Source organism: Balaenoptera musculus, chromosome X, assembly GCF_009873245.2.
Source record: "Balaenoptera musculus isolate JJ_BM4_2016_0621 chromosome X, mBalMus1.pri.v3, whole genome shotgun sequence".
Classification (NCBI taxonomy): domain Eukaryota; kingdom Metazoa; phylum Chordata; class Mammalia; order Artiodactyla; family Balaenopteridae; genus Balaenoptera; species Balaenoptera musculus.
In genome coordinates, this window is record NC_045806.1 from 44,624,439 (window position 1) to 44,768,617 (window position 144,179).

The following is a 144,179-nucleotide window of genomic DNA, read 5'->3' on the forward strand; positions in this document are numbered from 1 at the left end:
CTATCCATCAATCCATGTCTTTCTGTTCATATAGGCATGTGTTTCCTTTTTAAAAATCTATTGAAATTTTTTATCCTATTCCATTTAATCCCTCTACAGGTTTAAATGTATGCATTTTTCCTTATTCTACTTTTTACTCTCACTGTGATTCTGTTATTTTAGTGGTAACTTTTGAATATTTCTTATAATTATTTAACTTAACAACGTCTGAACTTTAAAAATATATTAACCTCTCTCCCAAACAAATGAATTCTGATGTCCACCTCCTCCTGAGTTGTATGATATTTTTGTTCAGAATCTTTGAATCACCATTTTTTTCAACCCCAGCAATCAGTATGATTATTATGTTTTTATACACACCATGTTGTTTTAGATTGACATACATGTTTATCATTTTATTTGCTCTTAATTCCTTAGCTTTTCAGACTGTCCTTCTGGTATCATTTTCCATAGCCTGTAGTGCAGTAGTTTTCAATCTTCTCTGTGCATCAGAAAGAAGCTTTAAAGGAGGTTTAAAAATGTATGTAAATGCCTGACCTCACTCCTAAGCTTTAGATTAATTTTGGCTGGGATGGGGATCAGGCATTGGTATTTAAAAAAAGAAGAAAGACGAAAGCTCTCCTAGTGATTCTAATGGGCACCCAGAGTTGAGAACTACTGCTTTATAAGGTCCATATTTATGTTATTTTGTTTATTGCTTGTCTTCCTAACTAAAATGTAAGTTACAAAAGTGCAGGGATTTTTTTCACTTTTTATTTATGCATGTATCTCTACTGCCTTGAACAGTGACAATTACACAGAAGTTGACCAACAAACGTTTGCTGAGTGAATGAAAGAAAGTGCTAAGAATACTAAACATGGCAGAGAAGGGGAGCAGTTGTCTGGTTTTGGTTAAGGAGTGAAACGAAACATCAGCAAGGTTTCATGAGAGATAAAATGTGAGCTGACCTTTGAAAGATGAATATGAGTTAGCAGAGTGTGAACGCACAGAGATTTGAGATCTTGGTGCACTTTCCAAATTATAAACAGTTGTGTAAGACTTGGATTTAGGGTGGGAGAGGCTGAATGATGAGAGATGGGATGAGAGAAAGAGACAGAGTTAGACAACCAAGGCTTTTGTATACCATAGTTGGTTGGCATTTGGGGAGTAATATAGAAGGTCTGAACTAAGATAGTGATCCTGGTTACTGAGAGAAGTGGATAAAGTTTATAAATGTTCAGTGAGCTCTTCTGTAATGGCAACCCTCTTCCCGTCCCCCACATAGTGTAATCCCCATAGTACATTGCCCTCCCATTTACCTGGTTTATTTCTATGTAGCTCTTGTCACCATTTAGCATGTGTTTTCTTAAATATTTTATTATCCGTGAAACAAGAATGTAAGTTCTGTGAGGGCAGAAATTTTTGTCCATTTTGGTCATGGTTCTATCCTCAGGGCCTGGTGCATATTAAACTGCTCAATAAATATTTGTTGCATGAAATAATCAAAATTTTGGTTGTGGAGGGCATCAAGGAAAATGCTCAGGTTTCACTGCCTCCGGATTTCTGATAATCCACTGACTATTTTTTTCCAGCTCAGTTCCAAATACAATTAATTCTTAATAGCATAAACCCCTCATTTTCTGTATTTGGTCATTGATTACCACAATAGCCTCTAAACCAACCTCTCTGCCTCCAGGTTGCACTGGTACAACCCATTTTCTATATTTTGGTTTGAAACATTACTAGATGCTTTTTGTTGTTGTTGTTGTTGTTGAGGCAAGAGATAGAGACTTTATTTGGAAAGCCAGCAGATGGAGAAGATGGCAGACTAGAGTCCCCAGGAAACCATCTTGACTAGATGCTTTCTTGCTTAAAACTCATTTTTGGCTTTCTGTTTTCCTCATAATAAGCTCAAACTCCATAACATGGCATGCAAGGTCCTTCTTTGTCTGGTCTCTTCTTACATCCAGGCTTCATCTCTCATCACTGCTTCTTTCACACCACACTTCAAATCCACTGTCATTCTTCCTTTTCATTCATCCATTCAATCATTTATTCAACATTAAACCAGCCTTTATTGAGCACCCTCTAGGAGATAAGGTCTATTTTAGGTTTTTAGTATTCCCCAGTCAATTGGATAGCCATAGTTGCAACACTGTCTTCTCTTTACTGATTATTATTGTCACATTATAGTGCTGCTAGTTGTTTATGTGTTCCTTTCCCCCACTGGTTGGAGGGTCTTGAAATCCAGGACTATGTCTTATTCTTCTTTATATGGGCAATATCAGGAACAGAACCTTACACTGAGTGGTTGTTCAAAATCTGTTGGCTGAATGACAAAATATGAGTCAAATGTTGAAATGAACTATACAAATACTAGCAAAAGTAAGGACCTTGTGCCAGCCCCCGTCATTGCCTTGACCACATTTTGGTCATTTACTCATTCCACAAACATTTATAATCACCTATTTTATGCTATACTCTTATGTGTTTAAATGTCGCCTTTAGCCCCTAGGCTGTGGGCTTCTAGTGTGATGCCTCTGGGTATAGAATAGTGTTTGGTACACTTATGGATTTATTGAAAATAACCACAAAAGAGGAGGCCTGGGGTACAGATTTTGGGCCCAGAAGAGCTTTCTGGTGGTAATGACAATAGTTAACTCAATATTGAACTTTTAACCAGAGTAAGGATTATTCTTATTATTGAAACTTTTTATCAAATTATCATTGTCTTCATTTTCGGGGGGAATATACAAGTATACAAGAACGCTTTCTAAATGAGTTCACTTTTATTTATTTGGAAATTTGAGTATGGCACGTAACTCTCTGGATACCATTCCAAGACAAAAATGATTCAGATTAAGAATTTTTAAAAAATCTTGAAATCGAAGTATGCCACTAATAAACATGAATTTATTATTATTTTTTTAATGCCAGGAAGCAGTAAATCAGTATCGTAAATACGTAACTGTAGACATCCGAGAGTTAAGGGACTAAGGGTAAGGGAGGTATTTGAAAGTCTGAATCAGGAAGGCGAGGTGACAAATTGGATACGTAGAGTTTGGCGGAGATGCTGCAGTTCCTGGGATGACTAGGGCTAGGATTTGTAGAAAGTTACTGATTCCCTCTTCCAGACATTTGACGTCACTATCCGGGTTCCCATCTGGTGAGAGAACCATTGAGATACAGTATTTCAAGAGCTTGCTAGAGAGGAACAGGAAGTTGTCTGGAGTGAAGGCGGGGGGAGGGTGTGGCTGCCCGGGCTAAAGCTTCCTCCAAACAAAAGAAAATAGCACTTCCGGTCACGCCATCGTCGCGTCGCGGCGTTCTTCATCAAGGTGAGTGTAAAGAAAGGGACTGGTAATTTTCACAAGTGAGTCCGCAGACACCTCAGGGACGGTTTCCTCCTTGCTTCAACACGAGGTGGAAAGAATTTATCCCCAGGGTACATTGAAGGATGTTTCTGACGCTTGTGGTTCCGATCGCTCACTCTCTCCTCTCTCTTACGCCTCGAGAGATGGCTGGCCGTCATCCCCTCCCCCTTCTGACTCTCGTGGTCCTTTTATCCCTGATTATTCTTCACTTCTCCTCTTTATCCCGAATCCTCTAACCAATCTTCCTGAGCTTGGGTCATTCCCTCTACCACCGATTTCTTTCCTACCTCTTACTCCCACCTTCCACCCCGCCCCGCTCTTAGCCTCAGAACTTTTGCTACCTCCTTCCCCCACTCTGAACCTACATTCTTCCTTCTTTTTACTTTCGACCCCAGTATTTTACTCGCCCTGAAGACTTCTGATCTCTTCGGTGCCACTCCTGCAGAGGCCGGTGAATTATATACTTTCTAAAATCAGACGTGACTTCAATTTCAAGGGCAAGGCTGTTTTTTGTTCTTTTTAAAAATAAGAAAAGGAGCAGAAATTTTAGAGCTCTCAGAGACAGGAACTTGTTCAAATTATGTCCTTTATTTATTTATTTTTTACCCAAAACGAAATCACATATCAGGTATTGCACTGGTTTCAGCCCTCCACTCATGATATTTAAAAAAATTTTGGTATACAATTGAATCCCCAAATTTTTAGAGTGGCAAACATAGTGGATTTTGCCTATAATTTGGTGTCAGCTTTAGAGGGTGGAAGCTTTCCCATCCCCTTTAGAATTTCTCACAGAGCAGAAATGGTTGACAGATATGACATCCAATCACAAATTTATCGTTTCATATGAGTTCGGTTTATTATGTAAATCTTTTTCTGGTGTCCAGTAGCAACATTGAAGAGCAAGTTGGCAGAATTTTCAGACAGAGATTTTTTTCTAGGAGCTTCGCATGTATTATCTATTTGGTGCAGTATGAACTTTGTCTTTTTTTTTCATTTGTTGCAATGTGAAATATATTTTTCTGCTCCATTTATCATGTGTAATTTGTCTTGCGAGAATATTCATTAATTATCACAATTTATTATTTCAATTCTTTACCCAAGGGAGAGGAAATGATCATTAAATTTATAATGAGTGTCAGGGATTTTTCAGGCTCTAAAGAGGAATTTAACCAGACATCTCCTTGAACAAGCAACTTATTCCCTCTTCCTCCTGTAGCTAATGTGTTAGGCTTGCCAAAATAAGAGATGATTCTTTTTTCTAGGCCAGGTATAATTTTCAGTTCTTTAACAAGGAGACTGAGGTTTCATGACACCAAAACACTTAGGAACTTTTTCAAAGGGTATTGCTGATGTCTATTTATTCTCTATTCAAATCATAATTACACAGCATTTAAATATCACACTAGCTTTAACCCACTGGGTGTGCATCCATCCATCCATTCATTCAAGAGTTTTTTTATTGAATAGCTGTTATATGCCAGACAGTGTTTTAAGCACTGAGGATACAACAATGGAAAATAAAAACAAGAACAAAGTCCTTTAAACTACTCGAGAGACAATAAGTGAATATATAATAAATATATAATAGGTTGTGATGGGGAGGCTGTACTATGTTAGATAGGATGGTCAGGAAGGCCTCCCTGGTATCGTGACATTTGAGCAGAAACCTAAAGGAAGGGAGAGCACAAACTATACAGTTATTAGTGGAAAAATAGGGTATATCTGTGACAGTGTCTCTGCATTTGTTGGTCACTCTGCTTCCAACATTCCCTCTCCTCCCCTCTGCTTGTGGTCACTTTACTGCATAGCATTAATGCACCACTCTGCATACTCAGATGATCTAATCTGTCCACGTAAATTCCCCATATTCTCTTCTGCTTGGCTAGCTTCTTCCCACCATTTAAGTGAATTGTCAGTTATCAGCCCCTCTAGGAAGACGTATCTCTGTCTCTATCCTCACCTCTTCCTCAATCTGTTTATTTGTGGTGCATTGTGTGCTGTCCTACAGCATACTTGCTTTCCTCTCTCACTGCTCTTATCACTGCGTGTTCATAATATGTTGCCCATAAATGTTTGGTATGGTAAATTGAAATGAATTTAGTGGCTCCCTAATTAATGTTCAAAACCACTCTCTAAAGTCAGTATCATCATTGTCATTTTCCTGATGATAAAACCAAGACTCAGGTGGACAGTAACTTGCTAACTAATAAAACCAAGTTAGTAACTTGCTAACTAATAAAACCAGGACTCAGGTGGATAGTAACTTGGTAGTGGAGTTAATGGAGTTAAAGTCTGTCAGACACTCAGTCCTGGCCTGGTCCTCTCTTCCTCTGTCTCTTTTCATTAATGAGAAATAGAAAATACACAGAATATTTTATTTTATTAGAAATAGTCTGGGTATAAAAATTTCATTTTGTAAGTTTCCTTTCACAAGTCAGATTATATCAGGTGCTTGATTTACTTCCTAGTTATAAATATTAAGAACTGAGAGGTGTGATTACTCTTTTTACATGAATATTTTTTAATAAAATATTTAAACAAGCATAAGTTGAAAGAAGAGTACAATGAATACTTTTATACTCTGAACCTAGATTCAACAGTTGTTAACTTTTGCCATATTAGCTCATTATTCACTGACTTGCTCACTATTCATCCATCCAATTTTTTAAAATTGAAGTATAATGTTTCGTCTATTTTTTGATCTATTTTGGCTGAACCATTTGAGATTTGCAGGCATTATTTTTAAGTAAACTTAAATACATGCAGAAAGGTGCACATATAAGTGTACCGCTCAAAGCATTTTCACCCCTGCGTAACCTACCATATGATCTATCAATTCCACTCCTGGGTATATATCCAGAAAAAATGAAAACACTAGTTCGAAAAGATGCATGCACCCCAGTGTCCATAGCACCACTAATTACAATAGCCAGGATATGGAAGCAACTCAAGTATCCATCAACAGATGAATGGATAAAGATGTGCTGTATATATACAATGGAATATTACTCAGCCATAGAAATGAATGAAATTCTGCCATTTGCAGCACTGTGTATGGACCTGGAGAATATTATGCTTAGTGAAATAAGTGAGACATAAAGACGAATACGTTATGGTATCACTTATATGTGGAATCTAAAAAATAATACAAATGAATGTATACAGCCAAACAGAAACAGACTCAGAGATATAGAAAACAAACTAGTGGTTACCAGAAGGGAGAGGGGCAAATTACAGGTATGGGATTAACAGATACAAACTACTATGTATAAAATAGATAAGCAAGGAGGATATGTTGTATAGCACAGGGAATTATAGCCATAATCTTGTAATAATTTTTAATGGAGTATAATCTATAAAAATATTGAGTCACTATGCTGTACACCTGAAACTAATATAATATTGTAAGTCAACTATACTTCATTTAAAAAAAATAGAAAATGATCAGTATTTGAAATCCCTTGAATGTATTCCCTACCAGTCACAAACTAAACTCCAAATTAATCACATCTTGGCTTCTATCACTGTATAATAATTTTGCCTGTTTTTGGACTCTATAAAAATATAATAGTATAGTATGTATTTTTTGGTGTTTGACTTCTTTGGCTTAAGATTTTGTTTTTGAGATTGATCCAAGTTATTGGGTATAGTAGTAATTCCTTCATTCTTATTGCTGTGTATTCCATTGTGTGAATATACCGCAATTGATGGGCATTTTGGTTTTTTACATCTTTGGCCTGCAAATAGTACTGTAAACATTCTAGAACATGTCTTTTGGTGATAATATGTACAGCTTTCTGTTGAGCATACACCTAAGAGTAGAATTGATGAATCACAGGTTATGGATAAGATTAGCTTTAGTAGATACTGCCAATTGGTTTTCCAAATTGGTTGTACTAAAAAACTCCTAATAGAAAATTTTAAGAGTTCCATTTGCTCTAGAATATTGCCAACACTTGTCATTGTGTTGTCTTTCTAAGGAAAAAAATAAGTAGCCATTCTAGTGGTTATTAATGATACCTCATTGTGGTTTTAATTTGCATATCTCTGGTGATAAATGTGTGTCTTTTCATGTTTGTTGGCCTGGGTATCTTTTTTTTGAGGTGCCTGTTCAAGTCTTTTGACCACTTTTTCTCTTGGACTATCCTTTTCTTATTGATTTGTAGGAGATCTTTCTATATTAAGGATGTGAATACTTTGTTAGCTCTATTGCAAATCTCAGTTGCTTGCATTTTCAGTCTCTTAATGCTGTCTTCTGATGAACTGAATACAGGCACACCTTGGTTTGGTTCTAGACCATTGCAATAAAGTGAATATCACAATAAAGCAAGTCATATGAAATTTTTGGTTCCCAAGTACATATAAAAGTTAATTTTGCACTATGCTGTAGTATAGTAAGTGTGCAATAGCGTTGTCTAAAAAACAGTGTACATACCATAATTAAAAGATACTTTATTACTAAAAAAAGTTAACCGCCATCTGACAACACAGGGTTGCCACAAACCTTTAATTTGTAAAAAATGCAATATCTGTGAGGCGCACTAAAACAAGATATGCCTGTATCTCAATTTTCATATTGTTCAATTTATAATTTTTCCCCTTCATGAGTAGTGCTTGTTTGTCCTGGTTAAGAAATCTTTGCCTTTCCCAAGGTCATGAAGATATTTTTCTATGTGGTGTTATTGTTTAATCTCATTTATATTTCCAATTCATTTGATATTCATTTTATTGTATGTTGCCAGTATGAGTTATGGATATGGGTAAAGGCCCATTGTTTTGTTGTTGTTGTTGAAACGGACATACAGTCAATCCAATACCACTTATTGAAAAGATCATCCTTTCCCTCCTATAGTGTCATCACCTTTTTCATAAATCAAATGGTTAGGTTATATGTGAGGGTTTGTTTCTGGATTCTGTTCATTTTGGTTTCTCTATTCTTGTGTGAGTACCACTGTCATAATTAATGTAACTTTATAATGTATCTTATATATGGTCAGTAAGTCCTACAGTTTAGCTCTTTTTCTTCAATAATGCTTTGGTTATTCTTTGCCTTTTGAATTCCAATATAGATTGTAGAATCAGCTTGTCAATTTTCACAAAATTCCTTCTTGGCGTTATGATTGAGATACCACTTTAATAGATCAGTTTGAAGAGCACATATGGCACTTTCCCCATAAATATCTCAGTGTTCATCTCCTAATATTAGGAACATTTTGTAAATAATTTAATTGCCATTATCTCACTAAGAAAAATTAACAATAATTCCCTAATATCATCTAATACCTACCTACTCCATTTTCAAATTAATTTTTTTCCACACAACTATTTTATACTTGGTATTTAAAACCATCAGCCAACGTAACATGTTTTTTTTTTTTAACATCTTTATTGGAGTATAATTGCTTTACAATGTTGTGTTAGTTTCTGCTGTATAACAAAGTGAATCAGCTATATGTATACATATATCACCATATCCGTTCCCACTTGCATCTCCCTCCCACCTTCCCTATCCCACCCCTCTAGGTGGTCACAAAACAGCGAGCTGATCTCCCTGTGCTGTGCAGCTGCTTCCCACTATCTATCTATTTTACATTTGGTAGTGTATATATATCAATGCTGCTCTCTCACTTCGTCCCAGCTTACACTTCCCCCTCCCCGTGTCATCAAGTCCATTCTGTACTTATGCCTCTTTATTCCTGTCCTGCCCCTAGTTTCATGAGAACCATTTTTTTTTAGATTCCATATACATGTGTTAGCATACGGTATTTGTTTTTTCTTTCTGACTTACTTCACTCTGTATGACAGACTCTAGGTCCATCCACCTCACTACAAATAACTCAATTTCGTTTCTTTTTATGGCTGAGTAATATTCCATTGTATATATGTGCCACATCTTCTTTATCCATTCACATGTCAGAGGACACTTAGGTTGCTTCCATGTCCTGGCTATTGTAAATAGTGCTGCAATGAACATTGTGGTACATGACTCTTTTTGAATTATGGTTTTCTCAGGGTATATGCCCAGTAGTGGGATTGCTGGGTCATATGGTAGTTCCATTTTTAATTTTTTAAGGAACCTCCATACTGTTCTACATAGTGGCTGTATCAATTTACATTCCCACCAACAGTGCAAGAGGGTTCCCTTTTCTCCATAGCCTCTCCAGCATTTATTGTTTGTAGATTTTTTGATGATGGCCATTCTGACTGGTGTGAGGTGATACCTCATTGTAGTTTTGATTTGCATTTCTCTAATGATTAATGATGTTGAGCATCCTTTCATGTGTTTGTTGGCAATCTGTATATATTCTTTGGAGAAATGTCTATTTAGGTCTTCTGCCCATTTTTGGATTGGCTTGTTTGTTTTTTTGATATTGAGCTGCATGAGCTGCTTGTATGTTTTGGAGATTAATCCTTTGTCAGTTGCTTCGTTTGCAAATATTTTCTCCCATTCTGAGGGTTGTCTTTTCGTCTTGTTTATAGTTTCCTTTGCTGTGCAAAAGCTTTTAAGTTCCATTAGGTCCCATTTGTTTATTTTTGTTTTTATTTCCATTTCTCTAGGAGGTGCCTCAGAAAGGATCTTGCTGTGATTTATGTCATAGAGTGTTCTGCCTGTGTTTTCCTCTAAGAGTTTGATAGTGTCTGGCCTTACATTTAGGTCTTTAATCCATTTTGAGTTTATTTTTGTATATGTTGTTAGGGAGTATTCTAATTTCATTCTTTCACATGTAGCTGTCCAGTTTTCCCAGCACCACTTATTGAAGAGGCTGTCTTTTCTCCATGGTATATTCTTGCCTCCTTTATCAAAAATAAGGTGACCATATGTGCGTGGGTTTATCTCTGGGCTTTCTATCCTGTTCCATTGATCTATATTTCTGTTTTTATGCCAGTACCATATTGTCTTGATTACTGTAGCTTTGTAGTATAGTCTGAAGTCAGGGAGCCTCATTCCTCCAGCTCTGTTTTTCTTTCTCAAGATTGCTTTGGCTATTCAGGGTATTTTGTATTTCCATACAAACTGTGAAATTTTATGTTCTACTTCTGTGAAAAATGCCGTTGGTAGTTTGATAGGGATTGCACTGCATCCATAGATTGCTTTAGGTAGTATAGTCATTTTCACAATGTTGATTCTTCCAATCCAAGAACATGGTATATCTCTCCATCTGTTTGTATCATTTTTAATTTCTTTCATCCGTGTCTTATAGTTTTCTGCATACAGGTCTTTTTTCTCCTTAGGTAGGTTTATTCCTAGGTATTTTATTCTTTTTGTTGCAGTGGTAAATGGGAGTGTTTCCTTAATTTCTCTTTCAGATTTTTCATCATTAGTGTATAGGAATGCAAGAGAATTCTGTGCGTTAATTTTGTATCCTGCTACTTTACCAAATTCATTGATTAGCTCTAGCAGTTTTCTGGTAGCATCTTTAGGATTCTCTATGTATAGTATCATGTCATCTGCAAACAGTGACAGCTTTACTTCTTCTTTTTTGATTTGGATTCCTTTTATTTCTTTTTCTTCTCTGATTGCTGTGGCTACAACTTCCAAAGCTATGTTGAATAATAGTGGTGAGAGTGGACCACCTCGTCTTGTTCCTTATCTTAGAGGAAATGGTTTCAGTTTTCCAACATTGAGAACGATGTTGGCTGTGGGTTTGTCACATATGATCTTATTTATGTTGAGATTAGTTCCCTCTATGCCTAGTTTCTGGAAGGTTTTTATCATAAATGGGTGTTGAGTTTTGTCAAAAGCTTTTTCTGCATCTATTGAGATGATCATATGGTTTTTCTCCTTCAATTTGTTAATATGGTGTATCACATTGATTGATTTGCGTATATTGAAGAATCCTTGCATTCCTCGGATAAACCCCACTTGATCATCATTTTCTCAATATTGATTCTCCCATCCAAGAACATGGTATATCTCTCCATCTCTTTGTGTCATCTTTGATTTCTTTCATCAGTATCTTATAGTTTTCTGCATACAGGTCTTTTGCCTCCTTAGGTAGGTTTATTCCTAGGTATTTTTTAATTTTTGTTTCAGTTGCAAGTGGGATTTTTTCCTTAATTTTTCCTTCTGATCTTTCGATGTTAGTGTATAGGAGTGCAAGAGATTTCTGTGCATTAATTTTGTATCCTGTGACTTTACCAAATTCATTGATTAGCTCTAGTAGTTTTCTGGTGGCATCTTTAGGATTTTTTATGGATAGTTTCATGTCATCTGCTAACAGTGATAGTTTTACTTCTTCTTTTCCAATTTGGATTCCTTTTATTTCTTTTTCTTCTTTGAATGTGTGGCTAGCCTTTCCAAGACTATGTTGAATATTAGTGGTGAGAGTGGAGAGACATCCTTGTCTTGCTCCTGAACTTAGAGGAAACGCTTTCAGTTTTTCACCATTCAGCATAATGTTTGCTGTGCTTTTGTCATATATGGCCTGTGTTATGTTGACGTAGGGTCCCTCTATGCCCACTTTCTGGAGAGTTTTTATCATAAATGGGTGTTGAATTTTGTCAGAAGCTTTTTCTGCATCTAATGAGATGATCACATGGTTTTTATTCTTCAGTTTGTTAATATGGTTTTATCACATTGATTGCCGTATGTTGAAGAATCCTTGCATCCCTGGATAAATCCCTCTTGATCATGGTGTATGATCCTTTTAATGTGTTGTTGGATTTTGTTTGCTAGTATTTTGTTGAGGATTTTTGCATCTATGTTCATCAGTGATATTGGCTTGTAATTTTCTTTTTTTGTGATATCTTTGTTTGGTTTTGGTATCAGGGTGATGGTGCCTCATAGAATGAGTTTGGGAGTATTCCTCCTTCTGCAATTTTTAGCAGAGTTTGAGAAGGATACGTGTTAGCTCATCTCTAAATGTTTGATAGAATTCTCCTGTGAAGCTGTCTGGTCGTGGAGTTTTGTTTTTTGGAAGATTTTTATTTTGACTGTTTTGGGCGTTCATTGCTGTGTGCGGGCTTTCTCTAGTTGCGGTGAGCGGGGAATACTCTTCGTTGCAGTGCGTGGGCTTCTCATTGCAGTGAGTTCTCTTTATTGCAGAGCACTGGCTCTAGGCCCACGGGCTTCAGTAGTTGTGGCACATGGGCTCAGTCTTTGTTGCTCACGGGCTCTAACACACAGGCTCAGTAGTTGTGGCACACGGGCTTTGTTGCTCCACGGCATGTGGGATCTTCCTGGACCAGGGATCAAACCTGTGTCCCCTGCATTGGCAGGCAGATTCTTAACACTGTGCCATCAGGGAGGTCTGTAGGTTGTTTATTTGAGATTTTTCTTGTTTCCTGAGGTAGGCGTGGATTGCTATAAAGTTCCATGTTAGAACTGCTTTTGCTGCATCCCATAGGTTTTGGGTCGTCATGTTTTCATTGTCATTTGTTTCTAGGTATTTTTTGATTTCCTCTTTGATTTTTTCAGTGATCTCCTGGTTATTTAGTAGCATATTGTTTAGCCTCCATGTGTTTGTTTTTTTCTTTACAGTTTTTTTTTCCCTGTAATTGATTTCTAATCTCATAGCGTTATGGTCAGAAAAGATGCTTGATATGATTTCAATTTTCTTAAATTTACCAAGGCTTGATTTGTGGCTCAAGATGTGATCTATCCTGGAGAATGTTCTGTGTGCAGTTGAGAAGAAAGTGTATTCTGCTGCTTTCAGATGGAATGTCCTATTAATATCAATTAAGTCTATGTGGTCTAATGTGTCATTTAAGGCTTGTGTTTCCTTATTAATTTTCTGTCTGGATGATCTGTCCATTGGTGTAAGTGGGGTGTTAAAGTCTCCTGCTATTATTGTGTTACTGTCGATTTCCCCTTTTATGGTTGTTAGCATTTGCCTTATGTATTGAGGTCGTCCTATGTTGGGTGCATAAATATTTACAATTTTTATATATTCTTTTTGGATTGATCCTGTGATCATTATGTAGTGTCCTTCCTTGTCTCTTGAAACAGTCTTCATTTTAAACTCTATTTTGTCTGATATGAGTATTGCTACTCCAGCTTTCTTTTGATTTCCATTTGCATGGAATAGCTTTTTCCCTCCCCTTAGTTTCAGTCTGTATGTGTCCCTAGGTCTGAAGTGGGTCTCTTGTAGACAGCATACATACGGGTCTTGTTTTTGTATCCATTCAGCCCGTCTGTGTCTTTTGATTGGAGCATTTTATCCATTTGCACTTAAGGTAATTATCAATATGTATATCCTTATTACCATTTTCTTAATTGTTTTGGGTTTGTTTTTATAGGTCTTTTTTCTTCTCTTGTGTTTCACTCTTAGGGAAGTTCCTTTAGCATTTGTTGTAAAGCTGGTTTGGTGGTGCTGAATTCTGTTAGCTTTTGTTTGTCTGTAAAGTTTTTAATTTATCCGTCGAATCTGAATGAGATCCTTGCTGGGTAGAGTAATCTTGGTTGTAGAAATTGTGCCTTTTTAGAAATTACGAGTCCTTTTTGTTTGGTTCCTGTGTCATTTTCACATGATTTCATTAGATCTTGACTTCACTGCTCTCTGATATATTTTCAACTCATCATGTATACTCCCTGCTCCAGCCCTGGAATCAGTCATTTTGCAAGGAATTGTGTATTCTTTCAGTAGGGATTGGTACTTAGAAAACAAGATGTGAATTCTCAGGGGATTTGTTTTTTTTTTCAGTCCTGCTGCCTGACCTTTTTTTATGCCATTTTCCTCACTATTTTGAACACATTTGAATGACTCCATCAGCATTCCATTGAAAATTTGCTGAGCATGACTTTTATTTGTTTATGTACTCATTCATTCAGCAAAAATGTATGGAACACTTACAACCAGGTATATGGTCTTATGTTCAGTGCAGGAGATGTGAAGGTAAACCTGACTGGTTTCCAGTCCTTGATGAAGATTCATTATTGTGGGGATATGAGTAAATAAACAGGCAATGTCTAAAGACTATGATCAGTACTATGGTGGACATAGGCAAGTGGGATTGACAGTCTGTGGGAGCACAGAGCGGGCATCTGAAAATGCTTTGGAAAGGGGAGATAATGGCTGATATTGGATGAGTAGAAGAAGTATGAAGGTGGAGGAGCCATGAAGGATGTTCCAGTCAGAGGAAGCTGGAAGAGGCAGTGGGATCTTGATGTATTCAAGGAGAGGTATGTATGTAGTTAGTTATAAGTGGAACATAAATTTTATGTAGGGGAGGAAAGACAAAACTGGAGACATGGATGGGGGCCAGGACATTGAGAGCCCCAGAGGTCAGGTCAGAGAACTGGGATTTCATTCTGAAGGGTATGAGGGAGAAGTAATGCAGTTGTCTTAAGCAGATGAGATATATAATCACCCCTGTGATGTACTGATGATGCATTGGGTGGTGGATGGGAGTGGGGCAGTATGAGAATGGTAAGGAGGAGAGAGGTGTAACTGTCAGGAGAGAGATAATGTCATGTTACAGTGCACTTTAGATGTGTGTGTGATATGTGGGAGAATTGTGTGTGTGTGTGTGTGTGTGTGTGTGTGTTACAATAGGTTATAATATACATACCATAGGTTATATATACACACACAATAGGTTATATATATTATATATACAGTTGTATACAACCGGTTATGTATAAAACACATAATATATAATGTATATACATATATACATACACATAACTTTCCCACATACCACACACATGTATAGAATAATATATAATATATACAAAATAGATCTGTGCATATACATGGATGTAGTGTTGTGTGTCTGTAATTCTGTTTGCTCATGTATATCCAGGGGCCGTCTCATTGCCACAGGTCTAAAACAGAGAATATTTCAGTGGAGAAACATCCCCCAAGGAAAGCTGAAGAGTGGGAAAGGGCTAGCAAAGACTGTCTCCTTGACCAAACTTTAGTCATGTTCCTTTGAGCCCTCTTTTCAACTAAACCTCATCCTTGGGCATTGTCTTTGGCCTGCTTAGCTCAGTTTTAGAAAGGATCCTGCTAATTCGATTTAGCCAGAATCCCCCAACCCTTGCTTGATATTTCAACACTCTGGTCTGCCTTCAGCGAGAATCCCAAGTCAGTTTAGCAACCATCACCTTGGTCTTGACGTTTCCTTTTAGTAATTTTCTATAGCTCCTTGGCTATATATCCCCAGCTGTCTTTACTGTACTCAGAGTTGAGTCCAATCTCTCTCCCCTATAGGAATAGTCTTGACACCTATCACAATAGTCCTCAATAAAGTCTTTCTTACCATTTTAACAAGTGTCAGAATAATTTTTTCTTTAACAGGCCACACCAAAACTTTTGCCTATTGTGCTCTTCCTCTTCAAAGCTCCACCAGTTGGCACCGAGGCCCAGTTGTGTATCCTTGAGTAATCTGAGAATTCCTCTTCCTCCTCTCCTTCCTGGGATTTAAGGGTATGAGGGGGAGTGAGGTGATTTTTTTTCAGCTTCTCCCAGAGGTTAGAATGTAGCTTTAACAGTTATCTCTGGGAGGGTGGAATGATGATTGAAGATGCTTATCTCCTTTTATGTGTTTCTCTGTGCCAGGCACTGTTGTACACTAATGAACATGTATTGCACTTCTTTTTTAAAACTACTATCTTAAACTTTTAAAAATATAAAATGTGAAATTTATCTACATGGATATATAACATGTGGATTTGAGAGGGTTCTGTTAGGTTAAGGATTTAGGGGAAACCAGGGCAGTGAGCGTGTATGGATCAGTGCATTGATGAAGGCTAAAATACAGCAGGCCAGTAGTGTAATTGGCGAAAGTGTTGATGAAGTGAATGTAGACTACTGTGTCAAGACTCTTGTCTGTGAAAAGTAGAATAGATAACAAATGGTATATATATATATTTTTAGGATGAGAGATTTGAGCATGTTTATATGTTCTGCAGAGGAGGAGCTAATAAAAACAGAGGTTATTGAAAATACAGGAGAGAAAGGGGGTAACTGGAGAAGCAAATGTGGAAAAGATGTGGTATAGAGAATACGTGGAAGGACTGGCCATGAACAAGAGAAAGGGCATCACTTCTGATATCAGAGTTAAAGAGGGTCAGAAAGGCTTGTTTGTGAGGTTTTGGAAAGGCAAGAGATTAAGGGAGTTTCTTTCTTGCCCCAATATAGTCTCTCTGAATAAGGCAGTAAGGGCATTCTGGAGTGTGAGAGGGGATGACCAGGAACCAGAGGAAAGAGGAAGAAGGTTGCACCCTTCTTTGGGGAATGAGCGAAGATTGATGGGCAGTAATGAACACCTCTCTGAGCTGGAAATAAAATGTGTTTAGTCTTGTCCTTTTTTCCAGGTGTGTTCGGCTGCCAAAAAATGGGAGCAAGGAAGGCAAACATTGGATTTGATTTTAGACTTGTGAATGTGTGATGATGATTTTGGGTGGTGGGAGGTTTGAGGGGCTAAGTAGATTATTGAGGTTACCGATGAGATAACTTCAGGTTATAGACCATGGGATTTAGTATCATCAGGAAAAAGTGTGTTCTCAGGAGGATTCTGTAGAACCAGAGGAGAAGCTGTGTGAATATGTGGGTGGGTGTCAGTGAAGCTGTGTGGAGATTTCAAAGCTCAGAGTGGATGTTAGATAGAGGTGGAATGGCAGACAAGAAATCATGGTCAGAGTAAGATATAGGAGCTTAAGATTTCAGAGGGAAAGTAGTTCTGGATGATGAGAAGGTTCCGTGGGTGGGTGAGTTGGAGTAGAGGAGGTCAAGGAACTGTGAAGCTGGGGTGATGGACAAGTTAGCCATGAGATCATCAAAGATAGTAGGAAAGGTTTAGGGTGTAAGAGTAGAGAGGAAGGTGAGAAAGATGCTCTTTTGTGGAAGAAGGGGTGAGTGTAGCTAAGAGGCACATGGCATGACAAAGGAGTGAGGATTTTTACAGAAGGGAGGAAGAGTTAGGGAATGGAAGCAGAAATGGCCAGCGTAAGTAGTTGCTCTTAACCAGCTTTGCAGCAGATCCCTTGGATAGTCCTGGCTTTGTTTCAACTTTGTCGTTACTTCACAAACCTTATTTTATTTTTTATTTTTGCCAATAACCAGGGCCAAGAAAGGACTGGTGGTAAAATCTTGAATGTAAGGGAAGCTAAGATAGCATTCTATTCACTGATTCCTGTACCTGGAGGGACTTGAACAACTGCCCTTAGCAACTTTAAGGGAAATGGCACTGCTGGTAAGACCCTGGCCTGCCCAGGCTTCCCTTTCCAAGAATCCTATTGTAAATGAATGTGGATAACCAGTCCCCATAGCTTTTACAGAGGGGTGGATGCTTTTTATGTCATTCCTTATCTCAGAAAGGTTGAGAACACGTGCTCTTAGGGGATGCTTTAAGGGAGTTCCATAGGGAGGCGCGAATTCTTTCTTTTCTTTTTTTTTTTTTAATGTTTTTCGAATTGTGCAATATACCAAAAATACCAAAAGTTGCATAAAATGTAAATGTACACTAAAATGAATAATTATAAAGTAAACACCCATAAAAGAACCTTCCAGGACCAAATATAGAGCATTGCAAGTTATCCAGAAGCCTCGTCTTATCCCTGTTTCTCTCCCAGAGGTAACCATTTATCCTGACTTGCCTTTTATGGTAATCATTTCTTTGCCTGTGTATACAGACACATGTGCACACACACATCTGTCTATACATTCTACTGTTTATGGACATTTGGATTGCTTTCAGTTTTTGCGTATTGTGAACGGTACTGCTGTTCTTATATATGTCTCCTGTTCCACATGTGCTTGAGTTTCTCTAAGATATATATCTGGGAGAGGGATTATCTGGTATTAGTTTATGCATATTTTCAGCTTTACTAGATAATGGGAAATTGATTTTCAAAAGGACTGCATCAATTTTAACTCCCACTTAAAGTATATGAGGATACATACCTTGGTTCTTTTCTCCCCCAGTCTTGAGGCCAGAAAACTATGGCTCAGAGATGATCAGGGATAGCCAGGACTTGTAATTTGCTGTGGATATGGGGGTCTTGGTTACTATTTCACATTTCTCCTGGAACAGTTGCCCTTAGCTGCTTCAGTAGGAGAACCTTGGTTTGGTCCTATCTTTTCCAGAATTTCTAGGCCCAAGAATTGGGCCCTAGAATTGAGTGTGGTTGCTCAGCCTTTGAGGCCATTTGAGAATGAAGACGGCTGGGTTAGCATCCTACAATGCTCCTCTTTCTTGGATGGTCCAAACAATTGATCTTAGCAATTAGCCAGGGGTTCTGTGGATGGGCTCTGACTCAGTTAACTCTTCCTCAAACTCAAGGGTCAAGAACCAGAACCAGGAAATGATCAGAGATAATTAGCATCTATGGATAGCAGAATATGAAGACTGGGGTAGTGGCTTAGATGACCCTATGTCTTCGGAGGATCCTTGAACAACCATCTTTAGCCATCTCCAAGGAGGGGGCTGGCTTGTTCCTTTCTTTTCCACAGTCTGTCCCTTAGGGAGTCTTTTCCTTAGGGAGGGCCCTGGCTTGTTTGTTTCTTTCCCAAAATCTCAAAGATTGAGAACCTTGGTTGGTTCATTTCTGTGGCCAGTTAGAAGTGAAGATGGCTGGGTAGGCATTTGGATTGCTTCCTAGAGTCTCATCTTATGTTTGTTTGTTTATGGCACACCTTTAATTTCCTGAATTTTGTAGAAATACACTTGTAGTGATCAAAAATTGCATATGAGTTTATCAACTTTCAGAAAACTGACAAAATGCTTTATATGAAGGTGTGAAATATTATACATATGTATTGTTTTTTAATTTTAAAACTAGTAATGGAATAATAAATAATTCCAAACCTTAATTAAAATTAGTATTTAATGTACTTCTTGGACCTGATTTATTTCACTAATATTAGAGCATATTTAAAATTAAGAGATGCTTATTTCGTATTTTAGTTCACTGTTTCTTTACTTTTTACTACTGTTATTATTTTTGCTTTCTCTATGCATGTTGAGAATTTGAATTTTCAAGATATTGAAAACAGTGGCATATTTATTGTGGTTCTCCACTTGATGTCCTTTCATCCTTTGGCTTCTATTTGTGTCAATCTGTTTAATGCTCTTGGCTGCATTTCCATACATACTCACAAGGCAGAGTTATTCTAGAAAACATCATCCTTCTTTACTACCAGTTGAACACTACAGTGTAGTCCTACAATACAGTTAGTATAGGACCCTGTTATCTTTTACAACATGTTGGGCTCTGCCCTGTATCACAGGGCAAGCCACCTGAGGATGTCCATCTGACAGATACTGCTTGAGTAGCATGTTATGCAGAGGTTTCACATACCAGTGTGTGTCGTTTACCAGTTGGGAATTTTGAGGCCAGGGATGTGGGAGAACCAGCAGGCTCAGGAGAGAACTATTTCATTTATGGCTAGAAGGTGAATGAGGTGTTCTATACATCACTGAAGGGTGTGGTAAGCTTATTTTTCAAGGAGGGGGATCCTGGAGGTCACAAAGGAAAGATTCTAGGTGGGAAGGAGAATAGTGAACTGACAGCTTCAAGAGGCAATGAGCGTGGCTTGCTACTTTTCATTCCCTCTGTTTTCTTGGTTATCAGAAAAATATTTTCCCAGGGCCCTGGTAGACACGAAGTATGAGTGAAGAAAGAGGGAAGTTATAGAAGGTGAGCGAGGAAAACATACATAGTCTGAGAATGTCAGAAGTGCTAGGATACCCGTGGGGAAGATAGATTGATTTCAAGCCTTAGAAAAGTTAGCTAGACCATTAATTAATTAATCAATCAAGAAAATAAGTAAAAAATGTAGTGATATAGATTCTTTGCTGCATAATGAGGACATGTTGTTGAATTAGATATATTTTCTACTGAGTCTGGTGGGTGAGATAGACACAGACATTACAACAGGGAGTGTTATGACAGAGAGACCAGGGTGTGGTGCTTTCATTAGAAATATGGAGGAGGGTATCTCTAACCCCGGGGCTCAGAGAAGGCCTCCTGGAAGGCACCATGGTAAGAACTTAATTTTCCATAGAAGTAGCAGTTAATCTGGCAGTGGCTGAGAATCCTCTGAGTGTGGGGACCAGAGAGCAGGTGGTCATTTAGACCATGTATGGTAGCTGCCTGGGTCTGTCATCTAGCCTTGAGCTTGGGAAGTACCTGAAGAAATGAGCAGTTGAGAGGCCACTCTGATCTAGAAGAGCTAGGGAAAGGGGGCAAATAGAAATAGTTTCATAAATGGTTCAGTTTATGCTATAATATTGATCACCTTAGCCTTCATGGAAGAGCAGCTACTTCCATTTCCCCATGAAATTATCAGTTTCTCTTTATGACATGTTTTTTGCATCTTGTTTAGGGAATTCTTTCTCACCTTGATTTCATAAAGGTGTTTTACAGTATCTTCCTGTAAAATTTTTATAATTTTCTTTTCACAATCAGGTTTATGATTCACTTGGAATTTATTTTTATGTACTGTATGATGTAGAGATCTTAATTTTTTTTTCTGAATGATTAATTGGTGGTTCAAGGACTATTTACTGAGTTGTCTGTTCTTTCTCCACAGATTTATAATGCTGTCTCTATAATATACCAAGTTGTAATGTATGTATATATCTGTTTCTAGGCTTTCTGTTCTCTTCCACTGTTCTATTTGTCTATTTCTATACTAGTATTGCACTGTTAATTACTATAGTTTTGTAATGCATCTTAATATTTGGTAGGGAGAGACCCCTTCCTTAACTCTTCCTCAAAAGTATATTCTTTGAAAAAAAAAAGTATATTCTTTGCCTTTTACTTTTCCACATGAATTTTGAGATAAGCTTAATATGGTCTCTAAGAAACTGAAATTTTGATTAGAACTGCATTTTAGTTATATATTGTAGATACAGAAATGGCATCTTTACAACAATGAACGTGGTTTATCTCTCCTTTTATCTAGGTTTTTTTTAAAATTTATTTACTTATTTATTTTTGGCTGTGTTGGGTCTTCGTTTCTGTGCGAGGGCTTTCTCTAGTTGCGGCAAGAGGGGGCCACTCTTCATCGCAGTGCACGGGCCTCTCACTATCGTGGCCTCTCTTGTTGCGGAGCACAGGCTCCAGACGTGCAGGCTCAGTAGCTGTGGCTCATGGGCCCAGCCGCTCTGCGGCATGTGGGATCTTCCCTGACCAGGGCTCGAACCTGTGTCCCCTGCATCGGCAGGCAGATTCTCAACCACTGCACCACCAGGGAAGCCCTATCTAGGTATTTTTAACGTCTTTGAAAAAAGTTTATTATAATTTTCTCTGCAAGGGTCTCATGCATATTTTGTTAGGTATACTTCTGTGTACTGATAGTTTTTGTTGCTCTCACTAATATTTTTAAATTACATTTTGTAATTCATTGTGAGTGGTATATGGGAATGCTTATTTCTGGTGTATAGTTTTTAGATCCATTCACCTTACTAACCTCTTTCTCTAGATCCAATTGTTTGTTTGTAGATTTTATTGAGTTTTTATATAACATTTATGTAAATCATACTTAAAAGTACATGAATTATACCTGTACAGCTCAGTGAATTATCACAAAGTGGTTTTGGTTTGTTAATGTAATTTGTGAATAACTGTAATTATTTTTCCCTTTCAGTCCTTATACCTCTGTAAGTTGATATCATTGTGTATAAAGTAAAGTAGAATTCTTTTCTGAAGCAATTTCACTTGAGCATCTCTGAGGCCTCATGCTCTAATGAGCTGTGTTTGACACGTAAATACTTTAGAAGTCATCAAAGAAAGGAAATTACCTTTATTTCGAAATTTTAACAGTACTTAATAAAAGAGTCTACAGGGTGGTAGTATTTCAGTTAATTGACTACTGTCCAGGATTTGGTCTTTAGCATTTGTGAAATGCTAAAATGAAACTTGGTGATGAACAAATACAAATTAACTTACTGAGACTAAGATAGGTTCAGAGAGAAAAGCACACACGTCTCACACTAATATTTTCTTGTGGCGAGAACACTCAGGTCCTCTCTCTAGGGTATGTCATTTGGGGTACTTGGGAAGTCAAACTAAGAAAACAGCATGTTGCTTACTGTGAGAGCATCGAGCTAAAGCAAAAAAGGTAGAGTATCTCACAAACATGGAGTCTTTTGTGCAGCTCTGGGTTGTTTGAGGAATACATTTAGATGTTCTACCCTGTCTTCATCACACCCCAAGCAGCTTGAGAGACAGCAAGATGTAGTGAAATAATACTGGACTTTGTAGCCAGTAGACAGGGGTTTAAATCCTAGCTTATAGTGTACTGACCTTAGGGGTTTCATTTTTCTCACTGATGAAATAGAAATCATGACACTGTTCATTTAAAAGAAATATATCCTCTCAAAGTATTTGTTATATAGTAAATCCAGCAGAATCATGGATTTATATTTGTTTATCCATGCCTATGGGTAGAGAGGAAAGTGCCAATGATCTTTTCCTAATTTGTCAGAATGGTCTTAGAAGTATTAATCTGTTTTTAAATATAGAGATGGCAATTTCAGCTTTACCAGATGTATTAGTTTCCTATTACTGCTGTAATAAATTGTGGCAAACATAGATAATAAACACAGATTTATTATCTTGTAGTTCTGGAGGTCAGCAGTCCTAAAATCAAGGTGTTGGCAGGGCCGAGCTCCCTCCAGAGGCTCTAGGGGGAAATCGGTTTCCTTGCTTTTTCTGGCTTCTTAAAGGCTGCCGGTGTTCCCTTGGTTAATGGTCCTTTTCCCTATCTTCAGATCTACCAGTATATCATCTTCAACTCTCTGACTCTGACCTTCTACTTTCATGATCATATCTCCTTCTCTGACTCTCATCCTCCTGCTTCCTTCTTATAGACTCTTGTAATTACATTGAGCCCACCAGTATAATTTAGAATAATCTCTCCATCTCAAGATCCTTAATCATACATGCAAAGTCCCATTTGCCGTGTAAGGTGATATACTCACAGGATCAGGATGTGGACATCTTGGGAAAGCCATTATTCAGTCTACCACACCAGGTTAATGAATTACCAAATAAGATACTTAATTAGAATTACACATTTCTTTTGTGGGTTATTTTCATAGAAATAAGCATCAATTTCTAAAGTTGCAGGAGTCTTATAAAATGCTTTTCTTTAAATAATACTTCTAAGGAAAGATATGTATTAACAGAGAATAGAATTAGTTGGTAGCAGTTATGAATATTCATAAGTCTCCATATTGTAAAAGAGAACAAGATTGACATTCTCATTAAAATTCTCAATTTAACATCTTTCAAATTTAGATTATTTGAAATAATTGTGAAGCAAAATGGTTTCCACCCCTCCAAGGCTGTAGGGAGAGAGTACAGAACCCACATCTCTTTTTGAGTTTCCTTTTGTTGATTGTGAACATTTGCATTTGTAAAGTTAGGCTCTGGAATTTCACTAGCTATTTTTAAAGAAAAAGCAGGTCTGGAGCCCAATTTTGCTTGTAGAAATGGAGAAAGGTCTGAAAAGGATTTTCTGTATTATCAGTGAAATTATATATTTTGTGCCTCGTAAAGTAGTTGTTAAGATTCAGTGTGATCACTTTTACAAAATCCTGACACCTGCTTCAGTGAGTGAGAGCAGTTTGAGTCTCTTACACTCTTCTGTACTTTCCATCTTTTGTCTCTTATTAATTTCCTCTGACTTGTTTTAAATTTTCACAAATTATTTTCCTAATCTCCTGATTAAAGCTATCCCTTGAGTTTTTCATTTGGGGTATTGTATTTTTTTTTAAGTTGATTAGGTTTAATTATGATATACCACTTGTTAGAGTTTCCTGTTGCTTGGAAATATCTTTAAGTTTGTTACTTATTTCTTTATCCATGGTAAAATACTGATTTTATGGTTTGTGTTTGCTAATCCCAGTGTTTGAAGTCTTTTCTGTTATCAGCTGATCCTGTTGATTTGCTTCTTTGTCTAATTCAAGGTTCAAGGATCCCAGGGCAAGTCCTATAGTTCAACCTGAGCTACAAAATGACCTGCTTCCCATTCATCCTACCCCGAGATGGTAGTCTTTGGGGTCCCAGCTTATTGTAGGGAGGGTCTCCTGATAGTTTTCCTACTCTGTGTAGTTCTGGGCTTTATCTGTTTCCTTTGCCTTTCAACGCAACTGAAATATAGAAAGTTAAATTTTGGGGGGATTGCCTCTCTGCTTATATTTACTTCTCTAGGTTCCCCTTTTCCCATGGTGTTGCTCTGATATTTCCATATTTTTATTGCCCTGTCTTTTTGTTGTTTTCAAATAGTTGTTACTTCTTTTTCACCAAGATTTTTTTTAGTTGTTTTATCATGAGGGTTTGTCCAAACAAGCTGGGGGGCAGAACTAGCAAATTTTCCTAGAACTCTTTCATTTTCTTTTGAGATTAGGTTTAGGCTCAGAACGTCTCATTACCTTTTGGGTTTTTATTTTCTTTATTTTATAGAGGAAAGATCTGTTGGCTGAGGAAATATGTACAACCTAAAAGTAGGGAGTTAAGTTTGATTCGGGGACCTTACTAAGGGAGGAGACAGGGTATATAGGAGTTCTTTGCTGGAAAAAAATGTAGTCGAACATCAAAATATTACTGCTAATCACAAAAATAGACATCTCAAGTTAACGATTTTAGTACTTTTCTGTGTATGGGAAGATGCAAGAGTCTGGGCTCAAATTATTCCTTAGATACGCATCTTATAACTGTCTAGGGCCAGTATCCCCAGCACAGAATGCTTCCTGTTTTTCTCCATCGTGAATTCCCTTCAGGGCGCACCATGCGGGAGGGGTGGGGGGCGGCTGCAGTGGCTGCTGACTTGATGGCTGGCAACATTTGTTGTTTACTGGAATGGCAGGCAACACTCCCTTTGCACACATCCAGTGCTCAGAAAAGTAAGGATATTTGCCCAAGGTCCAATAGCAAGTAAGAAGTAACATTGGGATTTTAGCCTTGCTCTATTCAACCCTGAAGCCTATGTGCTTAACCAATTCAGTGCACTGTAACCTTTGGATTCCAGTGTTTTTTGTTCCTGGATTATGGAACAAATCCATGGAGAGTAAATGACTTGTGTTTTTCTTATCAGGTTTTCATCCCTCAAGGTCAGCGCCCTCTCCGTGGCTCTTGGGAACACAAGCATTTCTATGCCTCTTTCACAAGACCTTTGCCTGGTTCTAAAACATCTAATAAGTAAGAAACCCCCTTCCATCACCCACCCCCCGCCCCCGTACCCTTCAGAACTGAATTTAGGGACATGCAGTACCCCAGCTCTAACCACAAACTTTTATTTCCTTTTCAACTGCAGGATTTTCCACATCAAAAGACCAAAATAAATTCCCAGCTGAATTTGGAAAGAGCTAAGGACAAAAGAACCCAGAAAGAAATCCTCTTAGGTGAGCAAAGGAAGGCAACTGAGGTAGGGAGGGACTTGTGAACTTACAGCTTTATTAGATAGTGTTAGGATAGTTTTGGAATTTTGGTTGGTGAATGCCCACAAGGCCCCTTTGCATGGTGGAAAACACAGGAGCTTAAGAGCCAGGCATACTTGAATTGGCTGTCAGTTCCCCTACTTACTAATTCTAAAATATTGAGTAACTCAGTTTCCCTCTCTGACCATCAGTTTCTTCATCTATACATTTGTAATAATAATACCTATCTCTCAAGGTTTCCATGTGAAATATAGTATTTCAGTGAGTGTTTGTGCTTGGTATATGCTTACTAAACAGTTGTAGTAGTTGTTGTCTTTATTGTTGCAACTGTAGGGGCGGGAAAATTTTCCCTTCTTCCTTTATAGGTCCCTTGACTGGTCTAATAATTAAACTGACATAAGACAGATTAACAGGAGAAAAACAAATTTAATTTTGTATGTACAGGAGTCCCACAAAAATGTGAGACTCAAGTGATCAGAGCAGAGAGCTGTTATACCTTGTAGATTAAAAAAACAATGTATTTGTGAAGAATCGACAAGGCAAAGGGGTTTGGCCTAGAAGTAGTAAATAGTAAAGAATTAACAAGGTTTGTTTGTACAGCCTTCTCGGGCCCTAAATTCCCTATCTCTGGTGATAAGGATGCCTTCTACCCTTCTGGTACAGGGAGGATATCTTTCTCTTGAGAAAGTTTTCTCCTGCTTTCAGGGGGACAAAGGAGTGTCAGAGTATTGTTCTTGCACCAGCTGGTTCTCAAGTACCTTTAATTCAAAATAATCAATATGCCAACATGGCATATTTTGGGGTGACATATTCTAAACCCCTATACCCCTCTCAAACTCTCCATCTGGTGGGTGCCATAAAATCAGGCAAAAGAGAATCTTTCTTTTCCTATTTTCTTTTTGGTTACCTTTGTGTTAGCATGCCCAGTTACTTCTCCCTTCTCTATTGCTTCCCCTTCTTCAGTGCCCTGAAAATGAATCTCTTGCTGTCTCCCTTCTTCCAAATCCTTGCTTTTCTCTCTTAGTTCTACACATTCAACACCTCCTTTGTTCAGGTCATCTTCCCATTTCCACTCAGTTGAATCTCTTTCGTTGTCTCTGCCATTAGCCTCCAAACAAACTAGTCATCCTCACATCACTTTGCTTCTCCACGTCCCTCTCTCCCTGAGTTGGGAGGCCACCTAAAAATGAGACAAAGCCATGAAGTCCCTAGACCTTAGTTTTCTGACTAATTTTCTTTCTACCTCATTTTGGCAGCTTCATTTCATCAGGTAAAAGTTATATGTGTTTTTTCTGTCTATTCTTTGTTTGCTTATGCATATCTTTATCTTTTTTTTTTACATACTTTGTATTATAAAGGTAGACACATGCTCATCGTGAGGATTTTGGAGAACAACAAAACTTTATAAGGAAGGAAATAAAAATTGTCCATTTCATTACCCAGATATAAATCGTATTAACTAATTGATATATTTCTTTTGAGTATATACAATTTTGTATCCTGCTGTATTAGTTTGCTAGGACTGCCATAACAAAGTACCACAGGCTGGGTATCTTAAATGGCAGAAATTTATTTCCTCAGAATTCTGAGGCCTAGAAGTCTAAGATCAAGGTGTTGACTGGGTTGGTTTCTTCTCAGTCCTCTCTCCTTGGCTCGTAGATGGCTATCTTTTCCTCCCTGTGTCTTCACATGGTCTTCCCTCTTTGTGTCTCTATGTTCTAACTTCTTCTTATAAGGACACCAGTCATATTGGATAAAGGCCTACCCTAATGATCTCATCTTAACTAAATTACCTCTTTAAAGGTCCTATATCCAGATACAGTCACATTCTGAGTTACTGGAGGTTAGGACTTCAACATGTGAATTTTAAAGGGACACAATTCAACCCATGATTTCTCCTCTAAAACCTGCTTTCTTTAAAAATTATCTCACATGAGAATCTCCCTTGTCAGTAACAATTTTGGGCAACATTTTTGTTGCCTGCGTAATATCCCATCATAAGAGTATACTGCAATTTATTTAACCATTTCCATGTTTTTGGATATTTTGTGTGTTTCCATTTTTTCACTAATATAAATGCTTCAATGAATCGTTTTGTACATGAATCTTTATTTGCATATCTGACCATTTTGTTCGGTAGATTGTTTAAAGAGTAATTACTGGCTCAAAAGGTACGACTATTCTCTGGCTCATAATTACACACTGGAAAGTTGTTTTCTAGAAGTTTTTACCAGTTTACATTCATACCAGCAAGGACAACAGTCAAACATGCACTCATATAAACTGCTTGGTGAGAATGAGAGGAACAGTTAATCTCACATGGTTGTTTCAATTTACAGTTATTGATGACTGATAAGGTAAAATATTTCATGTATTTATTTTTTATATTTCCTTTTTTGTGACTGGTTTACTTATGTTTTTTGCCCATTTATGTTTGAGGATCTATCATTTTAGATGATAAGGTTATGACTAAGAGTAGGATCTATTTCAATGAGGGAAATCTCAGAAAAAGCCAAATTCCAAAGAATATTATGGATCCAGAATCCAAGAACAATTGGTCAGAGTCTTTTCTGTGGAGAAGACTTGGCATGTGATGACATAGGCTGCAAGAAGACTTGGCAGGGAAGAATCTAACATATTCCTTTCTCCAGGCAAGTCTGTTGCGGGCACAATACTGCCACTTATAAAAATAATCCTACTGAAGAGAAAGGCTGAGAGTGCATTGGCTGAGAAAAGGCTGAGCTAGATGTCTGTTATATGAGGAAAGCCCCTAGGAGAAAGAGCATAGAGATATGGTTCATAGGACTATGACTCTGCAAAGTTTTTAGAATGTGTGAGACACTGGGAAATTTTTGATGCACAGAAGCCCTACATGTATGATTAGTGTCTAAAAGTCTTTTGTTAGTGTTCAAGGTTGATGCCTCAGAGTACTCTAGTAGAGAGAAATCCTGTGAAGGTAATGAATATAAAGGAATTTTTAGTCATGAGGCCAATCTTAATTTGACATCTGAGGATTCACACCTGAGAACTTATTAATATGGCTGTAAAAATGTGGGAAGGCCTTCAGGCAGAACTCGGTTCTCTTTCAACACCAGAAGTTTCATAGGGTGGGGAAACTTTCCCAATGTGAAAGAAATTGCAGTGAATAATCAAGGTTTTTCCACCATATGAAAATGCATAGTGAAGAGAAACCCTATGAGGGTATTAACTGGGAGAGACTTCAGGACAAGCTCAGACATTTTCTTTTGAAATATGAGAGAGTTCCAAGGGAAGAAAAACCTCTATGGTTGCAATGCCTGTGTGGAAGGCTTTTCAGATCTAGCTCAGATCTTATTAAGCCAAAAAAGAATTCATGGTGCAAAGAAAGCTTATACATGTAATGAATGTGGGAAAGGGGTTTTGTTGATATGAGTCCTTATAGAATATCAGAAAATTCATAGTGGAGATGGAAGGAGATCCTTGTTTATCATCTGCAAATTCATAGTGGAGAGAAACTACTAGAATGAATAAGCCTTCAATTAGAGGCTAAGTCTTATCTATCATTAAGTGATTCATAAAGGCAAGACCCTCAATGTATGTAAAAAATATGAGTATGCTTTCCTTAGGATTTAGCCTTATTTGGTATCAGTGAGTTCATAGTGCAGTGAATGTAGAAAGGCCTTCAATTTGAAGTGTAATCTTGCTCAGCATTAGACAGTACAGGTATCTGATTAATGTAATGCTGTGGAAAGGTCTTTGTGAGAAAAATCAGATCTTGGTAAAAATGAAAAAAAGATTCATAATAAAAGTTAATTAAAATACTTTCCATTTATTGCATATAATTATACACCTACCATGTATACTACTACTATAAGAACTTTACATAGTTTGTTTAATCATTTAATTCTTGGAACAGTCGTATAATATAGGAACTCTCATCCTTGTTTTACATGTGAAGAAACCAAGAAAAAGAGATGGAAGAATTTTCCCAAGGTCACACAGCTATCACTGGAAGAGCCAGGGTTTGAATCCTAGACAGTTTAATTATTCTGGGTTTATACTGGCAATGTGTAAATCTTCAGAGATTTGTTAGCCTTTATTCATCATTAAGTGATTCATTCCAGAAATCACAATTCACTCTTCAGTGCAGTGAGTTTTGGTAGCCTTCAGTCAGTTTTGGAATCTGGTAAATACTCCCAGAAACTCCACATTGAGCTCCAGAAAATGGAGTAAAGGTTATAAAGAGTTTATCGCTTTGAATAGGGATCACCTCCAAACTTGAAAGATTTCATTAATAACTGGATTCTCTTCTCAAATGTTCACCATAACCACTTCTCATGGTGTAGGCTCTGAAATTGGCTAGGTCAGTTTCATCATCACGAAATACGGGAGAATTGTCCAGTTCTAAAAAAGACTGAGTAAGAATGGAGGCCAGACAGATGTGTGTGCTGGAAGCTTCAGGAAAGGTTCCAGATCATTTTAGGAATTATAACCAGAAAAGCCAAAATAAACCGAGAAAATCTAGCCGATAAGAAGTGGAGAAACTAGGGTATATGGAATGATTTTCCTCCCGGTATGGGTATAGACATAGGTTGCTTGTCTGTCACCCAGTATTCAGAGGAACTACTGCTTGAAATTGCCATAGGAATATTCAGTGCCTTAGCATTGACAGATCAGTGTGACTTCCAGAAACCCAAGGTATAAGAACTCTAATACATTGATTTTTATATCCTCTTACTTTAAGAAGGCAGCATGGGGATTTCCCTGGTGGTCCAGTGGTTAAGACTCTCCGCTTCCACTGCAGGGGGCATGGGTTCAATCCCTGGTTGGGGAAATAAGATCCCACATGCCGCGTGGCACGGCCAAAAGAATAAAAAAAAAAGAGGCAGCATGGTACAGCAGAAAAGTATTTATGTTCTAGAATCAGCTATACCTGGGTTTATTTACCAGCTTAACCACCTTCTAGCTGTGTGACCTTGGTTATATTTAATAAATCTCTCTGAGTCTCATGTTGCTCATTTTTTAGGTCAGAATATTAATACCACAACAAGTTGTAAAGATTCAAGAGATTTTAAGGGTTATAAAGTGTCTAGTGTAGTGCCTGGCACATAGTATACACTTAATGAATGTTTGCTATAATTTTTTTAGTTCTGCCAGGGCCTCAACCCTCTATAATACAGAGCTCCCAGACCCCAGTGTTTTACAGCTGTGTTGAGATATTAATCACTTTAGACCATGAGCTTCTGCTAAGTCATATGGTACCTTTGTGTGAATTGGAATATGGTATCTCTTCCTCAAAACATTTTATTAATACCTGCCAGAAAATTGTCATAATAAATGCAAATATCTATGATGTGCACAGTGTGAATGATACCCTGCAGAATCATGTGATGCAAAGCTTGCACAATCTGCAAATGGTAGGCTAAATAGTGGACCTCCAAAGATGTCTGTCTTAATTCCCAGAACCTGAATATGAACCTGATATGTTACTTGAAATGGTAAAAGGTTAAGGATTTTGAGATACGGAGATTGTCCTAGATGATTAGGGTGGGCCCAGTATAATCACAAGGCTCTTTATAAGAGATAGGCAAGAGGGTCAGAGTTATAGAGAGAAGATATGTGGGCAGAAGCAGGGGTCAGAGAGGAAAGAAGATGCTAAGCTGATGGCTTTGATGATGAAGAAAGGGACCATGAGCCAAAAACTGTAGACTCTCTAGAAGCTAGAAAAAGCAAGGAAATGGATTCTCCCCTAGAGCTTCCAGAAGGAATGCAACCTTGTGAACCCATTTTAGACTTTCGACTTCTAGAACTGTAAAAGAATAAACTTATGTTGCTTTAAGCCACTAAGTTTGTGGTAATTTGTAGTGACAATAGGAAACTAATACACTGTACAGGCAGCCCAATTTGCCTGGAGCTTCCCGGCCAGTTACTTCTGGCAATGAACAGTCTTGTCCAGTATAGCCCCATGTCTGTACCTATGTTATCATTTTGTATATGTGTTATGGTCTTAAGATTTGGAAACAGTGCTCCAATAGATTGTTGTTCCATTTGAGAAAGGAGTTTTTCTCTTCTGTACTTTCCCAGGGGTTCTGGATGCAGAAGGAATGAAGATAAGTTGATCCATTGTTTCTCCAAGTGTGATATGCCTGGTAGCTCAGGTGCAGCACTTTGCTTGTTATCAGATTTCTGATCCTTAGAGAGGAATATTTTCTGACTCAATTGAGGTGAAATTGAAGTATAAATCAGAATACCAATATATGGGGTTTTGTCTCTTCGGATGACAAGATGTCTCTTCAATGGGTAGTGCTGGATGTATACAGACAGAATTTACCTCCTGATACCAGTTTTTGCTACAACATACTGTTGCAAAGAGTGTTTAGGAGATACTCTGCCATTAGTTATGTTAATTCTCCCATGTTAATTCTCTTAGATCAACTCCAGTAATTACTGAGGCACTCCATTGTGACAGCCTACATTCCAGGATAAGAAATAAATTTTATATCTTGTGCCAATTCCAATTGATTGAAATCGGTTTTCATAATATGCTGGCTTGACAATGATTCTGAGGTGCAAGGGGACAATTCTATGGTAGATTACTGATGTCTGCCATAGATAGGAGATTGGCATCAGGCTGGCCTCATATATTACATCCTTATGATGATTCTTTTATTTATTCAGAAACATTTGTTAAGCATCTTCTTTATACCAGGCACTGTGATATATATTTTGAATAGAGAGATGAAAAAGATATGTTCCTGGTCCTAGAGAAGCTGATATTAGTAGAAGAGACACATAAACAAATCTACACAGCGAAATATCACAGATGCTTGATAAAAGTCTATATAGAATACATTAGAGACACAGAGGAGGACATAGTTAATTCTGTTGGGTGGGAGAGCATTCCAGAAAGAAATTAATGCTTAAGTCCTGAAAGGTGTGTAGATGTTGTCAGTTTTAACTGTTGGGGCTGAGAAATAGAAGAGAGTCATTCCAAGCGGTGGTGGTATGAGCAAAGACACATTATATGAAATAACTCAATGTTTTCAGTATATTTATGGTATATTCAAGGTGGTTAGTATACTTGAAACATAGAAAGTGAGAAGGTATTTAATGAGATGAAGATAGTGGCCAGATCATTGAGAGCCTTGAATGCTATACTAAGAACAGTGGGGAGATATTGGGATTTTAGTCAAGGGATTAACAGGATCAGTTTTGCATTTTAGAAATATCCAGTGGATGAGTTTTTTTAAATTAATTTTTATTGGAGTATAGTTGCTTTACAATGCTGTGTCCATTTCTACTGTACAGCAAAATGAATCAGCCACACACATACATATATCCCCTCTTTTTTGGATTTCCTTCCCATTTAGGTCACCACAGTGCATTAAGTAGAGTTCCCTGTGCTATACAGTATGTCCTCATCAGTTGTCTAGTGGATGAGATTTTGATGGATAGACTGGAGAAGACAGAACTGGGTACAGAGAGACCAGTTCAGAGGCTATTACAAAAGAGGAGAGATGTTGAAGCCTGAGTTAAGGCAGTGGGAATGAAATTAGAATACATGTATGTGAAAAATTAAGAACTCAGTGGCTGACTGGAGGATATAGGGAGGCCGATAAGAGGAAGGAATCTAGGATGATCTTCAGTTTTCTTTCTGCCTTGGGTGGTTGAAATGTAAAAGCCATTCCATGAGCTGGAGAACTCAGAATAAGGAACAGGTTTGAGGGGAAAAAATGATGAGTTCAATTTTGAACAGTCAAAGTCTGAAGCACCTTTGGAATGCCCAAGAGGAAGTATCCAGTAAGCAGTCAGGAATTTATTCTTCTGTGAAGCAAGTAGGGTTACAGATAGATTTGGAGGTCATCAAGCGTAGAAGTGGTGGTTTTAATTAAGGTATGAATGAGCTTGCCCCAGGAGAGTGTGTGGAGTGAGAAAAGGTGGGGGCGGGGCAGAATCTCAGAAATACAGGCATTTGGGAGTGGGGATGGGGCAAAAAAGCTAAGAATAAGCAGCAGGAAAGGTAGGAGGGGAACCAGGGGAAATACTACATTCTTCTTGTGCCCTCTTGTGGCAGTCTGAGTTTCTTTCCCAGAATAAATTTCCCCTCTCCTGTCTTCAGTCTCCCCTGTCTCTGACTATCTTGGACCCATAATTTCCAATTCCACTCTACCTGTGAGACTGGGGCTACCAGGTCCTCTGGTGGTCACTTCTCAAGTGTAAAACTCCCCTTTGACTATTGCTACAATTTAAGAACAATTTGGAACACCCACTTCCATAAGTTGCAAAAGAATAAAAGGCAAACATTCATGTAGTGAATGAAGTGAAGGGGCCCTTCATTTTCTACATTTATATGCTCCTCACCTCTTGATCTATTCTGTTGGCCATATTAATTTCAGTAAGTCCCAGTTCTCATCATATCCCTTTCCTTTATAATTAACTAGCTCCCTTTATAATGAAAGTATATTCTATTTTGTATTTTTATTATAGTAAGTATAATGTTTAGATACAATATATTCTATATTATAATAAGGCCTATATATGGCTTAAAAATATGTAGTCATAACAAAAAATAGCAGTATTTAGCTTCACCTCCCCACACTCACCAGGCTCAAATGCCTGAAGTAACCAACTTTGAAATGTGTTAGCTATTTATTTTGGTTTTTATCTCAATAATTCTAAACAATACGGCTATACTATTATTTCTTGAGTTACTTATTTCAGGTATTAGCTGTTGACTTCCCATTATGGTAGATGAAGATTAAACTTTCACTTTTCCTCTCCTACTTCCCTTCTCCATCCTTTTAATATAGTTATAGCATACATTTTTAATGATAACGTTTACATTATTGTGTGTGCATTGTTCACTAAAGAGACCAATAGTGAATTGTGATTACATTTTTCTTGTACACATTTTTATCAATTCTAGATTTAATAATTGCTTTTCACCTGCATTTTTTATATATTACTATCTTTTCCATCTAATCTGTATGTCTGTTGTTTAGTTTTTGTTTTTGTTTGGGTTTTTGCAACATGCTCAAGTAAGTTAGGTTATCCAGAAAATTTATTTTCTGGAAATCCCCTTTCTAGAGCTTTCTTTCCTGTTCCAATCTGGACTATTTCCACCCCCCAACTCCTGGAAACTTTTAGAATTTCTACTTTATCACTGATATTCTGAAATTTCATGGTGATGTGTGGATATTTGTGTATCTATTGTACTGGACACTTGGTAGACTCTTTCAGTGTGTATGTTCTTGTGCTTAAGCTCTGGAAAATTTTATTGCAAGCTCCATAAGGACGGAGATTTTTATCTAATTTATTTCTGTGTCCGCAGTGCCTGGAATAATGCCTGATACATGATAGGCACTTATTATTTGTTGAATGAATGAATTATTATTTACATTTAAAATAATATGAATAAAATAATGCCAGTAAACCCACCAGCCAGGACAAGAAATAGAACATTAGCCATACCTTAGTGCCCCCCCTCCCATGTGCCCTTCTCCAATCACCCCTCCCGTCTACCTCCATCTAGAGATAACACTTCTCCCTGACTTTTGTATTAACAATCCCCTTGGTTTTCTTATAGTTTTATCACCTTATATGTATGTCCCTAAACAATATATTGTTAATTTTTAAAAAATTGAAAAGCACACATCTAATTGCATGAGAAAAGGGTAGTATTGCCCCTGTTAGATAATGTGTCCTAGGAAAACATAGGTTCTGAGTCAAAGGCTGACTTCAGCGTCCCTGAGAATTTAGTAAAGCCATTTCTGGGAAAATTAGTGATTGAGATCATGAAGTTTCGTGTAAAGTTCTTTGCCTGTCTGGCTTTAATTTTTCTATTGTAGATAATTTTTCTTTCTATCTGTAAGCTTGTAAGATGTTTTCTTTATTCTTTGAGTTCAGGAATTTGATCAGGGTATGCCTAAGTATGTTTTATAATGTAAGCTTCATGAAGGCAGGGATTTTTGTCTGTTTTGTTCACTGATATATCTCAAGGGCCTTAGAACAGTGCAAGACACGTAACAGGTCCTTATTAAATGTATTGATTAGATTAACATATAGCACCATAAAGTAATGAATGGATAGGTGAATGGATAAATGAATTAGTCAATGAATCAATCTTGTCTGGAATTCAGAGGGATCATATGGTAGTTCCATTTTTAGTTTTTTGAAGAGCTTCCATACTGTTTTCCATAGTGGCAATTTACATCCCCACCAACAGTGTACAAGGGTTCTCTTTTCTCCACATCGTTGCCAACATTTGTTATTTGTAGACTTTTTGATGATAGCCATTCTGACAGGTGTGAGGTGATATCTCATTGTGGTTTTTTTTTAAATTGAGGTAGAGTTGCTGTACAATATATGTTTCAGATGTACAATATGCTAATTCACAATTTTTAAAGGTTATATTCCATTTATAGTTATTATAAAATATTGGCTATATTCCCTGTGTTGTACAGTATATCCTTGTAGCTTATTCACTTTATACCTAGTAGTTTCTGCCTCTTAAACGCCTACCTCTGTCTCGCCCCTCCCCCTTTCCCTCTCCCCACCAGTAACCACTAATTTGTTCTCTGTATCTGTGAGTCTGTTTCTTTTTTGCTATATTCACAAGTTTGTTTTATCTTTCAGATTCCACGTATAAGTGATATCATAGAGTGTTTATCTTTCTCTGTCTAACTTATTTCACTTAGCATAATACCCTCCAAGTCCATCCATGTTGCTGCAAATGGCAAAATTTCATTCTTTTTTTATGGCTGAGCAGTGTTTCATTGAATGTATATGTCACATCTTCTTTATCCATTCATCTGTTGATGAACACTTAGGTTGCTTCCATATCTTGGTAATTGTAAATAGTACTGCTAATGGATTAGCAGTATTGACCTTGTTGTATTTGGGTCAGTACCACTAGAACACCCAACTATGTGCAAGTATGAAAAGTGTTCTTATGCAAAAGAGGTCACATGTGAAGTCCAGTTCTCACACTGCTTTATTTCCAGAGAACAGTTGGCATTTCTGTACAACACAAATTGTCCTAGGGTAAAAACTGAAAATTCCAATATTTGGGCCTAGTTACCTTGGACACAAATTGTACTCTGAAATGGTGTTATTTCACTAATAAGCAGACAAGCACAGTATTTAAGTTTGTATGCAAGGGCTCAAAAGCTAGCACAAAGCTAGCTAGCAAAAAGAAAAAAAAAAGAAATAGCCAAAATGACTGTTAGAGTATAAATTTCCAGAAAACTTGTTAACAAGAACATCCTATCAGATTAAATTCTAGTTTTTTATTAAAAGGGTTTTTTACCCCTTAAGAAATGGTTCACCGATGTATAATCTGTCTTTCTCTAGTAAGGCTTCCGTACATCTGCATGAATATCTAACTCCTTTCTAGTATTTCACATAAAGATTTGCCACCCTATCCCATGAAAGAGTTCTAAGCAATCTTAAGTGCTAATCAAAAACAAACTCCACCTAGAAACTTGTTTGTGTTAAAAGACGGATAAAGCCAGTAAAGAGAATTTACATGATTTCAGTGGTCTACATCGTGTGGGAATTGTAAGGGATCAATAAATAACACTTGTCTTCCCTGCCTAGGTTCAAAACCAATTAAAATATAAATGTAGGAATCAGATGGAGATCAAAACATCATCTTCATTACTAATAAAGCTGGTTGGAGAAGATGGTTTTAGTGTGGAGTTCCAATTAGTGTGGACCACAGAATTAGGCAAATTTACCCAGACAACTGCAAAACCACAAGACTCCAGGCCAAAGTAGGCGCCTTATTGTATGGCAGGGAGCCAGTCAGAATGCATGTTCACTATAGGCACACAGATTCCTGAAAGGGAAGCAGAGAGCAAGGGCCCAAGCCAAGCCTACTCAGATATTTCTCCTAAACATACTAGTCATATAACTCATTTCTTTTCCCATGGACAGAAAAGCAGGAGTGTTAGTCTAGTTGAAGTTCTTCCACATGGAAACATGAGAAGTAAAGATTAAGCATTCCATCTAACATAGCTCAGTGATATCTTCAGTATTGCCATTTGCTTGAACCTGTCTATCCTCTTCAGTACCAAAAATATCACAATTTTGCTTTTAGCTTCACAAAAAAACTGTTGGGATATTTAAGGAAGACTTAAGTATAGTGCACATAACTGCATAGTTTCATATTAAAGTCATATCAATGGAATATTTAAAAACTCCATCTAAATGCAGTAACAAAACATGAAGAAATGCTTCTTAAAGGCAAATGTACCAAAAGGAATCCATTTACAACTAGCTAAAGTGCGAACACAAAATATTGTAACTTTTGAGCATGGTCTGTTCCTCTACTTACTAAAGCTCTGAAATGAAGCTTCAAGTAAGAAATTTCCCTACTATATCTGCATTCATGTAATACCCACATATTGGGAAAGTATGTGGTATGGGGGCAGGAGAGAAGAGAAGGGAAGGGAAAAAAGAGAGAGAAAATGAGAAAGATTGCAGGGGATGGGCACCATGTGTAAAATTGTGGATGATAGCTGTGTATTTGATGCAGAGATGGGGAGAGTATTGAGTGACAGTGGGATAGTGGGGGTGATGTGAGCAAGGTATGTGTGATCATGGTGGCAATGGGGACGGTGTGAATAATAGTGGAGGATGGTATGAAATCACTGAAAATGAAGTCAGGGGCAATGTGAATGATAGTGACAGGACAAGATCAGAAAGTATGTGATAATGATAGGGATGCAGTGTATGTCATACTGTGGAAGATGAGAATTGTGCATATGTATGGTTGTGTGAAAGAGTAGGGAGGGAGAGAAAATAGTGAGAAAGGACACGATGTTAATGAGACACTGGGATGCTTGTGTGTTTGAAAATGTGGATGGGGCATTTCAAGCAATAATAGGAGGACGTAGACAGTGGGTGGAATGGGGAAAACGTAGTGTGATGGTAGAAGATAGGTACATGGTGGAAGTGATAGGGTTAGTGTGTTTGTATGTTTGAGTGTGTGATGCTGGGGGCAATAAGAAGTGTATCAATTAGTGGGGGGCAGATAGGTACAGTGAGCATGCATGACAATGGGGAATGGTAATACTTATGATAACTTAGAGCATGGAAATCATGAGTGTCTGAGTGGAGTTGTTGAATAAAGTATGTGATGGGTAAATGCAGTTCTGAGTGTCAGTGAGGAATGGCAAAAGAATGTGTGAGAATGGAGGTGATGTGGTTATTGATTGTGAGTGTGTATGATATGGAGATGGCATGAGCATGTGGGAAGGGGATTTTGGAGGATGATGGAGGTTTTATAGTGGGGATGTGGACTGTATGTATGTTAGTGGGTATGGATAGGCACTGTGTGATAGTGTAGGGATTGAGTAATGGTAGATGTGACTGAGTGATGGAGATGGTGTGTGTGATAATGGAGGTTGATTAGAGGTACTTGTATTTGACAGTGGGTGTCATGGTACTGTATGGACACTTGTGTGTATGATAGTACAGGATAGGATAATGTATGTGCAGAAATGGGAGTAATAAAGACAGTGTGTGGGTTAGTGTGATAGTTTGGAGAATTGGGACAGTGTGTGGAGATCATAAATCATAGTCATTATCATATAAGTCATAGAGGGAATCATGTATGAATGAGATAGTGTATTAAAGATTCTGTGTGTGTGTTTGTCAGAGAGAGAGAGAGAGAGATTTCATGTTTTGTGATAGGCATTTGGAATTGCATTTGGATATGAGTAACAGAGATCTGAAAAGTAAGTTGCTTAAAATGACTAGGGGATATCTTTATCTTACTAAAACAAATCCAATGGTATAAAGCCCAGGACTTCCATGATTTCATCAGTGTCTCAGGTACCACATATTTTTTTGTTGTTGTTCCATGATCTTTAGCATGTGGCTCCCATCGGTTGCAGGATGGCTGCTGCAACTCTAGCCATCATTTATATGTTCCAGGTAGGAAGATGAGGAAGAGGAGAGGGCAAAATACCTTGTCAGTAGAATTCATCTCCTTTATACAGAGCTTTCCCCCAAATCCTACCCAACAACTTTCATCTACATCCAGTGGACAGAACTGTGACACATGACCACCACTGTCTGCAAGGGTGTCTGGGAAATATGTTTACAATTGGGAACATTATCACCCATAATAAAAATCAAGGTTTATTTACTAAGAAAAAGGGATGTTGGGTAGGATATAGCCAGTAGAGAAAGAGGTTGAAGATATGGGAGAGAGGGTATAATTAATAGATTAAAATCCCAGAGGTGAGAGGCACAGTATTCAGGGTACAGGAACACTATATGATTGGCACAGTTTGAGTTGCTGGGGATATCATAGTAGGCAAAAATAAACATGTTTTCTCTGCCCTCATGGAACTTCCTGTCTTGTGAAGAAGACAGACATTAATCACAGACCAAATTTTTGTGAAGTTGACACTGCTGTGGAGGGGAAGTATGGGGTTTTGTGAGTAGGTTTAAAGAGGATTTGATCTACTCAGGGAGGTGAAAGATGGAGGAAGTGATGATTGAGCTGAGACTTGAAGGCAGATTCAGAGTTAACTGGATGAAGGATGGATGGATGGTTGGGATGGGGGGAAAGTGTTCCCAAAAGAGGAAACAGCAGCATAAACAAGAGCATTTATGTGCTGTTTGTTTTTAAATTTTTATTTTTATTTAATTTAGAATATTTGCTATTGTTATGTCTTCAAGTTTACTAATCTTTCCTAGTTAATTCCATCCAGTGTATTTTTTCTTTCAATTATTCTGCTTTTTATCACTAAGCCTGTGATTTGCACCTTATTAAATATATCTCATTTCTCTACTTAACATGACCATTCTTTTTTCTAGCCTTTTGGACATATGGAACATAGTTATAATAACTTTTTTAATGTGCTTGTCTGCTAAATATAGCATCTGTGTAAGTTCTGGGTCAGTTTGGATTGATTGACTTTTTTTTTCCTCCTCACAATGGGTCCCATTTTTCTGTTTCTTTGTATGCCTGAGTTTGTTTTTTTTTTTTAATTGCATGCCAGGCATTATGAACTTTACTTTTTGGTAAAATTTTGGTGTAAAGGTTTACGTTTTGATGCTATTATTGTATTATTATACATCTTCTTGAGCTTTATTATGAGAGAAGCAGTTACTTGGAAGCGGTTAAATCTTTTTCAGGCCTTGCTTTTAAGATTTATTAGGCAGGACCACAGCATTGTTCTGCTAAATGATCCCAGCCTACTGAGGCAAGTCCATCTGAATACCCCATGCCTCAGGAATTGAGTTTTTCTGCTCTGGATGGTGGGAACAGGCATGATCCCCAGACCTGTCTGAGCTTCTGACACTGGTTCCCTCTAACACTTTCAGGTGGTTCTTTTCCCAGCCTTGGATAATTTCTTTATATGCATTCACTAATCAGTACTCTCCTGAATATTTTATGGCAATCCTTCAAAGGTCTCTGGAGTTCTCCCTAAGTGCAGTGCTCTCCTTTTTGGTATTCTGTTCTCTGAACTCCAGCCACCTTGGTCTTTCTGGTCTCATCTCTGTCACCTAAACTGAGTGAATCCTCTGGACTTTGACTGCATTCTCCCTCATTGCACCACAAACTGGAAACTCCCCCAAGTTTTAAAGGTTCACCTCATTTTCCCTCATCTCTCAGGGATCACTGGTTTTCATTCCCAGATGTCCAGTGTCTTGAAAACAGTTATTTCACATTTTTTGTCCTCCCTTTTTTTAGTATTTTTGTCAGGTTGGAGGGTAAATCGAGTCTCCAGCTTGCCTCTTAGGAAGCTATATGGTGGAGACTTGTTTAAGAATTCTTTCCTTTCTTGTCTTTCCATTTTCGTTTCCATTTCCTTTTTCTCTTCTTCTTTACTCTTCCTCTCCTCTCCTTTGAGCTGGTTGGTTTCCTCATTACTGCCAAGTATCAGATATAAGTGATAGCTGTACTTTAAAAATTTGTGTTATCAGATGAGGAGAAAGAGCCTGAAAAAGAACAAGAAATTTATTCAAAATCAAGGATTTGAGGAAGATTTTGGATCATGGGGAACGTGACCACATATTCCAAGGATAGCTCTTCATGACTCTGAGTTTAAGAAACTTCTGAGTGTAAAGACAGGTTAAAGAGACAGATTAACCTCCCTTCAAAGGATAGATGTTTAAGCCTTAGGATAGATGCTCACAGAATTGGCTCCCAGCCAGGGAGCTTCCAAGACTATAGTAAGTATTAGAGTAACTGTGCTCTAATCTTAGACACTGTCCTACATTAGGATGAATCTGTACATAGGACAGACAGCCCATGATGTGGGTCACATGATCATAGCTTCAGTCCAACTTCAGAGATCATAAGTCACCAAGAAGGTCATTATGGTGAGAAAACATGTGCAAAGAGTATTGAAGAGCCTTTAACCAGGCTTCAGATCTTGTTAACATCAGAAAATTCATCAGCAGAGATAAACCCTATGTATGTAGTGATCATGGATGATCTTTCAACCAGAGTTCAAGTTACTCAACATCGCTAATCATCAGAGAAATGCAAATCAAAAACACAGTGAGGTATCACCTTACACCTGACAGAATGGCTATCATCAGAAAGAACACAAATAACAAATGTTGGCAAGGATGTGGAGGAGAAGGAACCCTCTACACTGTTGGTGGGAATGTAAGTTGGTGCAGCCACTATGGAAAACAGTATGGAGGCTCCTCAAAAAACTAAAAATAGGGCTTCCCTGGTGGCACAGTGGTTGAGAGTCTGCCTGCCAATGCAGGGGACACGGGTTCGAACCCTGGTCTGGGAAGATCCCACGTGCCACGGAGCAGCTGGGCCCGTGAGCCACAATTACTGAGCCTGCGTGTCTGGAGCCTGTGCTCCGCAACAGGAGAGGCCACGATGGTGAGAGGCCCGCGCACCGTGATGAAGAGTGGCCCCCACTTGCCGCAACTAGAGAAAGCCCTCGCACAGAAACGAAGACCCAACACAGCCATAAATAAATTTAAAAAAAAAAAAAACCAAACTAAAAATAGAACTACCATGTGATCCAGCAATTCTACTCCTGGGTATATATTCAAAAAAAACCAAAAACACTAATTCAAAAAGATATGTGCACCCCAGTGTTCATAGCAACATTATTTACAATAGTCAAGATAAGGAAGCAACCTAAGTGTTCATCAACAGATGAATGCATAAAGAAGATGTGGTATATAAATACAATGGAATATTAACCATAAAAACAAATGAAAGTCTGCCATTTGCAACAACATGGATGGACCTAGAAGGTATTATGCTTATTGAAATGTCAGACAGAGAAAGACAAATACTGTATGTTATCACTTATATGTGGAATCTAAAAAATAAAACAAACGAATGAATATAACAAAACAGAAACAGACTCCCAGATACAGAGAACAAGCTAGTGGTTACCAGTGGGGAGAGGGAAGGAGGGAGGGGTAGGGGATTAAGAGGTATGAACTACCATGTATAAAATAAATAAACCACAAGGATATATTCTACAGCACAGGGAAATATAGCCATTATTTTATAATAACTTTAAATGAATATAATCTATAAAAATATTGAACCACTATGTTGTATACCTTAAACTAATATAATATTGTAAATCAACTATACTTCAATATAAAAAAAAAGTTATTAAGTGTAGTTGAATACATGGTGAAGAGAAGCCATAGAAATGCACTCAACGTAGAGAGGGCTTTAGGAGCAAGTCAAACCTTAGTAATCAGCAAATTCCAATCTGGAGGGAAACTGTTGACTCTCCAAAATGTGATAAAATACTCCCCTCTCTTCTTATCTCATGCAGATTCCCCCAATCTCTATATGTGGTTCTTTGGATCCCTCTTCACATGGCTTTGGCAAGGGAGTCACATGCCCTTCCCTTCCTCAAGGGAGGGAAAGACACTCTTTCCCAAGCCAAGGACTCACAACACTGTAAATTGTTCTCTAATTCTTTCTAGTCTCTAAGTACATTTGGGCTGAGAAAGAATGGAATAAGTATCAGTAGCATGAGTAGTCTGCCACCCCTGCCTAAGCCCTATTGGATTGTGTTCAGGACTCCTTGGTGGCTCTCTTTAGAATATGGGGATACTTGGCATTTTTTTTTTTTTTTTAGCTATGTGGCTTTAACCAAAATTCTGAGGCAACTGTAAAAGTCCCAGTGAATATCCTGCTGAATTTGTATTGTGTTTTCTTACTTTATACTTCATGGTTCTGTCATGAAAATCATCAAAATAATTCAGATTTTTATCATTTCCCACTTAGAGCATAGTCTTGAAAGGTAAGTTACTGAGAAAGTATTTTTAGGCCCTAAATACACATTTCCAAATTAATTTCCAGAAAAATGAATATTTATTTGGCTTTTGGATTGGGAAGGACATCTGTAGCATTAAAAATATAGAGTAAATGACAATGGAAAAGAAAGTAATGGTTTACATTTTTTCCTAGATCAAGAATTCATAAACAAAATTAAGAGGCAAGCCACAAACTAAAAAATAAATTGCAGCAAATGAGCTAGATATAAGGTTAATAATCTTAATATTTAATGAACTCTCACAGCAGAAGTACAAACGTCTAATAAACACTGAAAGTGTGTTCCACTTCATTACTCATGAAAGAAATACAATTTAAATCAATTAAATATCATTTTGTCTATCAAACTGGAAAATATTTTTCAAGCAAACACTCAACACTATCAGAGGTACATGTGACCTCTTCTACATTACTAGTATTGATCAAAATCTTTCTGGAAAGCGTTTTGGTATTACTGAATAGCAACGTTAAAATAGTTCATACACCTTTGACCTAGTAATTCCATTTCTAATAATATACCATGAGAAAATAATTTGAAATATGCACCGAAGTTTGTGGGGAAAAAAATCACCACAATGATAATTTAATGAACAAAAATAAATAGAAATAATACTTTTGTTAATTAGTCATAGGTAAATTCATATCATTGGATATTGCATAGTTATTATAAAGGAAGTTTGCAACGGCTTTTTAATGTCATGGAAAATGTTATGTCAAAATAATTGTGATGTAACATCATGTACTAAAAAACAGTCTCAGGTGGAATATATCATTTACCATTGTGCATGTGTGTGTGTGTGTACAGTGTTGGAGTTGGTATGGTATCCCAGTGCTTTTCAGATTATCCTTGTTTCATAAAATGAAATCAGGAAATGCCATAAAGCTGAAGTATGTGATGACTTGTCTAAGCCCAGCTCCCTGTTATAGTTGTCGTTAAAGCTTTGTGATTCTCAAATTAGGCGGTTTAGAAGTTTTATATTGATGCTGAACATTAAAAGACACATATGGAGCTAAATCATATCCCAGGTATATGAGAACATTCAGATATACCTCTGGATTTGCCAATGCAAATGATAGAGGGCCTGTGTGTCACAAGATACCAAGAGCCCTTATGGCAAGATCATCTGGTAAAATATCAAATATCCTCAAACTGTGTGGAAGTTCTACTTGCAGGCTTCTTCCTCTTGTCTCTTCTGGTAACCCTCTGCTTATTAATGGAATATTAATTGCTAGGTGGTGGGAGGGAGGAATTAACTGGAAGGGAAATGTGGAGTATGAAGGAAGGTGTAACCTATTTAAGTTTATAAAAAAATCATTTGATGTAACCTCGAGATGTCAGTTTGGCTGATCCTGTGATACAAATTGGCATGAAAAACTCAGTAAGGTTTCTTAAAATTGTGTGAGTGTGACTGGGCTCAGTTTGTTTACATTAGACTGAGATCCATTAGTCCTTGAAAGCAGGTAATATGTGTGTTTTTGCTCATCATTATTTCCCCAGCACTTACCACAATACCTAGCACCTCTTAAGCATACAGTACTTTAAAATTTCTTTCTACATTCTTACACATATGTAAATGAAAGAGATGAAATCAAGTTACCTCCATTCCAGAAAACATGGAAGAGGGATTTAAGAATTCCATAATGCTCATTTTGAGGCACCATAATGTTTTATGTTTGGGCCTCAATGGACAGTATCTTTGTAAGAGTTTTAAGAATCATATTTTGAATGACTAGTCTATCATTCACTTAGAAAGGGGTGTTATAATAGCATGATATGATTTTGCTTTTATTATTCCTTCTTGCACATCTATTAAATTATGATTTGTATATTATTCTGTTTACATTATGCAGTGAACTTTTAATCTAGAATGTTTTGCCTTAAAGTACTATGTCTAATATTAATACATCTTCTTTTGTTTATTAATTGTGTGCCATAACTTAATTCATCCTTTTATTTTATCCTTGCTATATGTTTATGGTTGAAATATTTCTATTGTGAATTGCATGTAGTTGTTTAATAATGGAAAAATGTATTGCATAAATTTCCTTTGATTAAAGCATCCCAGAATATGTATAGTTGTAGTTTTGATTTCCTCTTTGAAGGAAAGCTTCATTTATTCCCTCTCTGATGCTTTTCCTGTCTTTATGTAGTTCTACACTTCTGCCCTATATCATTTTCCTTGTGCCTGAAAAATCTTTTGACACTTCTTGCAGGGCAGATCTACTGGTGATGAATTCCTTCAGTCTTTGTTTGTCTGAGAAAGTCTTTATATCTCCTTCACTTTTAAAGGATACTTTTGCTAGACATAGAAATCTAGGTCACTGGATTTTATTCTTTTAACATTTTAAAGATTTCACTCCACCCTCTTCTTGCATGCATGGTTTCTGATGAAGTCTTCTGTAATTCTTTTTTTTTTCTTCTGTAATTCTTATCCTTGTTCTGATATAAGTATACTTAGAATTTTTTTTCCTCTGTCTTCTTTCAATATTTTTTCTTTGTTTTTGGTTTTCTGCAGTTAGAATATGATGTTCCTCAGTGTAAATTTTTTAGTATTTACCTGCTTGGTGTTCTCTGAGTTTCTTGGACCTGTGATTTGTTGTCTTCATTAATTTTGGAAAAGTCTTAGCCATTATTATTTGCAATATTCTTCTGTTCCATTCTCTCTCTTTTCTCCTTCTAGTGTTCCAGTTATGACATAGTTGTATCCTTTGAAATTGTCTCACAATTCTTGAATGTTCTGTTCTGTTTTTTTTCATTCTTCTTTCTATTTATATCAGTTTGGGAAGTATCTCTTGCCCTGTCTTCAAGTTCACAAATTCTTTCCTCAGCTGTGTCCAGTCTACTAATGAGCCCATCAAATGCAGTCTTTATTTCTGTCATGAGATTTTTTTATTTCTAGCATTTCCTTTTGATTCTTTCTTAGGATTTCCATCTCTCTGCTTACATTACCCATCTGTTCTTGCATGTTGTTTGCTTTTTTCATTAGAGCCTTTAACATATTAATTATAGTATGTTAAATTCCCTAATAATTCCAATAGCTCTGTCATATTTGAGTCTGATGCTTGCTTTGTCTCTTCAGACTTTTTCTTCCTGCCTTTTGGTGTGCCTTGTAATTTTTTGTTGAAAGCTGGACAAGTAATAGGAGCTGAGAGAGAGAGAGGCCTCTATTGTGAAGATTTATGTTAATCTTGCTAGGAGTTGGGCTTTGTTTAAAATTTACTTTAGCAGCAGGTGGCAGAGGCTTCATATTCCTCTAGCGTCCTTGATATTGTCTCCTCTCTTGACTTTGGGCTTCCTTAGAAAGTCTCTGTCTTGCAGCTCATTCAGCTATAATCCACTATAATATAGTGGAGCCCTGTTGGTATGGTGGTATGGTGTGGGGGAAAGGGAGTGTTTTGTAATATTCCAATTAAATTTCAGTGTTTTAGTGGGCCTGTGACCCTTACAAGTACTTCTTGTATAGTCCCCACACCTCCACCCACACAACTCCCCCTCTGCCACACACACACCTTAGGTGAGACAAGAAAGCTAGAGAGGGGCTGGAGTGAGAAAAATAATGTCCTACCTTCATGGCTCTGGGACAGGGCTCTGGTAGTCCTTCCTCCTGGAAAGTAGGACGTTGTTATGGATAAGGCTCTGGGCATATTTCACAAGGATAATCACAAAGACTCTTACCCTCCTCCTGCTGGGGCTGCCAAGGTGTCTTTCTCGGATCTTTACTGTGAGAACCTGGTGAGATTCCTGGAGATAAAGCCCATGAAAATGTGCTTTCTCAACAATACTACCACTCCCAGGAGTTTCTCACTCTCATTCTAGTCCATATTCAGCCTCTAGCAGTTTGTCAAAATTTTCATTTAAGAGTTCCTACAAGTTTATGGCTCTAGTGGCTTCTGCCTTAGGTAAGCAGATCTTGTCCGTGACTCTTGATTTGCCTGTCCCTCAATATTTCAGGATGGTGGTTTGCTCTGGAACCTCGTTTCTCTTTCAAGTCCAAGAAAAGTCATTGACTTTTAGTTTGTCTAGCTTTTTGTTCTTGTTAGCACTTCTTTTCAAGACTATCTCTAGCCTCATATTCATTCTTTTGGGAAGAAAAGCAAAGAAGAAGTAAGAAGTCAGTAGATATTGTGGGTTACTGAAAAAAGGAGAAACCTAGACCCTGTGTTCCAGGGATGGGAAGAAACCCAAGATAGGTTTGTAAGATCCTCTAGCAATGTGGCCTTGTGCCTCACTTCTTGGGTAAGGCCATGAAGAGGACAAGGACAAGACTACAAAATAAAAATGGTTGTGTGGTATCTATATGCTTTCTGAGCTTTGGGCTTCCTCACATAGTTTCTCTCAGCTCAGGATATCATGGGAGTATAAGAAGAATATGTTAATCAAAGACAGACTCACAGAGATGAACAAGCCTCAGCATATGATAAGAGTTAGCAGAATATTTCCCATGTATATGAGCGGGATATGACACCCTCAGAGAGAGTTAGACCCCAAAAGGGGGGCTTTGTGGTAAAGAATGAGGCTCAACTCAACAGCTACCTGCTTGGACAAACATTGGTAAACCAGATATGACATCATGTCATGCTGGCACGGATATGTGATACTCAACATATATCACCCATCCTGATGTTTTGCCACTAAGATACCATAACTTACACACAATCCCAAAGAATGGGGTGAGGAGAACTTCACACCACTGGAGTTGAGTTTCAACCACTCAATAGATCGGGAACTTGACAGAATTCAAGTTGAGTTGCAGCGAAAAAGAAAACTTACATTTCCTGCATACCTAAATTTGTCAGATAATATCCATACCTGATGAATAACGAGCAGCAGAAAGTATGTGATAAATGCTGAGTATCACACACAAATTTATCTATTCAAAACGTGGAGCACGTGGCTCTTACTGGTTGAAAACCACAGTGGTCTTACCTCCAGGCAAGAGTGACGTCCTGTGAGAAATGACCTCTGGCACTTTGATGGGTACCAAATATAAAGGGAACTAGGTATTTGAGGAGAAAACAAAAGAAGTTCTAACATTAAGCATTCTTCTCTCTGCAGAGTGAAATCTGCTAATAGTGAGGTGTGATTCCACATCATTCCTCCTTCTCCCTCTCCCCCCATCCCCCTTCCTCTTCCTCCTCCACCCTGCCCCTCTTACTTCAGACACTTCTCTTTTCTCCCTAGTTATTTCCTCTACACTCTCCTTCCTCTTTTTCTTCCTTACCCTTGTTTATTTTCCTTTCTTTTTCATTTACCCCTTAATCTCACTATCTTCTTCCACCTCCCTTTCACACTCTTCCATCCTACATCTCTTCTCCCTTATGCATTCTACTTCCTCATTCTCTTTCCTCCTGCTTTGTCTATTTCAACTTAGTATCCATTCCTTCTCCATTCTCTTATTTCTCCTTATCTTAATAATTCCATTTACTTGCAACTGCTATTGTCACTCATTCTTTCTTTTATTACCATTTTCTTTTTTCTTCTTTCCTTCCTCCCTTCTCTTTCTCTTCATCCCCTTTCTTTTCAACTTTTTTCTCTCCATTTCTCCCTCTCTTCATGCGTCCTTCTAGCAACAGGATGATGAAAAGTGAGAGAATAGAATGGAATCGAGGTGTACTTAAAATGGTAGAATCAACAGGAATAGGTGATGGATTAGATTTGGGAACAAGGCAGAAAGAAACATGAGTAACTAAGTAAAATAGGAAGAGAAATAAACTACTAAATATGTTGTTTGAAAGCTACTTATAAAAAAGCAACAAACATTCTAAATGGTGAAATGGTAAAATCATTTCAAGAAAAAGAAAGGGATGTTACTTTTTGAGATTATTACCCAATATTGTTTTTGATGTTTCAGATTATTGCCCAATATTGTTTTTGTTATTTCAGCAAGTCATATAAGACATCGAAATGACTGCAATATATATTGTTAATTAAGTGATCAAATTTTTTTTTCTTATAATATGATTTTACATTAGAAATCTCAATAGTTATAATTTTTTTAAAAGTCCCCAACTAGAATTGGGGACTTCTGCTTCCAGCAGGAAGAGGTAAATGGTATAGATGTACTCTTCCCTATTTGTCCCTGAGCATTATATATAAACCAAACATGAGATGACCCTGAAAGTAGGCGATAAGATGGCATGCTCTCTAGGGAACTTGGATCCCAAGCAATGACGTGGTGGTGAGTTCCCTGGCTATGTAATTAGGCACCCAGTCTCTCCCAATCAGGGTGGTATCAGTAAAAGCTTAATATGGAGCTGGAACTCTCACTTAGCCCTCAGTAACAAGAAGCCCCTCTCTCCCAGGTATCAGTTGAGGCTGAGTAGGAATGTGGACTTCCACCCACATGTGGTAAACCAGAAGATTTAAATAAGATTCAGATCCTTATAAGATGCAAAATATCCTGGATACAATTGAAAATCAATTGTCATATCAAGAACTATGATAATCACAACTGGAATGAGAAAAGACAGTCAACACACACCAACACCAAGATGACAGATATTAGAATCATCTACAAGGGTTTTTAAACAGCCTTGATAAAAATGTTTCAATGAGCAATTGTTCATAGGACACATGAAAGAATAGAAAGTCTCAGCAAAGAAATAGAAAATCTCCAAAAGAATAGAAGATATAAAGAAGAATTAAAAAGAAATTTAGGAACTGAAAAATCCAATAAATGAACTTAATCAATAGATGAACTCAACAGCAGAATAAGATGACAGAAGAATGAATTAGTGAACTTGAAGGCGAAATGATAGAAATTATATCTGACAGAGAAAAATAGACTGAAAAACAAAAATAAGTAGAGCCTTCAGGTATTTGTTGGACTATTGCAAAAGATCTAACATAGTTGTCATCATAGTCACAGAAGGAGAGAAGGAGGAAGGGCTGAAAAAGCGGCTGAAAACTCCCCAAATTTGGAAAAAAGCATAATCAGATAGACTCAACATCATCAACCAACAGGATCTAATTGGTATGTATAGAACACTCCACCCAACAGCAGAATACACAAAACTCTGATGAAAAAATCAAAGAAGATCAAAATAAAAGGAGAGACATACTGTATTCATGGATTAGAACAATCAACATAGGAAAGATGTTAATTCTCCCTAAATTGGTATACAAGTTGAATGCAGTTGCTATCAAAATTACAGTAAGATGCTTTGTAGATATAAATTATTCCAAAATGTATGGAAAGACAGAAGAACTAGAATAATAGATAAAATAATTTTGAAAAAGAAGAATAAAATTCTATCCAACTTCAAGACTATTGTATAACTACAGTAACCAAGACTATTGCAGTATTGATGGATGAGTAGACACATAGACCAATGGAACAGAATAGAGAACTCAGAAATAGCCTCATGCAAGTATGGCCAACTGATTTTTGACAAAGGTGCAAAGATAACTCAATGGAAGGATTATCTTTTAAACAAACTGTGCTGGAATGATCGGATGGATTTCTGTAGCTCTGCCTCTCCCATCCCCCCAAATAAAACTCGACCTAGACCTCACATCTCATTCAAAATTTAAATCCAAATGGATGATAGACTCCCATATAAAAGTTAAAACCATAAGACTTTTAGAATATAATATAGGATAAAATCTTCAGATCCTTAGGGCTTGTTGAAGAGTTCTTAGAAATGCCACAAAAACCACAGTCTTTGAAAGGAAAAAAAATCAATAAATTGGACTTCTAAAAAGTTTGCCATGTGACTCTGTTAAGAGGATGAAAACACAAGCTACAAACTGGGAGAAACCAGTTTGCGAACCATATATCTGACAAAGGACTCATACATAAAATATATAAATTCTCAAGGTTCAACACTTAAAAAAAAAGAAAGAAAACAAACAATCAATTGAAAAATGGACAAAAGACATGAAGAAACATTTCGCCAAAGAGGATATATTGATGGCAAATAGGCACATGTTAAAAATGTTCAACATCATTAGCCATTAGGGAAATGTAAATTATAACCACAATGAGTTATTATTTCACATTTATCAGAATTCCTAAAAAAATACAACACATGCTGCCAAGGATTTGGAGAAAATAGATCCACTCACATATTGTTGGTGGGAATGTAAAATGATACAATCACTCTGGGAAAGTTTGGCAAGTTTCTTATAAACCTAACATGCTCTTATTACACAATCCAGCAATTGCCCTCTTGGGCATTTATCCCAGAGAAATGAGAACTTATGTTCACAGAAAAAACTGTACAAAAATGTTTATAGCAGCTTTATTCTACTAGCCCAAACTGGAAACCACACAGATGTACTTCAGTGGGTGAATGGTTAAACCAACTGTGGCACATCTATACCACTGAATAGTACTCAGCAATAAAAAGGAGAAAAACACACAACTTGGATCTATCTCACAGGCATTATGCTGAGTGAAAAAAGTCACTCAAAATGTGACATACTGTATGATTCCAATTTTATAACCTTCTTGAAATGTTAAAATTACAGAGATGGAGAACACATTAATGGCTTCCAAGGGTTAGGGATAGTGGCGGGAATGGAGGTAAGTGTGACTATAAAGGGGTAGTGCAGGGAAATCTTTGTGGTGACAGAATAGTTCTGTATCTTGGTTGTTGTGATTACTGTGGAAACCTCCACATGTGATAAAGTGACATAGAACTATACACACATGTGATACCAATGTCAATTTCCTGGTTTTGATATTGTATTATACTTATATAGATGTGCTCACTGAGGGAAGCAGCTAAAGGGTACATAAGACTTCTCTGTACTATCTTTGCAATTTTCAGTGTATCCATAATTAATTAAATTTTTTTAAAAATTCTTAAGTATGTTAAAGTGGTAGAATTAATAAAATAATTTGCTAAGAGCAGCTGGCCCAGCAGTATTTCAAAAATCATGCCATAAGTATTGGCATGGTTGGATACTATTACTGTCACCACTGAATACTGTATACTGGATGCTGCCCTTGGCCCTGCTACCAATGCTGCACCTAGAAACTGGATTTTCTTGCGGTTCCTGCTCCCACCATCACAGATATGGCATTGAATTCCATCACTGAATCTTTGAATCACTCCTTTCAGATCAAGTGTTAGGTTGGAATTATGACTGTGCAGTAGAAGACTTGACTCGGCAGGTCTGGGGTGTTCAAACCCTGTGCATTCCGAAAAATGTCTGTACATTCCAAAGAAAGGTCCAGCTCTTGACAAACCCCTGGGAGATAACCTCTAAGCCTTTGGCATATCGTGCCTGATTAGAGTCTCTTTGTTCACCCGGGGCTTTGGGCCAACAGATGGTTTATGTTAAGAGTATGATTTATAGTGGGGCCTTGAGCCTTGCGGCATTAGTTTGACCTCTGCACAGGCTGAAGACTGAGTAAACTAAGGTAGCCACCCAGGTGTTCCATGCCTACGTGACTGACCTCCAGTAAAATCCCAGGTGCCAAGGCTCAGGTGAGCTTCCCTGGTTATCACACATCTTGCTGGGAGAATTAAGCACTGGCCATACAACTCCACTGAGAGAGGACAACTGTAAGCTCATCCCTGTTCTCTCCTGGACTTTGACTTATGCACCTTTTAGCTTTGTGGATTTAAATCGGTATCCTTTCATTGTAATAAACCATAGCCATGAATGTAACACCTATCCTGAGTTCTGTGAGTGCTTCTAGTGAATCAATGAACCCGATGGTGGTCTTCAGGACCCCACCACACTGGTAAATCCTAGATCGCATTCTCTTAGCTGCTAAGGGAATGTGCAAAAGTGAATATACCTGGCCTTTGTGGCTCTTGCAGTTGGAACTGTTACATAGTATAGAGTATACACACTTACTAAAATGTGAAAAAAACGTTTGCAATACGTCTAGCTCTAAGGGATTTCAATAAGCATCTGTAGGACTGTACAAAGAAGTCCCCAAAATAATTAAGACAAAGACAACACAAGAAAAATAGGTAAAAGACTTGCATAAGTACTTTCCAAAAGAAATCCAGTAGGTCCATTCTTATATGAATATGTGGTCCACTACTTACTTATCAGAAATGCAAATTAAAACCACAAGAAGATACCAATAAAATACACATAAGATTGGAAAAAAATTGGAAAAGTCTTATAACACCAAACGTAGAGTATATCAGTCTTACTCCTGGGCATCTGATGTCATAGGAATAAATATTGAGCATTAAAATATAAGGATATATGTACAAGTATTTTATTGCAATGTTGTTGGTATATGCTCCCTCCCTCCGCCAAAACACCTGAAACCAAAATGAATTACCATCAGTGAGGAAATGGTTGAATACATTGTGGTCCATCCCTATTATGGAATATTATGCAGCAATGTAAAAGAATGAATCAGAGGTAGATTAGCATTAACTAAGATAAATCAGATGCATTAAAGTGTATATAATATGATCTTAATTTTTGTAAAACAAAACACATGGAACATGTTTGAACATGAAAGGATATTAAAATGGCTGTTAAAAATGCATGTCTCAGATGAGGGTATAGAGGTGAAAGAAAGTGGGAGGCAGTAAGTAAAAGAATGCAATTTAAAGTATGGCATATATAATGTAATCCTATTTATGTAAGAATATATATGCATAAAGTGTTGTATGAAAAGGTAGCATCAAAATCTTAATAGCAGTTATCTCAAGGTGGTGAGATTTGGAGTGATGGCTACTTAATTTCTAAAATATTTGGGTAATGTTTGAATTTTTAATGGTGAATAATAATATGAATATTATTTGTGTAATGAGTAAAAGTAAGTGAATTCATCACAGGAAAGAAAAAAGAGTGCCTGTCAGGTTTCTTGCGTAAGCAGTAAGGTGGATGGTGGGATTCATTCATTCATTTTTGAGCATATAAAATATGCCAGGCATCATTTTAGGTGCTAGGGATACAGCAATGAATAAAACAAAACAAAAATCCATCTCTCTAAAAGAGAGAGAAGGGCATGACTAAAGGAGAAACACAATGTGCTGAGGAGGAGGATATATGGGACCTGTTAATTGTAAAAGTACCGAGACAATTGCAGAAGTGAGGTAGGCTGTTGGATTATAGATCTAGAACTCATAAGCCAAGTCAAGAACTGGAGATACAGATTTGGGAGCAGAAAGCATATAACATGGTGTTTCAGACCTTTCCTGAGTCTGATCACGTCCCACTGCAGACACTTTACAGAGGAAGTGCTGAGGAAAAACAGGCAGCTGACAGGGGAGGTTGCTATGCAACAGATGAGGAAAGTCATCCAGCCAGGCAGAATTGATGTTGGCCCTTAGGGACCAAACGCTGCAGTTCTTCCCAGCATTAGCTTCCTTTCATATGTTGGCTCCTGGCAGGAGCTGATGCAAGAACAAATGTGAAGTGTACAAAGATCTACCTTGGATTTTTGGAGAGTATCATTCAATTTGCATCATTTCACATCTGTATATCATTTTCTGCCTTTTTGAGCCTCTCCAGTCATTCTGGAAGTGCAGCATGTTTGTTGTTGGGTAGGACCCCAGTAAGTGCTACTTGTGCTTCCCATTGAGAAGCCGGGCTCAGAGAATTCCAGTGGCCTGAGTGGGCTCATGCAGCTAGTGACACACTGGTCCAGCACTCCATCCCACGAATTGAGGCCCAGCCCTGGAAGTAAGCAGGGCAAACGTTTACTCTCAATCAGGCTTGCCATGGCTCATACATACAGGTGCCTGATTGTCCTGGCTGCTCCAGCAGGCACCAGGAAGGCCTCAGGGACAGCGTTTGTGCCACTCATAGCAAAGAGGCCTGACGGAGCAGGGAGTGGACCCCAAGGAGCAATTTGCACACCGGGATGGACCCACGTAGAGCAGGCGGGGAGGAGGGCGCGGGGGACTTCCACCTGTGCCCTCCGGGATGCAGAGCGTGAGCTTAGGTCTCAGGGAACAGAACCCTTGCTTGTTTGGGACAGGTGTTGACAGAGCAGGGGAGGTGGGGCGGATCTGTTGCTCAAACTGGAGAAGGGAGGGTGCCTCAGTCCCCGGGCCAGCGATGGTGCAACAGGGGTTTTAGGGTCTGGAAGACCCAGGCCCACATTTTGCATTTTCTGTTTACTGGCTCAGTGTCCTTGTCTAGTTCATGTAATGTCTGTAGCTCAGCGTCTTTATCTGTACAATGGAGATGCTGACATCCACCTCCCAGGGCTGCTGTGAGAGGAAAACAAGCTCCAGCGTAGATCGTGCTGTGAAGTACACGTTGTGCCCTTCCCTCCCCTCCTCCCCGCCTCCACACACAAAATAAATAGCTGGAGCTGCAAAAGGGCAGGAAAGAAGCTAATGTTTATGAGTCTGGAAGCTGTTGGGTGGGGGGGAAGATCATGTAGAGTCACGTGGCAGGCACAGACTTTTTCTACCTCCATTAATGTATCCTCTCTGGCCATTCCTTTTCCTAGGCCCCCTAAGTGGATGAGCTTATTTTTAGCAGGAGCCTAGAACTTGTTGCAATTAGAGACCCCACACAGAGACCTCCTTAATAGTGACCTAAGTGCTGCTAGACTAGAGGGTGGAGTTGCATGCCCACCTGACAGGAGGGGCCTTGAGAGGGAGGGATAGAACAGAGACGCATTGCGGAAAAGGTAGGGGGCCGGTGTGTGGGGCAAGGGGTGGGATCTAGAGGCACAGCGCATCTGTTTGGGGGAGGGGATATAGAGGAAGGGGAGGGACCGCTGTAAACTGTCCACCTGGTTGGTGGTGGGGTGGTGTGTTGGCAAAGGGGCGGGACTGCTTCCCGCTGCACATGCGCAGCATAGTCTTCAGGGCGAAGCTTTTGTTGGGGAAACGGGAGGGACTCTTATTTGGTCGGTCAGTTCTTGCGCATGCGTACAACCATGTGAGGCGGTGGGAGGTATATTAGGCGAAGAGGCGGGGTCGTCCTAGCTGCCGCGCTGGCATTTTCTCCTGGACAAGGAGAGGGTGCGGCTGCTGAGAGCAGAACACTGCAATCCCGATCCTCTGAGTCGTGAAGAAGGGAGGCAACGAGGGGGTTGGGGTTGGGGCCTGAGGCAAGGTGAGAATTAGCCCCCAGACAGGGCATCTTGCCCCCTGGTGCGGGCCCCCCATTTTTCATCCCGATCCCTTTACCCCGGATTCTGATCCCTCTTCCACTCCCCGAACCCCGATTCACACACCCCTCACCTGATCCTCCCTTATTCAGAATCCCTGTTCGCTCTCTGAACCCCTCCCATCGTTCAGAATCTCTACAGATTTCTCGACCTCGATCTGTACTGTTATACGATTCCTCCTGATTCGAAAACTCCATTCAATTTCCCAAATGCGAATCCCAACGCAATCTGCCTGGATTCAGAACTCTTATCTGAACCCCGATTTGAAGCTTCTCCCCGTCGTAGCTTCTCGGGATTCAGAACCTCCATCCGGACACCCATTCACTTTTCTCACTCCGATCTGGCCCATTCCCCTCACATTCAGCACCTCATCCGCCCCCACAATCAAACCTCAAACACCACCATCTCCCCAAATTTGTTCCTTCGCATTTGCCCTCTGTAGTATAACGCCCAACTCCTCCTCCACACCCCCCAGGCTCTGCTCTTGCCAGAGGGACAAGAACCATGTCTCAGAAAATGGACTGTGGTGCGGGCCTCCTCGGCTTCCAGGTGAGATCTCCACTCCCCTCCCCACCATTTCCCTAGCCGACAGTTCCCCCCCGCCCCGGGCCCCTTTGGCTGTCCAGACGCCTGGATCCGATTTTGCCTTCTTGGTTCCTAGATTCCGTCATTTTTCAAATTCCCATGGTTTAAGGGCGCGGGGTGGGGGTGGGGGTCGTCCCTTTTCAGCCATCAGTCCCTGCTCAGAGAAAGGGGAGACCCTGTTAGTAGTCAGGGCAATCTGCCCAGAGAATGCTGGTTGGGTAAGGAACCTTTTTTTCCATAGTCCTGAGGCTTGTAGAGCTCTCTGCCGCCCCCTCCCCCAACCTCCCGCCTCCACCCTCCCTTTCTCCAGCATTCCCCACCCCCTGCGACCCCCTTATTCTCCTCAACTCCTCAAGGCGGCACTCTTGCTCTGCCTCCTCCTCCTGAGCTCCTACCTCACTCTGCATTGCCCTGTTCTAACCTCACTCCTAGATCAGCACCCCCCCTCCACTTTGGCCCCACCCCTTGTTTAGCCCCTGCCCCACTCAGCCCCTACCAAAAGGTTTGTTATCCCTTAACCCACGCAGGCCGCTAGATCTCTTCCTCAGCCTTCCTCTTTTTGCACCAACCGCTCGCCTGCACCTCCCCTGCGTGTTCTCTCCCGCATCCTCCCAACCCCACTTCGCAGACCCAGAGATTTAATTTTTTTTTCCCCTGTATTTGCAGGCTGAGGCCTCCGTGGAAGACAGCACCTTGCTTATGCAGACCCTGATGGAGGCCATCCAGATCTCAGAGGCTCCGCCTACCAACCAGGCCACAGCAGCTGCCAGCGCGCCGAATGCTAGTCCTCAGAGTTCACAGTCCCCAACAGCCAATGAGATAGCTGATATGCAGGCTTTAGCAGCTGCCACTAAGCCTAAGACAGCTTTTAAGGCCCAGAATGCCACCACAAAAGGCCCAAATGCTGCCTATGATTTCTCTCAGGCTCTTAATGCCAAGGAGACTCCCAACACGCCGCCTACAGCAGCCTTTAAGTCCCAGAATGCCCCCCCAAAGGGCCCAAATGCTGCCTATGATTTTTCCCAGGCAGCAACCACCAGTGAGTTAACTGCCAACAAGTCGGAGATGGCCTTTAAGGCCCAGAATACCACTACGACGGTGGGCCCAAATGCCACCTACAATTTCTCTCAGTCTCTCAGTGCCAGTGAGATGGTCAACACTCATCCCAAGACAGCCTTCAAGGCTTGGAATGACACCACTAAGGCCCCAGTAGCTGATACCCAGACCCAGAATGTTAACCAAGCCAAGACAGCCACTTCCCAGGCTGACATAGAGGCTGACCCATGCCCAAGTATCTGTGAATCTGATGGTGCAGCTGCACAGACATCAGCAGATGGTTCCCAGGCTCAGAATCTGGAGTCCAGGACTATAATTCGGGGCAAGAGGACCCGCAAGGTGAGATCCCTGCTAGTCCCACTTTGCTTTGGGGGCTCTCTTTTCTTCTCTGAGGTTGTTCATTTGTTCTAAACAAAGCAAAACTGAATATATATAACTGTCTGTATTTGACCAGGTTGTAGGTGTTAATTCCTGTTCTCTGAGTGTCCACAGACTAATGGGGAGATGAGACATGGACACATAATATATACAGCCTGTATGTAATTCACTTTACATTTTGAAAGTAGCCACCATGTGTTAGGTCTTGGCCTAGGCACATTCACACAGGTTATCTCACTCACTAAATCTTCAAGGTACCTCATACCAGCTAGGGATCATAGTTTCAGTTTTATGAGAAGGAAACTAAGTCCCAGAGAGGTGAAGTGACTTGAGTGATTTGTCCAGGGTGGTACAAGCAGAGCCAGTGGTGGACATGGGAAGAGGAGAAGCCTCAGGCCCCACCCTTGGGTTGCTCCTGGCCTGGTTCAGAGATGAAACTCCTGCCTGGAAGACAGTGAAAGACAAGCCCAGGACTCAGGGTGACCATTGGCTAGTGGGTCAGGCTGTCACTACAGGTGAGGGTTTTAGGGGGCCTTCCTGGAATAGATATGGTGAGGACATAGAAACAGTTGGTGACCCTGACCTTCCTTTTCTCTGATGATGCAGATTAATAACTTGAATGTGGAAGAGAGCAGCAGTGGGGATCAGAGGCGGGCCCCACTGGCTCCAGGGACCTGGAGGTCTGCACCAGTTCCAGTTACCACTCAGAGCCCACCTGGCGCACCCCCCAATGTGCTCTGGCAGACCCCATTGGCTTGGCAGAACCCATCAGGCTGGCAAAACCAGCCAGCCAGGCAGACCCCACCAGCACGTCAGAGCCCCCCAGCTAGGCAGACCCCCCCAGCCTGGCAAAACCCAGTTGCTTGGCAGAACCCAGTGATCTGGCCAAACCCAGTGATCTGGCAGAACCCTGTGATCTGGCCGAACCCCATTGTCTGGCCTGGTCCAGTTGTCTGGCCGAACCCTTTGGCCTGGCAGAATCCACCTGGATGGCAGACTCCACCTGGATGGCAGACTCCACCAGGCTGGCAGGGTCCTCCCGATTGGCAAGGCCCTCCCGACTGGCCACTACCCCCCGATTGGCCACTGCCACCCGATTGGCCGCTTCCCACTGACTGGCCGCTCCCACCTGACTGGATCCCCACCGATTGGCCAGTTCCACCTGACTGGCAGAACCTGCGCCCCTCACCAAACCTGCGCCCCTCTCCCAACTCGCGTGCCTCTCAGAACCTGGGTGCCTCACAGCCCCGAGATGTGGCCCTTCTTCAGGAAAGAGTAAGAACTGTAACTCCCCAGTCACTTCTCCCCCCCACCCCTTGCTCTTTTCATTGTTGTCTTTCCATCTATAATTCAACCAAGTGTTCTGTAAATATCTTATAACTTTAATGATTTCCTTTTTCCCTCCCAGGCGAATAAGTTGGTCAAGTACCTGATGCTTAAAGATTACACAAAGGTGCCCATCAAGCGCTCAGGTAGGTATCCAGTGCCCTCTCCTGGAGCTCTGCTCTTCCCCTCACCCTGTGCTCTGTGGACATCTCTTTGCTTATATGTCCCCTCCTCTTCAATCCCCTCCTTCCATGGTTGAGTCTTCCTTTTTCACTGACTGTGCTCCCCTGGGCAGGTCTGGCAAAGAGGTCGCAGCTCTGTGACCCCTGCTCAGCTCAGGTGCTCCCTCCTCTCTCCTACAGAAATGCTGAGGGATATCATCCGTGAATACACTGATGTGTATCCAGAAATCATTGAACGCGCATGCTTTGTCCTGGAGAAGGTGAGAAGGCAGCCCTGAGGAACAGAATGATGGGGAAAGGTTTCTGGTTTTTGTTTTTGATAGATATCACGGGAAAGTCTTGATTTAAAAGATTCATGGGATTCCTACTGGGAGTTTAGGGCAAGTCTCACAGGGAGGCGAAGGAGTAGCTGAGTGTGGGTAGTACTGAGTGTGGGTAGCTTATGCTAGATTTTGTAATTTCATAGTCTGTTTTCTTGTCCCTGTAGAAATTTGGAATTCAGCTGAAGGAAATTGACAAGGAAGAACACCTGTATATTCTCATCAGTACCCCTGAGTCCCTGGCTGGCATACTGGGAACGTAAGATGGGAAAGGAGGTGGAACATTGCCTTTCTCAGTGATGCTTTTTTCCTGGAGTTTCGAGTAGGTCAGGGTCCAGGATTCAGGGTCACATAACAGGTCATGGGCAGACCTGGGGTAGAATTATTCCCTAGCTGAGGAATACTGGGGAAGCTAGATGGGTAAGCTGCCTGGGGTGTCTCATGCAAATGACTGCTGAAAATATATTCTTTTTGTACTTCTTTAGGACCAAAGACACACCCAAGCTGGGTCTCCTCTTAGTGATTTTGGGTGTCATCTTCATGAATGGCAACCGTGCCAGTGAAGGTGAGTGGCTGGGCCAGCAGCTGGGGGTTGGCTACCGCCTGATTTCCACGCTCATTTTCCGTCCCTTGTCTCCCCTTGCCTCCCATTGCAGCTGTCCTCTGGGAGGCACTACGCAAGATGGGACTGCGTCCTGGGTATGATTGGGCTCTCTCATCTCTTGCCTGTTTATATCATCCTTTGGCAACAGAGGATGGTCCCAGGATTGCATCAGCCTGGTGGTCTAAGGGAATTGGTTTGGGGAGGTACAGAGCCCAAGGATGTGACCTGGGTGGATGGGGAAATAGTCCTGACCTTTCTGCCTCTTCTCTTGTCTCTGACCTCTGTGCTGGAAAACTCTTTTCTTTCCTTGCAATGTCATAGTCTCTGATTATGGATCCCTTTTTTTTTTTTTTTTTGTTACTATCAGGGTAAGACATCCCCTCCTTGGAGATCTGAGGAAACTTCTTACTTATGAGTTTGTAAAGCAAAAGTAAGTGATGCCTAAGCAGCTTTGTCTGGTCTTCATGAATTCTGTGTGCTGGTCAGCCTCAGAAAGCCCTTTCCATGCTCATTTCTTATACTAACTATACCTATACCTATGCATATACACACACATATGTACGCAGGAGTATTTATTGAGTATACTCCTTGTGGTTGGATTTTCCTGCAGTATAGTGATCTCGCAAGTGGAGCCTGTCCACCACGCCCACAGTAGATATTCCAAAGGCTGGGCTTAGCTGAGGCTTTGCAATGGGCCTATCTGTGGTTCAATGACAAGATTATAAGAACTTGGAGCTAGAGTTGTAACAGAGGGGGTGAAATTAAGTGTTGTCCTTTCTATGACCCTACACAAGCCACCCTCCAGGCCTAGGTGACTGCTTTGTGTAGAAGCACTGGCACAGGAATTCAGAGGCCTGATTATTAGAGGGTAAATCTGTGTTTAGGAATGAGACTGGGGCGAGTTGCTACCTGAAATCTGGGATGTCAGAATCTCAGATTATTATGCATTGATGGACTATCATTCTGCCTGGGTAGAAACAAAGGCCTTTCTCCTCTTTCTAAGGTACCTAGACTACAGACGAGTGCCCAACAGCAACCCTCCTGAGTATGAGTTCCTCTGGGGCCTCCGTTCCTACCATGAGACTAGCAAGATGAAAGTGCTGCGATTCATTGCAGAGGTAATAGAGGAACTGCAAGACTCGATAGGTTAAGGGATGAACTATGACTGGCTGGGAAAAGTCCAGAGCAGGAATGAGATTTTAGGTACCGCACATGGTAGGTACCACATTATTGGTGGTATTTGTTGTTACTACATAAACAGTATCACAAAGTAGGATGCTAAATATATAGTAGGTGCTTCATAAATATTAACTAATACTATTATGGGTTTTATTTTCTACTCCTCATCTCAGGTTCAGAAGAGAGACCCTCGTGACTGGACTGCACAGTTCATGGAGGCCGCAGATGAGGCCTTGGATGCTCTGGATGCTGCTGCAGCTGAGGCTGAGGCCCGGGCTGAGGCAAGAACCCGCATGGGGATTGGAGATGAGGCCGTATCTGGGCCCTGGAGCTGGGATGACATTGAGTTTGAGCTGCTGACCTGGGACGAGGAAGGAGATTTTGGAGATCCCTGGTCCAGAATCCCATTTACCTTCTGGGCCAGATACCACCAGAATGCTCGCTCCAGATTTCCTCAGACCTTCGCCGGCCCCATTATTGGCCCTGGTGGTACAGCCAGTGCCAACTTTGCTGCCAACTTTGGTGCCATCGGTTTCTTCTGGGTTGAGTGAGATGTTGGGTAGGTATATCACGTTGGATTGGGCACTTAAGGTCATTGGGAGATACAGAATCCATGGGAATGTATTTATGTGCTGTAGCTGGGAGTCCTAGGAAACACGTGGTGGGGAGCTGAGGGAAGTATGGGGAAGCAGTATTTATTTATGTTCCTTACTATTTGGTATATAGCATTGATTTTTACATTTTTTTTCTTTTTTATATTCACAGATATTGCTAATCAGTTGCAATAGTCTTTCCCCTGAGTGAGGCTGAAGCCTCAGAATCCTTCTAAACACAGCTATCTAGAGAGCCACATCCTGTTGACTGAAAGTGGCATGCAAGATAAATTTATTTGCTGTTCCTTGTCTATTGCTTTCTTCCCCCCTTGTGTGCTGTCAAGTTTTGGTATCAGAAATAAACGTTGAAACTGCAAAGTGAATTAGATGTGCTCCCTGTTTTTTCTGTGTTTCGGGAGAGATCAACATGTTTATATGGGGGAGATGGGGCCTCAGTTCTAGCCTGAAGGGCGGATCAGCTTTCTGACTAATGGATAGGGAAACAAAGGAGGGATTGATGAACACGAATGTTAATGAGGTCTAAAAAAAAGTATGGTATTAAATATCACTGAAGTGACTCATATGTGATAGATATGCTGCTAGGTGTTTTGAAGTGACATTGAAAGATGAAATAATGAGAGAGGGTGTAGGTGGTCAGACAGTTGCATTTAAGAAGACGGAGGAGGTACAACTCCAGGTAATAATAATAAAGTTCGGAGAGTGGGTGGTTGAAGGTGAGGGAAGATAACTGTTCCTGGAGATAATGTTCTGGGGACTCCAGGGTGTTGGTTGTATTATCCATGTGGAAAGTGAAATGACCCCAGGATGGGGGCAGGAATAGGAGCAGAGAACATGATGAGCCAGGTGCCAGAGTTTCCTGTGTGAGAAGGAAGATCTCATACCCCTAGTCACATTGCCCATAAAGGGGCAGTCCCACTGGCGCCCCTTACCTCTGGAAATGCTGCCCAGGAATCTGCCTCTAGAAAGCCTTCACAATCCCCACCCCCACAGGAACAGGGCCTCATCACAGAGACAAGGTCTCATGCATAGTGAAGGAGGCCTCACAATGGCCACTTCTCCCCCTCCTGCAGGGAGAAAGAGGAACCTTTGTTGCTCAGGGAACAAGAATTGAGAAAGTAAGACAAAGCTCCATGCAGAGCCAGACAGTCTTTTGGCTGTGACTGTGAACGGGGATGGCTTGAGCTGCTGAGGTCTTGCTGGAAGCAGAGCTCTCTCGCGGAGGATCAACTTAGAGGCCATAACTTCCTCAGAGGTTTAGTGTTACCTAAGCACATGGGCAAGGGCAGACGCAGGAGCTCCTGGGGTAGAAGAAAGCAGGAGCAAAGGCAATTTAGCCTCCTGGGAAGGGCTCAGTAGTGGGCAGGGACAGTGTCCAGGGCTTCCTCAGGTTCCCGGCTGACGTCCACATTCTGAGAGGAGAGAACCCAGTATTAGCAGGAAGCAGCCAGCAGTGTGGAGCCCCCGCCCCTCCCTGCCTCTTGTCCTCACTGCCAGGCTCCCCTCTTTCAGCCAGGCCTGGATCCTGACCCTCTTCTCAGGCAAGCCTGGGGGAACCTCAGCCAGAGGCCTTTTAGGCAGGGTTGCTCTAGCTGTGCGTGTCTATGGTGCCTCGGGTCTGGGCTGCGGTTCCTGCATTTCTGGGTGCTGGTTATTCTACCTGTTGGTGGAAACACCCAAGCTCTGTGGGACTGGGGCTGCCTTTCTGCAGGGGAGGGTGCTTTCACCACGTGCCAGCTTAGGCCACAGAGTCCCTCACCTACCTCAGGGTTCTCCCGATGTGTGTTTACAGCCTCCACGTTCAGGTAGATGGACTCCACTTTGCAGCCTCAGAAAAGAACAACCCATTCATCCATAAGCCACCCGGGTAAGCACAGGTCTTCCCTGAGGTGTCATTCCCTCCTCCACCCGTCACCACCCACACCCCCAGCTCCACGCTGTGTGCAGACTGTGACTGCCCTTTAGGGAGGGGAATTTAGACCACGTGTGTGATGTCAGGGGAAGACACTAGGCCTAAGAGACAGGAACGGGGCATCCCCCCAGCTCTGCCCCTAATAGTCTCAGACTTCTCTGAGCCTCCCTTGCCCAGTTGTCAGTGGGAATGAGAGATGGCAAGAGATGATTTCTGCACCCCTCCCCAGCTCTTGTCTGTGAGACAGAAACCTAATAATAACAATGGAGCTCTGTGCATCCTCCCAGCTGTGTTAGGTGCTAAAGTGGTGGAAGAGTCCTGGGGCCTCTGCCTTGCGGCGACCAGTCCCAGGTAAAGTTTATTTCCAGAGCTATGCGGTTATGGCAACATCAGAGGTGTGGAAGGTCACAAGGGAGTTCTAGGGAGCCTGAAGAAAGAGGAGGGTGGTATCATTGGGGCCTGGAGCTGGCAGAGGAGGCCCAATGCCTATGGAAGCCCCCTTAGCTCCATCCCTGTGGACTGAACCCTAATCCAGGCTTCAGTACACCATCTGCCCTGTTCATACCCCAGAAGAGATTTAATTCTTTCCCTTCACTGCTCATGAAATTCTGGTGCAATTTGGACAGTTGGCAAAATCTGAATAAGGTCAGTTAGTGGTCTGTTAGTATCAATGTTAGTGGTCTGATTTTGATTATTATACTGTTTTCTATAAAAGAATGTGTTTGTAACTTATTCTCAAAATATTTTAAAATTTGTGTCCACATGTATGTGTGTATAGAGTGTGAGAGACAAGGAGAATAATACAAATATAGTAAAATATTTACATTGGAGAATCTAGGTTAAGTGTATACGGGAATTCTTTTTACTATCCTTGCAACTTTTTTGTAAGTCTTATCAGAATAAAAAGTTAAAAAATTATTTTTACTTTAACTAATATTTACTGAAGTTCACTTATCCAACATCTACACACACTCCTTGCCATTGCACCCTTTGGAAATATGTATGTATATATAATATGAATATATAGGATATTGCATCCAGATCTAAGTCCAGGGATAATGGTTCATCCTAATTAGCAGAGATTTTGAATGAGAACATTTGGGAAAATGGACACAAAACAGATCTAGGGAAGCGGTATATGGACTTCTTGGGACCGGTCAGGAGCATGAGGCTATTAGTGTTAGATGTGACCACTCACATCAATATGTTTTCAGTAATCAGGTGGGCAATATGACCCATTCAGTGGAGGTCAGTAAACCTCTTTTCTCAGCCACTCCTGTGCTTTCTTAATGGGCACCTGTAGAAAGTGGTCATGGTGGCATGAACAGAGGCTATACATGACCTCAGCAACATGGTTTCACTTTACAAAGGCTGATGTGACCACCCCCGCTGCTGAATGCCCAACTTGTCAACACTGTACTGAATTCCTGTTACATACCAATCTCAAGGGGACCAGCTAGGTACCTGAGGGTAAGTTAATTAATTTGGAGCCATTATATCATGGAGGAGTTAGTTGGCTTTATAATTTCTCTGGAATAAGTGAGTATTCTAGACATGGATTTGCCTTCAGTGCCTGCAGTACTTCTGTCAGTACCACCATCTGTGATCTTACAGAATGTTTTATCCATAGTTGTGAAATTTTATGCAGACTTGCTTCTGATCAAGGGACATTTTAAAACCAAAAAAGTGTGGTGATTGGCTTATACCTATGGAATTCATTGTTTTATCATGCACTCCATTACTCATAAAAAAAAGTTGTCCTTATACAGTGGAATAATGACTCTATTGAAGACAGTTATGCCACAAGTTGAGAGACAACACCTTGTGTGTTAGAGGTGCTGTCCTACAATATATACTATGTGTCTTGAACTAGCCACCAGTATACAATATATAATGTCATCTAGTCAACAACCAGAATTCCTAGGTCTAAGAACTGAAGAATGGAATTTAGAGTTGCTCCTAAAGACCTATTCACAAAATGTTTCTGGTCCCTGCAACTTTGGACTCTACTGGTTTAGAATTTTTAGTATCCAAGGAAGGCATGTTCCTATCAGATTATTCAACAATGACTCCATTGATTTGGAAGTTTAGATGGCCACCTGGCGATTTTGGAATCCTCATGCCGATAGACAAATAGGCAAAAATTGGGGCTTTCGAATTGGCTAAGATGACTGATTTCTTTTCTTTCTTTTTTCTTTTTTTCAGAGTGTAAGGATTTTATTTAAAATAAGAGGTATAATTCTCCTTGTAGAAAGTAAAGGAAAAGATTCCCCTCCCTTCTTTTTTTCATTTACTTTAGAAACCCTAAAGTTGTAATTGTTCCTCTCTTTGAAATGTAGACAAATCCTTTCAAGAACTAGATAAGTCTTGTCAGCTATACAACCCAGAAATGCCTTTCTCAAAGACTGGGCTCCATCTCTTTAAAATGCAAATGTCCAGACAGATAGCACCCCTAACTCCCATTTTCTGGGAGGTGGGGTTAGGAGCCTAACTTCTGTGCGCACCTGGCTCCAAGCTGTATAGCTACCTTCAGTCATAAAGAGATGAAAAGTTTGCTTTTCCTCTGTATAAAGCCAATTAGCTGATGCAGATGGTCACCCCAATTACCGGATAAAGTTAGTGACAAATGGTGCTGTCAAGTGCTAAGATGACTGATTTCAGTCTTCAAGGGGAAGTAGGGTTGCTGCTACATAATGGGCGCAGAAAGGAGTGTATCTGGAGACCAGGAGATCTTCTAGTGTGCCTTATCATGTCCCAACATGGTTAAAATTATTAGACAGCTACAGCAATCCCATACAGGCAAGGCTACCAATCTCTCAGACTGCACATAAATAAATGTTTGAATCATTCTTCTAGATAACCCATCCAACCCAGTCAACCCATGCTGACTGGATGAAAAGAAACATAACAGGAAGAGTGAAGAAAGAAAGTTTATATCAACTTTGACCTTGTAACCAGTTTTAGAAATGAAGGTTGCAGTAGTTACCATATTTGATTCTTTGCAAAAATATGCATATATGTATATATTTTAGTGTGCCCCTTTTTATTACTTTCTTTTTACCATTACTCTCTTTTTTTACTATTTTATACATGGTGAGTTGGTGGTAGTTTTATTTTTTATTTATCCATCTTATTACAGAATATTGATGCAGTATTGTATTGAACTAGAGGAAGAATGGATGCCATCTGAAGACCCTGAACTTGCACATGGATACTATGACTGATAACACTTCAGGTTTGGCTCCCTTTGGGGATGAGTGAATACATTTCTTCTTGTATGAGGAATAGTTGCATGTTGCCATTTTCCAAAGTATAAGATGGCAAAAAGTATGTGTAGATGTTGGACAAATGGACTGTAGAGAATATCTGTCTTGTTGGTATACATTCATTTTCCTAATGGCACTCAATTTCCTTTTAAGATAATAGAGTTCCCCCATTTTTGTGGTAGAAAGAATTCTAGGATGACTCACAAGATCCCCACCCCTGGTGTACATACACCTTCTCACCGTTATTCAATAAAACACTAATCTAGACACTGCTGTGAAGGGATTTTCCACATGTAATAAGGTCCCAAATCAGTTGACCTTAAAACAGGACGATCATCCTGGGTGGGCCAGACCTAATCAGGTGAGGTCTTAATGGGGCCTGCACTCTTCCTGTTAAGAGATATTTGAAGACTGAGAGGGATTTAATACATGGAAATTATCCACTCCTGGATTTGAAGATTGAGGGGCTATATGGCAAAGAAAATGGGTGGCCTCTATGAACTAAGTAAGGCCTTCAGCTGATAGCCAGCAAAGAAACGAGGACCTCAGACCTACAGCTCAAAGACAGGAGTTCTGCCAATAATCTGAATGTACATGGAAGTGGATTCTTCCCCAGAGGTTCCAGAAAGGAATGTAGCCCTGCTGACACCTTGATTTCGGGCTTGCCTGAACAGAGAACCCAGGCAAGCCATGCCTGGACTTCTGACCTACAAGTACTATGAGATAATAAATGGATGTTGTTTTCCACTCAAATTGTAGTCATTTGTTTTTCATTAATAGAAAACTGATACATAGTCTTTGTGGGATGACATGTTCACATGTGTGCCTCCTCCCACTGAAATGTTATAAGCCAGATTCTTCCTCTCCCTGTCCTGGTATTGTCAAAGGACTGGCATGCAACCTACTCTTCTCAATCACATGTCCTTTCCTTGGACTTTGAAACTTAAATGATTGACACAAGAGTAAAAAAAATGGTTTATGGGATTTTTATCCCCAGGGCAGCATTCTTATCAGACTATTTCTGTCTTTGTGCTCCCTATCCAGTTCTTAAGTTCCTTTCTCCAGTCTCCCTCCAGTTCTGTGAGTCTCTGATACCTTTATAATAAAGCCTACTTATTTACTTTGGCAAGAAAGACTTCCTATTGCTTATGAGCAATGATGTGCTGGGGCCAGCTTGCCCCTGTGTGCACTTCATCCTGCCTTTACATTCAGTGAAACTGGTAACTTGAAGTTGACCATGGTGGGATTATGTACTCTATGAAAAGTGGCAAAGACTACCAATCAGGGATATTTTTGTTTTGTTTTGAGAACCAGTTGTTAACCATTTACCAGCATACCATTGCTTACAATAAAAGTCTTAAATGATAGAACATGTGAGTGCGTGGAAAAGGGCTGGGATACTGTGAGCTCTAGGAGGGCTGAGACAGCAGGATGTTGTAGAAAGAACTTGGACTTTGCCATCAGAGAGCCCTAGCTTCTAATTCTGCCTCCCCCAGTGGTGTCACTTGGGGCAAGTATTTTCTCTTCTCTGTGTTTTAGCTTACTTATCTATGAAAGTATATGAGATAGCCCATATACGACAAACCCACAGCAAACATCATTTTCAATGGTGAAAAACTGAAAGCATTTCCTCTAAGATCAGGAACAAGACAAGGATGTCCACTCTTGCCACTTTTATTCAACATAGTTTTGGAAGTCCTAGCCACGGCAATCAGAGAAGAAAAAGAAATAAAAGGAATCCAAATTGGAGAAGAAGTAAAACTGTCCCTGTTTGCAGATGACATGACACTACATGTAGAAAATCCTAAAGATGCTACCAGAAAACTACTAGAGCTAATCAATGAACTTGGTAAAGTTTTAAGATACAAAATTAATACACAGAAATCTCTTGCATTCCTATATGCTAACAATGAAAGATCAGAAAGAGAAATCAAGGAAACAATCCCATTTACCATCTCATCAAAAAGAATAAAATACCTAGGAATAAACCTACCTAAGGAGGCAAAAGACCTGAACTCAGAAAACTATAAGATACTGATGAAAGAAATCAAAGATGTCACAAACAGATGGAGAGATATACCATGTTCTTGCATTGAAAGAATCAATATTGTCAAAATGACTATACAACCCAAAGTAATCTACAGATTCAATGCAATCCCTATCAAATTAGCAATAGCATTTTTCACAGAATTAGAACAAAAACTTTTACAATTTGTATGGAAACGCAAAAGACCCGGAATAGCCAAGGCAATCGATTTTTTTTGTTTATTTTTTAAATTTAATTTTATTTCTTATACAGCAGGTTCTTATTAGTTATCTATTTTATACATAGTAGTGTATATATGTCAATCCCAACCTCCCAGTTCATTCCACCACCACCCCCTCCCTCCACGCTTTCCCCCCTTCGTGTCCATACGTTTGCTCTCTACATCTGTGTCTCTATTTCTGCAGCCAAGGCAATCTTGAGAAAGAAAAATGGAGCTGGAGGAATCAGGCTCCCTGACTTCAGACTATACTACAAAGCTACAGTAATCACGACAGTATGGTACTGGCACAAAAACAGAAATATAGATCAATAGAACAGGATAGAAAGCCCAAATAAACCCACATACCTATGGTCACCTAATCTATGACAAAGGAGGAAAGAATATACAATGGAGAAAAGACAGTCTCTTCAATAAGAGGTGCTGGGAAAACTGGACAGCTACATGTAAAGGAATGAAATTAGAACATTCTCTAACACTATACACAAAAGTAAACTCAAAATGGATTAAAGACCTAAATGTAAGACCAGATACTATAAAACTCTTAGCGGAAAACATAGGCAGGACACTCTCTGCCTGATATTTTTTGATCCACCTCTGAGAGTAATGAAAATAAAAACAAAAAATAAACAAATGGGACCTAATGACACTTAAAAGCTTTTGCACAGCAAAGGAAACCATCAGCAAAATGAAAAGAAAACCCACAGAATGGGAGAAAATATTTGAGAATGAAGCAATCGACAAGGGATTAATCTCCAAAATATACAAACAGCTTATGCAGCTCAATATCAAAAAAACAAACAACCCAATTTAAAAAAATGGGCAGAAGGTCTAAATAGACATTTCTCCAAAGAAGACATACAGATGGCCAAGAGGCACATGAAAAGATGTTCAGCATCACTAATTATTAGAGAAATTCAAATCAAAACTACAATGAGGTATCACCTCACACCGGTTAGAATGGCCATCATTTAAAAATATCTACAAACAAGAAATGCTGGAGAGGGTGTGGGGAAAAGGGAACCCTCCTATACAGTTGGTGGGAATGTAAATTGGTACAGCCACTATGGAGAACAGTATGGAGATTCCTTAAAAAGTAAAAATAGAGCTACCATATGATTCAGCAATCCCACTCCTGGGCATATACCCAAAGAAAACCATAATTCGGAAGGACACATGCACCCCAATGTTCATTGCAGCACTATTTACAATACCCAGGACATGGAAGCAACTTAAATGTCCATTGATGGAGGAATGGATGAAGAAGATGTGGTACATATATACCATGGAATATTACTCAGCCATAAAAAGAATGAAATAATGCCATTTACAGCAACATGGATGGACCTAGAGATGGTCATACTGAGTGGAGTAAGTCAGACAGAGAAAGACAAGTATCATATGATATCCTTTATATATGGAATCTAAAAAAAAATGGTACAAATGAACTTATTTACAGAATGGAAATTGAGTCACAGATGTAGAAAACAAACTTATGGTTACCAAGGGGGAAAGGGTGGGGGGATAGTGACATATAGACGCTACTATATATAAAAGATAACTAATTAAAACCTACTGCATAGCACAGGGAACTCTATTCGGTGCTCTGTAATGACCTATATGGGAATGGAGTCTAGAAGAGAGTGGATATATGTATATGTATGGCTGAGTCACTTTGCTGTACAGCAGAAACTAAATCAGCTATACTCAGCTGTAAATCAGCTATACTCCAATAAAAAAATTAATTAAAAAAAAGAAAGTATATGAGGAAAATTCAGTATTTGGCAACAAAGCAAAAAACAAACCAACCAACAAAAAAACTCACCAAAACCACTTAGTGCTTACTTTTCCCAGGCACCTTTGCATTTTTGTTGGGATCATCTGACTATGTCTAGCCAATGGATAAAAGTAATATGTGCATTTCCAGGACAACACCTAAGAACCCATATATCTTTGAAATAATGTGTAACCAGCAGACTCCTGGAGGAGGTTCCCTACATGGGTAGTTGGATGTCATGGTGGAAGTGGGACTGATAGTAGTAGAATGAGAACATGGAAGGACTGGGGTGGCCTCTAAATCCGGGGTCTGGCCCCAACCTTCTCTATCTCTGCCAGACCACTGAAGTACAAAAAGGTTCACATGCAGAAGTAGTTGATTTTAGTAATTTGGTTTGTTATGGAGAGGTGCAAGTGAATGACATAGACAGACTGGATTGGGGGGGTCCCAGTCCAAAGGGAAACAGAGGAACAAGTGTAAGCTGGGACCAGATTAAAGAAAATCCCCATAGACCACCCTGGCCAGCTTAGACTCTCTTCTGGGTTATTAGTCATCCACGCACATGATGCCAATTTTTTCACCCACTAATTTTAGTATCATTGATGATTCTTGCCTCATTCAGTTATTACCATGCTTATTGTCCAGAGATGACTTTCTATTTTCATCACTTTTTCTACTTTTTAAAAGTTGGATTTCTACTATTGAATTCTCTGCTATAAAGAAATTTCTTTCTCTTCTCATGTAAGAATGTATATACGTATGTATGTATGTACGTGTGTGTGTATGTATATCAGTGTTGACTCATTATTATTCTATTCAATACAGTATAAACCTTTACTAAGATTATTTATTTAGATATGCAAATACTTACAGATTTGATCAGTAGGAACCCCTTCTAGTTGACTCTTCAGTTCATTTGATGCATCCCCATCATTTATTGAGCATTTCTTACATTTGGCACAGCAAGATAATACAGACTCATTTTGTATGTTTCCTGCCTCAGCCATCATACATTTCACCATGGAGCTCTTACTTTTTTTTCTTCAGTGGGAAATGGTGTTTATAAACCAAGACCTGTGTGCTAAGTGTGCTCACTGCTACTGAGGTATCATTGCTACAGACCGTCTCAGAAGACAGATCTAGGAGAATTGTGTGTGTGTGTGTGTGTGTGCATCCACATTTTAATCTATTGATATTTTACATCCATTTTAAAAACAATGAGTTCATACTGTTACCCCATTCCAGTCCAACACAGGATTCATTTCAACCTTCTCCCTTTCAATAATTGTAATCTCCTTCTCCAACAGTGAGAAACCTGGCTCTCATTATCCACTAATTTATTTATTTGTTCAATGCTAGTCTACACAAAATTTAGTTTCAGAATTTTTAACCCATACTTCTTAAAGAAAAATCAAATCAACAACAAAAACGACAATAAAACCAATACTTAGAGGTCAATATTTAAGTTGGTTTTTGTTGTTAGTCCTAAGGCATACAATGCACTTTTCAAAAGTCACTTTGGGGGACTCTTGCTTCCAGAAATATGGAGTAGACGTACTTAAAAAAAAATTCCTTCCAGAAATAAAACCTTTAGACAGTAACTGCAAAACATCATGAAAAAACTGCAGTGCACTCCAACACCCTCACCCCCAGTGAAGGTCAAATGGAGAGCCTAGATGTCTACCCTCGCATGGGTGTACACAGGCACTCCAGACTCTGACCTTGCCAGGATGGTGTCAGAGAAAGGTAAATGGGGATCCAGAACTTTTGTCCTGTCTGGGTGGCAACTAGTTCCACTCCTCACCTCAGATGTCAAGACCATGTGCAGCAGTAATGAGTAGTCCTTCCCCCTTCTGATTGTGGTGATGTCAGAGAATACCTAAGTAGAGAGTCAGAAATTTCACCACCTCTAGGGTAAGGAGTCTACCATTGTCTCTGGAAGCGTCAGTGAAGGCAATGTGAGGAGCCTGGACTTCTACACCTACCCAGAAATAATGAAGCACTCCTCCATCCCCACTGGGATGGTGACAGAGAAGGTCTGTAGAGAGCCATGACTATCACTACCCCTTATCCTTAACAAGGCCACCATACCACTGTGTCAGTAGAAACCACATGGGGTGCAGTAACAAAACACTTCTGCCTCTACCAGCCAGGGTGATATCAGCAGAAGCCTAAAGAGGAGCCTGAATGCCTGCCCCTGCACAGTGGTAATAAGGAGTACCTCTTGCACTCTGGGTATCAACAGAGGCCAAGTGGAGAACCTGAACTTCAACTCCTACCTAACAGGAATGAGGCAATGCCACCTTTCAACAGCTGGAGCAGTGTCAGAAGATGCTTGCTAAAACATAAATTTAAATAAGATATCGAGTCCCATCACAAAATACACCAAATTTCCAAATTTCAATATGAAATCACTCATCATAGTAACACTCAATTTGTGTTTTAAATAACTTAGTTCAATTTTTTTTATTATGGCAAAATACACATAACATAAAACTTACTATCTTAAGCATTTTAAAGTGTACAGTTCAGTGGTATTAAGTACATCCATATTGTGCAACCACCACCATCCATCTCCAGAATTCTTCATCTTGCAAAACTGAAACTCTGTACCATTAAATGATAACTCCACATGACCCAGCCTCTGGTAACCACCGCTCTACTCTTTGTTACTACAAGTTCAGGTTTTTTGTTTGTTTGTTTTTATTATATTCTACATATAAGTGAAATCATGTAGTATTTGTCTTTCTCTGACTTATTTCACTTAGTATAATGCCCTTAAGGTCCATCCATATTGTCACAAATGGCAGGATTACCTTCTTTTTATGACTGAGTAATATTCCATCATATATAATTGGCTATTGTGAATAATGCTGTAATGAACATGGGGGTGCTGATCTCTTTGAGATAGTTGATTGCATTTTCTTCAGATATATACCTAGAAGTGGGATTGCTGAATCATATGTTAATTCTATTTTTAGTTTCTTGAGGAATGTTCATACTGTTTTCCATAGTGGCTGTACCAGTTTACTTTCCCACCAAGAGTGCATAAAAGTTCCCTTTTCTTCACAGTCTCTCCAACACTTGTTGTTGCTTGTCTTTTTGATAATAGCCATTCAAACAGGTGTGAGGTGATAGCACATTGTAGTTTTGATTTGTATTTCCTAGATAATTAGTGAAGTTGAGCATCTTTTCATCTGCCTGCAGGCCATTTGTATGTCTTTGGGGAAATGTCTGTTCAAGTCCTTTGCCCATTTTTTAATAGGATTGTTTATTTTTTCGCTATTCAGTTGTATGCATTCTTCATACGTTTGGATATTAACCTCTTATCAGATAGATGGTTTGTAAGTATTTTCTCCCAGTCTGTAGTGTACCTTTTTATTGTATGGATTGCTTCTTTTTCTGTGCAGAAGCTTTTTTTGTTCCATGCAATGCCACTTGTTTACTTTTGCTTTTCTTACTTGTGCTTTTGTTGTCATATCCAAAAAAATCATTGCTAAGACCAGTTTCAAGGAGGTTTTTACCTATGTTTTCTTTTAGTAATTTTACAGTTTTGAGTCCTATGTTTAAGTCTTTATCCACTTTGAGTAAACTTTTTGTGAGTGATGTAAGATAGAGGTCTGATTTCATTCTTTTGCATGTGAATATACAGTTTTCCCAACACCATTTGCTGAAGAGACTATCTTTTCCCCATTGAATATTCTTGGCTCTCTTATCAAATATTAGTTGACCATATACGCATGGGTTTATTTCTGGGCTCTTGATTCTATTCCTTTGGCCTATGTGTCTGTTTATGCCAGTACCGTATGGTTCTGATTACTATAAATTTGTAATAAAATTTGAATTCAGGAAGTGTGATGCCTCTGCTTTGTTCTTCTATCTCAGGGATTGCTTTGACTATTCGGGGTCTTTTGTGGTTCCATACAAGTTTTAGGATTATTTTTTCTTCATCTGTGAAAAATACCATTGGCATATTGATATGGATTTCACTGAATCTATAGATGGTTTTGGGTAGTATGGATATTTTAACAATATAAATTCTTCCCATACATGAACATGGAATATCTTTCCACTTGTTTGTGTCTTCCTCAATGTCTTTCATCAATGTTTCATAGGATTCAGTGTACACATCTTTCACCTCTTTCATTAAATTTATTCCTAAGTATTTTGTTGTTTTTATGGTATTGTAAATGGGATTATTTTCTTCATCTTTTCAGATAATTTGTTGTTAGAAACACAAGTGATTTTTGTATGTTGACTTTGTATCCTGCAAATTTAGTGAGTTTGTTTATCAGTTCTAAAAGATTTTTTGTGGAGTCTTTAGGGTTTTCTATCATGTCATCTGCAAACGGAGACAATTTTATTCTTCCATTCTGATTTGTGTGCCTTTTATTTCTTTTTTCTTGCCTAATTGCTACAAGAACTTCCAGTACTATGTTTAATGGGAATGGTGAGAGTGGGCAACCTTTTCTTATTCCTGTCCTTAGCAGAAAAGCTTTCATAGTTTCACCATTATGAGGTTAGCTGTGAATTTGTCATATATGGCCTTTATTATGTTGAGGTACATTCCTACTACAGCCAAGTTGTTGAAAGTTTTTATTATGAAAGGATGCTGAATCTTGTTAAATGATTCTTCTGCATACATTGAGATTATGATATGATTTTTGTATTTCATTCTATTAATGCATGTTACATTTGTTGATTTGCATATTTAGACCCATCCTTGCATCACAGGGATAAATCCCACTTGACCGTGGTGTATGATCCTTTGAATCTGCTGTTAAATTTGGTTTGCTAGTATTTTGCTGGGAATTTTTATAAATATATTCATCAGGGATATTGGCCTATGGTTTTCTTTTCTTGTATGTCTTTATCTGGCTTTGCTATTAGGGTAATGCTGGCCTCATAAAGTGAGTTTGGGAGTGTTTCCTTCTCTTCAATTTTTTTGGAAGAGCTTGAGAAGGATTGGTATTAATTCTTCATTGAGTGTTTGGTAGAATTCACCTGTGAAGTCATCTGATCATGGGCTTTTCTTTTGTGGGAGTTTTTTTGTTTGTTTTTAATTACTGATTCAATCTTCTTAGTCATTGGTCTGGTCAGCTTTTTTATTTCTTCATGATGCAGACTTGGTAGGTTGTATGTTTCCATAAATTTATCCATTTCTTTTAGAATATCTAATATGATGGCATAAAAGTGTTCTCTCTTTTTTTCTTAGTATAATTAAAAGTTTGTCAATTTTGTTTATGTTTTCAAAAAAACCAACTCTTGGTCCCAGTTCAGAAAGCTTCCTGGGCATGAAGGCTCGGGAGTTATTTCATAATAAGAGTGAGAGACAATGCAATGAGGATCGCATGATCATCAGTAGCCTTTCTGAGACCCTAAAGACAGAGCTGGGCAAAGATTCAGGCATGGAAACCAAGACTCCACTGAATCTAGATGGCCTGCACCCATCTCCCCCACACCTGGACAATGTTGGATGTCTCTGTGTCCTGGACTACAATGAGACTCATCATGAACACAGCTAAAGATGATGGTAAATCAGTGTTAACTTGTGTATTGCTGGAAAAGAACAGGAGGTGTGAAAAAATAAAGACTCAGTTTCATTCATCTTTTATATTGTGTTTTTTGGTCTCTTTTTCATTTATTTGTGTTCTGATCTTTGTTATCTTCTTCCTTCTGATAACTTTGGGCTTAGTTTGTTCTTTTTCTATTTCATTGAGGTGTAAAGTTAGGTTGTTTATTTCAGATTTTCTTTTTTCCTAAGTCCCTCTTAGAACTGCTTTTGCTGCATCCTATAAAATTTGGAATGTTGTGCTTCCATTAGTGTTTTTTTTTATACATATTTTTTGTTTGCTTTTAATTTCTTCTTTGATCTATTGGTTGTTCATAAACATGTTGTTTAATCTCTACATATTTTTAAATTTTTCTGTTTTCCTTCTGTTATTTAGTGTCATACCACTGTGGTCTGACAAAATACATGATATGATTTCATCCATCTTAAGTTTTTTTAAAAAATATTTATTTATTTACTTAGGCTGTGCTGGGTCATAGTTGTGGCACACAGGATATCCACTGTGACATGCAGGAACTTTAGTTGTGGCATGTGAACTCTCAGTTGCAGCATGCATGCAGGATCTAGTTCCCTGAAGAGGGATCGAACCCAGGCCCGCAGCATAGGGAGCGCACAGTCCTACCCACTGGACCACCAGAGAAGTACCTCATTCATCTTTTTTTTAAAAAAACATCTTTATTGGAGTATAATTGCTTTACAATGTTGTATTAGTTTCTGCTGTATAACAAAGTGAATCAGCTATATGTATACATATATCCCCATATCCACTCCCTCTTGCACCTCCCTCCCACCCTTACTATGCCACCCTTCTAAGTGGTCTAAAGCACCGAGCTGATCTCCCTGTGCTATTCAGCTGCTTCCCACTAGCTATCTACTTTATATATGGTAGTGTATATATGTGAATACTACTCTCTCTCTTCGTCCCAGCTTACACTTACCCCTCCCTGTGTCCTCAAGTCCATTTTCTACGTCTGCAACTTTATTCCTGTCCTGCCCATAGTTTCATCAGAAATTTTTTTTTAATATTCCATATATGTGTTAGCATATGGTATTTGTTTTTCTCTTTCTAACCTACTTCACTCTGTATGACAGACTCTAGGTCCATCCACCTCACTACAAATAACTCAATTTTGTTTTTTATGGTTGAGTAATCTTCCATTGTATATATGTACCAGATCTTCTTTATCCATTTATCTGTTGACGGACACTTAGGTTGATTCCAAGTCCTGGCTACTGTAAATACTGCTGCAATGAACATTGTGGTACATGTCTCTTTTTGAACTATGGTTTTCTCAGGGTATATGCCCAGTAGTGGGATTTCTGGGTCATATGGTAGTTCTGTTTTTAGTTTTTTAAGGAACATCCATAATGTTCTCCATAGTGGCTGTATCAATTTACATTCCCACCAACAGTGCAAGAGGGTTCCCTTTTCTCCACACTCTCTCCAGCAGTTATTATTTGTAGATATTTTGATGATGGTCATTCTGACCAGTGTGAGGTGATACCTCACTGTTGTTTTGATTTGTATTTTTCTAATGATTAGAGATGTTGAGCAACCTTTTGTGTGTTTGTTGGCAATCTGTATATCTACTTTGGAGAAATGTCTATTTAGGTCTTCTGCCCATTTTTGGATTGGGTTTTTTTTTTTATTTTGAGCTGCATGAGCTGCTTCTATATTTTGGAGATTAATCCTTTGTCAGTTGCTTTGTGTGCAAATATTTTCCCCCATTCTGAGGGTTGTCTTTTCGTCTTGTTTATGGATTCCTTTGCTGTGTAAAAGCTTTTAAGTTTCATTAGGTCCCACTTGTTTATTTTTGTATTTATTTCCATTTCTCTAGGAGGTGAGTCAAAAGGGATCTTGCTGTGATTTATGTCATAGAGTGGTGTGACTATGTTTTCCTCTAATAGTTTTATAGTGTCTGACCTTTCATTTAGTGCTTTAATCCATTTCAAGTTTATTTTTGTGTATGGTGTTAGGAAGTCTTCTAATTTCATTCCTTTACATGTAGCTATCTAATTTTCCCAGCACCACTTACTGAAGAGGTTGTCTTTTCTCCATTGTATATTCTTGCCTCCTTTATCAAAGATAAGGTGACCATATGTGTATGGGTCTATCTCTGGGCTTTCTATCCTGTTGCACTGATCTATATTTTTGTTTTTGTGCCAGTGCCACACTGTCTTGATTACTGTAGCTTTGTAGTATAGTCTGATGTCAGGGAGCCTGATTCCTCCACCTCCATTTTTCTTTCTCAAATTGCTTTGGCTATTCGGGGTCTTTTGTGTTTCCAAACAAGTTGTGAAACATTTTGTTCTAGATCTGTGAAAAATGCCATTGGTAGTTTGATAGGTATTGCATTGAATCTGTCAATTGCTTTGGGTAGTATAGTCATTTTCACAATGTTGATTCTTCAAATCCAAGAACATGGTATATCAATCTATCTATTTGTTTCATCTTTAATTTCTTTCATCAGTGTCTTATAGTTTACTGCATACAGGTCTTTTGTCTCCCTAGGTAGGTTTATTCCTAGGTATTCTATTCTTTTTGTTGCAATGGTAAATGGGAGTGTTTCCTTAATTTCTCTTTCAGATTTTTCGTTAAAAGTATATAGGAATGCAAGAGATTTGTATGCATTAAATTTGTATTCTGCGACTTTACCAAACTCACTGATTAGCTTTAGTAGTTTTCTGGTAACATCTTTAGGATTCTCTATGTATAGTTATCATGTCATCTGCAAACAGTGACAGCTTTAGTCCTTCTTTTCCAATTTGGATTCATTTTATGTCTTTTTCTTCTCTGATTGCTGTGGCTAAAACTTCCAAAACTATGTTGTATAATATTCGTGAATGTGGGAAACCTTGTCTTGTTCCTGATCTCAGTGGAAATGGTTTCAATTTTTCACCATAGAGAACGATGTTGGCTGTGGGTTTGTCATATATGGTCTTTATTATGTTGAGGTAAGTTCCCTTTACGCCTACTTTCTGGAGGGTTTTTTTCATAAATCGGTGTTGAATTTTGTCGAAGACTTTTTCTGCATCTATTGAGAAGATCATATGGATTTTATCCTTCAATTGGTTAATATGGTGTATCACATTGATTGATTTGCATATATTGAAGAATCCTTGCATTCCTGGGATAAACAACACTTGATCATGGTGCATGATCCTTTTAATGTGTTGTTGGAATCTTTTTGCTAGTATTTTGCTGAGGACTTTTGCATCTATGTTCATCAATGATATTGACCTGTAGCTTTCTCTCTTTGTGATATCTTTGTCTGGTTTTGGTATCAGGCTGATGGTGGCCTTGTAGAATGAGTTTGGGAGTGTTCCTCCCTGTGCTATATTTTGGAAGAGTTTGAGAAGGATAGGTGTTAGCTCTTCTTAAATGTTTGATAGAATTTGCCTGTGAAGCCATATGGTCCTGGGCTTTTGTTTGTTGGAAAATTGTTAATCACAGTCTCAATTTCAGTGCTTGTGATGGGTCTTTTTTTTTTTTCTATTTCTTTCTGCTTCAGTCTCAGAAGGTTGTTCTTTTCTAAGAATTTGTCCATTTCTTCCAGGTTGTCCATTTTATTGGCATATACTTGCTTGTAGTAATCTCTCATGATCCTTTATATTTCTGAAGTGTCAGTTGTTACTTCTCCTTTTTCGTTTCTAGTTCTATTGATTTGAGTCTTCTCTCTTTTTTTCTTGATAAGTCTGGCTAATAGTTTATCAATTTTGTTTATCTTCTCAAAGAATCACCTTTTAGTTTTATTGATTTTTGCTCTTGTTTCCTTCATTTCTTTTTCATTTACTTCTGATATGATATTTATGATCTCTTGCCTTCTCCTAGCTTTGGGTTTTTTTTGTTCTTCTTTCTCTTATTGCTTTAGGTGTAAGGTTAGGTTGTTTATTTCAGATGTTTCTTGTTTCTCGACGTAGGATTGTATTGCTATATACTTCCCTCTTAGAATTGCTTTTGCTGCATCCCATAGGTTTTGGGTCATCGTGATTTCACTGTCAATTGTTTCTAGGTATTTTTTGATTTCCTCTTTGATTTCTTCAGTGATCTCTTGATTAGTAAATAGTGTATTGTTTAGCCTCCATGTGTTTGTATTTTTTACAGATTTCTTCCTGTAATTGATATCTAGTCTCATAGCATTGTGGTCAGAAAAGATACTTGATATGATTTCAATTTTCTTAAATATACCAAGGCTTGATTTGTGACCCAAGGTGTGATATATTCTGGAGAATATACCATGAGCACTTGAGAAGAAAGTGTATTCTGTTGATTTTGGATGGAATGTCCTATAAATATCAATTAAGTCCATCTTGTTTAATGTGTCTCTTAAATGCTGAATTCTCTTAGCTTTTGCTTATCTGTAAAGGTTTTAATTTCTCTATCAAATCTGAATGAGATCCTTGCTGGGTAGAGTAATCTTGGTTGTAGGTTTTTCTCCTTCATCACTTTATATATCTCCTGCCACTCGCTTCTGGCTTGCAGAGTTTCTGCTGAAAGATCAGCTGTTAACCTTATGGAGGTTCCCTTATGTGTTATTTGTTGTTTTTCCCTTGCTGCTTTTAATATTTGTTCTTTGTATTTAATTTTTGATAGTTTCATTAATATGTGTCTTGGCGTGTTTCTCCTGGGATTTATCCTGTATGGGACTCTCTGTGATTCTTGGACTTGATTAACTATTTCCTTTCCCATATTAGGGAAGTTTTCAACTATAATCTCTTCAAATATTTTCTCAGTCCCTTTCTTTTTCTCTTTTTCTTCTGGGACCCCTATAATTCGAATGTTGGTGCATTTAATGTTGTCCTAGAGGTGTCTGAAAGTGTCCTCAATTCTTTTCATTCTTTTTTCTTTATTCTGCTCTGTGGTAGTTATTTCCACTATTTTTCTTCCATGTCACTTATCCTTTCTTCCGCCTCAGTTATTCTGCTATTGATTCCTTCTAGAGAATTTTTAATTTCATTTATTGTGTTGTTCATCATTGTTTGTTTGCGCTTTAGTTCTTCTAGGTCCTGGTTAATCGTTTCTTGTATTTTCTCCATTCTATTTCCAAGATTTTGGATCGTCTTTACTATCATTATCCTGAATTATTTTCAGGTAGACTGCCAATTTCCTCTTCATTTGTTTGGTCTGGTGGGTTTTTACCTTGCTCCTTCATCTGCTGTGTGTTTCTGTGTCTTCTCATTTTGCTTAACTTACTGTGTTTGAGGTCTCCTTTTTGCAGGCTGCAGGTTCGTAGTTCCCGTTGTTTTAGGCATCTGCCCCCAGTGGCTGAAGTTGGTTCAGTGGGTTGTGTAGGCTTCCTGGTGGAGGGGACTAGTGCCTGTGTTCTGGTAGGTGGGGCTGGATCTTGTCTTTCTGGTGGGCAAGGACGTGTCCAGTGGTGTTTTGGGCTGTCTGTGAACTTAGTGTGAATTTAGGCAGCCTCTCTGCTGATGGGTGGGATTGTGTTCATATCTTGCTAGTTTTTTGGTATGGGGCGTCCAGCATTGGAACTTGTTGGCCGCTGGGTGGAGCTGGGTCTTAGTGTTGAGATGGAGATCTCTGGGAGAGCTGTCACCGATTGATATTATGTTTGGCGGGGAGGTCTCTGGTGGTCCAATGTCCTGGACTCGGCTCTCCCACCTCTGAGGCTCAGGCCTGACACCTGGCTGGAGCACCAAGACCCTACCAGCCACCAGGCTCAGAAGAAAGGGAAGAAAGAAATGGCAAAATAGTAATAATAAAATAAAAAAAGAGAGCAACCAAACCAATAAACAAATCCACCAATGATAACAAGCACTAAAATCTAAACTAAGATAAATGTAAAACTCAGAAACAAATTCATCACAGAAAGCAAGCCCCAAGTCTACTGTTGCCGCCAAAGTCCACTGCTTCAATTTTTGAAACATTCCTTGTCTGTTCAGTTATTCCACAGATGCAGGGTTTATCAAGTTGATTGCGGAGATTTCATCCACTGCCCCTGAGGCTGCACAGAGAAATATCCCTTTCTCTTCTTTGTTTGCCCAGCTCCTAGGGTTCAGCTTCGATTTTGGTCCTGCCTCTGCATGTAGGTCCCCTTCAGGCATCTGTTCCCCACCCAGACAGGAAGGGTTTAAAGCAGCATCTAATTAGGGCTCTCTTGCTCAATCAGGCTGTGGAGAGGGAGGGGTACAGTAGTCATAATTGAGATGCGGGGCAAGCCTGCAGTGACAGAGGCTGGCGTGACATTGCCACAGCCTGAGGTGTGCCATGTATTCTCCCAGGGAAGTTGTCCCTGGATCTCGGGACTCCCTCCCAGGTAGTTGTGGCACACTAGCCCCCTTCAGGCTGTCATCACACAGCCAACCCCAGTAGTCTCCCTGGGAATCAGCAACGGGGGTGCAGAGGGCAAAGTGGAGAGATTCCTGCACAGAGGATCAGTGTCAACCAGCACTCATCAAACTGAGACACTTGTCTGCTCACCCACTGTGGTGGGTGAGCGATGGGTGCTGAGGGTCCAGCTTTGGAAGTCAGATCCCAGGGAGACTACTGGGGTTCGCTGTGTGAAGACAGCCTGAAGGGGGCCAGTGTGCCACAACTAGCTGTAGGGAGACCGGAAAAAAGTCTGGACCTGCTGAAGAGGCAAGAGGCCATTGTTCTGGGGTGCACAAAGAAAAGGGATTCCTTCCACATGTGCCCACAGAAGGCAGAGCACCACCTAAGTGAGCTTCACAGACGGGCATGAGCCACAGCTATCAGCTCAGATCACAGAAACAGGCATGAAACGCTAATGCTGCTGCCACTGCCACCAATAATCCTGTGTGCAAGCACAGGTCACTACCCACACCCCTCCGGGAGCCTGTGTAGCACACTGCTGCCTGGGTCCTGGGGAGAATACACAGCACATCTCAGGCTGTGGCAATGTCACGCCAGCCTCTGTCACCGCAGGCTTGCCCCGCTTCTCAATTATGACTACTGTACCCCTCCCATTCCACAGCCTGAGTGAGCAAGAGAGCCCTAATTAGACGCTGCCTTAACACCTTCCTGTCTGGTTGGGGAACAGATGCCTGAAGGGGACCTACATACAGAGGCAGGGCCAAATTCGAAGCTGAACCCCAGGAGCTGGGCGAACAAAGACGATAAAGGGATATTTCTCCATGGAGCCTCAGGAGCAGTGGATTAAATCCCTGAAATCAACTTGATAAACCCTGCATCTGGGGAATACTTGAATAGACAATGAATGTTTCAAAAATTGAAGCAGTGGACTTTGGGAGCAACTGTAGACTTGGGGTTTGCTTTCTGCGATGGACTTGTTTCTGAGTTTTACATTTATCTTAGTTTAGTTTTTAGTGCTTGTTATCATTGGTGGATTTGTTTACTGGTTTGGTTACTCTCTTCTGTTTTTAATTTTTTAAACTTTATTATTACAATTTTGCCTTTACTTTCTGCCTTTACTTCTGAGCCTGGTGGCTGGCAGGGTTTTGGTGCTCCAGCCTGGTGTCAGGCCTGAGCCTCGGACGTGGGAGAGGCGAGTCCAAGACATTGGCCCACCAGAGACTTCCCAGCCACACATAATATCAATTAGCGAGAGCTCTCCCAGAGATCTCCATCTCAACATTAAGACCCAGCTACACCCAACGGCCAGCAAGCTCAAATACTGGATGCCCCATGCCAAACAACGAGCAAGATATGAACACAATTCCACCCATTAGCAGAGAGGCTGTCTAAAGTCATACTAAGTTAACACAGTACATTAAGCAAAATGAGAAGACAGAGAAACACACAGCAGATGAAGGAGCAAGGTAAAAACTCACCAGACCAAACAAATTAAGAGGAAATAGGCAGTCTACCTGAAAAAGAATTCAGAGCAATGATAGTAAAGATGATCCAAAATCTTTGAAATAGAATGGAGAAAATACAAGAAACGTTTAACCAGGACCTAGAAGAACTAAAGCATGAAGAAACAATGATGAACAACACAATAACTAAAATTAAAAATTCTCTCAAAGTAATCAATAGCAGAATAACTGAGGCAGAAGAACGGGTAAGTGACATGGAAGATAAAATAGTGGAAATAACTACCACGGGGTAGAATAAAGAAAAAAGAATGAAAAGAATTGAGGACAGTCTCAGAGACATCTGGGACAACATTAAACACACCAACATTGGAATTATAGGGGTCTCAGAAGAAGAAGAAGAGAAAAAGAAAGGGTCTGAGAAAATATTTGAAGAGGTTATAGTTGAAAACTTCCCTAACATGGGAAAGGAAATAGTCTACCAAGTCCAGGAAGTGCAGAGAGTCCCATACAGGGTAAATCCAAGGAGAAACACGCCAAGACACATATTAATCAAACTATCAAGAATTATGAAAAAAGAAAAAAATATTAAAAAAACAAGTGGAAAAACAGCAAATAACATACAAGGGAATCCCCATAAGCTTAACAACAGTTCATCTTTCAGCAGAAACTCTGTAAGGCAGAAGGGAGTGGCAGGACATATTTAAACAGATGAAAAGGAAAAAGCTACAACCAAGATTACTCTACTCAGCAAGGATCTCATTCAGATTTGACAGAGAAGTTAAAACCTTGGCAGCCAAGCAAAAGCTAAGAGAATTCAGCATTTAAATGATACATTAAAGAAGATGGACTTAATTGATATTTATAGGACATTCCATCCAAAATCAACAGAATACACTTTCTTCTCAAGTGCTCATGGACATTCTCCAGGATATATCACATCTTGGGTCACAAATCAAGCCTTGGTATATTTACGAAATTTGAAATTGTATCAAGTAACTTTTCCAACTACAACGCTATGAGACTAGATATCAACTACAAGAAAATATCTGTAAAATATACAAAAACATGGAGGCTAAACAATATACTACTTAATAACCAAGAGATCACTGAAGAAGTCAGAGGAAATCAAAAAATACCTAGAAATAAATGACAATGAAAACACGACGACCCAAAACCTTTGGGAGGCAGCAAAAGCACTTCTAAGAGGGAAGTTTATTGCAATACAATCCCACCTCAAGACACAAGAAACATCTCAAATAAACAACCGAAACTTACACCTACAGCAATTACAGACAGAAGAACAAAAAAGCCCCGAAGTTAGCAGAAGGAAAGAAATCATAAAGATAAGATCAGAAATAAATGAAAAAGAAATGAAGGAAACAATAACAAAGATCAGTAACACTAAAAGGTGATTCTTTGAGAAGATAAACAAAATTGATAAACCATTAACCAGCCTCATCAGGAAAAAAAGGGAGGAGACACAGATCAATAGAAGTAGAAATGAAAAGGGAGATGTAACAACTGACACTGCAGAAATACAAAGAATCATGAGAGTTTACTACAAGCAACTATATGCCAGTAAAATGGACAACATGGAGGAAATGGACAAATTCTTAGAAAAGCACAGCCTTCCGAGACTGAACCAGGAAGAAATAGAAAAAATAAACAGACCAATCACAAGCACTGAAATTGAGACTGTGATGTAAAATCTTCCAACAAACAAAAGCCCAGGACCAGATGGCTTCACAGTTGAATTCTATCAATCATTTAGAAAAGAGCTAACACCTATCCTTCTTAATCTCTTCCGAAATATAGCAGAGGGAGGAACACTCCCAAACCATTTTACGAGGCTTCCATCACCCTGATACCAAAACCAGACAAAGATGTCACAAACAAAGAAAACTACAGGCCAATATCACTGATGAACATAGATGCAGGAACCCTCAACAAAATACTTGCAAACACAATCCAATAACACATTAAAAGGATTATGCACCATGATCACTTGGGGTTTATCCCAGGAATGCAAGGAATCTTCAATATACGCAAATCAATCAATGTGATACACCATATTAACAAATTGAAGGATAAAAACCATATGATCTTCTCAAAAGATGCAGAAAAAGCTTTGGACAATATTCAACACCAATTTACGAAAAAAAACCTCCAGAAAGCAGGGATACAGGGAACTAACCTCAACATAATAAAGGCCATATATGACAAACCCAGAGCCCACATTGTTCTCAATGGTGAAAAACTGAAACCATTTCCACTAAGATCAGGAACAAGACAGGATTGCCCACTCTCACCACTATTATTCAACATAGTCTTGGAAGTTTTAGCTGCAGCAATCAGAGAAAAAACAGAAATAAAAGTAATCCAAATCAGAAAAGAAGGAGTAAAGCTGTCACTGTTTGTGGATGTCATGATACTATACGTAGAGAATCCTAAAGATGCTACCAGAAAACTGCTAGAACTAATCAATGAGTTTGGTAAAGTTGCAGGATACAAAATTAATGCACAGAAATCTCTTGCATTCCTATACCTTAATGATGAAAAATCTGAAACAGATATGAAGGAAACACTCCCATTTACCATTGCAACAAAAAGAATAAAATACCTAGGAATAAACCTACCTAAGGAGACGAAAGAACTGTATGCAGAAAAGTATAATACACTGATTAAAGAAATTAAAGATGAAACAAACAGATGCAGAGATTTACCATGTTCATGGATTGGAAGAATCAACATTGTGAAAATGACTATACTACCCAAAGCAATCTATGGATGCAATGAAATCCCTATCAAACTACCAATGGCATTTTTCACAGAACTAGAACAAAAAAGTTCACAATTTGTATGGAAGCACAAAAGACTCTGAATAGCCAAAGCAATCTTGAGAATGAGAAACGGAGCTGGAAGAATCAGGCTCCAAGACTTCAGACTATGCCGCAAAGCTACAATAATCAACACAGTATGGTACTGGCACAAAAACAGAAATAGAGATCAAAGGAACAGGATAGAAAGCCCAGATATAAACCCACGCACATATGGTCACCTTATGTTTGATAAAGGAGGCAAGAATATACAATGGAGAAAAGACAGTCTCTTCAATAATTGTTGCCAGGAAAACTGCACAGCTACATGGAAAAGAATGAAATTAGAACACTCCCTAACACCATACAGAAAATAAACTCAAAATGGATTAAAAACATAAATGTAAGGCCAGACACTATAAAAGTCTTAGAGGAAAACATAGGCAGAACACTCTATGACATAAATCACAGCAAGATCCTTTTTGACCCATCTCCTAGAGAAATGGAAATAAAACCAAAAATAAACAAATGGGACCTAATGAAACTTCAAAACTTTTGCATAGCAAAGGAAACCATAAACAAGATGAAAAGACAACCCTCAGAATGGGAGAAAGTATTTGCAAATGAAGCAACTGACAAAGGATTAATCTCCAAAATATACAAGCAGCTCATGCAGCTCAATATCAAATAAACAAACAACCCAATCCAAAAATGGGCAGAAGACCTAAATAGACATTTCTCCAAAGAAGATATACAGATTGCCAACAAACACATGAAAGAATGCTCAACATCATTAATCATTACAGAAATGAAAATCAAAACTACAATGAGATATCATCTCACACTGGTCAGAATGGCCATCATCAAAAAATCTACAAACAATAAATGCTGGAGAGGGTGTGGAGAAAAGGGAACCCTCTTGCACTGTTGGTGGGAATGTAAATTGATACAGCCACTATGGAGAACAGTATGGAGATTCCTTAAAAAGTTAAAAATAGAACTACTATATGACCCAGGAATCCCACTACTGGGCATATACCTTGAGAAAACCATAATTCAAAAAGAGTCGCATACCACAATGTTCACTGCAGCTCTATTTACAGTAGCCAGGATATGGAAGCAACCTAAGTGTCCATCGACAGATGAATGGATAAAGAAGATGTGGCACATATGTACAATGGAATATTACTCAGCCATGCAAAGAAACGAAATTGAGTTATTTGTAGTGAGGTGGATGGACCTAGAGTCTGTCATACAGAGTGAAGTAATTCAGAAAGAGAAAAAAATATAGTATGCTAACACATATATATGGAATCTAGAAAAAAAATGGTCATGAAGAACCTAGGGGCAAGATGGGAGTAAAGACCCAGACCTACTAGAGAATGGACTTGAGGATACGTGGAGGGGGAAGGGTAAGCTGGGACAAAGTGAGAGAGTGGCATGGACATACATACACTACCAAACGTAAAATAGATAGCTAGTGGGAAACAGACGGATAGCACAGGGAGATCAGCTCGGTTTCTTGTGACCGCCTGGAGGGGTGGGATAGGGAGAGTGGGAAGGAGGGAGATTTAAGAGAGAAGAGATATGGGGACATATGTGTATGTATAACTGATTCACTTTGTTATAAAGCAGAAACTAACACACCATTGTAAAGCAATTATACTCCAATAAAGATGTTTAAAAATCAAACAAACAAACAAACAACCCAATCCAAAAATGGGCAAAAGACCTAAATAGACATTTCTCCAAAGAAGATATACAGATTGCCAGCAAACACATGAAAGGATGCTCAACATCCCTAATCATTAGAGAAATGCAAATCAAAACAACAGTGAGGTATGACCTCACACCAGTCAGAATGGCCATCCTCAAAATATCTACAAACAATAAATGCTGGAGAGGGTGTGGAGAAAAGGGAACCCTCTTGCACTGTTGGTGGGAATGTAAATTGATACAGCCATTATGGAGAACAGTATGGAGGTTCCTTAAAAACTAAAAATAGAACTACCATACCACCCAGCAATCCCACTACTGGGCATATACCCTGAGAAAAGCGTAATTCAAAAAGAGTCATGTACCACAATGTTCTCTGCAGCTCTATTTACAATAGCCAGGACATGGAAGCAACCTAAGTGTCCATCATCAGATGAATGGATAAAGAAGATGTGGCACATATATACAATGGAATATTACTCAGCCATACAATGAAACGAAATTGAGTTATTTGTAGTGAGGTGGATGGACCTAGAGTCTGTCATACAGAGTGAAGTAAGTCAGAAAGAGAAAATCAAATAGCGTATGCTAACACATATATATGGAATCTTAAAAAAAAATAAAAGTTTCTGAAGAACCTAGGGGAAGGATAGGAATAACGATGCAGACCTAGAGAATGGGCTGTGGACACAGGGAGGGGGAAGGGTAAGCTGGGACGAAGTGAGAGAGTGGCATGGACTTATATGTACTACTTATATGTACTACTACTTTTTAATTATAAAATAGCCAGCTAGTGGGAAGCAGCCGGATAGCACAGGGAGATCAGCTCAGGGCTTTGTGATCACATAGAGGGGTGGGATAAGGAGAGTGGGAGGGAGATGCAAGAGGCACGAGATATGGGAATATATGTATATGTATAGCTGATTCACTTTGTTATAAAGCAGAAACTAACACACCATTTTAAAACAATTATACTCCAATAAAGATGTTAAAAAAAACAGAAAAACAAAACAAAACAAAAAACTTAAATTTGAACACACCCTAAAGTTCTACATTTTACTCTCCCTCCCCACATTTTCTGCATTTGATGTCACCATTTACATCTTTAATATAGTATATTCATTAAGAAGTTATTAAAGCTGTATTGAATACTTTTGCCTTATAAGTTTTATACTACAATTATAACTAATTTACACACCACCATTAGAATATTAGAGTATTCTGAATTTAACTATACATCTACCTTTACCAGTGAGTTTATACTTTCATATATTTTCATGACACTTATTAACTTCCTTTCATTTCAGCTGGAAAAACTCCCTTTAACCTTACTTATAAGGCTGGTTTATTTATGGTGAACTCTTTCATCCTTTGTTTGGCAAAATTTTTATCTCTTCTTTAATTCCAAAGACAGCTTTGCCGGGTAAAGTATTCTTGTTTGGCTTTTTGTTTCTTTCAGTACTCCCTTTTGACCTGCAAGATTTCTGCTGAAAAATCCACTGATGTCCTTAAGGGGGTTCCCTTGTATATAACAAGTCAGTTTTCTCTTGTTGCTTCTAAGATTACCTGTGTCTTTAACTTTGGACAATTTCAATATGTCTCAGCATGGGTCTCGTTTGATTTATATTTTTGTTATCATTTGGGTTTCCTGCATCTGGATTTTTGTTTCTTTCCCCAGGATTGAATAAGCTTCATAACCCTTTCTGTCTCTCTCTTCTCTTCTGAGACACTTATAATTCATATATTGATCCACTTGATAGTGCCTCATAAGTCCCTTAAACTATCTTCACTATTTTCATTCTTTTTTCTTTTTGCTCCTCTGATTGGAAGATTTCTCCTGGCCTGTCTTTTAGTTCTCTGATCTTTTCTTCCACTTGATCTAATCTGATTTTGAATCCTTGAATTGAAATTTTCAGTTTAGTTACTGTTTTCAACTCTATGATTTCTGTTTGGTACTTTTAAATATTTTCTCTTTGTTGAAATTCTCACTTTGTTCGTGCATTGTTCTCCTGACCTGGTGAGTATATTTATGACCATTATTTTGAACTCTCTGTCAAGTAAATCACTTATTTCTATTTCATTAAGGTTGGTTTCTGGAGATTTATCTTGTTCTTTTGTTTGGAACATACTCTCCCACTTCTTTATTTTCCTTGACTGTGTTGGGTTTTGCACATTAGGTGAAACAGCGATATCTCCTAATTTTGACAGACTGGCCTCATGTAGGTGATGAACTTCATCAATCAGCCCAGCCTGAGCTCCTGGTTGCTTTTCAAACCTTTCTGTTTGTCCAAGCTGCCATCTTTGTTCTTAGTGGCTCCCAGTAGATTAAGATTACCAAGACCTTTCAGGGTCCCAAATGCTTGGGAATGCCTACATTCTTGTTCAGGCTCCTAAAGGACTACTAATTGACTACCCCTTCAGCTTCCTGATGCAGATTAATTAGAAGTTCAACTTTTAGGATGCAGGTGGGAATGTCAGAAACTTAGATATGCAGTTTGGCCTCTGTCAGGGAGAAACCAAGAGCTGGGTGTTTGTACCTACTCACTTAGTCTTGAGCCAGAGGGAATAGACATTGGAGTGCTTATGCACTCTTATAGAACCACCTCTTTTTGTGTGTATTCCTAGGGGATTTGTGAATGCCAAGCCCCATCATCTCCCAGAAATAAGTAATTTGGGAGCTCATTCCCCAGGTGGCAGCCATAACAGTTAGGGTGCTAGATTTATGGGAAAATTCCTTCCAAAAAGAAGCTGGATATTTGATTGTACTGTTGGAGTGAGCCAGTGGGAGAAGGTGGGGAACATGGCCACCAGCTCTTTCTGGCTCCTGGGAGGATCACAATCAGCTCTCACATGCAGGCTGATGAGAAGCCAGACCTTCAGGCAACAGCTGGGAAAGTATGCAGTCAAACTTCTTCCAGGGAGAACTTGGGAAATGGGTGTTTTTGTTGTTCCCTCTGTGCTGAGCCTGGGGATATAGCTTCAGGAAGTGCTTATGCACCCACTTAAAAACTGATTCTTTGTTTAATATGATTAATATGGTCCTGTGGCACTAGTGAGTGCCAAGTCCCATTGGCTATCAAAGCTAAGAAGACTCATCCATTGGGTGGAAGCTGTAAAAGTGGGGATGCTTGCTGTGTGCACAAGCTCCTTCCAGGAAAAAGCTAGTGACTTAGTTTTGTTGGAATGAACTGGAGAGAGAAGGTAGCGGATATGCTCACCAGCTCTTTCAGGCTTCAGGGAGGATCTCAGTCAGCTCTCAGATACAGGCTGAGAAGAAGCTGGATCCTCAGGCTGCAGCTGGGAAAAGACGCAGTCATAACTCTTCCAGGGAAAAACTAGGAGATTGGCATTTTTTTCCTGCTCCATCTGCACTGAGTTTGGGGAGGCGATAGCTGCAGGATGTGTTCATATGCCCATTTAACAACTGCTTTTTTCTTTGCTATGATCCTATGAGACTCATAAATGCTGAGCCCTATTGGATCTCAGAGCTAGGTGATTTGAGTGGCAGACTTAAAAACTGGACACTAAGAGGGGGATTAAGATGGCAGAGTAAGAGGATGTGGGACTCACCTCCCTCCACGAACACATCAAAAATACATTTACATGTGTAACAATTCTTATGAGAAACTAACTGGAAACTGGAAAAGTAACTCTTATACAACCAAGGCTATAAGAAAGATACACACGTAATTGGGTAGGATGAAAAGAAAAACATTGGGTCAGGACCTATGCCCCTGGGAGGGGGCTAAGAGGAAAAGGGAGATTGCACAGGTGGACACTCACCCTGGAGAGTGAGTGGGTTAAGCCACAGACTGGGTGTCCCAGTCCTGGGGACCTATGCATAGGAGACAAGCCCTCTTGGCTGCTTGTAGAATCACTGGGATAGGTAGAAAAGCTGGAGATGCGTAGACTCCACTTATGAGGAGTGTGTAGGTGCTGGCTTGCCACCAGACAGGATGGAGAAAGGTGTGTCCTAGTGGCTGCCACCTCACTGCACTCCTCAATCCAAACTGAGCGAACACTCACTCCATGCCATAGGTTGGAACTGAATCTATGGTGGCCAGGACCTGGGAAAATACTCAGTCTAGGAACAGAGGTAACCTGGGGGACCAAGGTGTGGTCCAAGTGAGGCATCAGTGGCCATTGCTGGCACTAGCTCAGACAGCATTGCAGAAGCAGCCCAGACTTCTGACTGCCACTTGAATTCCCACAATCACCATGCCCGTTCCCCAGCCCCAGCCAAGCAAGTGCTCCAGTCAAGGCCACTCCATGCCGCAACCTAACACTAGAGCTAGGATGACCACAACAGGGGAGAAGGCTGTGTCTGAGCATAGCTACAGATGCCTATACAGGCAGACCATCAGACCTCAGTAAGCACTCCCCTCCTTTGGGGCAAAGGCCACAGTGCAGGAAGAAGGAAAAACACACAAAGGAAACAGAGCCAGTTTGAGCCTGATCCTCAAGGCTTCCACTCTAGCAATTTGGGAGCAGACCCTGCCCCTGACAGGGTGGTAATGGCCACTGGGCAGAGAGGAAATCCTGCCTCACACCCTGCACAGACTCTAGCTCCTCCATCAAAAGCCACACCCCCTACCAAAGTGGTGGTGGCCAGGACATGATGAGGAAAGACATGACTGGTGTCCACATCAAATCCATCCCTCACACCAGGGGCATTGGGCATATACAGTCTACATAGGGACATGTCCACCTAAGAACAACCCTTCAAGACCACAATAGATAACTCTTTCAGCTAAATTCTTAGAGACAGAGAAAGTTAAGTAGAATAAAAAGTCAGAGGAACTACTCTCAATTGAAAGAGCAAGAGAAAATCCTTGAAAAAATAAATAGTGAAATAGAGATAATCTGTCTACCAGACAATATATTGAAAACAGTGATAATAAAAATGCTAAGTGAATTAAGAAAGAGAATTGATCTGAGCACAGGTCATTTTAACAAACAACTAGAAACTATAAAGAAGACCCAATCAAAAATAGATAATTAAATTTCTGAGATAAAAAGCACACTAGAAGCAATGAATGGCAGACTAAATGACACAGAAGAATGCATAAGTGATCTGGAAGATAGAATAATGGGAATCACCCAATCAGAACAGCAGACAGAAAGGCAAATTTTAAAAAATGAAAGCAACATATGACATCTATGGGATAACATAAAACGTGCCAACGTTTGCATCATAAGAGTTCCAAAGGAGAAGAGAGAAGGGGATCAAAATGTATTTGAAGAAATTATGGCTGAAAACTTCCCAAACTTAAAGAAGGAAACAGATACCCAGATACAGGAAGCACAGAGGGTTCCAAAAAAAGGTGAACCCAAACAAACCTACACCAAGTCATATCATAATTAGAATGGCAAAATTTAAAGATAAAGAGAGGTTCTGAAGGTAGCAAGAGAAGAACAAAGAGTCATCTACAAGGGAATCCCCATAAGGCTATCAGCTGATTTCTCTGCAGAAACTTTGCAGAGCAGAAGGGAGTGGCATGATATATTCAAAGTCCTGAAATGGAAAAACTTACAACCTAGGATACCCTACTTAGCAAGATGATCAGTTAGAATAGAAGGAGAGAGAAAGAACTTCTCAGACAAGCAACAATTAAAGAATTCAGCAATACTAAATCTACCCTAAAATAAATATTGCAGGATCTTCTCTAAATGGAAAAGAAGTAAGAATCTATAGAAAAGGGAAAATCCCAGTAGGAAAGGCAAATATATAGTAAGAATAGAAGATCACTTAAACCAGAACATAGATTAAAAGACAAAAAAATTGCAAAAGTAAATATAACTATAACAAAAAGTAAAGGTATAAGCATGAAGATGTAAAATATGACATCAAAAACACAAAATGTGGTGGAGGGGAGTAAAAAGTGTAGATCTTTTAGACTGTGTTTGAACTTAAATACTATCAGTTTAAAGCAAGTACCTATAATTATGGGTCAACATATGTGAACCCCATGGTAACCACAAATCAGAAACTTACAATAGATACACAATAACCACAAAGAAAGAAACTCAATCATACTACAAAAGAAAAGCATTAAACCACAATGGGAGGAGAAAAAGATGAAGAAATGAAGAGAGGAACTATAAAAACAACTGGAAAACAAGTAATAAAATGGCAATAAGTACATAACTATCAATAATTACTTTAAATGTCAGTGGACTAAATACTCTGATCAAAAGACATAGAGTGGGCTGATTGGATAAGAAAACTAGACCCTTCAATATGCTGCCTACAAGAAACTCACTTCAAGGTGAAAGACACACAGACTAAAAGGGAATGGAAAAACATATTTTATGCAAACAAATGACAAGGAAGCAGAGGTAGCAATACTCAGACAAAATAGACTTTAAAACAAAGGCTATAATGAAAGACAAAGAAGGGCATTATATAATGATAAAGGGATAAATACAAGAAGAGAATATTACACTTGTTAACATATACACACCCAATACAGGAGCACCTAAATATATAAAGCAAATACTAACAGACGTAAAGGGAGAAACTGACAATAATACAATAATAGTAGGAAAATTGAACATCCCACTGACACTAATGGACAGATCGCCCAGACAGAAAATCCATAAGGCAACAGTGGTCTTAAATTACACAGTAGACCATTTGGACTTAATTTATATCAAGACATTACATCTAAAAACAAAAAGCAGAATACATAATCTTTTCAAACGCACATGGAATGTTCTCCAAGATAGATCACATACTAGGTCTCAAAACAAGCCTCAACAAATTTAAGAGGATAGAAATTATATCAAGCATTATTTCTGACCATGACAGTATAAAACTAGAAATCAATTACAGAAAGAAAAATGGGAAAAGAACAAACATGTGGAGACTAAAATACATGCTACTAAAAAAACCAACAGTCAATGATGAAATGAAAGAAGAAATCAGAAAATACCTCAAGACAAATGAAAATTGAAACACAACTTTCCAAAATTTCTGGAATGCAGCAAAAGCAGTTCTAGGAGGGAAGTTCATAGAGATATAGGCCTTCCTCAAGAAACAAGAAAAATCTCAAATAAACAACCTAAACTACCACCTAAAAGAATTAGAAAAAGAAGAACAAACAAACCCCAAAGTCAGCAGAAGGAAGGAAATAATAAAGCTCAGAGAGAAAATAAATACAATAGAAATTTAAAAAACAGAAAAGATTGATGAAACCAAGAGATATTTTTAATAAACATTTTATAAATGTGTTTTAGATTTTGTACTAATAGATGTCTCTAAATCTTGCATCCAACAAACGCCAAACACATATTCTTCCATGATGCATATACATAACAATTGCAAACAACTTGTCTATTAGAAAAATTTCAACAAATTTCCAAAGGTTGATATTGAACAGGAGGGGTTCTTCAACTACAATGGATTTAAGGGGTTTTTTAAATTTAATTTAATTTATTTTTTTATACAGCAGGTTCTTATTAGTTATCCATTTTATACATATTAGTGTATATATGCCAATCCCAATCTCCCAGTTCATCACACCACCACCACCCCACCTGCAAAGAGGTATTTTTTTGAAAGGATAAACAAAATCAACAAACTTCTAGCCAGGATCACCAAGAAGAAAAGAGAGCACCCAAATAAACAAAATAAGAAAGGAAAGAGAAGAAATAACAACTGATACTACAGAGATACAAAAAATCATAAGAGAATACTATGAACAGTTATATTCCAACAAAGACTCAATATGATAAAGATAGCATTTCTTCTCATGTCGGTCTATAGGTTTAATGCAATTCTTATAAAAATCTCAGCAGGATATTTTGTAGATATAGACAAGCAGATTCTAAATTAATATGGAAAGGCATTAGAATATCAAAAATAATTTTGAACAAAGAATAAAGTTTGAGGAATAAGACAATCTGATTTTAAGAATGACTATGAAGTGTTTCTCAATCTCAGTACCATTGACATTTAGGCCAACTGACGTTTAGCAACCCCACCACCACCTCCAATTGTGACAACCAAAATATCTCCAGCTATTGCTAAATGTCTCTTAGGAGCAATATTATCTCTCATCAAGAACCACTTAGTATAGTAATAAAGACAGTGTGGTATTGGCAAATATATAGACATATAGACCAATGGAAGAGAATAGAGATTTGATAAGCTGAGAAACAGATCCACACAAATATGGGCATTTGATTTTAACAACAGTGCAAAACAAATAAATAAGAGAGGACAGTGTTTTCAAAAAATGTTGTTGGAGCAATTAGACATCCATGTGCAAAAAAAAAATTGAACCTTGAATTAAACCACTCACCTTATACAATATTTAAGTTAATATAGATTATAAATCTAAATATCAATGTAATATTATAAAAAGGAGAGAACATAGAATAAATTGTTGCTTGAATTAGGCAAAGAGTTCTTAGATATAACAGCAAAAGCATCATTTGATAAATTGAACTTCATTACAATTTTAAAATTATGCTTTGCAAAAGCCACTGTTAAGAGAATTAAAACACAGGCTACAGACTGAGAGAAAATATACAAATCACATATTTAACAAAGAGCTTGTATCCAGAATATATTTTTAAAACCCTCAAAATTCAATACTAAAACAAACAAGAACATTTGAAAATGGGCAAGAGACTTGAACAGACACTTCAACAAAGACAAATAAGAATGTGAAAAGATATACAACATCATTAGGTAAATGCAAATTAAAACCGCGATGAACTACTACTACTTGCCTGAATGTCAAGGATGTGGAGAAAATGGTTCTCTCATACACTGTATGATAGAGATTTCTGTGGTGATGGAAAGGGAACATTTATTTGGCAATGACTCCAGACAATTTTGATTGTCACAACCCGGTGCAGGGGGGAGGTGGTGGCTGCTACTCGCACTTCGTGGGCATAGGCCAAGGATACTTCTAAGCATCCTACAGTGCACAGAAAAACTCTCCACAACAAAGAAGTATCCAGCCCAATATATCAATAGTGCTAAGATTGAGAAATTCTGCTATGAAGAAATGGCACAAGGAAGTTTTGGAAATGATGGCACAGTTGTCTATTCTGACTGTGGCAGTGGTTACATAAATGAGTGCGTGTTTTAAAATTCATAGGACAAAGGGAAGAGATCAATTTCAATGTATGACGATTTTTAAAATAAAATAAATTAAAAATGTTATACCACCTGAGTTATAGCCCCAAATAAAGCAGATGGGAGCTATTCAATACTGGTCTAAATATATAATAACAATAATCAGAGGGGCAAACCAGAAGGTGCAAAATGCTGTCAAAGTATGCACAATGTTCTATAGCCCAAGTCCAAGATTTTTATGCACAATAAGTTGAGAAACTTTGAACGCTAGCATACAAATTCATATCCAATGACTCTAAACCCATAATGTTTCTGAAAATCTATTGTTTTAAAAACTTAGAGGGCTCTTTCAGGATCTAATATCTCCCAAGTTAAAAAATATTTAAACAAATTTCTTCTCTTTCTTGTTTCACTTCCATTTATTTTATTATAGCCTTAAAATGTTACTTTAATACATTTGATTCTAAAGAGAATGTAGGCTATGTAGGCTATAAGCCTATTGTTGTCAAATTCATTTCTGTCAAGTTATCTTTCTTTCTAGCTATCCACATATTAATCTATACTTTTATTTCACACGTGAAAAGAAATATGTATCAGTGAATTTTTTAAATTAAACTTTTAATTTTGAGGTGACTGTAGATGCTCATAAAGTAAGATTTTTAGATTTGCTTTTTAAAAATTCAGCATAATGCTTTTTTTTTCTTTCAGCATAATGTTTTTAAGATTCATACATGTCGTTGCTTATAAATTGTTAGCTCATTTTTATTGCTGAGTAGTATTGCATGGTATGGATGTACCACCATTTGTTTACCCATTCACCCATTGAAGGACATCAGAGTCATGTCCAATTTTTAGCTACTATGAATAAAGGTTCTATGAACATGCATGTACAGGTTTTTGCATTATCCTAAATTTCCAATTCCCTTGGATAAATGCCCAAGAGTGGAATTTCTGAGTCATATGATAGTTGCAGATTTAGATATATTTCACTGAGTTATACTCACATATAATAGATTTCATCATTTTATAGTGTACAGTTGAGTAGTTTTTAGTATATTCACAAAGTTATGTATTCATCACCACTAACTTTTCCAAAAAATTTTCATCACCCCAAAAAGAAAGCCATCAGCAGTCATTTCCCCATTCCCCCTTTCCTTTGTACCCTGGCAACCACTTGACTAGTTTCTGTTTTTGTAGTGACATGCTTGCATTACCTTCATTTCCTTTTGTGTATATTCTATAGATATTTTCTTTGTGATTACCGTAGGGATTATATAAACATCTTAAAGTTATAACTATCTAAGCTGATAACAACTTAACTTCAGTGGTATAAAAAACTCTACTCCTTTTCAACTCCACCCCCACTTTATGTTATTCATGTCAAAATTTACATCTGTACATGTTGGGAACCCATTAACATAGATATATAGTTGCTTTTTATACTTTAATCTTTTAAATCTTATAAAAGAATTAATACTGGATTTATGAACCAAAATTACAGCATTACAGATTTTTATATTTGCATATATATGCATTTTTGTATTTGTGTGTGTGTGTATATATATATATATATATATATCCTTGATGGAGCACTTTATGTTTTTGTATGGCTTCAGGTTACTGTCTAGCCTCCTTTCATTTCTACTTTAAAGGACTCCTTTTGGCATTTCTTGTAGGTCATTTCTAGTGGTAATGAAATCCCTCAGTTTTTGTTTATGTGAGAAAGTCTTAATTAGTCCTTCATTTTTGAAGGACGGATTTGCTGTATACAGTATTCTTTTTTTTTTAAACAACTGTTTTAATTAATTAATTTATTCATGGCTGTGTTGGGTCTTCGTTTCTGTGCGAGAGCCCTCTCCAGTTGCGGCAAGCGGGGGCCACTCCTCATGGTGGTGCGCAGGCCTCTCACTATCGCGGCCTCTCCCGTTGCGGAGCACAGGCTTCAGCCGCGCAGGCTCAGCAATTGTGGCTCACGGGCCCAGTTGCTCCGCGGCATGCGGGATCCTCCCAGACCAGGGCTTGAACCTGTGTCCCCTGCATTGGCAGGCAGACTCTCAACCACTGTGCCACCAGGGAAGCCCTGTATATAGTATTCTTGGTTGATAGTTTTTTCCTTTCAGCACTTTGAATGTATTAACTCACTTCCTTCTAGTCTGCAAGGCTTCTGCTGAGATTTGCATTGATAATCTTACAGAGGCTTCATTGTATGTGATGAGTCAGTTTTTTCTTGCTGTTTTTAAGATTCTCTCTTTGTTTTTGAATTTTGACTGTTTAATTATAATATGCCTCAATTGGGTCTTTTTGAGTTTATCCTACTTAGAGTTCACTTAGCTTCTTGTATTTGGATATCCTTTTCCTTCCTGAGATTTGGAAAGTTTTAAACCAATTATTTTTTTTAAAAAAAGCTCTCAGCTCCTTTTTCTCTCTCTTCTCCTGCTGGGATTCACATAAAGCATATACTGATCCATTCAATAGTTTCTTATAAGTTTTTTAGGCTCTATTTGCTTTTCTTCATTCTTTTTTCTTTTGCTCTTCTGACTCAATAATTTCAAATGACCTGTCTTCACTGATTTTTTTTCTACCTGATCAAATCTGCTGTTGAACCCCTCTAGTGGATTTTTCAACTCAGTTATTGTATTATTCTTTTCTAAATTTTCTGTTTCGTTCTTCTTAATAATTTTAACCTCCTTATAGATATTCTCATTTTGTTGGTGTCATTTTCCTGATTTTGTTTAGTTATCTGTCTGAGTTCTCTTTTACCTCACTGAGTATTTTTTAAACAGTTGTTTTAAATTTTTTGTCAAGTAAGTCAGAGGCCTACATTTCTTTAGGCTGATTTCTAGAGACTTTGTTCCTTTGAATGGGCCATCTTTTTCTGTTTCTTTGAATGCTTTGTGATATTTTGTTGAGATTTTGGCATTTGAAAAAATTGCCACCTCTCCAAACCTTTATGGACTAGTTTTGTGGAAGGGAAGAGCTTCACTGACCAGTCCATCTTAAAGGCTCAATGTTCTTTTAAGCCTTTTTTTAAAAAAACATTTTTATTGGAGTATAATTGCTTTACAATGGTGTGTTATTTTCTGCTTTATAACAAAGTGAATCAGTTATACATATACATATATCCCCATATTTCTTGCCTCTTGCATCTCCCTCCCTCCCACCCTCCCTATCCCACCATTCTAGCTGGTCACAAAGCACTGAGCTGATCTCCCTGTGCTATGTGACTGCTTCCCACTAGCTATCTATTTTACATTTGGTAGTGTATATATGTCCATATATACACTACCACTCTCTCACTTTGTCCCAGCTTACCCATCCCCCTCCCTGTGTCCTCAAGTCCATTCTCTAGTAGGTCTGCACCTTTATTCCCGTCTTGCCCTTAGGTTCTTCATGAACTTTTTTTTTTTTTTAGATTCCGTATATATATGTTAGCATATGGTATTTGTTTTTCTCTTTCTGACTTACTTCACTCTGTATGAGAGACTCTACGTCCATCCACCTCACTACAAATAACTCAGTTTCGTTTCTTTGTATGGCTGAATAATATTCCATTGTATATATGTGCCACATCTTCTTTATCCATTCATCTGTCGATGGACACTTAGGTTGCTTTCATGTCCTGGCTATTGTAAATAGTGCTGCAATGAACATTGTGGTACATGACTCTTTTTGAATTATGGTTTTCTCAAGGTATATGCCCAGTAGTGGGATTGCTGGGTCGTATGGTAGTTCTATTTTTAGTTTTTTAAGGAACCTCCATACTGTTCTCCATAGTGGCTGTATCAATTTACATTCTCACCAACAGTGCAAGAGGGTTCCCTTTTCTCCACACCCTCTCCAGCGTTTATTGTTTGTAGATTTTTTTTAAACATCTTTATTGCAGTATAATTGCTTTACAATGGTGTGTTAGTTTCTGCTTTATAACAAAATGAATCAGCTATACATATACATATGTTCCCATATCTCTTCCCTCTTGCATCTCCCTCCCTCCCACCCTCCTATCCCACCCCTCTAGGTAGTCACAAAGCACCGAGCTGATCTCCCTGTGCTATGCGGCTGCTTCCCACTAGCTATCTATTTTACGTTTGGTAGTGTATATATGTCCATGACACTATCTCAACCTGTCACATCTCACCTCTCCCCCTCCCCATATCCTCACGTCCATTCTCTAGTAGGTCTGTGTCTTTATTCCCGTCTTGCCACTAGGTTCTTCATGACCTTTTTTTTCCCCTTAGATTCCATATATATGTGTTAGCATACTGTATTTGTTTTTCTCTTTCTGACTTACTTCACTCTGTATGACAGACTCTAACTCCATCCACCTCACTACAAGTAACTCCATTTCGTTTCTTTTTATGGCTGAGTAATATTCCATTGTATATATGTGCCACATCTTCTTTATCCATTCATCTGTTGATGGACACCTAGGTTGCTTCCATGTCCTGGCCTTTGTAAATAGAGCTGCAATGAATATTTTGGTACATGACTCCTTTTGAATTATGGTTTTCTCTGGGCATATGCCCAGTAGTGGGATTGCTGGGTCCTATGGTAATTCTATTTTTATTCTTTTAAGGAACCTCCATACTGTTCTCCATAGTGGCTGTATCAATTTACATTCCCACCAACAGTGCAAGAGTGTCCCCTTTTCTCCACACCCTCTCCAGCATTTATTGTTTCTAGATTTTTTGATGATGGCCATTCCAACCGGTGTGAGATGATATCTCATTGTAGTTTTGATTTGCATTTCTCTAATGATTAATGATGTTGAGCATTCTTTCATGTGTTGGCAATCTGTATATCTTCTTTGGAGAAATGTCTATTTAGGTCTTCTGCCCATTTTTGGATTGGGTTGTTTTTTTTTTTTGATATTGAGCTGCATGAGCTGCTTGTAAATTTTGGAGATTAATCCTTTGTCAGTTGCTTCATTTGCAAATATTTTCTCCCATTCTGACAGTTGTCTTTTCATGTTGTTTATGGTTTCCTTTGCTGTGCAAAAGCTTTTAAGTTTCATTAGGTCCCGTTTGTTTATTTTTGTTTTTATTTCCATTTCTCTAGGAGGTGGGTCAAAAAGGATCTTGCTGTGATTTATGTCATAGAGTGTTCTGCCTATATTTTCCTCCAAGAGTTTGATAGTGTCTGGTCTTACATTTAGGTCTTTAATCCATTTTGAGTTTATTTTTGTGTATGGTGTTAGGGAGTATTCTAATTTCATTCTTTTACATGTAGCTGTCCAGTTTTCCCAGCACCACTTATTGAAGAGGCTGTCTTTTCTCCATTGTATATTCTTGCCTCCTTTATCAAAGATAAGGTGACCATATGTGCGTGGGCTTATCTCTGGGCTTTCTATCCTGTTCCATTGATCTCTATTTCTGTTTTTGTGCCAGTACCATACTGTCTTGATTACTGTAGCTTTGTAGTATAGTCTGAAGTCCAGGATAAGTCTTTTTTGATATGTTTCTACACTGGGCTTATGTTTTACTTTTATTCCAGTTCTCAGTGTATACAGCTGCTTTTAAATGGCTTGATTTCCTTAAGAGTTTCACCCCTGCTTCTTTTCAGAGTCCTTGGTTTTCTATTGTATTCCTCTGCTCATAACATCTACCCCCTGGTGCCTGTGGTTCTGCGGGTCCCCTAAGCTCTGTTGCATACATCACTACTCTCTGTCTCCCAAATTACTTTCCAAACCATGTCATAATACATATTAGTGCCCTCAGTCACAGGACACAAAAACTAGTCTCTTCGACATCTCTGAACAGAGACCACTGCAAGCAAGTTACACCTCTTTTCCTTCCCTCCTGAGGGAGGAACTGGGAATTGGGAAGTTTCTTCCCGACCATGCTGTGCTGAGCTAAGGAGGAGGTGGGGCAAGAGTGAACAAAATGTCATGAAATTTCTTACCATCTTAATTGTGGCTTTTCCTTATTTAGATGTTTGTTTGGTTGCTGCTGCTTCTCACCTGGTTTCTAGAGTTCTCAAAGTTATTTTGGTTCATATATTTTGGTTTACTCAGTGTTTCTGTGGAAGACTGAATGCTTAGAGCTTCTTAGTTAATCTTCTTGCTGACATCACTCTCTCTTCTTTAGGCTTTTGATATGGTGGATTTTATTGATTGATTTCAGAATGCTGCACCAACTTTGAATACTTGAAATAAATCCTACTTGGTTATAATGTAGAATTCTCTTTATACATCTCTGAAATTGATTTGCTACTATTTCATGGAGAATTTTTGCCTCTACTCTCATGAAAGTTATTTATGTAGAGTTTTCTGTTTTTGTACTATTTTTGCCTGAATTTAGTACCAGAGTAATACTGGCCTCATAAAATTAGTTTGGAACTGTTTCTTCCATTTTCTGTAAGAGATTGTGTAAAATCAATACTAATTGTTTAAATATTTGGTTATGTTCTTATGTGAAGCCCTCTGGGCTTATAGTTTTCTTCTTCAGGAGCTTTTACATTACAAAGAATGTTCTTTAATAGTTATATATCTCTTTAATCTTGGTTTAATTTTGACATCTTGTAGTTTTGAGGAATTGATCTATTTCTTCTAAGTTGTGGATTTTATGAGTGTTAAGTTGTCACATTCCCTGTTATCCTTATAAAGCTTGCAGGATCTATAGTGTTATCCCTTATTTTATTCTTGATATAAGAAATTCATATCTTCTCTCCTTTTATATGTGTCACTTTTGCTAAAGTTTTGTCAATTTTATTGATATTCTCAATGAATCAACTTCTTGTTGCATTGATTTTCTGTATAATTTCCCTCTTTTCACTGTTACTATTTTCTACTTTCTTCTTTATTATTTCCTTCCTTCCACTTATTTGTGTTAACTTTGTTCTTCTTTTCCTAGTTTCTGGAGATAGAAACATAGGTTACTGATTTTAGACCTTCACTCTTTCTAATGTAAGCATTTAGTGCTATAAATTTCCCTCTCATCATCACTTTAGTTGTATCCCACATAATGTTGATATGTTGCATTTTTATTTTCTTTCACATCTATGTATTTAAAATTTTTCCTTTGAGACTTCTTTGATCCACAGATTATGTAGAAGTATATTGTTTGATTTCTAAGTATGCATACATTTTCTGTTGCTTTTTCTTTTATTGATTATTATTTTATTCCTTTATGGTTGGTGAACATACTCTGTATAAAGTCAATTCTTTTAATGTTGTTGAGGTTTGTCTCCAAGGTATAAGCCATCTTGTTGAAAATTCCACGGGTACTTGAAAAGAATGTGTTTTCTGCTGCTGTTAAGTGGAAAGTTCTCTGTATATACATCAATTACATTATTTTTGTTGATTATATTATTCAGTTCTTCTATATCCTTACAGATATTCTGTCTCATAGTTTTATCAATTGCTGAGAGTGTGCTGTTGAAGTTTTATAGTATTATATTTTTGGATTTGTCTACTTCTCTTTTCATTTATATCAGTTTTTCCTTCATATATTTTGAAGCTCTGTTTGATACACACATTTTTTTAAAATTTTATTTATTTATTTATGGCTGTGTTGGGTCTTCGTTTCTGTGCGAGGGCTTCCTCTAGTTGTGGCAAGCGGGGGCCACTCTTCATTGCGGTGCACGGGCCTCTCACTATCGCGGCCTCTCTTGTTGCGGAGCACAGGCTCCAGACGCGCAGGCTCAGCAATTGCGGCTCACGGGCCCAGTTGTTCCACGGCATGTGGGATCTTCCCAGACCAGGGCTCGAACCCGTGTCCCCTGCATTGGCAGGCAGATTCTCAACCACTGCACCACCAGGGAAGCCCGATACACACATATTTAAGATCACAATTTCTTCCAGGTGATTGACACTTTATCATTATGTAGTGTCCCACTTTTTCTCTACTTTTGAAAATTCACATTTGTTTTTGTAAATAGGTCCACATTTTACCAGCTTCCAGGTTTGGTACATTTGAAATTTTAACAGCACAATCAATTTTTATGCATAGCCTAATATGTTTATGATCGGATTATTTTCTATTCAAGCATTAGTGATCTATGTCCCTGGGTTGGGGTGGATTTCTCTTACAACTGCTCCCTAGCCCAGGGAAACTCCCCTTCTTTCAAGCCCTTTCCTCACTCCTCCCTTAGAGGGAAGACTGATGTGATGGGCTAGATTCCGGAGCACTGTGAGCAGTACCACCGTGCACTGTGAGGGGACACCCATATATGGAGGACATATCTATGCCCTTCTCTCTCTCATGATACTAAGCAGTAGGTAAGCTGAGCCAGTGCTTACTAGCAAAGGCTGGGTGCTGCCACGTCACTCTCTCCTCTTTTCTTCTCACTGGAGGTTTTGGGCTCTGTCAACCTTGCACATTAGGGAGCAGATGGTGGTAAGATGCAGAATTAGAGCCAAAGAGATTCTGCTTCATTTGTGAGCCCAAGCAGTGCAGTGCTTCAACCCAACTCGACCAGAAGACTCTTTTTTTTAACTCCCCTGTGAACTGGCCATGCTCAGTTACCTATCTGCACATTATGTTCCCTTTCTAGGCAGTTACCCTTTCTTCCGTTGATTTTCTTGATTAATTCTGCCCTCTTTGATCCCCGTCTTTTCTGCTCAGTTCCAGCATTGATGTCCAGAAGACACAATTAGCACTCCATTATATTCATACATTTCATCCGTGCTTCACTTTACCAAATTTTCTTAGTGTTTGATGTATTATATGCTATTTTGTATTGGTTGCTACTTTTAAAAGTTGTCACACATTATTCTACACTCTGTTATAAAATGTGATTTAATGAAAAAATCATGTGATTTGAATTCTGACTTAACAATTTTCTAGTTGTGCAGAAGGCTCTACATTGAGGGGTACTGGGAACTGGCCTAGTGACTGATATTCCAGGTTCTTGTGTGTATGTCTCCTGTAGGTAAAGGCCTGGGAGAGGGCAGAGTGGCAATGTAGGGTGGGAGTGAGGCATTCTTGTGTCCCCTGGACAAATACTAGCCTCATATAGTCAGATTCTCACTAGGAACCTCACACTCTATTGCAGATCATGAAAACATCCACCCAAAAGTCATAACCCACATTGAAATGTCACAGGTACCCATTCAAATAGAATGCCCTCAGGTGTTGCCATGCTCTCATCCAGAGGCCAGCACTTGGTGTTTGCAGATATGGTTGGTGGACCCCATGTATAAAAAGACAAGGTAAGTTTCTGCAGTTCTTAGTTATTTCAATGATTTGCAGAGTCATTATTTCCTCCCTGTTCTTCTGCTTCTTACCCATTCATGCCTTTGGTGATTCTATTCTATTTGGCCTTTTTGTCACCTGCTTTCATTTTCTGGGTTCATATCAGGATGTCTTCAGTACCCTTCTGCCTTCCTAGGGCTGATGGTAATATAAAGACAGGTCTAACAATAACCTGAGTGGGAGGACTGTTGATAGGAGGACTGGTCAAGGCCTCCTGAGTTCTGGTTCTTAAACTGTTTTCACAATAAGCAGATTGTCCTTATTTGGACATCATTTCATCTCTCAGTAGTTTGACCTTGACATTTAAGTTGTTCAAACTGGCAAAACATATCCCAGGCCAACTTACTAGTTTCTGCTGTTTCTCAGTTGTCTTAATTACAGTAAAAATTAGACACATCAGTTCATCTTCAGTAACTATGTCCACATAGCTAACTAATTATTGCTTTATGTACCTCACATTTTACAATTGCCTTGAAATAGATAATACATAATGAGAAATGCATTTTAGCTATAACTATTATATATTTTAAATTTTGTCCTGCAGCATCACTACCACTTTCAAATATATATTTCCCTTGAACAAAAGTCTCACACTTACAGGCTGATACCAGCTATTAATATAAGCATAGTCAAAATGGGACGAGATAAAATTTTCTTTGGTGATCAGGTTTCAAATATGCCTTCACATGAGCAGGTGGAGTCTACTGTATAGTCCCTATAATCCACCCTAAACTGCCATTACACAACAGTTTCCCCACCACTAGAAAATCAATTCTCTGTTCCCATAGGCTCTGGTAAAGTTGCATTCCTCTGTGTCCCAAAATAAATCCACCACTGAGATCACACCCATATCACATGGTGCCATCACTCAAATTCAGCCCTAATGGAATGATCATCAACTAAGTGTTCCCTAACACATGTTCAGGAAAGGGAATGGAACATGTAATGATGAAGCTAAGCTCGATGCAGTAAAGTGGTTTCAGAATGGGAGGCACTTTTACCTTTCAGTTTATCTGCATACTGAAAATCTTGGCTAAAAGACTTCTTATTATCCTGTGTTAATTGATTGACATATATGCACTACCATGTGTAAAATAGCTAGTGGGAACCTGCTGTACAGCAACAGGGAGCTCAGCTCGGTGCTCTATAATGACCTAGATGGGTGGGATGGAGAGGAGTGGGAGGGAGGTCCAAGAGGAAGGGGATATATGTATACATATAGTTGATTCACTTCGCTGTAGAGTAGAAACTAACTAAACTTTACAACATTGTAAAGCAACCATACTCCAGTAAAAAAAATAATACTGGTTCATAGTGAATTATAACCAACATATAACTTGAGAAATATATAACACAATCTTACAGCTTGCACCAAGATTGCCTTGGTGTTTAATTGCCATAGTTGATAATATTTATATATACCAGAGGACTAACATGTTCATGGCTCTTGAATGTAAGTTCCCTATTTAGTAGATTTATTTGTATCTAATGAATTAAGAATACCAGGGGCTTCCCTGGTGGCGCAGTGGTTGAGAATCTGCCTGCCAATGCAGGGGACACGGGTTCGAGCCCTGGTTTGGGAGGATCCCACATGCCGCGGAGCGACTAGGCCCGTGAGCCACAACTACTGAGCCTGCGCGTCTGGAGCCTGTGCTCTGCAACAAGAGAGGCCGCGATAGTGAGAGGCCCGCGCACCGCGATGAAGAGTGGCCCCCGCTTGCCGCAACTAGAGAAAGCCCTTGCACAGAAACGAAGACCCAACACAGCCATAAATAAATAAATAAATAATTTTTTAAAAAAAAGAATACCAGTGTGAGTATTTTGCTAATAGAAAGGTCTAGATAACATTCCAGTGTCTCAGAAAGGGGTATGGATACTTCATCCTGAAATATTCAAAAGATTCTCAAGAGAAACATTTTAGCAATAACAAATGCAGCAGTTTTTGCTACTCACTATGTGAGAGATGAGGCATCCACCACTCTTGCCCATTCCCTACAACTGCTATTAGCATGAGTTTTGTAAAACTACACTGCTGTTAAAATTCTTTCAATGATCACCTGTTGGATAAAGTTAAAACTCCTTGGCGTGTGACTTTTAACACTCTATGTTTTGACCAAACTGCGCTAGCAGCCCCACCTGTCTCACCATTCTCCTGAGAGTCACCACCCCCTCTTACTTGGCACCCACAGCAACACAGAACTCTCTGTCCTTCTCCAAGTCACTGATGCCTTCTCCCCTAAGTGTCCTGGGCCATGCCTTATATTTGATGGCTCTGTCTTCCCTGCAGCTGCTACAGTTTGGTGCTTGTCTATGCTAAATTGTCAGTGCTCCATGGTTATTTGCTCTGGAACCTGTGGGGGAAGAATGATGCTGTTCTTGAGTCAGGAAGGAAAGGTAGCCCTCTAAGTAGTGCTGCTCTGGGCAGGATTGAGGGCTAAGCAATGTTTATGAAAAAATTAATTAGTCACTCTAAGAAAGAAATGGAAAATTTTATTTGAGCGAAATTGAGGGTTATAACTTGGGAACGGCCTCTCAAAAAGCTCGGAAAACTCTTCCACCCACTAGAAGTCAAAGCACAACTGTGTAAGTATTTTTGAGACAGAGGGTTGTACATTAAATGATGTATTATTGAGAGTTTACACAATCCAGATCTGCAAGTACAAAGTGGTGGGTAATTGTGACCTCTTACAAGATCAAGAAAGAATGTAATCTTTTAAGCAGTTATCTTGTTGATGTTTGGAGAATGTTGCTTTTTATGGTTGAGCAGATATTTCTGCTAATGGGGGAGGTTTGGTGGATGCACAGTGCAGATAAACAATGCACAGTAGAGGGAAGAGAAGAGGCCAAAGGGCAGAGAAAATTTTTTTATGTTTAAATTTTTCTTGTTTTTCCATAAAATATGAACTTTATTCCATGATTTCCCACTTTTGATTATTAATCTTTCTATAGAAAGCATTAAGAAATCAAATACTTGATCCCCCAATGCCAGGGTGGTTGCTTGCCTCCTCTAGGTGCATCATGACACTCAGTGCTGGGTCCTAATACCCCAGGTCTCTCTTTTTGGGTGGATTATATTAGCAGAATGCTTGGCAAGAACTGACAGTCAATTCTAGGTTATCCAGTAAGATACATAAGACAATTTTCCTTGCATGTGCATTGTGTGTGCCCATTATCTTCTAGAGAGCTATAGATCTGATCTATATTTTCAAGTCATTTAGACATAATTATCTCACTACAAGCAGGTGACACGCAGCATTAAAGGCAAGAAACTATCACCTTAGAAGTTCCAAAAAATAATTAAAATTGCTAGTAGGACCAACAACGTCATCAGCAAAGATTTAATCCAATATCCTACTGAACCAAATAATTTTCCTAGTATTTCCCCTAAACTGGGAAGAGGATTGTTCAGAGCAATAATTTGACTCTTCACATGGGTCATAAGATTGATTACATTTGAAAACTCATCAGGTATAAAGACATAACATTAAGTACATATTATAGCACAAGGTTCCCCATGGGAAGCAGTTAAAATATTGAGGGCCATGCGATTCTGTAGGAATGGTTTTCACATCATGGAGACTTCTGAATTGTGCAAGCTAATGGCTTACTATCATTCAAAGCTTGCTGAGTGAATTTTGTTAAACCCTCTATGTTAGTAATAACCTTTTTATCCAAGTGGAGGAACAGATATCCAGATCAAATGATCATAGCATTGGAAAACTGATCAAATCCAATGTGCCCACATTAAAGGCAGTTTGGCAGGGGCTGTTTCCAAGATCACTAAAAAGTGACCTTGGGGAGAGGGCAGACAGGAGAAGCAAGAAGAACTACAATCCTGCAGCCTGTGGAAAAAAAAAACACTTTCAAAGAAAGATAGACAAGATGAAAAAGCAGAGGGCTATGTACCAGATAAAGGAACAAGATAAAACCCCAGAAAAACAACTAAATGAAATGGAGATAGGCAATCTTCCAGAAAAAGAATTCAGTATAATGATAGTGAAGATGATCCAGGACCTCGGAAAAGGAATGGAGGCAAAGATGAAGAAGATGCAAGAAATGTTTAACAAAGATCTGGAAGAATTAAAGAACAAACAAACAGAGATGACCAATACAATAACTGAAAAGAAAAATACACTAGAAGAAATCAATCGCAGAATAACTGAGGCAGAAGAACGGATAAGTGACCTGGAAGGCAGAATGGTGGAATTCACTGCTGTGGAACAGAATACAGAAAACAGAATGAAAAGAAATGAAGACAGCCTAAGAGACCTCTGGGACAACATTAAATGCAACAACATTCGCATTATAGGGGTCCCAGATGGAGAAGAGAGAGAGAAAGGACCCAAGAAAATATTTAATTTTATAGTCAAAAAGTTCCCTAACATGGCAAAGGAAATAGCCACCCAAGTCCAGGAAGCGCTGAGAGTCCCATACAGGATAAACCCAAGGAGAAACACGCCGAGACACATAGTAATCAAATTGGCAAAAATTAAAGAGAAAGAAAAATTATTGAAAGCAGCAAGGGAGAAACGACAAATAACATAAGGGAACTCCCATAAGGTTAATAGCTGATTTCTCAGCAGAAACTCTACAAGCCAAAAGGCAGTGGCATGATATACTTAAAGTGATGAAAGGGAAGAACCTACAACAAAGATTACTCTACCCAGCAAGGATCTCATTCAGATTCAATGGAGAAATCAAAAGCTTTACAGACAAGCAAAAGCTAAGAGAATTCAGCAACACCAAACCAGCTCTACAACAAATGATAAAGGAACTTCTCTAAGTGGGAAACACAAGAGAAGAAAAGGACCTACAAAAACAAACTGAAAACAATTAAGAAAATGGTAACAGGAACATATATATCAATAATTATCTTAAACGTGAATGGATTAAATGCTCCAACCAAAAGACATAGACTGGCTGAATGGATACAAAAACAAGACCCAAATATATGCTGTCTAAAAGAGACCCACTTCAGGCCTAGGGACACATACATACTGAAAGTGAGGGGATGGAAAAAGATATTCCATGCAAATGGAAATCAAAAGAAAGCTGGAGTAGCAATACTCATATCAGATAAAATAGACTTTAAAATAAAGAATGTTACAAGAGACAAGGAAGGACACTATGTAATGATCAATCCAAGAAGAAGATATAACAATTATAAATATATATGCAACCAACATAGGAGCACCTCAATACATAAGGCAACTGCTAACAGCTATAAAAGAAGAAATTGACAGTAACACAATAATAGTGGAGGACTTTAACACCTCACTTACACCAATGGACAGATCATCCAAACAGAATATTAATAAGGAAACACAAGTTTAAATGACACAATAGACAAGATAGATTTAATTGATATTTACAGGACATTCCATCCAAAAACAGCAGATTACACTTTCTTCTCAAGTGCACACGGAACATTCTCCAGGGTAGATCACATCTTGGGTCACAAATCAAGCCTCAGTAAACTTAAGAAAACTGCAGTCATATCAAGCATCTTTTCTGACCACAACGCTATGAGATTAGAAATCAATTACAGGGAAAAAACCATAAAAAACACAAACACAGGGAGGCTAAACAATACATTACTAAATAACCAAGAGATCACTGAAGAAATCAAAGAGTAAATCAAAAAATATCTAGAGACAAATGACAATGAAAACACGATGATCCAAAACCTACGGGATGCAGCAGAAGCGTTGTAAGAGGGAAGTTTATAGCTATACAAGCCTACCTCAAGAAATAAGAAAAATCTCAAATAAAAAATCTAATGTTACACCTAAAGGAACTAGAAAAAGAAGAACAAACAAAACCCAAAGTTAGCAGAAGGAAAGAAATCATAAAGATCAGAGCAGAAATAAATGAAATAGAAACAAAGAAAACAGTAGCAAAGATCAATAAAACTAAAAGCTGGTTCTTTGAGAAGATAAAAAAAAATTGATAAACCATTAGCCAGACTCATCAAGAAAAAGAGGGAGACGACTCAAATCAATAAAATTAGAAATGAAAAAAGAGAAGTTACAACAGACACGGCAGAAATACAAAGCATCCTAAGAGACAACTCTATGCCAATAAAATGGACAACCTGGAAGAAATGGACAAATTCTTAGAAAGGTATAACCTTCCAAGACTGAACCAGGAAGAAATAGAAAATATGAACAGACCATAACAAGTAATGAAATTGAAACTATGATTAAAAATCTGCCAAAACAAAAGTCCAGGACCAGATGGCTTCACAGGTGAATTCTATCAAACATTTAGAGAAGAGCTAACACCTATCCTTCTCAAACTCTTCCAAAATATACAAGAGGGAGGAACACTCCCAAACTCATTCTATGAGGCCACAATCACTCTGATACCAAAACCAAAGATGTCACAAAGAAAGAAAATTACACATCAATATCACTGATGAATATAGATGCAAAACTCCTCAACAAAATACTGGCAAACAGAATCCAGCAACACATTACAAGGATCATACACCATGATCAAGTGAGATTTACCCCAGAGATGCAAGGATTCTTCAATATATGCAAATCAATCAATGTGATACACCATATTAACAAATTGAAGAAGAAAAAACATACGTTCATCTCAATAGATGCAGAAAAAGCTTTTGACAAAATTCAACACACATTTATGATAAAAATTCTCCTGAAAGTGGGCATAGAGGGAAGTTACTTCAACATAATAAAGGCCATATACGACAAACCCACAGCAAACATCATTCTCAATGGTGAAAAACTGAAAGCAGTTCCTCTGAGATCAGGAACAAGACAAGGATGTCCACTCTCACCATTATTATTCAACATAGTTTTGGAAGTCCTAGCCACAGCAATCAGAGAAGAAAAAGAAATAAATAAAATGAATACAAATTGGAAAAGAAGAAGTAACACTGTCACTGTTTGCAGATGACATGATACTATACATAGAGAATCCTAAAGATGCTACCAGAAAACTACTAGAACTAATCAATGAATTTGGTGAAATAGCAGGATAAAAAATTAATGCACAGAAATCTCTTGCATTCCTATACACTAATGATGAAAAATCTGAAAGAGAAATTAAGGAAACACTCCCATTTACCATTGCAACAAAAAGAATAAAATACCTAGGAATAAATCTACCTAGGGAGACAAAAGACCTGTATGCAGAAAACTATAAGACACTGATGAAAGAAATTAAAGATGAAAGCAACAGATGGAGAGATATACCATGTTCTTGGATTGGAAGAATCAACATTGTGAAAATGACTATACTACCCAAAGCATTCTACAGATTCAATGCAATCCCTATCAATCTACCAATGGCATTTTTTTTACAGAACTAGAAAAAAAAATCTTAAATTTGTATGGAGACACAAAAGACCCTGAATAGCCAAAGCAGTAGTGAGGGAAACATACGGAGCTGGAGGAATCAGGCTCCCTGACTTCAGACTATACTACAAAGCTACAGTAATCAAGACAATATGGTACTGGCACAAAAACAGAAACCTAAATGTAAGACTGGACACTATAAAACTCTTAGAGGAAAACATAGGAAGAACACTCTTTGACATAAATCGCAGCAAGATCTTTTTTGATCCACCTCCTAGAGTAATGGAAATAAAAACAAAAATAACCAAATGGGACCTAATGAAGCTTAAAAGCTTTTGCACAGCAAAGGAAACCATAAACAAGACAAAAAGGCAACCCTCAGAATGGGAGAAAATGTTTGCAAATGAATCATCGGACAAAGATTAATCTCCAGAATATATAAACAGCTCATGCAGCTCAATATTAAAAAAACAAACAACCCACTCCAAAAATGGTCAGAAGACCTAAATAGACATTTTCCCAAAGAAGACATAGAGATGGCCAAGAAGCACATGAAAAGCTCCTCAACATCACTAATTATGAGAGAAATGCAAATCAAAACTACAGTGAGGTATCACCTTACACCAGTTAGAATGGGCATCATCAGAAAATCTACAAACAACAAATGCTGGAGAGGGTGTGGAGAAAAGGGGACCCTCTTGCACTGTTGGTGGGAATGTAAATTGATACAGCCACTATGGAGAACAATATGGAGGTTCCTTAAAGAACTAAAAATAGAATTACCATATGACCCAGTAATCCCACTACTGGGCATATACCCAGAGAAAACCATAATTCTAAAAGACACATGTACCCTGACATTCACTGCAGCGCTATTTACAATAGTCAGGTCATGGAAGCAACCTAAATGCCCATCGACAGACAAATGGATAAAGAAGATGTGGTACATATATACAATGGAATATTACTCAGCCATAAAAAGGAACGAAATTGGGTCATTTGTAGAGACGTGGATGCATCTAGAGACTGTCATACAAAGTGAAGTAAATCAGAAAGAGAAAAACAAATATCGTATGTTAACGCATATATGTGGAACCTAGAAAATGGTACAGATGAACCGGTTTACAGAGCAGAAATTGAGACACAGAAGTAGAGAAAAAATGTGTGGACACCAAGGGGGGGAAAGTGGCGGGGGTGGGGGTTGTGGTGTGATGAATTGGGAGATTGGCATTGACATGTATACACTGATGTGTATAAAATTGATGACTAATAAGGAAAAATAAATAATAAAAAATAAACATAAAAAAAAGATCCACCTGGATAATTCAAGATCGTCCCCTCATCACGAGATCCTTAACTTAATCGCATCTGCAAAGATCCTTTTTTCAAATAAGGCAACCTTTATTAGATTCCATGGATTAGGACCTGATATAACTGGGGGCCATTATTAAGCTTACTACAGACTGGTATTGATTTTGGTGTGTTAACCTTGGATTCAGCAATATTTAAAGGGTAAAATTAAAATGAAATAAAATAAAAAATTTAAAAAGTGACCCTGGGCCCAAGGGAAACCAATTGTGCATCTCCCTAACCAATCTAGGAGAAGCTAAGGCCACAAATTTGTTGCACAAATCCATTGGGCCCCATTAAGAGCTACCCAATATTTAACATTTAGTGAAAAGAAAGTATTTATGGATAGGTTCAGAACAAGCATCATTAATTGGCCGGGTAAGGGCGTCTCACTTTGTGATATTGGTGGTAACATTAGCTTGCACACTGCTAGAGTTTCTTTCTTTTAAAATAAAATTTTAAAGAGATTTCTCCTTGGAGAGGAAAAATCTACCAAGGTAACCTGGGAGTACTGGACATAGGTAATTGGCCACAAACCCAGCAATTGGATTGATTTTTGAAACTTGGAAATGTTTGAGCCCAAGGAAGCAATACATTTGGTTCATAAGCAAAAGTGTGAGCAAATTGTCAAAGTAATCAGTATATAAGCCTGGTCTAGTATCTTGGGTCATCTGTCTACTTCAGATGTTTGTTGTCTTCTTGTCCCACTCTGGTAGTGCTGACCTTATTTAGTCATAGTCAGGTGTCAGAAGCAGGAGTTGCAGTCCATCCAGGTGAGGCCTGATATGGTCCCTTCCAATGTGGCTGTAAAAAGTCCTTTATTTGATGTTGTTTCCAGTACGCATAATCTCCTGGTTGCAGGTCATGCCGAATCTGATCTTCATCCAAAGATAGATTACTGTGATAAACGTCGGAAACAAACTTAGAATGTCCTTTTAATAATTTAATTAAACTTTACAATAATAGCATAACAACAAGGACCTATCTGGGAAGTAAGTATTAGGCAGTAAATACAGACCTCAATTTAAAAAACTAGAATTTATATCCACAGAAACATAATCTTTTTCTGTCTAAAATTACACTAGTTTCTACCAAATATAACCAAATTAAGATAATTTGTTTGCAAAATAAATCTGGTTAATTGATCACATAGGCTCTTTTAAATTGTCTTTGCTGGAACCCTTCATAAGGAATCTCAGATTGAACTTTTAAAGACCTCTCAAGGCCAGGAAGGCCACGCCAAAGGTGTGTCACAGATTCCACCTGTGATATCTATAGTTTTGGGTGAATTCCTCTCTTCTTGTGGCCCCCAAAATACCTTTAGATTCATGCACATGTTAGGAGGTGGCCTTCTTTATTTACCTGATAAAGCAACGGGAAACCTAAGAATTTCCAAATTCTGGAGGGATCAGGTAGAGAGAAAAAATAAATGCTCAATTTTACTTACAAAGGTATAATTTACCAAATTCCCACATGTCATAATTAGCTGCAGGGGAAAGGTTTCCTTATATCTGGAAAACACAGATTAAAAACCAATAATATTTCAGACAAAACCCCAAAATTATAACCATACTCATCAGTTTGCTCAGTCCTATGTGGCTAATCCTTGATCTTAATCTTCTGTTAACAGTTTTATAAAGCTATCAGGTTTTCCATTAGAATTCTTTAATTTCTTATCCAGTTCAGCTGTATGATCTGAGTTATCAGAAACCTATACTTATCAAAAAGTCCTTTCTATGAATCTTCTTGAAGATGAAGCATTTTTTGAAAAAGCATCAGAGTACAACAATAACTGTCTATAAATAACAAAAGACTTAAAAATGCAAGGTCAAAGACCTTTGTCAATTACAATGCGATTGACAAATAAATTTTGTTACTGATGTGACATACAACAATTTAAGATAATTACTAGAATTATGACTGATAACAATTTACCAGGACATACCAGATTTTTAGGAGTTCCATATAATTTCTAGACTATCTATATTAATAACATTTACCCATATGATACAACCTAAGAAGTTTTATCACCACTCATTTGAAAATGCTTCCCATGTATTGATAATGACATACCAAATAAGCCTAACTGGTTTAATATTTCTCTCTGTGAGATGGAGAGAAAACAAGTATTTTGAGGTGTTCCATGGACCCTTTGGAAAACCTCAAAGTTAGCTAGAGGTCAAATGAATTTCACTCAGAATTTGATCTTTGGAAAGTTTGTAAAAAATATCAAAAATTTTAAAACACCTGGTCAAATTATATCATAGGTCACTGTGAAATAATACTCATTCACTTAATCAATGTGACAATAAAAGATCTCAAAGGTTGTAATAAATCACTTAAAGACGAAGAACATCACACAATCTACTACCAAAGCAGCTCAATATTTTAAGGATGCTGTTTTCCCAGCAGAGAGAGAAAAGCAAACTCCAGGCTTGCATCAGCCTACTCTTAATAATGAGATTTATTTACCTAATTAAATTCAACCTAATTTTAGCCAATCTTAGCCATGCATAAAACTCTTCTCTGTTTTCCTCCTCCACAAACCTTCCATAACTTTCCATATCTATATTATTCTGTCCCTCACTTTCTTTTCCATTCAGAAACCACCAACTCTACGATAAAACCACCCTTTTTCTCCCCTTTAGCAAAATGCATTTCCATTCCTCATACATTCTTTTACTGAAAACACGCTTCTTGTTTTCCTTGCATACTGAAATGTTTCCTTTATTACTTAGTAGCTTTAGTTACATATTATAATTATTAATCTTAAAACCTAGTTTCTAGCAAAAACTAGGAAGTAAGTACTTGTTAACTGTACTTTACATTAGCATTCTGTAGATTGGCAAGCTTATAAATACTATTTATGGTTTCTAGAAAACAGGTGCTTTCTTGCAGAAAATGTCTTAGTATGGCACAAAACATTAATAGTCCTAAATATCTTCTCTGTAAAAGAAAGCCTATGTTCAGTAATTAATGTACCAGTATCCTATTTGGAAATGATCTGGATATTCAGTGGATTCCCATCATTTAGCTTAATTTAGCAAAACTCTAAAGTTTCAAGTTACTAAAATCCGGAGAGACTATTTTAGATAGACATTCCCCAAGCATAATTATTCCTAAAGAGTTTTCCTAAAAGCTCTTATCTCATTTACCTCTATTTTACTTACTTAAAATTTCATCATATCATTCTTTTCTTGCTGACAAACTTTGTAACAGGAATAATAAAGTCTTATTTGATTTCTAGTAAACCTAGGTACAATAAAAGTATTATACTTAAAGTTGATGACTCTAAAGACATGTCTGTATTAATTAAATCAACAAGCTTAGGCTAAATTTAATACCAGAGATTAATTCAATACTGAATATTTCCCAGACCACGTGAACCCAATATTCATTCTGGCCAGTTTCTTCTATATTTCTGAGTATTTATATAAGTGTTTTTTTTTTACAATAGATCTTTATTGGAGTATAGTTGCTTCACAATACTGTGTTAGTTTCTGTTGCACAGCAAAGCGAATCAGCCATATGCATACACATGTCCCCATATCCCCTCCCTCTTGAGCCTCCCTCCCATCCTCCCTATCCCACTCCTCTAGGTCATTGCAAAGCACCGAGCTGATCTCTCTGTGCTATGCTGCTGCTTCCCACCAGCCAAATATTTTACATTCGGTAAGTGTATGTATGTTGATGCTACTCTCACTTCGCCCCAGCTTTGCCTCCAACCCCATGTCCTCAAGTCCATTTTCTATGTCTATCTCATTATTCCTGCCCTGCAACTAGGTTCATCAGTACCATTTTTTTTAGAGCACTTAATTTTCTTTAAGCCAATTCAATAGAGTTTTACAAATTAATTTTGCAAATACCACACATCTACAACACACATATATAGATACATACAAACACACAGACACCCCATAGTTCCCATTCCAAAATTTCAGCCATGAATCAGGTTCAATAATATAAACCCCATCAGTTTCAAAAGAAGTTGGATTCAAATTGGGTTTCTGGCAGATGGAACAAATCAAGATCACCTGTCTAGATGGCTAAACCCTTTTTACTAATATTTATGGAGAAGACCCTTATGATTTCTATTTGTCCTTGACAAGTCAAGTGCCAAATTACTTATCCCCTTTCCTGAAATTTACATTTTGAAAAGATGGCAGACATAAAGTTTTCTGGAGAATACTAGGTAGAACATTTGCATCTCAAAGGCATAGAAGAAAGGCAAGTTCCTTCTAGGAGAACTTTGTTTCCTTAAGGCCAGAATTTTTTTCCCTCAATACTTACAAGCCTCTTAAGATAAATAGGGGAGGTTTTGGGAGTGGTAAAAGGATTGGTGGATTTTGATTATTTCTGGAGCCACAGAAATCGTCCTGTAAAGCCTAGATTTATAAAACAAGGACAGTTGGTTTTTTCCTTGAAGAATTGGGTGGCCACCTCAATGATATCAAAGGACTGACATACCCATTTGCCTATGTTGGAATGTTTTACTTTCCCTCATTTAGCATAGGTGTAGAAGCCCCCCCCCCCAATATTCCTATCAGGCTCCAAGTATCAGCTATGGTCAGGTTAGTCAGACCATGCCCTCCCATCTTGGTAATCCATTTACAAACACTTTTGTGGATCCTCCCTGGGCTTAAGAAATTCTTTAATTATGGTCCTCAGTTCAGCCTTTGATCTGAAGAGGCTCACCTACAGCTTCAGGTGCTCCCATTTCTAAAGGTAACCATCTAATAATGTCTTCAGAGTGGAAAGGTAATTCAGGCGGAAGATTACTAGAATGAATACTCAAATAAAGGAGGATAGAGGGGAGCAGTAGTTAAAGTTTCAGGTACCTTTTATATGACTAATCTTTAATTAGCCTTCTACAACAAATCTTTCAATGAGATTATTTTGGAAATTTTGAAGCCTTTTGGGACTTCTGCATATCAATTAAAATAGATACAATAGTTTAAGATGAGAGATCTCTAAAATTTTAACAATTTAAAAGTTTTCTAATTCAAAGGATCCAAGGAGCTAGCCCTACAAATATTTTCCCTGCTAATCTAATTTTAGAAAAGAGGAAAACTCTTACCACTGTTGTTTCCAATAGACCCTGCAGGCACAGATCCAGAAGGCTGCTGGCTTTACACACAAAAAATCAGTTTTGGAGTGCCAAAAGAACACCATCTTGACCATTTCAGTGCCTGATTTCCTTTAATTCCCAATTAGGTACTTGCAAGTATACACAAACCCAGCTGGTATTCCCACAGGTGGCTGTTTGCACAGGAGCTATTTCGTCTTTGAGGAATAGTTCCCCATTATTAACTTCATAGCCTAATTAAAATATGAGATATAAAATATGATCTGAACAACTTTCTGAAGACAGTGTGGTGGATCAAATGTGTGCTGCTTCTAAGTCTAGCACCCCAAGGAGTTACCCTTGGGTTGGTTCAACTCTTTAACGTGTCTTGGTTTTTCCCTGCAACAATCTAAAACCACCACGGGTGCTCAGAGCACTAGGTTATCAGCCTCTGTTATGCTCACTGGATGAGCAGTATTTACCTAATTGTTGTAGTGGGTCTCCTTTATTCTTCAGCGCTGAATAATTCAGTCTCTCATTTCACTAGCAAAAGTTTTGTTCAGAGCATATATCAACTCACTTTTTAAAATTTAAGTATAATTTAACAAAAACCCAACCATCTATGTTTCCCTGGGCCTCTTGCCCAGATCCCTCTAGTTCCCTGACTAGGAAATATACCAGTGCCACTTAAGACTCCAAGTCTTGAGTAAAGCAGCTGGAATAAAATTTTCAGGATCATCACTCAGATGATGCGATCTGGATATCAGAACTCACCAGAACACCTGAGGAATACCAAGAAGCCGGTGGCTCAATGGACCCATGCTTGGTGTGCTCTGGTGGGTGTCTCTGATATCCTGCCAGCTGTATCAAGTACACGTCAACGAATTGATCAATCACATACACGTGATTGATTAATCAATCAATCTAAGAAAGAAATGGAAAATTTTATTTGAGCCAAATTGAGGATTATAACCCAGGAACAGCCTCTCAGAAAGCTCTGAAAACTGTTCTGCCCATTAGAAGTCAAAGCACAGTTATATAAGTTTTTTTTTCGAGATGCACAACTGTACATCAAATGACATATTATTGACAGTTTACACAATCCAGATCTGCAAGTACAAAGTGGTGGGTCATTATGACCCCTTACAAGATCAAAAAAGAATGTTATCTTTTAAGGAGTTGACTTCTTGGTACTAGGAGAATGTTGCTCTTTATGGCTGAGCAGATATTTCTGCCATTGGGGAAAGTTTGGTCGATGCATAACGCAGATACACAGCAAACAGTAGAGGGGAGAGACGAGGCCAAAGGGCAGAGAAAATCTTTTTATGTTTAAATTTTTCTTGTCTTGCCATAAAATATGAATTTTATTTCACAGCAATAGAACTTTTCCTTACTTTAATGTGTAAGTAAACCTTCTCTTCAGAAACATTATATCTCTTGTCTTAAATATTCTCACTTTGGAGAAACCGTACACATTGGAACACCCCCAATAATGGAAGACTTTATCAGGAACCTTCCAAGATAAAAGCCTCCCAGGATGATTCTTCTATTCTATCCATTGAAGAAAGCCCACAACCTAAAAGCTATGGGTTAAGTTTTATTTGGGGACCTTACTGAGGACTATAGCCTGGGAGACAGCCTCTTAGATATCTCTGAGGAACTTCCCCAAAGAGGTAAGTGAGGAACCAGAATATATAGGATATTTTGCTAAAAACAAACAAACAAACAAAAAAATCCCATGTAGTCAAACATCAAAAGATTACTGCTAATCACAAAAACAGACATCTCAAGTTAATGATTTTAACACTTTTCTATGTATGAGAAGATGCAAAAGTCTGGGCTTATTGAATTTATTCCTTAGATATTCATCTTGAATATCTAGGGCCAGATCCTGAATTCCCCTCAAGGCCTACAGTCACGGGTGAGGAGGCAGCTGCAGTGACTGATGACTTGATCCTTGTAGAACTGAAATGATAGGAAACATCCTTTGTTTATTGAAATGGCAAGCAACATTCCCTTTGACAGCTCTCATGTGAATTTCTTCTGGTCTTGCTGTATTTCTAATCTTTTGTGTTTCCTTGAAGCTCCTAAATCCTCTGCGAGTGGTGTTGGTATACGAAGGAGTAAACAAAAATAAGTCAAGGTACAAGGCAGGTGACATCAGTTCCCTGCAGAACAGTGTATATAATAGATGAGGACTGAGTCCATGTCCTCATCTCTTTCCATCTCCATTGCACCTGGCTCTTAGATAATCTAAGCTACTTTTTAATCTGTAATTGAATGACAGGAGAGGTCCCAAGGCTGCCTCAGGGTTACTTGAACCCCTAGTTTTTGGTGACCTATTGTTCTGCACAACCACTAATGCTTCAGTTTTTAATCCCAGCAAGACTATCTTTTATTTTCCAATAATTATAAAAAGTACTAATTATTTAAAGCAAAAAATTTAATTATGGGGTCTATAATAATTGTTGAAATAAAATACATGACCATGATCACACAATGGCGAGGGGAGAATAGAATTATAATGTTTTAAATTTATTACATTTATGAGACATGGTAAATATTAACTCTAACAGACTGTGATAAGTTAAAGATGCATATTGTAACCCTTGAGAAACTACTAAAAGTCATGTGAAAAGTTATAGATTTATCTATATATTTAAATAAAATAGAGGTATTAAATAAAATACAAAAATATTGATTATCCTTAAGGAATTAGGAATGTGATATAGAGGAATAATATACAAATAAGACAAAGAGAAAACAAATACCAAATTATAGATTCAACCACGTGCAAAATTACATTAAATAAAAATAGACTAGGCACTTCCCTGGTGGTCCAGTGGTTTAGACTCTGTGCTCCTAATGCAAAGGGCCCGGGTTTGATCCCTGGTCAGTGAACTAGATCCTGCATGATGCAATGAAGATCCCGCATGCTGCAATGAAGTCCCAGCACAGCCAAATTTAAAAACAAACAAACAAACAATAGACTAAACACTCCAATAAAAGACAGAAATTATTAGATAGGATAAGAAATCAAGACCCAACTGCTGAATCTCCCCTTCCCTCCACCCCGTGAGCAAAGAAGACCATGAGTGGTGCTTCAGGACCTGGCTTCAAAGTGTTTCTTTTCTCCATGGAAAACTCCAAAGCCTAAGTGGAGATATAATTTCGCATATTTTTCAAGTACAATAACTGGCTTAATTAAATAACATGGCTGACTGAAGTTTGAATAGCTACCATATTGGGCAGAGCAAATCAGGAAAATCCAAATATCGAGTTTGTGAGGTACTGAGAAGAGTCCTGGAGGACATGGCAGTTTGTTGTACTTGCTACTGAGAGTGTACAGTACACCCTTTTTGGCAGAAATTCAGCTGTTAGAATTCCAGACAGCTTCTTCCTAACCCTTTCCACCAACCCTAGATCATAAATAGATCAGCTCAATCTAAGGTGAAGGCAAAGAACTGCTAAACCTGAGCCTGACAGATAGAGACACTGGATGCTCCAAATGATTTAGGGGGAAATGTCACTGTCAGAATTTTTGTCTTGGTTTCTTAAAATTGTAATATGGAGGAGACCTTAAGATGCTGGAGGAGTAAGACGAGGAGATCACCTTCCTCTCCACAAATACATCAAAATACATCTACATGTGGAACAACTCCTACAGAACACTTACTTACCCTGGCAAAAGACCTCAGACTTCCCAAAAGCCCTGTAGCTGACAGGGACTTGGTGCTCTGGCAGGTGTCGAACCTGTGCCTCTGAGGTGGCAGAGCCAAGTTCAGGACATTGATCCAAGAGAGACCTTCCGGTTCCACATAACATCAAATGGCAAAAGCTCTCCCAGAGATCTCCTTCTCAATGCTAAGACCCAGCTCCACTCAACGACCAGCAAGCTACAGTGCTGGACACCCTATGCCAAACAACTAGCAAGACAGGAACACAAACCTACACGTTAGCAGAGAGGCAGCCTAAAATCATAATAAGGTCACAGACACCCCAAAACACACCAACAGATGGGTCCTGCCCACCAGAAAGACAAGATCCAGCCTCATCCACCAGAACACAGGCACCAGTTCCCTCCACCAGGAAGCCTACACAACCCACTGAAGCAACCATAGCCACAGGGGGCAGACAGCAAAAACAATGGGAACTACGAACCTGCAGCCTTCGAAAAGGAGACCCCAAACACAGTAAGTTAAGCAAAATGAGAAGACAGAGAAACACACAGCAGAAAAAGGAACAAGGTGAAAACCCACCAGACCAAACAAATGAAGAGGAAATAGGCAGTCTACCTGAAAAAGAATTCAGAGTATTGATAGTAAAGATGATATAAAACCTTGGAAATAGAAGGGAGAAAATACAAGAAACGTTTAACAAGGACCTAGAAGAAATAAAGAGCAAACAATCAATGATGAACAGCACAATAAATGAAATTTAAAATTCTCTAGAAGGAATCAATAGCAGAATAACTGAGGCAGAAGAGCAGATAAGTGACCTGGAAGATAAAATAGTGGAAATAACTACTGCAGAACAGAATAAAGAAAAAAGAATAAAAAGGATTGAGGACAGTCTCAGAGACATCTGGGACAATATTAAACACACCAACATTCGAATTATAGGGGTCCCAGAAGAAGAAGAGAAAAAGAAAGGGACTGAGAAAATATTTGAAAAGATTATGGTTGAAACATTCCCTAATATGGGAAAGAAAATAGTCAATCAAGTCCAGGAAGTGCAGAGAGTCACATACAGGATAAATCCAAGGAGAAACATGCCAAGACACGTATTAATCAAACTATCAAAAATTAAATACAAAGAAAAAATATTAAAAGCAGCAAGAGAAAAACAACAAATAACATACAAGGCAATCCCCATAAGGTTAACAGCAGAACTTTCAGCAGGAACTCTGCAAGCCAGAAAGGAGTGGCAGGACATATTTAAAATGAAGAAAGGGAAAAACCTACAAACAAGAATACTCTAATCAACAAGGATCTTATTCAGATTTGAGGGAGAAATTAAAAACTTTACAGACAAGCAAAAGCTAAGAGAATTTAGCACCACCAAACCAGCTTTACAACAAATGCTAAAGGAACTTCCCTAGGCAGAAGACACAAGACAAGGAAAAGACCTACAATAACAAACCCAAATCAATTTAAAAAATGGTAATAGGAACATACATATCAATAACTACCTTAAATATAAACGGATTCAAAGCTCCAAGCAAAAGACATAGAATGGGTGAATGGATACAAAAACAAGACCCGTATATATGATATCTACAAGAGACCCACTTCAGACCTAGGGACACATACAGACTGAAAATGAGGGGATGGAAAAAATTATTCCATGCAAGTGGAAATCAAAAGAAAGCTGGAGTAGCAATTCTCATATCAGACAAAATAGGCTTTCAAATTAAGACTAGTACAAGAGACAAAGAAGGACACTACATAATGATCAAGGGACCAATCCAAGAAGAATATATAACAATTGTAAATATTTATGCACCCAACATAAGAGCACCTCAATACATAAGGCAAATGCTAACAGCCATAAAAATGGAAATTGATAGTAACACAATCATAGTAGGGGACTTTAACACCATATTGTAACCAATGGACAAATCATCCAAAATGAAAATAAATAAGGAAACACAAGGTTAAATGATACATTAAACAAGAGGGACTTAATTGATATTTATAGGACATTCCATGCAAAAACAACAATATACTTTCTTCTCAAGTGCTCACAGAACATTCTCCAGGGTAGATCATATCTTCGGTCACAAATCAAGGCTTGCTAAATTTAAGAAATTTGAAATCATATGAAGTATCTTTTCTGACCACAATGCTATGAGACTAGACATCAATTAGAGGGAAAAAATCTGTAGCAACTACAAACACATGGAGGCTAAACAATACACTACTTAATAACCAAGAGATCACTGAAGAAATCAAAAAATACTTAGAAACAAATGACAATGAAAATACGACAATGCAAAACATATGGGATGCAGCAAAAGAAATTCTAAGAGGGAAGTATATAGCAATACAAGCTTACCTCAAGAAACAAGAAACATCTCAAATAAAGAACCTAACCTTATACCTAAAGCAATTAGAGAAAGAAGAAGAAAAAAACCCCAAATTTAGGTGAAGGAAAGAAATCATAAATATCAGATCAGAAATAAATGAAAAAGAAATGATGGAAACAATAGCAAAGAACAGTAAAACTAAAAGATGATTCTTTGAGAAGATAAACAAAATTGATAAACCATTAGACAGACTCATCAAGAAAAAAAAGGAGAAGACTCAAATCAACACAATTAGAAATGAAAAAGGAGGGCTTCCCTGGTGGCGCAGTGGTTGAGAGTCTGCCTGCTAATGCAGGGGACACGGGTTCGAGCCCTGGTCTGGGAAGATCCCACATGCCACGGAGCGGCTGGGCCCGTGAGCCACAACTACTGAGCCTGCACGTCTGGAGCCTGTGCCCCGCAGCGGGAGGGGCCGCGATAGTGAAAGGCCTGCGCACCGCGATGAAGAGCGGTCCCCGCACCGCGATGAAGAGTGGCCCCCACTTGCCGCAACTAGAGAAAGCCCTCGCACGAACCGAAGACCCAGCACAGCCAAAAATAAATAAATAAATAAAAATTAAAAAGTAGCTATAAAAAATTAAAAAAAAAAAAAAAAAAAAAAGAAATGAAAAAGGAGACAACAACTGACACTGCAGAAATACAAAGGACCATGAGAGATTACTACAAGCAACTATATGCCAATAAAATGGACAACCTGGAAGAAATGGACAAATTCTTAGAAAAGCAAAACCTTCCAAGACTGAACCAGGAAGAACTAGAAAAAATAAACAGACCAATCACAAGCACTGAAATTGAGACTGTGATTAAAAACCTTCCAACAAACAAAAGCCCAGGACCAGATGGCTTCACAGGCGACTTCTATCAATAATTTAGAGAGGAGCTAACACCTATCCGTCTCAAACTCTTCCAAAATATAGCAGAGGGAGGAACACTCCCAAACGCATTTTACAAGGCCTCCATCACCCTGATACCAAAACCAGAAAAAGATGTCACAAAAAAAGAAAACTACAGGCCAATATCAATGATGAACATAGATGCAAAAAACCTCAAAAAAATACTAGCAAACAGAACCCAACAAAAAATTAAAAGGATTATGCACCGTGATCAAGTGGGGTTTATCCCAAGAATGCAAGGATTCTTCAATACAAAAAAATCAATCAATGTGATACACCATATTAACAAATTGAAGGATAAAAACCATATGATCTTCTCAAAAGATGCAGAAAAAGCTTTTGACAATATTCAGCACCCATTTATGAAAAAAAACCTCCAGAATGTAGGGATAGAGGGAACTTACCTGAACATAATAAAGGCCATAAATGACAAACCCAGAGCCCACATCGTTCTCAATGGTGAAAAACTGAAACCATTTCCACTAAGATCAGGAACAAGAAAAGACTGCCCATTCTCACCACTATTATTCAACATAGATTTGGAAGTTTCAGCCACAGCAATCAGAGAAAAAAAAGAAATAAAAGTAATCCAAATCGGACAAGAAGGAGTAAAGCTGTCACTGTTTCCAGATGACATGATACTATACTTAGAGAATACTAAAGATGCTACCAGAAAACTACTAGAGCTAATCAATGAGTTTGGTAAAGTTGGAGGACACAAAATTAATGCACAGAAATCTCTTGCATTCCTATACACTAATAATGAAAAATCTGAAAGAGATATTAAGGAAACACTCCCATTTACCATTGCAACAAAAAGAATAAAATACCTAGGAATAAACCTACCTAAGGAGACAAAAGACCTGTATGCAGAAAACTATAAGACACTGGTGAAAGAAATTAAAGATGAAACAAACAGATGGAGAGATTTACCATGTTCTTGCATTGGAAGAATCAACATTGTGAAAATGACTCTACTACCCAAAGCATTCTACAGATTCGATGCAATCCTTATCAAACTACCAATGGCATTTTTCACAGAACTAGAACAAAAAATTTCACAATTTGTATGGAAACAAAAAAGACGCTGAATAGTCAAAGCAATCTTGAGAAAGAAAAAAAGGGCTGGAGGAATCAGGCTCCCTGACTTCAGACTATACTACAATGCAACAATAATCAAGAGATTATGGTACTGGCACAAAAACAGAAATATAGATCAATGGAAGAGGATGGAAAGCCCAGAGATAAACTGACACACATATGGTCACCTTACTTTTGATAAAGGAGGCAAGAATATACAATGGAGAAAAGACAATCTCTTCAATAAATGGTGCTGGGAAAACTAGACAGCTACATGAAAAAGAATGAAATTAGAACACTCCTTAACACCATACACAGAAATAAACTCAAAATATATTAAAGCCCTAAATATAAGGCCAGACACTATAAAACTCTTAGAGGAAAACATAGGCAGAACAATCTATGACATAAATCACAGCAAGATACTTTTTGACCCACCTCCTAGAGAAATGGAAATAAAAACGAAAAAAAACAAATGGGACCTAATGAAGTTTAAAAGCTTTTGCACAACAAAGAAAAACATAAACAAGATGAAAAGATGACCCTCAGAATGGGAGAAAATATGTGCAAATGCAGCAACTGACAAAGGATTAACTTCCAAAATTTATAAGCAGCTCATGCAGCTCAATATCAAAAATACAAATAACCCAATCCAAAAATGGGCAGAAGACCTACATAGGCATTTCTCCAAATATGATAGACAGATTGCCAACAAACACATGAAAGGATGCTCAACATCACTAATCATTAGAGAAATGTAAGTCAAAGCTAAAATGAGGTATCACCACACACCATTCAGAATGGCCATCATCAAAAAATCTACAAACAGTAAATACTGGAGAGGGTGTGGAGAAAAGGGAACCCTCTTGCACTGTTGGTAGGAATGTATATTGATACAGCCACTATGGAGAACAGTATGGAGGTTCCTTAAAAAACTAAAAATAGAACTACCATATGACCCAGCCATCCCACTATTAGGCATATACCCTGAGAGAACCATAATTCAAAAAGAGTCATGTACCACATTGTTCATTGCACCTCTATTTACAAAGCCAGGACATGGAAGCCAGCTAAGTGTCCATTGACAGATGATTGGATAAAGAAGATGTGGCACATATATACAATGGAATATTACTCAGCCATAAAAAGGAACAAAATTGAGTTATTTGTAGTGAGGTGATGGACCTAGAGTCTGTCATACAGAGTGAAGTAAGTCATACAGAGAAAAAGAAATACCGTATGCTAACACATATATATAGAATCTAAAAAAAAAAAATAAAGGTTCTGAAGAACCTTAGGGCAGGACAGGAATAAAGACGCAGACGTAGAGAATGGACTTGAGGACACAGGGAAGGGGAAGGGTAAGCTGAGACAGAGTGAAAGAGTGGCATGGCCGTATATACACTGCCAAATGTAAAATAGATAGATAGTGGGAAGCAGGCGCAAAGCACAGGGAGATGAGCTCGGTGCTTTGTGACCACCTAGAGGGATGGGATAGGGAGGGTGGAAGCAAGATGCAAGAGGGAGGAGATATGGGGATATATGTATATGTATTGTTTGTTTGTTTTTTCACACACACAGTGTATTTTATTTTTACAAGAGATAAATAGACTGACACCAAGCATTGTACATGGTTGACCACAACAAAAGCAACAATGATTGCAATTACCAAACATGAAACACACTCATACTATGTCATAATATTGACATTCAGTCCAGTAATCCTCCACTGTAGCAGCTCCTTTACTTTGCAGTGAAAATTGATTTGTATATTCTTTGCCTCTGAGTCCTTGTGGGATTTTTTTTTAATTCAAACAGAAAGTCACAAAAATTATACTCATCCTCATCAGTTCACTCAGTCCCATGTAATTAATTTTTTTTCATCTTGATCTTTTGTTAGCACTTTTATGAGTTCATCAGTTTTTCATTAGAGTTCTGAAAATGCTTATTCATTCAGTTCAGCAGTACAGTCAGTTACCAGAAACCTGTACTTGTCAGAGTCTTTTCCATGAATTTCTTGAAGATGAAACCCTTTTATAGGAACATATTTGCAAAAGCATCAGAGTACACCCAGAACTGTCTGTAAATGACAAAAGACTTAAAAATGACCACGGTTAAAGATTTGATGAAAGTTCATAATAATGCAGTTGACAAGAAAATTAGTTATTTCTGAGATATACATTTTAAAGTAATAACTAGGATTATGACTTACAACATTATACCAGAACATATAAGATTTTTAGAAATTTCATGTAATGTCTGAAACATTTATATTAACATATTTCCATACAAATAACCCAATGAAAGTTTAGTATTAGTTGTTTTGTTTGTTTCTTTTTTTATACTGCAGGTTCTTATTAGTCATCAATTTTATACACATCAGTGTATACATGTCAATCCCTATCGCCAAATTCATCACACCACCATCCCCACCCCACCACAGTTTTCCCCCTTTGGTGTCCATATGTCTGTTCTCTAAATCTGTGTCTCAACTTCTGCCCTGCAAACCGGCTCATCTGTGCCATTTTTCTAGGTTCCACATACATGCGTTAATATACGATATTTGTTTTTCTCTTTCTGACTTACTTCACTCTGTATGACAGACTCTAGATCCATCCACGTCTCAACAAATGACTCAATTTCGTTCCTTTTTATGGCTGAGTAATATCCCATTGTATATATGTACCACATCTTCTTTATCCATTCGTCTGTTGATGGGCATTTAGGTTGCTTCCATGACCTGGCTATTGTAAATAGTGCTGCAATGAACATTCGGGTGTACGTGTTTTTTTGAATTACGGTGTTCTCTGGGTAAATGCCCAGTAGTGGGATGGCTGGGTCATATGGTAATTCTATTTTTAGTTTTTTAAGGAACCTCCATATTGTTCTCCATAGTGGCTGTATCAATTTACATTCCCACCAACAGTGCAAGAGGGTTCCCTTTTCTCCACACCCTCTCCAGCATTTGTTGTTTGTAGATTTTCTGATGATGCCCATTCTAACTGGTGTGAGGTGATACCTCATTGTAGTTTTGATTTGCATTTCTCTAATAATTACTGATGTTGAGCATCTTTTCATGTGCTTCGTGGCCGTCTGTATGTCTTCTTTGGAGAAATGTCTATTTAGGTCTTCTGCCCATTTTTGGATTGGGGTGTTTGTTTCTTTACTATTGAGCTGAATGGGCTGTTTATATATTTTGGAGATTAATCCTTTGTCCATTGATTCGTTTGCAAATATTTTCTCCCATTCTGAGGGTTGTCTTTTCGTCTTCTTTATGGTTTCCTTTGCTGTGCAAAAGCTTTGAAGTTTCATTAGGTCCCATTTGTTTATTTTTGTTTTTATTTCCATTACTCTAGGAGGTGGATCAAAAAAGATCTTGCTGTGATTTATGTCAAAGAGTGTTCTTCCTAAGTTTTCCTCTAAGAGTTGTATAGTGTCCAGTCTTACAGTTAGGTCTCTAATCCATTTTGAGTTTACTTTTGTGTATGGTGTTAGGGAGTATTCTAATTTCATTCTTTTACATGTAGCTGTCCAGTTTTCCCAGCGCCATTTATTGAAAAGACTGTCTTTTCTCAATTGTATATCTTTGCCTCCTTTGTCATAGATTAGTTGACCATAGGTGCGTGGGTTTATCTCTGGGCTTTCTATCTTGTTCCATTGATCTATGTTTCTGTTTTTGTGCCAGTACCATATTGTCTTGATTACTGTAGCTTTGTAGTATAGTCTGAAGTCAGGGAGTCTCATTCCTCCAGCTCCGTTTTTTCCCCTCAAGACTGCTTTGGCTATTCGGGGTCTTTTGTGTCTCCATACAAATTTTAAGATGATTTGTTCTAGCTCCGTAAAAAATGCCATTGGTAATTTGATAGGGATTGCATTGAATCTGTAGATTGCTTTGGGTAGTATAGTCATTTTCAAAATGTTGATTCTTCCAATCCAAGAACATGGTATATCTCTCCATCTGTTGGTATCATCTTTAATTTCTTTCATCAGTGTCTTATAGTTTTCTGCATACAGGTCTTTTGTCTCCCTAGGTAGGTTTATTCCTAGGTATTTTATTCTTTTTGTTGCAGTGGTAAATGGGAGTGTTTCCTTAATTTCTCTTTCAGATTTTTCATCATTAGTGTATAGGAATGTGAGAGATTTCTGTGCATTAATTTTGTATCCTGCAACTTTACCATATTCATTAATTAGCTCTAGCGGTTTTCTGGTGGCAGTTTTAGGATTCTCTATGTATAGTATCATGTCATCTGCAAACAGTGACAGTTTTACTTCTTCTTTTCCAATTTGTATTCATTTTATTTCTTTTTCTTCTCTGATTGCTGTGGCTAGGACTTCCACAACTATGTTGAATAATAGTGGTGAGAGTGGACATCCTTGTCTCGTTCCTGATCTTAGAGGAAATGCTTTCAGTTTTTCACCATTGAGAATGATGTTTGCTGTGGGTTTGTCATATATGGCCTTTATTATGTTGAGGTAGGTTCCCTCTATGCCCACTTTCTGGAGAGTTTTTATCATAAATGTGTGTTGAGTTTTGTCAAAAGCTTTTTCTGCATCTATTGAGATGATCATATGGTTTTTATTCTTCAATTTGTTAATATGGTGTATCACATTGATTGATTTGCATATATTGAACAATCCTTGCATCCCTGGGATAAATCCCACTTGATCGTGGTGTATGATCCTTTTAAGGTGTTGTTGGATTCTGTTTGCCAGTATTTTGTTGAGGATTTTTGCATCTATGTTCATCAGTGATATTGGTCTGTAATTTTCTTTTTTTGTAGTATCTTTGTCTGGTTTTGGTATCAGGGTGATGGTGGCCTCGTAGAATGAGTTTGGGAGTGTTCCTTCCTCTGCAATTTTTTGGAAGAGTTTGAGAAGGATAGGTGTTAGCTCTTCTCTAAATGTTTGATAGAATTCACCTGTGAAGCCATCTGGTCCTGGACTTTTGTTTGTTGGAAGATTTTTAATCACAGTTTCAATTTCATTACTTGTGATTGGTCTGTTCATATTTTCTGTTTCTTCCTGGTTCAGTCTTGGAAGGTTATACCTTTCTAAGAATTTGTCCATTTCTTCCAGGTTGTCCATTTTATTGGCATAAAGTTGCTTGTAGTAGTCTCTTAGGATGCTTTGTATTTCTGCGGTGTCTGTTGTAACTTCTGCTTTTTCATTTCTGATTTTATTGATTTGAGTCCTCTCCCTCTTTTTCTTGATGAGTCTGGCTAATGGCTTATCAATTTTGTTTATCTTCTCAAAGAACCAGCTATTAGTTTTATTGATATTTGCTATTGTTTTCTTTGTTTCTATTTCATTTATTTCCACTCTGATCTTTATGATTTCTTCCCTTCTTCTAACTTTGAATTCATTCATGAATGAATGAATGAATATGTATTGTTGATTCACTTTGTTATAAAGCAGAAACTAGGACTCCATTGTAAAGCAATTATACTCCATTAAATATGTTTAATAAATAAATAAATTAATAATATAGCTTTAAAATTAAAAAAAAAGTCCCAAATCCTGAGAAAAAAACATGCACTTTAATGTAAATACTCAAATAGTTTGACAATAAAAGGATGGAAAATGATATATCATGCAAAATGTAAAATTAAGAACAATGTTGTAGCTATATAAATATCAGGCAAAGAGGACTTCAAGAAAAATAATAGCACATGAAATAAAGTGAGAAAATTCGTAAAGATAGTGGGTTAATACACAATAATGCAAAATATGTGTGCACCTAAAAACAGAACTTTAAAATTCATGCGACAAATGCGGATAGTGCTAAAGGTAGAAACAGACACATCCACAATTGTAATTGATAACTTTTATCACTCTTCACTCAGTAATTAATAGAAGCTACACAAAAAATTAGTAAGGATTTAGAAGATTTCAGTAATAATGTCATCCAAGTTTATGGAATTGATGTTTTATGGAACACTACAATCAATAACTACAGAATTCATGTTATTTTCAAGGGCACATGAGATGCTCACCAAGCTAGACTATATTCTAGGCCACAAGTTATCCATATATATTTTTGGATATATACATATATTATCCACGTTTGTCCATAATTATAAAGTAAGTGTAAGTTTGAAATCTTGCAGAGTATGTTCTCTGGCTACAACATAATTGTTAGAAGTAAATAACCATGAAATAGCTAGAAGATATGTAGAAATGGCCCCAAATATTTATAAATGAAATGACTCACTCCTAAATGAAATATTAATCAGAGATAAAATCAGAAGGAGAATTAGAAGATATTTTGAATTGAATATTATGTAATCACAACATATCAGAATTTTTAGGATACAGCTCGAGCAGTACATAAAGGGAAATTTATAGTTTTAAAAGCTTATACTGGAAAAGCAGAGTCTAAAAAAATCAGTCACCTAAATTTACATCTTTAAAAAGAAGAGCAAATTAAATCCAAAGTAAGTAGAAATAAAAATAGAATAAGGAGAACAGAAACAATAAGAATAGAAAACAGACCAAAAATAGAGAAAATTAATAAAGTCAAAAGTTTGTTCTTTGAAAGAATTAATAAAATCTATAAATTCCTAATGAGACCAACCAAGGAACAAAGAGAGAGAAAACTCAAAACATCAATATCAAGAACGAAAGTGTACATCACTACAGATTTTATAAATATTAAAAGTTTTATAAGAGTATGTTCTCTGGTCATACAAAATTAAATTAAACATCAATATTATTAGTAATAATTAGGATTTCCTCTAAGAATGTGAGACATATTTTCTTCCTCAGTTGTATGTCTGATTAGCCTATGTATTTATTGATCAGGTCCCGTATTACTTGAGTAGTGGCAAAGAAAACTAGAGAAAGATGGCATTATGAGAATTGTCTAGTCGAGAGGGTTTAGTATTGTCATAGCACTGGTGAGTAAGAGAAGCTGAGATTGAGGACTATCATCTTTCTAATGATACCACAATGTGTAGGTGGGTAGCCAAGAGGCACAAATAATAGAGGGAAGCTATATGAAACTCACCAGTTGGAGGTCAATGGGGAATGATGACAAAATTTTTCAAAGAACTTTTAATAATTTAGGGGACCTGCACTGGCATCAGCTCCTTGTCAATAAGGCATCGGTATAGTTACAACCCATTCTCATTAAGCTCTTGAAAGGAGTAATATGAATCATAGAGTGGGACTGAAAAAGCCAGTTGAGTAGAGTTGCTTGTCCTTTTTTCTCTCTCTCTCTTTTTTTATACTACCACGTCATGGAGGAGGAATTAAGTGCCTTGAAGGGAAGATGACAAGGGGAGAGAATGTGCATCCCTTGACTTCTCCACTTTCTCTTATACACTATAAATGAGGTCGAAATCACAGCCTGGTCTAGCATGACCTGGTGTAGGCAAAAACCTCTGAGATTTAAATTGAGTTCAAAAATCAAATTGTAAAATAAATGGGACTATGTTATAAATATCAATAGGAGATCATTCTAATAACCTAATAACACCAGCAAGTTTTGGAATTTGGCCAAGCCACACAAGTGTGAAGGGAATGTTTTCAACTTTGCTGTATGGAGAGCAGTTACTGGAAAAAATTAAATCATTTCATGGTTGCACGCCAATGAGTTGAGAATTGTTAATACATCTACTTAGAGTTGAGATATAGCTTTACCTCAGACATTATTCCTCTTCCTGTCCCTGTACTTTTGCTTGTTCCTCAGTTTGTCCATTTCTCTTTTCTTGGTATTTAGTCCTTCATCCCCCCTTCTCAGTCTTTATTATCCTTCATAATCTTCTCTCCTCTCTCTTTATATATCCTTCCACCCTTCTTACTCTTAAACTTTTATTCCATGCTCCTATCATCCCTTCCTCTCCTCTATCTTGCCTTATTCTGACCCTTTCTTGGAGTATAGGATCTCTGCCTAGAGTTGACTAAATACTTAACCAAATTGTGTCACTTTTGTGAGTAAATGAGGATGCCAATTATAATTTTTCTAAGGCAACAAGCATAGACCAGTACTGTCATAGACAAGTTGGGATTATGATCTCACTATCTATAACAAAGCCCCAGATTAGATAAATCAACATGGTCAGGGAAGGCCACTGTGGGAAAATGATATTAAGTTAATTTCTGTAGGATGCATAAGAGGTAGGTGAAGAGTGGAGAGAAATATGTTACTGACAAAACAAATGGGGATGCAGAGGCCCTGAGGTAAGAATGAAGAAGTTTGGAGTAGCTGGGGAATAGAAAGAGTGGCATGGACTGAATGAAATAAGAAGTCATATCAGGAGAGGAATTGAATAAAGAGGTTTCCAGAATTCCTCCATTTGTGGGGACTTAAATGAAGTCTTCTGGTTGAAAGAGCTGGTGGTACTAGATTACTTGTCACCAAGCTACATTTTTATAGCAAGCATAGGGATTTTATTTAGAATTGTGTGTTATCGGTCAGTTAAATAGCACTGTTTTTCCAAAGATGCTTTTAATTACAAATTACATGAGACAAAGAAACATGATTTTTTGTTGAAGGATATTATTAGTATTTGGATGAAGTGACTGGGGAATGTAGATGAATAAAACCAAAGGAGGAGAAGGTTAAAGCCCTGCACAAGGCACTGCTTGGCCAGGGTAGGGAGTTTGACGTTTATCCTAATTGCAATCGGAATACAGCGAAAGATTTAAGCAGGAAAATAGCATAATATGATTTACATTTTAAGAAGATTACTCTAGTTACTGTGTAGAGGACTTATTGTAGTAGGAAAAAGAAGAAATAGGGAGGCCAATTAAGAGGCTCCTTCAGTAGGCCAGGTTAGAGAGGTAATAGTGGCTTAGTCTAGGATGATGAAAAGTGAGAGGAGTTGGTATATATTTGAGGTAGAATATTCAGGATTTGGTGGTTGTTCGAATATGGGAAAGGAAATGAGGGAAAGGAAGTGGTGAGGGAAAGGAAGTGGTGATGGAAGACTCATAAGTTTCTAGATTGAGAATCTGAATGCATGTTGGTGGTATTTATTGAGATGGAGGAGTCAAGTGAAGGAATACATGATGATTGTGAGAAGGAGGATATACTACAAGAAGTCAGTTTGGAACATGTTAATTTTGAGAACACCAAGAAATATCAATTGGAGAATTAAGGTATGCAATTGGACTATGGGTCTAAAAGTCATAGGCCAAGTTAGAACTGGAGATATAGATATGGGAGCAGAAAGCATATAAAATGGTGTTTCAGACCTCCTTTTACGAGTCTGATCACATCCCACTGCAGACACTTCACAGAGGAAATGCTGAGGAAAAACAGGCAGCTGACAGAGGAGGTTGCTATGCAACAGATGAGGAAAGTCATCCATCCAGGCAGAACTGATGTTGGCACTTGGGGACCAAATGCTGAAGTTCCTCCAACATTAGTTTCATTTCATATGTTGGCTCCTAGTGGGAGCTGATGCCAGAACAAATGTGAAGTGTACAAAGATCTTGGACTTTTGGAATGTATCAGTTCAATTTGAGTTATTTCATATCTATATGTCATTTTCTGCCTTTTTAGTCTCTCCAGTCATTCTGGAAGCACAGCAGCATGTGTGTCATTGGGTAGGACCCCAATAAGTGCCCTTTACACTTTCCATTTTGTATATTGATAAACCAGGCTCAGAGATGTCCAGTGACCTGAGCAGGCTCAAACAGTTAGTCAACAAACTGGCCTGGCACCCATCCCTGGAATTCAGAAGTCCAGCCCAGCTTCTATTCCACAAGACTACAGTTGCCCCAGGTCCCAGCCATGGAAGGAACCAGGCCAAACATTTACTCTGAATCAGGGCTTTCCGTGGCTCAGACACACAAGTGCCTGATTGTCCTGGCTGCTCCAGTGGGCACCAGGAAGGCCTCAGGGGCAGCATGTTTGTGCCACTCACAGCAAAGAGGCCTGACAGTCGGAGCAGGGAGTGGACCCCCAGGAGCAATTCACACACCTGGATGGACCCACATAGAGCAAGCAGGGATGGGGCTGGGGTCTCTACTTGTGTCCTCCGGGATGCAGAACATGAGCTTAGATCCCAGAGAACAGAAACCTTGCTTGTTTGGACAGACGTTGACAGAGCAGGGGAGGTGGGATGGATCTGCTTCTCAAACTGAAGACGAGAGGGTGCCTCAGTCCCCGAGCCAGCACTAGTGGAACATGGGTTTTTGGAGTCATGAAGACCCAGGCCCAAATTCTACATTTTCAATTTACTGGCTCTGTGGCCTTGTCTAGTTCATGCAATGTGTCTGTCTGTGCCTCAGCTTCCTGATCTGTAAAATGGGGATGGCATCTACCTCCCAGGGCTGCTATGAGAGGAAGACAGACCTCAGCACAGATCCTGCTACAATGTCCAAACTGTACCCTACCTTGACCCCTTTTCTCAATACACACAAAATGAGTCCATAGCTGGAGCAGGAAAAAAGAGCAGGGAAGAAGGATATAGGCAATTCATGAATAAGGGGCTCACATGGAGCAAGTTGGTGGTCACTGAGGTAACTGCCATCCCAATTAGTGTGTTTTCCCTAGGTCCTTCCTTTTCCTTAGCCCTAGAGCTGAGAAGATGCTTAGCATGTGTTTGGTGTAGCAGTTGTTCCCTCACCGAGATCTATTTCAGAGATGCAGATGGCTTCTTGGACTGGCTACCCTTATTGCTAGTCCTATTGGCCACCATGATTCAAGTTGTGGGCACTCTGCAGAGGTTCAGCCTGGGGAGGCTGGCCCATGGCAATCAGACTCTCAGGAGACTAATGTATAACAAAAGCCAATACATTTACAAAAATTCATTTTGACTGGCTGTTGTATACCTTCTGTATACCTGTTGTATATCTTTTCTCTCAATAAAGGAAAATAGTCACAGGCAGCTTAGAGTCTTCAACAACAGAGTGAGGGAAGTTGGTTGGTCATCTCAGTGGCTGGAAATCTTGAATTAGGATTCTTTATGCATACATAGCCTGTATAGGGAATTTCTGGTCACAAGTTCAAATGCTCCTATCAGCAGCCAGAACACTCTCTCATAGGTAGACTGTCTCACACAAAGGGACACGTCTTTTCTGCTGCTTGGATAACCACGCCACAGATTCCATGCATCCCACCCCCACTTCTGTGTATATAATCCTTCTTCATACAGGATGCAATGTCACTATTAGGTATTAACATCAATGTAGCCCTGCCACCTCCACATGACACTCTGACCCAGGCTTCTCACTTCTAACAGATGCTTTCTGGGGTCAACACTAAAGAGTCTCATGTCACTACCTAAATGGTGATTTTTCTCACAATTCCTTAAGGCCATGAAAATATTATTCAAAAACAGCATAAAAGTATTCTAACTATGGATTCACATTGTAGATAAACTAGTTTTTAAATCTCATAATGTTGGACTCTTAGCTGTTTTCCGATTTTCACTATTGCATATGAAAAATGAATAATTTTGCTCCTAAATATTAAAGTAAATCTCTGATTATTTTATTGAAGTTAGTTCCTAAAACTGGAATCATTGAGGAAAATATATGATTTTTCTAAGGCTTTCATGTGTATATTTCTCTCCAGAATGGTTTTACCAATTTATAGTGCTACAGCTATGTGTGAATGCCAGATTTATTGCATTATCACCAACACTGGCCACTATTTTCTTAAAAAATCTGCCAATCCCTATTTTCAAAAATAAGTGATTAATATTATTTTCTTTAAAAATATCTTACTCTTTTCTGATTATAGAGACAATTCATAATCTATGCAGGAAATTGGGAAATACAGAAAGAAATGAAGAAGAAAATTAAAATGTTATATAATTTCACGCCAATATAACCACTATTATAATTTTAAAGATTTTCTTTACACTTATTTATTTATTTCTGACTTATTTCTTTCTCTCCACATCACACATCCAACCAATCTGTCAGAAAAATATTTTGGTTCTAGCTTCAAAATATATACTTTTAATTTGACAACTTCTTACCAACTCTATAGTTACCACCTTGGTTCAAACCACCACCACTGTTCATATGGACCATTACTACAGCATCCTCACTGGTCTCCCTATTTCCAACATGTCCTGTACAGTCTATTCTCCATGCAGTACTCAGAAGGATCCTGCTAAAACCTCATGTCCCTCCTCTGCTCACAAAGTCTAAAGTCCTTAGAGTGATCTATAAAGTCCAACATGATTCATTCCTCACCTCTCTGATTTAATTACCTCACCACCCTCACATATTCTAGTTATGCCACATTGGCTTCTTTCTGGATCCTTAAATATACCTTTCTTGCTTACTCTTACTTTAGGTGTTCACTCAGCTGTTTCCATTACTAGGAATAATCTTCAACAATATAGCTGCATGGTTAATCCCTTCATAGTGAAGAATTTTCTCAAGTAGGCACCTCCAGACTATTCTGATCCCCCTTACTCTGCTCTATATTTTCTTTTTCTCATAACTCCTATTTTGTAATGCACTATGTAATTTAGTTATCTTTCGTGTTTATTGCTTATAATCTGTTTCACCCACTAGAAAATAAGACCCACAAGGGCAGAGATATTTATGTGTTTTCTTTTGTTTCCAAAGAACACTGTATAAAAGAATGAAATTAGAACACTTCCTAACACCATACACAAAAATAAACTCAAAATGGATTAAAGACCTAAATGTAAGGCCAGACACTATAAAACTCTTAGAGGAAAACATAGGCAGAACACTCTGTGATATAAATCACAGGAAGATCCTTTTTGACACACGTGCTAGAGAAATGGAAATAAAAACAAAAATAAACAAATGGGACCTAATGAAATAAAAAAGCTTTTGCACAGCAAAGGAAACCATAAACAAGAAGAAAAGAAAACCCTCAGAATGGGGGAAAATATTTCCAAGTGAAGCAACTGACAAAGGATTAATCTCCAAAATATACAAGCAGCTCATGCAGCTCAATATCAAAAAAACAAACAACCCAATCCAAAAATGGGCAGAAGACCTACATAGGCATTTCTCCAAAGAAGATATACGATTGCCAACAAACACATGAAAGGATGCTCAACATCACTAATCATTAGAGAAATGCAAATCAAAACCACAATAAGGTATCACCTCACACCATTCAGAATGGCCATCATCAAAAAATCTACAAACAATAAATGTTGGAGAGGGTGTGGAGAAAATGGAACCCTCTTGCACTGTTGGTGGGAATGTAAATTGATATAGCCACTATGGAGAACAGTACGGAGGTTCCTTAAAAAACTAAAAATAGAACTACCCTACGACCCAGCAATCCCACTACTGGACATATACCTTGAGAAAACCATAATTCAAGAAGAGTCATGTACCACAGTGTTCATTGCAGCTCTATTTACAATAGCCAGGACATGGAAGCAACCTAAGGGCCCATCGACAGATGAATGGATAAACAAGATATGATACATATATACAATGTAATATTACTCAGCCATGAAAAGAAACGAAATTGAATTATTTGTAGTGAGGTGGATGGAGCTAGAGTCTGTCATACAGAGTGAAGTAAGTCAGAAAGAGAAAAACAAATACAGTATGCTAACACATATATCTGGAATCTAAAAAAAAAAAAAAGAGGTCATGAAGAACCTAGGGGTAAGATGGGATTAAAGACACAGACCTACTAGAGAATGGACTTGAAGATATGGGGAGGGGAAAGGGTAAGCTGTGACAAAGTAAGAGAGTGGCATGGACATATATACACTACCAAACGTAAAATAGATAGCTAGTGGGAAGCAGCCGCATAGCACAGGGAGATCAGCTCGGTGCTTTGTGACTA

At 38.5% G+C, this 144,179-nt stretch overlaps 1 protein-coding gene across 3 annotated transcripts; it reads left to right on the top strand.

The window, feature by feature from the left end:
- The first annotated feature begins 3,266 nt into the window (after positions 1 to 3,266).
- Positions 3,267 to 63,630, top strand: MAGED1 (MAGE family member D1). Of its 3 annotated transcripts, XM_036839894.1 has the most exons (15): positions 3,271 to 3,318; positions 25,347 to 25,450; positions 25,566 to 25,653; positions 57,500 to 57,573; positions 58,276 to 59,004; positions 59,650 to 60,318; positions 60,452 to 60,515; positions 60,732 to 60,811; positions 61,039 to 61,130; positions 61,357 to 61,436; positions 61,528 to 61,570; positions 61,843 to 61,905; positions 62,479 to 62,593; positions 62,828 to 63,213; positions 63,420 to 63,630. In XM_036839894.1, the coding sequence occupies exons 4-14, from the start codon at positions 57,529 to 57,531 to the stop codon at positions 63,203 to 63,205; spliced, it is 2,358 nt and encodes a 785-aa protein (XP_036695789.1). In that variant the 5' UTR covers positions 3,271 to 3,318; positions 25,347 to 25,450; positions 25,566 to 25,653; positions 57,500 to 57,528; the 3' UTR covers positions 63,206 to 63,213; positions 63,420 to 63,630. The 3 variants fall into 3 exon arrangements, with proteins under 3 accessions (XP_036695790.1, XP_036695789.1, XP_036695788.1); XM_036839895.1 differs by lacking the exons at positions 25,347 to 25,450; positions 25,566 to 25,653 and having other exon boundaries at positions 3,267 to 3,318; XM_036839893.1 differs by lacking the exons at positions 3,271 to 3,318; positions 25,347 to 25,450; positions 25,566 to 25,653 and adding an exon at positions 56,803 to 56,969.
- Positions 63,631 to 144,179: the final 80,549 nt, after the last annotated feature.

Excerpts from the sequence above, each read along its gene's own strand:
- MAGED1 (XM_036839895.1), top strand. The coding sequence starts at position 57,529 with ATGTCTCAGAAAATGGACTGTGGTGCGGGCCTCCTCGGCTTCCAG. Across the intron at positions 61,437-61,527 it reads TGGCAACCGTGCCAGTGAAG|CTGTCCTCTGGGAGGCACTA; the intron begins GTGAGTGGCTGG and ends CTCCCATTGCAG. Across the intron at positions 61,906-62,478 it reads TATGAGTTTGTAAAGCAAAA|GTACCTAGACTACAGACGAG; the intron begins GTAAGTGATGCC and ends CCTCTTTCTAAG.